The 144,179-nt window shown below is 33.7% G+C and overlaps 7 protein-coding genes and 1 long non-coding RNA gene across 9 annotated transcripts; 4 read left to right on the top strand and 4 right to left on the bottom strand.

The window, feature by feature from the left end:
• Positions 1-159: 159 nt before the first annotated feature.
• LOC149899092 (uncharacterized) lies at positions 160-1,244 on the top strand. The gene is made up of 3 exons (XR_016458003.1): positions 160-311; positions 438-499; positions 574-1,244. It is a non-coding gene; the product is annotated as an uncharacterized LOC149899092 (long non-coding RNA).
• Positions 1,245-14,402: 13,158 nt separating this feature from the next.
• Positions 14,403-38,107, bottom strand: Kdm2 (Lysine demethylase 2). Its single transcript, XM_090114211.1, has 21 exons — positions 37,950-38,107; positions 36,290-36,516; positions 27,588-27,699; positions 26,981-27,145; positions 26,450-26,585; positions 25,987-26,114; positions 25,578-25,727; positions 24,576-24,755; positions 23,287-23,446; positions 22,514-22,643; positions 22,210-22,333; positions 20,742-20,832; positions 20,355-20,509; positions 19,932-20,024; positions 19,464-19,554; positions 18,982-19,151; positions 18,504-18,671; positions 17,819-17,955; positions 17,166-17,454; positions 16,435-16,601; positions 14,403-15,741 (listed from the first exon to the last, which is right to left on the bottom strand). The coding sequence occupies exons 1-21, from the start codon at positions 37,995-37,997 to the stop codon at positions 15,624-15,626; spliced, it is 3,039 nt and encodes a 1,012-aa protein (XP_089970337.1). The 5' UTR covers positions 37,998-38,107; the 3' UTR covers positions 14,403-15,623.
• A 5,593-nt stretch (positions 38,108-43,700) lies between these two features.
• LOC149899090 (methyl-CpG-binding domain protein 4-like) lies at positions 43,701-44,899 on the bottom strand. The gene has a single exon (XM_090114738.1). The coding sequence runs from the start codon at positions 44,863-44,865 to the stop codon at positions 44,143-44,145; it is 723 nt and encodes a 240-aa protein (XP_089970864.1). The 5' UTR covers positions 44,866-44,899; the 3' UTR covers positions 43,701-44,142.
• Positions 44,900-50,864: 5,965 nt separating this feature from the next.
• LOC149899088 (uncharacterized) lies at positions 50,865-107,883 on the top strand. 2 transcript variants are annotated; one of them, XM_090114736.1, is made up of 8 exons: positions 50,865-51,281; positions 72,535-72,614; positions 84,006-84,244; positions 92,693-92,882; positions 94,226-94,376; positions 94,788-95,051; positions 100,495-100,596; positions 106,753-107,883. In XM_090114736.1, exons 2-8 carry the CDS (start codon positions 72,555-72,557, stop codon positions 106,899-106,901), a joined length of 1,155 nt encoding a protein of 384 aa, XP_089970862.1. In that variant the 5' UTR covers positions 50,865-51,281; positions 72,535-72,554; the 3' UTR covers positions 106,902-107,883. The 2 variants fall into 2 exon arrangements, with proteins under 2 accessions (XP_089970862.1, XP_089970863.1); XM_090114737.1 differs by lacking the exons at positions 50,865-51,281; positions 72,535-72,614 and adding an exon at positions 81,742-81,971.
• Positions 87,459-88,235, top strand: LOC149899089 (uncharacterized). The gene has a single exon (XM_090114692.1). The coding sequence runs from the start codon at positions 87,459-87,461 to the stop codon at positions 88,215-88,217; it is 759 nt and encodes a 252-aa protein (XP_089970818.1). The 3' UTR covers positions 88,218-88,235.
• A 217-nt stretch (positions 107,884-108,100) lies between the features above and the next one.
• Positions 108,101-110,512, bottom strand: LOC149899087 (uncharacterized). Its single transcript, XM_090114705.1, has 3 exons — positions 110,045-110,512; positions 109,664-109,888; positions 108,101-109,342 (listed from the first exon to the last, which is right to left on the bottom strand). The coding sequence occupies exons 1-3, from the start codon at positions 110,335-110,337 to the stop codon at positions 109,183-109,185; spliced, it is 678 nt and encodes a 225-aa protein (XP_089970831.1). The 5' UTR covers positions 110,338-110,512; the 3' UTR covers positions 108,101-109,182.
• A 451-nt stretch (positions 110,513-110,963) lies between these two features.
• On the top strand, positions 110,964-138,575 carry Br140 (bromodomain-containing protein 140). Its single transcript, XM_090114685.1, has 23 exons — positions 110,964-111,629; positions 111,841-112,080; positions 112,621-112,764; positions 113,048-113,141; positions 113,404-113,505; positions 113,878-114,016; positions 114,199-114,307; positions 114,386-114,472; positions 114,578-114,797; positions 115,046-115,142; positions 115,617-115,794; positions 115,956-116,119; positions 117,164-117,357; positions 117,828-117,910; positions 118,722-118,857; positions 119,111-119,239; positions 119,479-119,568; positions 120,395-120,509; positions 120,867-120,971; positions 134,970-135,077; positions 136,548-136,665; positions 137,219-137,319; positions 137,548-138,575. Exons 1-23 carry the CDS (start codon positions 111,180-111,182, stop codon positions 137,876-137,878), a joined length of 3,534 nt encoding a protein of 1,177 aa, XP_089970811.1. The 5' UTR covers positions 110,964-111,179; the 3' UTR covers positions 137,879-138,575.
• A 964-nt stretch (positions 138,576-139,539) lies between these two features.
• LOC149899085 (NADH dehydrogenase [ubiquinone] 1 alpha subcomplex subunit 7-like) lies at positions 139,540-141,262 on the bottom strand. Its single transcript, XM_090114579.1, has 4 exons — positions 141,103-141,262; positions 140,932-141,020; positions 139,943-140,041; positions 139,540-139,674 (listed from the first exon to the last, which is right to left on the bottom strand). The coding sequence occupies exons 1-4, from the start codon at positions 141,166-141,168 to the stop codon at positions 139,602-139,604; spliced, it is 327 nt and encodes a 108-aa protein (XP_089970705.1). The 5' UTR covers positions 141,169-141,262; the 3' UTR covers positions 139,540-139,601.
• Positions 141,263-144,179: the final 2,917 nt, after the last annotated feature.

Genomic DNA, 144,179 nt, shown 5'->3' with positions numbered 1-144,179 from the left:
ACAACCTATACGTCTACCGATTTAGAATTTTGAAATATGCGATGGTTTTGAAATAAACAAGAAATACTTGAAATTAGCGCGCGACCAGCCAATATAGCGAGAGCCGCCCTGTACCTTCCTACCCCGATCGCTGCACGAGTCATACCCGCTACGGCCGTCACACGGGGAACTTGTGTCGCTCGCGCAATCGTAAAAAAGGGTGACAACACGATAAGACAAAATGAGACAAATGGGGACAATAAAGAAAATAAGAAGAAGAAACATAAAGGTTGGAGGAAAAAGAATGCTTATAATTGGAACAAATTAATGAAGTAAGTTGGTTTTATTTTAAATTTGATGATAATTGTATTATAGACTATATTTGATATGTACCCCTGTTTTAAGTACATAACGAACGTGTAAGATTTTTTCATTTATAGCATAGATAATCTTTTCAGAAATCCAGAATCCAGAAGGAAAATAAACCCACTGATTGTTCACAATGTGAACCCACTCCTTCGTAAGTACCTTTATTCAGTCAAAAATGTATGTTATCAACGTTCTACTGGTTTTATCGCATGATTCCATTATTAGCAAAAAGCAACAAAGTGCAAAGAAATAAAAAATCATGGTGAACTTAGTGGAAGTATGGTGGACGTAATATGGAACAGGAGCTCATTGGAGTAGTATTATATTTAAAAAAAATACGAAAAAATTTCAAGAATTACATTTCTTAGTAGGTGGTAGATAAGTATGTTGTATAAAGAATTTGATGTTGATATTTATTTCATTTATACTTACTACACCTGTGCGGGAAATTGCTTAGTACTAAAACAGGTTTATATTCATATTTACATAGTAATGTGAGTTTTCATTTCGAAAAATTTTGTGTAAGTATATTAAATTGAGTTCCTGGGTGATCTGGAAACACAATTGGGCCCGGAAGATGGCGCTGCAGTCGCTCCTCCTAATCACATGAACCGATTTGGATGAATATTTGTGTGCACATTTCATTGTTGTGGGATGATTGGTTGATTCGTTTTCACATTAGCTAATACATATTATGTATTTTTGTTGTAAACTTAATTTAATGTTTATAATACATTATTATTGGTATAAATAAGCCAGTGTTCGTCTCACATTGCTGTACCTGCCTACCTACCCTACCAGGGCCTAACTTTGTTCTGGCTATTTTATTTTGATTATTTGTAATGAATAATTACAATTATAATAGAGTGCAAAAAATAAATACATGCGTCAATATATTTTGTGTTTTTTTAAAACAATTTTTTTATTTAAAAAAATATCATTCCGACCGCGGCTTTGCCCGCGTGGAATTAGGTTATATCACGTGAATCCTGTTTTTTCCCACAGAAGTGTTCAGTTCGGATAAAAAGTATCCTATGTGTAAATCCAGGCAATTAGCTATATTTTATCAAAATTGGTAATGTAGTCTTGACGTGATTAAGTAACAACTAACAAAAAAATATACAAATTAACCTCCAAAGTTTCGCATCAGTTTTACTGTATTAGTGATATCTTCCACTCTTGACTTTGACTGAGAAGAATTAGGGTTTATAACTTCTTTCAGAAATAGTACCTTTCATTTCTGGGCATGATGTAATATCTACGTCAGCATCAAATTCTATCTAAATCAATTCAGTAGTCCGCGTTATTGAGTACCATTTCATTTTTTCAGAGTAACAATATTTTTTGTTATTTTAAAGATTATTTATAACCTGTATTATTTTGTAATAAAGTAAACATTACGAAATAATAATAATTATTAATAATGTCTAAGTAGTTGTTGGAAAGAAGATTATTTGTTTATAAGCAAGAAAATAAAAGCAATAAATCAACAATTGAATAAATGTATAACAATATTATAACTGTATGACGACTCCATACATGTTTGTCCCGAGTCGGCCAGCGGCAGCGCGGCGAGTTTGCAAGAATGACTTCGCGCACACCCGCGTTCGCGATAGCGAGCTATTAGACTCCGCCCGCCAAGCAGTGGATTTTTTTTTGTGTATCGTCTTAAGTAGGTACTCCTTTTACCATTTACATTAAATAAAAGTTTACTTTCTTCCAACTTTCTTCCAATGTGTTTTACTTATCAACTTTTTAAAAAGTTTGGTGTTGACTGTAAGAAACATTTTCCCTCTGTTTGTTGCAGCGCCGACATCGCTTCGCTTGAATACGTAATGAACGATCAACCCCGACGTCTCATTTGTATGCAAGGGTCAAACTGCTCAACATCGATGCTCTAGAATTATACCCGTACAAATGTTGAAAGGAGTTTTGCAACTAAATGTTAATAAGGTGTAATTTTAAGACTTATAGGTACCTATCACATGTTTAGAATGTACAAATATATAATTGCATATCATCATTGTGTTAGAGCTTTTCCCTCAAATTGCGGTAACTAAATACGATTAATCCACAAAAGTTGCAAATCTGCTACAAAAATCCTTTTATAACCAAAATTAGCTCCGCCTCCTCTGTAGCGTTTGTATAGCCAATAATTACAATGAAAGACCGATTTTGACAGCTGATTTTTCCAAAAACTACCATTACAAAGGAAACATGAATCTGACGTCATAAAAATCACTATAATTTCCTATCCATCCACACCGCCCCTACCAGAAAACTTAATCAGGATGTCGGGGCTTAGATTTCTGTTTCCGATACGATATACTATAGCGTTTGAACACAGATTATCCAATCAGTTAAGATAAAGGTTACGCTTTTTTATTATCTGCATTTGATATCGGTTTAAGCGCCAAAATTTGACAATTCGAATAAAACACGTATGCTGCGAGTATAAGACCATGTTTTGGATGGCGGAATGATTTGGCAAGTTCATTTATAAAGCTGATTCTACATTAGATGTCGTGTGCAGGAGACGAGCGCGTGGCAGACACGTGATCGAGATTAGACGGTGCATTCATGTCGCGCGCATAAAGAGTGGGGTTCGCGGGCGAAACGTCAATTGTGTGCGGCTTGGGGGTTGAAATTCGCTAAGCTAGGTCGGATTTGAATTATAAATGCGAAATACTAGTGCTTCTATTTGCATATCCCACGGGTATGTCACGCGAGTTCGGTCTTGTGTAACACCTTGATAAGGATTGATCATAAAATTGTTTTATTATTTTTCTTGCATGGATTCTTTTGTAGATTATTTTCCAAATATGTATTTTAGAATCCAGTTTTCCTTTTTAGGACGATGACAGAAGTTAGAAAAGCAAATACTATTTTTAGGAGTTGTTAGTTCAAACGAAATATCCACATAAATATCTAATTCAGACGCAATCTAAATAAAATCTTTGTTTAATTTGTTTATTAGCACAATAAAATTAAAATCACTAGTACTCAATCAATGCTGGCAGCGTGTCCAAAAAAGAAAAAAAATCAACGAATCCGTTCCAAATTCAAAACGTTCCATAAAACTACATTTATAACCGGCCATTAGCAAACACGGCGTAAAAAATAAATGAACAGTAAACAATAGCGATAGCTGGTAAACACACTTGTGCCCATCGCACCGTGCGCGGGGACAAATAAATCAGGACTTGATCGCAGAGCGCGGGGCGAAGTCTCTGGAGGCGCTCGCGTGGAGCAACGAAACTGGTATGGATGCGGTAATTGAAATTTCAATTTGGAAAAAGTTTTGATAGAGTTCTTTTCATTCTGTGATATTACAAATACTTATGAGCATTTATTTTAGAATTTTTGATACCAAATAAAATATGAAAGAGCTAAAGCAGGTTCTAAGGGTTTGTTTGAAAGGTTTCTGGAGCTTTTTTCAGCTCGAAAGCTACATTATTCCTCGGTGGGAGAGGCTTAGATACATTGAGATAATATTAATATGGAGTAGACACCACGAACAAAATCTGTGCGCCAAGATGGCGGCGCGGGGCGCGCGAATGACGGCTAGACAGTCATAGATTATGCGATGTCACTGACTCACCGCTATAGAGGCGACACTTTGTTTCTTTCTGTCTATTTTATTGGGTGCCACTCCTTACATGCACGTTGACTTGAAATTTTCTTTGTACTTACTTAATATTTATTTTAGATATAAACTGACTTTACTACGCGGGGCTAACAATATCTGGCATATAATATAGGATGAGGAGGTTCAGTCAAGGCTATGGGAAGTTTCATTCCTTACAAATTGAGCCTTTTTTAGAAAAAAAATAAAAGCCGTGTAAAAATTGTGTTTATTTATATTTAGTTCATCGTCCTCAGAACATGTTCCCGGCTCAGAAATTGCTTGTATTGTTCCAGTACTATTGTAGCACACCTTCGGCTAAAATAAATATAATAATAATAATGTTAGTGATGGCTAAAATAATATTTTATTTGTTATACAAATCCGTAAAATTTTATTATTATTACTAACATCAATACAAGGAACAGCAGACTTCTTTAGAATACGCCTTCCTGCTTTTGTGGTATATTTATCCTCATCGCGAAAATGCAATGAACAGACGCAAGTTCTATCGGATGGTAACCAGGTTTCTTCACTGCGGTTGTTTTGGACAAATTTTACCCATTTTTCCCTTTCTTCACGGCCCAGACATGGAAACCTTGAATAGAAAAAATATTAATCTCTGAACTAGCGGTCCGCCCCGGCTTCGCCCGTGGTACATATTTCGCAATAAAAAGTAGCCTATGTTTTTTCTCAGGGTCTAAAGATTGTCAAAATCGGTCCAATAGTTTATGAGCCTATTTATTACAATCAAACAAACAAACAAAGTTTTCCTCTTTATAATATTAGTGCAGATAAATAAATAATAATTCAATTATACGTTCAAGTCAGTAGCTTATACAATATCAATTAAAATTGATTAAAATCAATTAACAAAAAAAAAATTGGTGATTAAGTAATTGATTTTCATATTTCATGATTTCACCTTTTTTCAATTAACAACCAGTCTATGCTTTTCTAAATATGTAAAATTATTATTTTATACTATAAAAATATACGCCAGCAAATATTACTAACAACACTTATTTCATGCCCAATGTCATATCTTAAATTTTTAATCTATGACAAATGACGCAAAATGTCGCCCGCCAAAAATTTTGTTCTAACTAAGTTTTAAAAATTATTATCTAGTTACTTACTGATTGAAAAGTTATTCCTTTGCACTTTTCCGTATTATTTGTATTATTTGTGCAATATCGTAACACACACGTAGGCATATTTGATGCGTTTCACTTTAAAACAAATAAAAAATGAGCGTGACGTTCGCGCCAATGAGCGAGCAAGCGACTGAGTGCAGTTACGCCACATGACTAGGGCATGCACCCGGGTTTACCCGGTTCCGAAAAACCCGGGTAAACCCGGGTTTTTTGAAGATTTTGAGAACCGGGTCTGAATAGTATGAAACCCGGTTCTCCCGGTTCCGACCAAAATATTAAAATATAAAGTATTATTTATATTTTGCTGCATTTTTTTAACAAATTTATTGTATCTGGCAACGTCAGACTCACGTGCATCGCGAATTTTAGTGCCATGCCTCATGCGTGGCTCTGATTGGTTGTCTAACCTTAGATGCTATAAGTTTCCTACGGTTGTATGACCAAAAAAAAAATTAAGCTTCGAAAATGGCAAAAATTAGGCTACAGAAATATTTTTATTAGATTTGTCGTGAAATTGAGTACTTTTCATGAACACAGAGCCTTTAAATTTGGTAAAAGTAACGTCTTACTCTCAATACCATCTTAGATTCTGTGCAAGATAATATTGAATAGGCTATCAAAAGCAATCGAACCCCTGATTCGCAGGGAGCAAGCTGAATTCCAGCCCAATCGTTCATGCACTGACCAAATTAACACTCTGCGTATTATCTTGGACTGCTCCATCAGCGTCATCAGAATGGCAAAGGGAAATTTATCTAACCTTTGTAGATTTCGAAAAAGCCTTTGATACTCAGAGTTGGTCAAGTATTTGGTCACGTCTGCAGGATATTGGAGTACCTCAGAAATTAATTAATATCATAAGAGCTATGTATGAAAAATACACCTGTACAGTTTCTCACAATGGCTTGTTATCGGATGACATACGCGTATATGCAGGAGTATGTTTGGGGGAGGAGGAGGATGTTTGCTCTCACCTCTGCTCTTCCTTTATAGTCTTAGATGGCATTATGCTTGATACCACTGTCAACAACCGCCGCGGTATTGAATGGGGTTTGACTAACACTCTCGAGGACTTAGATTACGCAGACGACCTCTGTCTGTTCAGCCACACCCGTGAGGATATGCAAGCCAAGCTTAATGACCTACAGCGAGAAGCTACAAAGAGGGGCCTGAAAGGAAACACTCGCAAGACGCAAGAGATGAGGTATGGTGAAACGAGCTCGCAGCCGCTGCGTATTTATTCCGAGTGTGTAGAGCGCGTGAACCAATTCACCTACCTTGGAAGCGTTGTGACAGAGAACGGTGGTACGGAAGAAGACATCGTTTCAAGGATAGCCAAAGCCAGGGCAACTTTGGCTCGGCTGCGACCCGTGTGGCAATCGAGTAAATTGACCCGGAGGCTTAAACTCAAAATTTTCCAATCCAACGTAAAAACTGTATTGCTATACGGGTGTGAAACATGGAAGGTCACAAAGGACATCACGCAGGTATTTGTTAACCACTGTCTCCGCCGAATCATCGGAATTTTATGGCCAGAAACTATCTCCAACCTTTGGAAATGCTGCGATGAGACACCGATCGCCCATCAGATTAAACGGCGTAAGTGGTGCTGGATTTTCCACACGCTACGTAGAGACCCGGAACACATACCAAAGCAAGCTTTGGATTAGAACCCCCAAGGAAAACGGAAACGTGGCCGTCCAAAGCTCACTTGGCGTCGTACTTTTATCGCAGAGGCCAAGTCGATTGGACTGGAAAGACTCGCACTTGGCCGGTTTTTTGCTTTACAGTTTGCAGTTAATGAATAAGGTTTAAGTTTATATGTGATGTTTTTATGATAACAAGGTATTTTTATAAGACTGATAAATAAAAAAAAGTATTGAAATTTTGTTTCTTTATTAATTTAATAAAATAAGACACATGCCGCGTAAAATAAAAGGCCCATCAGAGGTACCTTTACAGTTACTTTTGTTTAATTTCGTATTTTTTCCGAAGTATTATAAAAGAACCGGGTAACCCGGTTCTACCCGGTTCTGAGCTCGATTTGGAACCGGGTTTCAGAAACTTGGAACCGGACTCGGTTCTGCATGCCCTACACATGACGTATGTTGAGTGGAACATAAGTGGTGTAGGCGGTATCGACTCCATATTAATATTATCTCAATGCTTAGATAAACCTTTTTTTATTTTCATCGCGGTGATAACACTAAACAAAAAATATTTAATATAAATATACATTTAAATTTGACAAAATATTACCACATTCAACTTATCCAAAATCCTCACACATAGTGTTGAACGGCAGCGCCTCCAGGGACGGCGGACGCATATTGCACTCATTTCATTATGTACATACGATTACGAAGATCGGGGACAATTTATATGTACAGATGTCCCCAGATTCGTGTTTGATTGTGTGCTGATACTTACACCCCTTTGTGACTAATAAAATGTTGGTCTACGGAAGTTTGGAAACCCATAACATATTTATAAAAATTATGAATAAAACATTCTTCAATCTGTGGATTACATTGATTGCAGAAATGTAGGTAATAAGTTTACTATCTAAAGATATAATGAATGCTTATAAAATAAGTCTAGTTACAGGAATTGTACCTATAATATATCTGTATAAAATGAATCTCTCTTTCTCTACCTAACCTATCTATTCTGTGACTCTACACTAATATCTATTCGAAATAATAAAATTGTATGCAACTTTTAATTGTTATTAATTTAAACACAAAATAAATAAAATACTTTATTTACTTTTAGTCTAAAGTAAGTACAGAAATTTAAATAAATGTTTAAAACTTTTTTTTTTAACTAAACGGTACAAAATACAAATTGTACACCATACGAACGTATTTTACAGACAATACCTAATTAGATACAAATTTGAGAAATATTTTTCCAAACAAAAATGGTGTTAAAGAAACTAAATATTTCTAGGAGTAATGAGAGGAATGCTTGTAATATCGCGATATATTATTTACAGTGGGCCCAGCTTCGTTACCCGGTTCACTGGGCCATAATAACTTCAGGGAATACTCGACGCGTAGCGACTGACACCCGCTTGCAGTGCGCTCGACCGATTGTGATGAAACTTTTTGAATATGATAGTTTTGTAGAATAAGTTAAAAATAATTGTTAAATAGCGAGCATGGATAGAAGTCTTTTTATAAACAGTTACTTATTATTTTTTCCATAACAAAAGTAGATATCTTATGTAGATATATGCATTATTTATAATACGTTTACGTACTATCAATTATAAATATGTATGAAATATCTATTATATTTGAGTAACATTTAGTTTTTTCTTACAGGTAGACAACAAAATCCTGAAAAGCAACTCCTCCGAAAAGTTGTTTAGCAAAACAATATGAATAATGCTCTGCAACATTCATAAGGTCAAACTAGATTTTCCTACAAATAAATACTTGTGCTTTTATTGTAAGCTCTTTGTAATCATAGTTTGATAAAGAATATTGAATAGATACTTATTTCTTTTATTTTTCATAGTCATGTCCTATTTAATTCTGCGCACCTATTTTCGTCGCATGGTCTGTAGGCAACTGTGGCTCAATCTATCATGTTTAGAGACACATGTGGCGATTACTTTGCGCTGCTTACCTTCAGGGTGTTCATAATATATCATTTTCACCCACTAAAATAATCAAACATGATTTTTAGAAACACTTTTCTTAGTATAAAGTTTATGTTATGGCAAACAACCTTGAAGTGTCGTAAACTCGTAACCCTATTCAACATGAAAAGAATTTCAGTTCTACTCATTTTACTAATGTCTAATTCTACGAAATGATAGGCTATGATGTGTTAATAGGTTGGTAGGTAACTACTGTTTAATACGTACCTATGCTTAATTTCAAAGTACAGAAATTTATAATTGATTTAACTTACTAAATTTTTACCAATAAATTCAGTTTTTTTTTTTACACAAATAATCAACAAATACAGTTTTTCCTACAATTACTATTTACACCTTTATGCCTGTAACTCTCATGTAATTTTGTTTTTCTGTAAACACGAAACACATAAAATCACAGCGCTGTAGCATTAGACGATGCACGTTAGAGCGCGGCGTCGCGTGCCTGCCACTCAATCTAACCGAAACCTTAGAATACAGTCTACTGGGAAAGCTATTTGGAAACCTGTAGTAATATCAAAGAACTGAAAAATATCTTTAACTTGTAAACTAAAGAAAATGTATTTGAATCTTGCACGTTTAATTTTAATGAATTTTGACAAAGATTACAATTTAGGTGACCTTTCCCTACCTTTCCTATGCTTTTATTTAACTAGTAATTATTATAACGTTTGTTTTCCGTACTAGTAATTATTGTAACCGATGTCAAAAAACTCTTTCACCAGCAGAAATGTACCTGCATTTTCCCTGATTCACATCAGCTATTTCTTCTTTAGATTTTACCCCAGGTCAGGCGACGAAGCCGAGAAGGGCGGATAATTTTGAAATAAGGGTATATAATAATAATCACGTTTTACTACTAGTGTAGTATTATATTATCTGTGGTTTCACCACACGAGTGTACCTGACGCACGTCACTTGTAGGACGCGAGAACAGTGGTTAGCGGTGAGCTCGCGTGCGGTACCGGCTTCGAGTCCGATCGATATCGCACTAACCTCACTAACCCGCTATTATCCTGTCAACTTGCCTACAATGCTAGAATTACTGTCATATTGAAAAAACTTTCATGTTTGTTTTGCGAAGTTTACTGAATGTGAAATAGATGAGTGCATGGTTCTTGCGTGTTTTTTATTGCTAGAAAATACGATATCGCTAAGTTATATATTTACCCGATTATAAATGGTACCCGGGAGTGCATTAGGTACTTACCTTAACACAGATCTTTCTTTTTCCTTCTAATAATTATATTTATTGTTTATAAAAATCCACTGAGAAATTAAAAAATTATAAGTGAAGACGAGACAACCTCAAGCGTGTTTAAAATAAAATCTAAGTATTTCATAATATTATTCCTGAATAAAATGGACTTAACATCATAATTTTTTGTACAGTTCGTTTGTGTTGTGTAGTAATAAAATGTATGTAGACTAATAATACCGATAAATAATAGCAATTAGCCAATTACTAATAAGAGTTTCCAACTTGAATTGAATAACTTGTTTCGGTAATTAATAATTGTTCTTGAGATACCGACTTTCATTGTAAATAGGTAGATAACTGTAGGTATATATGTAGGTATTTACTTTCGGTCCAAGGTAACCGTGCACGGTACACAGTGCACTAATCAGGATTTTTGTACTTAATAATTAAGTAGGCATACTTGCTGTATAATTGAGTACCTTTTTTTTACTTTATTACTGATTTATGAATTTTTTCTTTAACTGTGCCATCCCACACCGAATTTTAATTCAATAACATTTCAAGACTATATAAAGTAGTTACTGCATTTCAATTTCAATTACTATAATATAAAGTAGTTACTGCATTATTTATCATCCCAAGAGTGAAGATCATGTAAAAAAGAATAAACGGCGTTATTGACTCATTTGAAGAATCCCTCAAGGCGGGCGTGTGAAATGTGAACCCTCGACAGAACATAACCCTCGTGCCGTCCCTTTCACACTCCCATTTCCACGTTTTCCTTTTCGTTTTTCTAAGACTCCCGCCATTTTTTTATAGCGACGCTCGTCGCTCCTCCCGTATCGACACGTTTATTTTTCATTTCTTCAGGGGCGAAGGAAATAATTTTCTTTGAGCTTTGAACCTGCACTGGGGAAAAATGAGAAATTTCGAAAACGTAATTGGATTCTCGATTAATCTCGACGCCTCTCATTTCTTATGAGTACGTGTTGAAGTAGAAATTCCTTAGCCTGACCTTTAGGGGTCGGTTTTTGTTGTTTTAAGTGTCTATATTTTATTCAATGAGTACATAATGTACTGATAGCTTATAGGTATTTTTCTAAGTCTTTTATTGACATTGTCGATATAGGAAGGTGTTATTCCTCTATCGAAAATGGGATGTTCTCCAAGAGGTCTACAACACTGGTCAGTATAATGAATATATAGGTAGTATGTTTCACTTCAAACAATTCAATTGCGCAAATCAGCTATGTCATTACGAGAACCATTTTTATACAAATTCATACCATTAAATGACCTATCTATTGAATTATTACATAAGCATATTGAATATTGATATTCCGTTATAATTAATTCGCTAATTGAATTTCGCCATTCAAATTTATTAATAACGCAGAATACCTACAACCGGTATAGCAATAGAGCATAATAATATTATTATACAATTATACATACTGTTATAATATTATCTACCCCCATCTTATAGCGACGAGCCTAAATGCATGAGTAAGAACTAAGAGCAAGGTATTTTAGCATTCCTCGATATATTGACGTACAGGCACACAAATAATTTTTCAATTAGAATCTTTTCTGTTAACGTTAAAATAAACTACATATTTAGCAATATTATTAGATTAAAATAAGTTAGTAATTGGAGCTGGTTTATTTTAGGTACATAAGACTATGATATAACGAAGTCAATAACCGAATTTACCTAGCTATGCAGTGTCCCACCGTCGCGGTCGGTTACGCTCAATAAAAGTTTTGCATTTATATTTGATTTTTTTTCTTAAACTCTCGTTTTAAAATCGTCTCAAAATAGGAGTATTTACAGAAACTAAATATTGTTTTGTTAAGGAAAATTATGAATAGGCTAGAATGTTAGGCGGGATATGAGAAAATTTGAAATTGAAAGCAATTTGAATTATAAGTACTGAATGAAAAAACGATAACCCAACTAACTGCGTACAATAGGTACCTACTGAATTTTTTATCCTTTCATTTTAATAAATGTTCTCGAATATCAGCAAGTCATTGCAAAGCAAATGTTCTATGGAAAAATCTAGTTAGGTTTTCACAAATAATAAAAAATATTACTTCTAGTGCAATCAAATTTGGGTATGGTACTAATCATAGAAATAAAACACACAGATCTCAATGTAAATATTTATTTCAAATACTATACGTGCTTATGGTAACCAATGATACAATAAGACTCTTTAACGTCAATTTCACATAACATCTATATCTTATTATAATTAGCTATAATATCACCATCTCTTGCCAACCAGTTGCCAGCATGCGAGCTTAGCCAAGTCTTTCAAAATTCTCATTCTTATCCTAAATTATCTACATAAAGAAATACACAATTTTGTGTCGTAAATGACAAGTTAATACCTAACCAACTATACACAGAGGCACACAATGCTTATGTACTATAGATACAGCTAGATATTGAATATGATATTATATATATTTATGTACAGACAACAAAAACATACACGTGACAAAATTTTTGAATCAATTAACGTCAACTATTTAATTTTTAGTGCAATAAATTTATTACTTACTATATTGATAAATAATAATATTTAATAGACAAACAATTTATTGTGTAAAAGCCTTTTTCAATCAACTTCCAAAAATGGAGGTTCACAATTTGCATGTTTTTAATCATCCTGATTTAAAGGTTTATCGAAAATACAATAAAATCTAGTCTGATATATGATGACTTACAAGTTTAGCGGATTAACATTAACTCTTATACACTAGACACTGATATTTTCTATAGCCATAAACTCAACTTATGCTACAAAATTTATAACTTCTCAACCAAAACCTTGAAAACAGGATGATTGTGATGTGAAAAAGGCTTTTCTTAGTGTAATAAAATTTTGACAAGTATACATTTTTGTACCTTAATACTTTGATACCAATGATTTCCTAGGCTAATACTATAGGCGGCCATCCGACCTCGCATACTGTGACCAGAGTCGGTACTTATATACTATTTATTTACAATTTTTCCAAATATTTATGTTCCGTTTTTACATGTTACAACAATTAGCTTTCCTCACGGCTGAATGCTGACATAACTTCTGAGACAAATTTCAAACTCCAACAACATTGGAAAGCAAATTGTTTTTCATGATAAAAACGGAACATATGTGAACTGAAATTACTAAAAAAATGCCATTTTTACATTTGATTATTAAATACTTGAAAAATATTCTAAGAGATGTGCCAAGCTAGAGTATTAGCTGCTCATAAAAATTACAATGTCAAGTGATTAGTATGTCAAAAGATAACATAAAAGACCTAATTATACATAACCTAAGTTCTGCCAGTATTTGTATTCATAATTGAGTTAATTTTCTACACACAACTAATAGAAACCTTAAGGCCAAAAATACTAAATTCAATTTAAAGTGAATGCAAAATTGGTTCCAACACGCCTTAGATTTTTTTTAACTATTTAGCCTCAACAATTGAGAAAAATTTCGGTCACAATAATTATTGTATAAGATACTTATATCTAAGAAGCGACTAGAACTAAAAAATACAACAAAACCAATCCTGAATTGTCATGAAACTAAAATGTAATCTTCCAAGTATAATACACTAACTTATTGCTTTGAAAATCATAAAAATTTCACGTAGGCCATACAAGAAGTCAATTATTGCTCAGTCACAAAATAAAAAAACAATGTAATATAAAGAATACACAAATTGATTAACCTATGAGCAAACATACTTTGATCTTTATATTCTACATAATTTTCATACATCCAGAAATACCAAGTATAATAATTTTAACTAAATTTTAAATAATGCCAAATAAAAATTAAATGTGTTTATTTGTATTGTCTTATGAAATTAAATTGTTAAGAAGATATTATAAGAAGGAACTTATAAGAAAATATTTATAAGAATCGTGAAATTGATCATCAGAACGCCCAGGTTTTATTGACATCGAAAAGTAACAAAGAAACAAATAAAATATATATCAATGCAACAGCATGCAATAAAATTGATATCTTTAACTATTTGATAATAAATAATTTTGTGCATATACAAAATGTGCTTCCAATGTTGGCACAAAATAATATATGTATCACAATATTTGATTCAAACATTACAATTTATTTAATAGTGGTCATAAATTCAATATTTTGAATAGGCCCTGAAGGAAACGTACTTGAATTAGTGGATATATAACTAAATTTACAAAAATGAAACATTAGTTAATTTATAAAAGAAAAAGTCATATTTATTATATCAAAATTTTAGAAAAATTACTTGTGATGTCCTTTTCATCAAAAATTCAGAAAAATTTTCTATATCTACTAGTTCAAGAAGTTTTGCTCCAGAGTCCATTCAAAATTTCCACCCTGTATATTTATATTCACTCTGAAGTATGATAGTTAAATCATAATTAAATTTCATAATTTGCTTATTATTTTACCCATATTCAGAAATTTAGCATCTTAATGCAATACAATTACAGACAAATAATGCTTAAGAGATGCCACAAACATTTTTTATATCTCCATATATTACCCTTAAGCATAAAAATGTCTGAAATCTAATCACAATAACATGCTAAACAATTGCTTCTTTCAACCATATCAGGGTGATAATAAAATTGATATAACCACATATTTAGATATATATTATTGTTTTATAAATCCATAATCCAATGTATATTTTTCTGCAATTAATGTGTGAATTTTTATTTACTATTAGTATTAAGTAGGAAATAAGAAATATCACTTAAGAACAAGTGAAAATTTTGTTTTTTACCAACATAAAAGTGATTTATTTAATATGAGAGAGTAAAACTTCACAATTTACATACATTGAAAGTATCTCTGTGTACAGATACTTTACAATGAGGAAAAAAGTAAGTAAGAATTCTGATATGTTACACACTGCATATTGTCTACTTGATGAAGTTGAATTAAATACAATGGTGTGCTTAAGTAATAATAATAATTCATACACAAAGTCCTCAATGTTAGCCAAAATTAAAATATAAAAAGATGCCCGTATATTCCTATAGTCACACATATAATTATAAAATCTATCACTGGAGTAAGAAAAGATTGCCAAGTTCACACTCTCCAATTATATGAACTAAATGCTTAAATAGCAATGTTTCTCACTACAGCAAAGGACTTTTCTTACATACAGAAAGGGAAAACTACAGGGATATAAAGGTTGATATACATTTGTTATTTGATAGAATAAATCTGTCAGATGTTAAAACAATATTGTGAGAGGACTCTGTAAAGGAATTAAAATTCTATCTAACGTAAATTAAACTTACAGTACAATTAATTTGGTTTCACATTCATATTCACAGCACACAAACACATTGTCTTTACCACACTATAACACTACAATGTGGATTTATTCCGTTTCCATTGCTGGTTCAGGCGTGGTGTCTTTGTCAGCTTTGTCAGCGGTGACGTCAGCTTTATCAGCGGTGACGTCAGCTTTCTCAGCGGTGACGTCTTTCTCAGCGTCGTTAGGTTTGTCAGCGTCAGCGGTGGAAGCGGCGTTGGTGACGTCAGGCGTGGGCGTGGACGTGGACGTGGACTCAGCCACGTCGGCCTCGGATCAGGTGGCCCGTAGCTCGACCAACTTGACATCCTTGACGTGCAAGTTGTGTTTGGACTTGGCCGCGAACTTGATGACGGCCTGCGTTGACACGAGTGGCACGTGTCGGAGATCGAGTCTGCAATTTGAAGATTTTTTTTTTCAAAATTAGTATGTTAGTAATTTTTTACTGTTTATGACGACGCAAATGCGCTGCTACTTGTTGAACAAACGTTTCAATAAGGATATTTGAAATATATACAAAAAAAACCAGCTATTACATACAGTGTTTCCTTTGTTAAAGTATCTGTAAGCATAGATATAACTAATGTACACACGCATCTATTTGCACGAAAACCATTTGTAGCAAAATTGAGCGCGATCATATTGTTTTTTTGAAGTGAAAACTTCTTTAGCGGCGTTGGGTATAAAATCTTAAACTCGCGTCAGGACACGTGACCTGATCGAAAAAGCGAAAGACGGATGGATATCAAACATGCTCAACGTTAATAATCAATTTTTCACTTCTGCCGGCACTCCCGGAGTGCAACCCGTCTTTTTTTTATTGAAGTGAAAGCTTCTTTAGCGGCGTTGGGTATAAAATCTTAAACTCGCGTCAGGACACGTGGCCTGATCGAAAAAGCGTAAGACGGATGTTTTTTTTTAGCCCTTATATTCCATGCGTAAGACGGATACCATTCCAAAATATCAAACATGCTCAACGTTAATAATCAAGTTTTCACTTCTGCCGGCACTATCGGAGTACAACCCGTCTTTTTTTTATCTTGTTCTCGGTACACCGAGTGGCTCCTAAAATCTTGACATATCTCACCTTACGAGGTTGGGGCAGCGCGCCAGGTGGTCGAGCGCGGCCTCAGTGAGCAGCCGGCAGCCGGCGAGTGACAGCCGCTGCAGCCCGTGGTGCGCCAGCTGCGCCGCGCCCGCGTCCGTCAGCCGCGCGCATGACGATGCGTCCAGCTCTACTAGCTTCGGCAATGCCTAGGGGAATACGCAAACAAGAATAAATACAAGATTTAGTAGTGTGTGAAGTCCCATGTCCCCTAGTGGGGTAAGGGGCAGATGCATTATACATCAGTTTCACTGATCGATTTTCTTTAGGGACAAGTAGGTAATCAGCCTTCTGTGTCCTACCAGACCGAGACATTTTTTTTTTTCTTCGTCTACACCGGGAATCGAACCCAGGACCTCTCGGTGCAACGCTCACGCGTCAACCACTGTACCAAGGAGGCGGTCAAATAAAAGATTTAAGATTGCATTAAAAAATATAGATAGGTTCCTAACATTTTGATCTTCAAAAACGGCCCAGTAAAGCACACAGGATGAGACGTCAAAGTAAGATAGCATGATTAAAATATCGTCAGCGAAAAGTAAAATCTGGCTTATTAGTCATATTCCGACGTTGCTAAACCCGGAGCGCAAATAACCTATCTAGAAATTTTACTAATAACATCGTAATTATTTCAGTTTATTTTGTGCAATACTTCGATAATCTCAAAAATCAAACAATACAATATTCCCAACATTTATATATCACCAACTCACCTGTACAACATAACGCATGGCAACATCAGTGATATCCGTGCCGGGCAGCCTCAGTACCGCGAGCGCGGCCAAGCGGGACGGTTCTGTCCCGGAGCGCGCTCCACCACCGGGTCTCGAGTTCTCCGGCGGCGCGAGGATGCCACGCAACTTGGCGTCGTCAAGGCAACGCGCGAAGGATAGGTCTAGTGACGTCAGAGGTGGGCATGCACTGGAACGTAAAGCTAGAGCTGCTTCGGCTGGTGACCCGGCGAGGGATAGCGAGCGGAGCGCTGGCAAGCGGGCTAGTAACCTGGAATTAGAAAATGGGTATTACTGAATTTAGTAATACATTGAAATAAAAAAGAAGCTTGATAGTCATAATATTAATACTGACTGCATATTAATGCTGACCATTGACATATTATGCATTTTAAACAAAAATAAAATAATTCTGAATCCGATTATCAATACCTCATTTTTACTTTTTAACTTATTATAATCTAGCTATCACGATTTGCTAAAAAATTTGATTCAGATTATGAATGTTCAAAAGGATACTAAAATAACACTTTTGAGCTATTTGATACCAAATCAAATCAATTCATAACTTTTAATATTTAGCATGTAGAATTACATCTTCAAGCGAAGATTGATACTAGCAAAACAAAACTAACCAAGCCAACTGGCGCCTCGCTAGATGGCACCACTCGAGGCCGAGGGTGAGCGGCTGGCGACGCGCGATGCCAGCCAGCTGCGCCGCCGACACGCGCACTTGCACGAACGACATGCTGCGCCACAGTGATGGATCCATCTGAGAGATAACAATTAAATTACAATTTAATAGGTAAAAACGGAATAGTTAATGAAATTCAGAAGATTGAACACACATTAAAATATATTTTTGTTTCGATCTGCCAAAGCAGATAGCTAGCTTGTCAGTTATTTAAAAAGCTATCAGTGCAACAAAGATCACGGGACTTCAATAACATAATTGGAATTGGTCACATACATTTAATATTGTATAAGTTTTACACATGGTTATGTATGGACTAAAAGGTATTATTCTATGTTATGTATTCAAGACAAAATCTATTAACAAAAACCTCACTAAGGGCCGATTTTTCAATGCTTGGATAAAACTTATCCGTCCAATAAAGTATTACAATTTAGGGCTGATTTTTCAATGCTTGGATAGAACTTATCCGTCCAATAAAGTATTACACGATAATGTTAAAATGTCACGTAAACTGTCAAATACGGGCAATGAGAACACGTTTTTAAAATGGTACTTTTATACATTATTCGACGAATAAGTTTTAACCAAGGATTGAAAAATCATCTCTTAAAGAACAAACTGACCGAGTACTCGGCCCACGCCTTGCAGACGAGCGCGCACGTGGCCAGCTCGTGCGGGGTCAGCTTCGCGAACACGCTGAGCATCGCGTCGCGGTCCAGCCACGGCGCGCCCACGAAGTTCGACACTGGGACCGGCGCGGGACGCACAGGGTACAGCGGTTTCTTGAGCGGCTTAAAAATTTACAACATAACAGCTTAGACAGTTTTTTGTAAAATGAATGCGAAAAATATATTATACCGCCTATAGTACGAAACATAAATGTTAAGAGTAGTGACCCCTTCCGTAGAAGCAATCACAACCTTCAACATTTTAACGTAAACTTGTTATTGGATGCACACATCTAATCGTTCGAAATCCTTTAAAAGTATCACACTAAATGATTTTTCCTGATGTAGTGTAGACTGTGTTTGTATTTAATACTGCGAGCTCTTCATAGCTACCCGACATATAATTATTTTCCAGAAAACGTTCCCCACTTACCTTAGCCGAGTGATGAGTGAGCAGCAGAGCCAGATGAGCCCTCTGCGCCTGTTTCTTCGGCGCCTCATCTTCATCACTCGCACGACGACGTTTGTTCGCCGGCTCCCAGTCTTCCCCGCGCTCACCGCTCTCACCGGCAATTTCGTTACCTTCTTCGTCGCGTTTTATCTCTGTAAAATGTATTTAAAATCTTTAATGTTTCAAATATTGTTTGTTGAAGGAATAAATAAACAATTTACAATTTATCCTGTGTTTTATTTTTAGACATTCGCTTCATATACTTTCTACTACAAACAAACTAAAGTGGGATAGGTTCATAATAATTTTACAACCCCATAAACATATTTTAAATAACACACTCCTCATGCAAAAAATATTTCACAGGAACGTTATTTCAAATAAATCCATTAGTCTACCCGTGCAAGTATTACTGATATAAGTAACTTTTTAATAAAATTATAATTCAAATCAGAAATACGAACCATCCTCAGTTTTAATGTGCACGTCTGTCTTGTTCTCGCCATCAGAGCCCGCCTCCGTCTTCACCGTCACGGGTGGAACCGGTAATTTGTTCTGAAAAAACAATTTATGAGTCCTGTTAAAATACACATTGTAGTTACTAAAATAAAATTATCCATTATAGAGTAACCGTAATGGATAATGGATTTATATATAAAATGGATGAAATTGAACCCAACAGCCTGGTTTCGTGACGGTCACAGGTCACAGGCAAATACATAGCTGTATGTCTTTGCCGTTTTTATATTTTTATAAACTGTTAAGAAAGAATTTTATTAATTAACCTAAAACATAATTTTGAATGCAAAAATATGAAAACTAATATAAAGATTGCGGTACTGATCCTTTCTGATGAATGTCGTAATAGAATTTAAAAGTAATGTAGGTACGCTTGAAAGAGTAATATATTATTGAATTTTATTAAAACTCACTTGCGCATGATTCTGGCTCAGTTGACTCGCATCCGAGCTGACACTCATGCGACGCAAGTCTGATGATTTCTGTCGAGCGCGGAAGTGACGAGGCTGTAACAAACAAAATAAATTTATTTAAATGCACATTTTCTTTTGGATTTACTCGCAATAGGTCAATATATTATATGTGTACAGCCGTATGGTAGTGCGAGTTTCGTGCACGATGCTATATCACACCAAGCCTTGGCGCAATCGACCAGATTATTCTTTACCAATAAAATCGATACCAACCTTATAATCGTGGTGCAAGTGGGGCACTCCCACGAGTTGGGCAGATCCTCGTTCAGTTGCCCGCCGGCCGGCACGCATGTTTCATGCACAATACTATATCTCACCAAGCGTTTGCCATTATTATTCTTTACCAATAAGCTCGATACCAACCTTATAATCGTGGTGCAGACCCATAGTGGTGCAAGTGGGGCACTCCCACGAGTTGGGCAGATCTTCGTTCAGTTGCCCGCCGGCCGGCACGCATGTTTCATGCACGATACTGTAGCACACTGAGCATTCGCGCAATAGAGATGGACCGTTGCGACCTAAAAATAATGAGGAATAGCTATAGTATGAAATACATACTTTATTAAATCTTTACATTTGTCAGTTTCAGAAAATGTTAAAGAAAAATAGTCTAATGGTTCTACCTGCAAAGTCAAATTGATGTATATTAGTTTATATTACAAGGATGTTTATTCTACTTTATATTCCAGAATAGTTACATTTTTTTTTTTCAAAAATTATTTAAAGATAAGAATGAAAATTAATAAATACCAGAGTTCCCTTTTGCCTGCGGAGCAACAGGTGTTTGCATCCATCCGTCCAAATGGCACACGGCACACGAAGCTGTCACTGGCAGCATTGGCTGAAAAAAGAAATTTAGTTCAATTAATAAAATAAATAAATAAAAATAAAAAGCCCGTTTATTTCCAATCCACAAGAAATTTTGTTACAGGTAGTTTACATACTAAAAGCTATTTTACATATTAAAAATCATACAATTTTTTTTTAACTTAAATTTTAATCACTAATACTAATTTAATTTTTTTTTATTTATTTTTTATTTTTGACGTTATCCAGTATCAGTACCATTGATTGGAACCCCTTCTCGGGTATAGGCCTCCTCCAACTTTTTCCAGGTATCTCTGTCCTTTGCCTTTTTTCTCCATTCGTTTCCTGCTATATTTTGTATATCTTCTATCCACCTTTTTTTAGGGCGTCCTACATTTCTTTTTCCCTTCGGCCCTTTCCATATAGTTGTCAGTGTCCATCTTTTGTCCGTACATCTTGCTATATGTCCCGCCCATTGCCATTTCTGTTTTAGTGCAAATTGTAAAGCGTCGATGATTTTTGTCTTTTTTTTTTTTTTTTTTTTTTTTTTTTTTTTTTTTTTTTTTTTTTCGGTTCCGGTACTTCGTATTGTAAACATCAAAGTGTCAGTGCTCCGTATAAAATATTCCACATAATAGTTTAAAGTCACAGTCTCAACTTTATTACTATATTCAAAGAAAATTCTTAGTGTGATTGAGAGATCCTAATAATATTCAACGCGCTATTTACTGGATTTACAAGGAAGATTGATCAACAAATATTGGCAAAACATTGAGGTTAGAACAGCATTTGGTATCAATCTTGCAATTAACTCATAAGTCATAACTGTCATAATAAAAGACAGCTGACACATAGATGTCAAAATTACATTCTTTACCTGATTGCAGTGTTGCCACTGACAAAAAATAAAACAAAAAAAGGGAGAATATTTTATATTATTATACAATTACACATAAATTATGGACGAACAATTTCAACTATTATTCGACAAGATGAAGATTGAAATGCAAAATCAAACGTCAGAACTTACCAACACATTGCTCGTAAAAATGGAAGAAAAATTAAAACCCGTTGTAGAAGAAAATCATATACTTAAACTTAAAGTAGAAAAGCTGGAAAAGAAGGTGGAGTCTCTAGAGCGAGAAAAGAAGAGTAATAATATAGTTCAATTAAATATTAATATAATTGTCTTGATAAAAAAACCCTCGGAGCCTAGACCAGTTTAATCTGATTTTGCTAATAAAAATAAAATATGTTTTTCAAAAGCATTTGGTCATCTGTTGCTTAAATTTTGGCAATTATAATGGCCATGAAAATGTTTCAATAGTACAAATTATCAAAACTATTGGAATCTCAACATATATTCAGTAAAACAATGAAATGTAACAATTAATGTTGTGATCAAACTAACCTGCAAGCACTGGCGCATAACGCAAGTCTGTTTGGCTCGCCCCAGACCTCCGAACTTGACCATGTCGTGGCAGAACACGCATTCTCCGCAATCTGTACGCTGGCAAGCTTCGCATTTCTTGCATCTGAAAATAATCAATATTATAAAAATAACTGCATTAAAAACAACCGACTTCAAAAACAGAAAAGTAAAAAATAAAACAGATTTGATATTGTTAATTACTACATATTATTTAGATGTGCTATTTACTAAAAAGGTTTGATGTCGGTGCACGGGCTTAATACTAAGTGCTTAGTTTTTTCACCTTGTGCGTCGTCGCCTTGGTGCGTTGTTGGCGTGCTCAGGGCGCGGTCTGGCCCCGCCGCGGTGCCCGCCCCGACCACCGCGTCCGCTCCATTGCCGTATACGCTCACCGCTTGATGCTTCGTCTGGACCTGGATATTATTCATAATTTAATTCAAAGATATAAGTGCACTTGGAAAGGAGTAAAATCAAGGAAAAAATGCGAATAAAGTAGTATGAATAAATTTATTATCGTGTACCGTGCTGTTAGACCATACACAGCTCTGGTTTTTCTTAGAGGTAAATTCTTTTGACCGTCTCCTAGCCTAGCTATCGAGTAACATTAAATAGCATCATTAAATAGCGAGATTGTAGAGTAGTTATTAAGGAAATAGCGACTTTGTTGATACTAAACATAAAGTTTTTGCTTTTATGACTTTTATGAATTTGAAATACTTTAAATAAAGCGCCAATACATTTCAAGTTAAGAAATAGCACAGATACCTATTTCTAAATCAACATTATCGCTTCATTTTACCTATTCACTGAAGCCAAAAAGCTTTAAAAAAAAATTGGTTGTCTGTAAAGTCGGTTTACTGACGATAGTTGAACGTGACAACGTCCGATTGTGCTTCTTTGTCGCTCGTTCCGCGCTCTCGCTTGCACTTCAAGCCTTACATGGAACGCCTCAGAGCGAGGTAACGCCGCATGAGTCATGTTTTTTCGTGCGTGCAGCCGGCTCTATCGAATTATAAGACGTTGTCACGTCAATAATTAATATATAAAATGAATTACCTTTCAACACAGGTTGTCCAGTGACAGCCAAGTTCTGTTTATCATGGCGATGCTGTTCGACCAACGTGCGCACATCGCGCACAAGCGCTATCGGGTCCGTCAATAGTTCTGGCACGGATTTACGCGCCGCTGGTAGCTGGTGTAAGTATACCACTATGGCCTGGAAAGTGTTTTGTTCTGGTTATAATTTTGAAATCGCAATTATTTTTAATATAATCATATTATCAGGTAACAAAAATATGACTGAGATTTGGGAAATCAATTCGATGTTTTTTTTTTTTATTGTCTTTGATATATTTTAAGGTCGAAAGGCAATTAACGAATTTAAGCAACATTACACAAAAGGCATTCATTTTCGTGTGTAGCTGCAATAACAGCGAACAGCTTTGAATAAAATGAACCAATCGCGGGAAGTAAACCGCAACTAAAAAAACCACCAGTGTAAATAAAAAACATAGAAAAAACCCACACGATGATTTACACTCCCACAAGACTTACTTCCCGCGCTACGATGCGTGATGCGATCTCATTATACCATCATCCTATACATTTCCCTACATCATGTAAAGGTCATCGTAGAACTTGTAACATTCCACAAATGCCTTATATTTGTGACCTTTATTTCCCATATCCATACTTAATATTATAAATGCGAAAGTAACTCTGTCTGTCTGTCTGTTACTCAATCACGCCTAAACTACTGAACCAATTTTCATGAAATTTGGTATGGAGATACATATTTTGATACCCGAGAAAGGACATAGGCTACTTTCTATCCCGGGAAAATGACGCAATCCCGGTAATCCCACGAGAACGGGAACTATGCGGGTTTTTCTTTGACTGCGCGGGCGAAGCCGCGGGCGGAAACCTAGTTTCCCATATATCCTACTAGCTTTCCGCCCGCGTTTTCAAAGAAAAACCTGTTCCCGTAGGATTTCCGGGATAAAACCTATCCTATGTCCTTTCTCGGGTATCAAAATATATCTATACCAAATTTCATGCAAATTGGTTCAGTAGTTAAGGCGTGATTGAGTAACAGACAGACAGACAGAGTTACTTTCGCATTTATAATATTACTAGTGGTCGGCCCCGGCTTCGCCCGTGGTACATATTTCGCAAATTTAAATCGCAATAAAGGTAGCCTATGTCCTTTCTCGGGTATCAAAATATCTCCATTCCAAATTTCATGCAAATTGGTTCAGTAGTTTAGGCGTGATTGAGTAACAGACAGACAGACAGACAGAGTTACTTTCGCATTTATAATATTAGTATGGATAGTATGGATATACCTTGAGTCCGTGCAGCTCGTTCTGCGTGAGGTGCACGTGTTCCTTGGGCGCGGCGGGCGCGGTGGCGGCGCTCTGCCCCTCGGGCGCGAGGTGCGAGCGGCCCAGCAGCGCGCCCACGTACCGGTCCAGCACGTACCACAGCATCTCCGTGAAGAACGGGTAGCGGAACTTTTGCGGCACCTGTTGAGTGTACTGTGTTAGGACGCGTCATAATATGACGAATGCATACAATCTACAGGCATATTTCGCATATTTGTGACATATTATTCGTTCTATTTATTAACGTGATAACGTTTTTAAAATCGTTTTAGTCGGGTGACATGTTCAGAAACTTGTGTCACACCAAAACCTCACGAGCGCGATCGCAGGTATAACGAGAGTGAGACGGACCGATCTCCCGTCTCATCTCGTGCGCTGCCACCAATAAAACGTTATCACGTAAACATCTCGATCGTAAACCTACTTTACAAACAACCAATTTTTTTAAGTTTTAATATAACTCAGGCCCCGGAACCACAGACACAATAGAAAATCTATTGTGTCTGGGACCGATCGGGCCGCTTGGAGCTCAATGAGTTAAAACATTTTTAAAAGCATTTCTAAACGAAGTCCGAATGAATGAATAAATACACATTTGAGTTGGACTTTGTTATGTTGACGCTACTTCACGCTACAAAATGTCTCAGTTTTCTTTCAACTAGTATTTCAAGAGATTTCTACTCCGTGTGGCTGACGCGACGTTGCCGCTCCGTGCGACTTACAAGTCACGAAAGCGTGCGCATGACGTGCATATTACGTGGACAATAGGCCTTTGTTTTACGACCATAAGTTTAACGAAGTCGCACAAATCGAGATGTTTGTTGTCATCTCACTGCTGTTTAAAAAGTTTGAATTGTAAAATATTTTATACATATTAAAAGTAAGATTAAGTAAGTCCCTATATTCAATATTGATTTTGCGTGTATAAGCGTAATATAAAAAGCTTTTCATAAAATCAAATACCTTGGTAACATCCTCAACTTGCGCGATTTTCAGCTGCTTCTCAATACCAAACTGATGCAGGAAGTTTCCACCAAACACGAGCGAGTCGCTTGGAGTGTACACCGCGTGAATCCAACCAGTCGGGATGAAGAATGTGTGACCGGCTTGCAGCTGAAATTATTTAATATAGGATTATTACTTATAAGTTTGTTTTTTTTTTCCTATTTTAGTTTCTCTCACCAGCTTCTACTGATGGGAATGAATTATCTCAGATATTTTTATATTATTTTCTTTTGAAACATAACTTATATTAGTTTAAGTGATTTGCTAAGAATGGTCAGGACATAGTAATAAAGAAATTTAACAAAACAAGCTCTTTAATTATTTTATTAGAGACACACAATTTTAATTGTGATAAAAAGATACATACATGGACTCTAATACATTTCTCGACAGTGTCACCAAAGAACACATCAGACTGCTTGCCAGATAGAACCCACTTTTCATACAGCTGCAAATTCCGCTCTGTTGGTGGTATGAGCCAGAACACCTTAGCTCCTGAAAATTTTCAATGCAAATTGAATATTATATGATACACACTTTATTGTACACCAATTTAAGAACAAAATAGGCCTATACAAACATTATATATGCATAACAATGGTGTATTAAAGGCAGCCTTATTGCTGGCAGCAAGATCTTCCAGGCAAAGGTGTTTTATTATGTTTATATTTATATTGTTATGAATATTTTATGACTTAATATTAGCTACTTATTAAATCTAAATTTAGCATTAAATTTCAAAATAAGTTCGCTTTTCAAATACTTTGTACAGAGAATAATAAAATTGTTCAAAAACATAAAACATATGTTAATATATGTATATTATTTACCTCGCAAGATATGGTACCAAACGGAGGTGCCACCAAAGTCAATGTGAAAATCTGTGTAACATCCCTTCACTGACATCAGACAGTACTTTTGCACTTTTGGATACATCATGTCATCTAGCGCATTTGTCGACTCGGTCTGAAATTCAAACAGGTAAGTGTTATTTAATTTTATTTTTATTTCTCAAGAGTTTGATGTTCTCAGTAAGTATTTCGAATGTATATATGTTCTAGAAAATGTAGTCGATAAAGTCAGAAAATGATTGCAAAATTTCATTTTCATCATGTAGAGATACATGAGCCAAAAATTGTTATATTATCTTAAGACAAGGAGATACAATGATCTTCCACTACATGTTATTAATATGGAGTATTCTCATATATGATAAAACAGATTTTAGAATTTGCAATCAGCAGTAGTATTCGGCAATTATAAGTTACATGAACCATTAGCTTATAGACAAAAAGCCAAAACTTATATCAAAATTATAAGTCTTACCCTAAATTTATAAAGAAAATCTATTATATATATACCTGTTGGTCCTTCAAGTGCCTCGGCCACACGGTCTCGACCCAGTCAATCATGCGCACGATGCGCGGCGCCTGCACGTAGTTCTCTAGCCTTGTGTGCGAGAACTCTAGCGAAATGACGTTCAGAAGTCTCTCCTTGTTCGCATCGTCGTAGTAACGCTGCCAATCCTGGAATAATAAGGAAAGGATTTGAAAAAGTGGTCGGCTTTTGAGTGTTTGATGGTATTTTTATTAATTTATTAATTATTTGTATATTGCATAAGCTGATTTCAAATGTAATATATCTTTAAGAATCATATAGGTAGTCTTTAAGAAATTTTAGTAAGAAACGATAGAAACTCCTATTAAATTGCGTTGTGGCATTCAAATTAATGGAATTTAGAGAGAGAATTGCCCTAGAACCTTTAAAGAGCATGTGCAAAGATAGCATAACTTCTCCCGGAAGTCAAAAATTGGCGCCCAAAGCATCTTGCCAACATACGAACGCGACTGTTCGAAAGCCGCGCGAGTATACAGAAAATATTTTCAAATCAATTCCACATCCAACTTTTTATCAACCGTAAAACGTTTTATTTATCATTTTCCTGTTAAATAACACGTTGAAGCTTACCTTCATAGTCATTTCGATATTCTTCTGCGTGTTTACATCCATGACGTCGAGAACCCGCCTAGAGCCGACGCACATGCGCACATCGTTCACTGTAAAGTTGCTGGTCGGCACTCTGTGGAGAGATATGAATGTTAAACCACGTCGCTGTTGGAGCGAAAAACTTCATTGTTTGCACCGCGCCATGAAATTACATCACGAATGAACGGTTATTAAACAATCTTTGTCTTTCGCGTTTAATGTATTCAAAATAGATTGCTTGAATCCATATAGATGGATTGGCTTTTGAATGTAATGAATTTAATAATTTATATTTTAAAAGTTCGTATTTTTACATTCACGACATAATTTTTTGCATGTACATATTATGAAGGCAACACCCATGAACGCAATATTACGTAATTTAAACAGACAAATTTTCCGTAGGTTTCATGAAAAGGGTAAAAATAGTCCCAACATTTTGTTATACATAAAAAGCGTTTTAATCAGTGAGCACAAAGACGTCGCGAGGAAAAATCTTTACATGTCCTTATACGCCAAGAAAATAATGGCTTACTTTCCTGTAAGACATTTTATCAAAGCTTCCATAAATTGGTTATTCCTTTGACGCAATACATCCAACGTACCTATAAATGACTTATAATTTTTAATGACTTGTTTACTTAGATACATTTCAATAAAAGCAGAAAGAGTTATGATGTAATGGTAAATATTCTACAGGTGCGCGGTTGCACACACCGCTACATAGTACGTAGGTACATATCGATCGCATTGACGAATTGAGAGCTAGACATATATGACTAGTTGCATACTACCTGACCGTGATATTGTCACTCCTAGCTTTTGCTGGGCGTGACGCGCTAAGAGCGAAAAAATCTATTAGAAACTTCGCGTTAATAATAATTATCAAATGTGCATGGGCCATGGGCGGTGGTAGCGCTTACCATCAGGCGACCCATAAGCTTCTTTAAATAATATAATGTTTTAGTTATAGCTCAAATGTATGATTATTAAGGAAATATTTTTACAAGGACATTCTAATATTACAGTTATCTCAGAAATGGAAACTAAGTCGCAGTCGTAAAGTTCCGTGTATTATTTCCATAGAGACAGCTCGATTTCAACGTACCTTGGCTTTGTTACGCCACACAAAAAGGAGATATTCTATCCTATAGTTACAGATCGCATAGTTTCTAAAGAAACTCAAGTCAGAGCCGATCAATCCTTTTAATGAAGCTATTATAAGTACATACTGAGTAGTTTCTTCTGTCATAAATAAAAACGCAATTAAAATACAGATTATGTAAAGTTCCACATATTGTTTGCAACTAAGTAATGCTGCTGAATATTACGTATATCTTTCAAATTTCAATTTTTAAACATTAATTGTGCTATTGCTAACTTGCATTTTAATTTTACGAAGATAAGAAATTTAAACAGGTTTTATCTTGAATTCTCGTAAACTACCGATTATTTCAACTACTAGATAGGAAGACTCAACAATTATCGAGCAAAATAGACTTTAATCGGTATAGACCCCGCCCTCAGTTCTCTTATTTCTCGGAATAAAAATACAGTCATGAAATGCGAGATAATAATGTACGTCTTCGTCGGGAGTCTTCAAACTAACAAAACTAAATACTAAACAAAAGATCTATTTTTTTTTATACTTTTAGTTTTTTTAATTATTTTGCTTCAAAAAAATATTATATTAAACAGGACTCGAGTGACGATTTGTAAAAGAGACAATAATTTAAGTATCTACTAACTAAACTTAAAGAGTTTTCCTAACAAAAACTGAGCTTTTAAAATTAATAATTATCTTCACGACATTTTCGTTGAATGCTACACTGAAAACGAGGATAATAATATACATATATTCTGAAAATCCCTTTACGTTAAATAAATTCAACCTACAACAAACAAAAATCACAGCTGACAGGGCATTTGGGTGTGCATCAACATTTTATTATCTGTGACGAATTGTCAGATATTATTTCAGATGTCAGAGTTCAGAGCGTTGGCCGTGGATGTTCTGTGGGCGGGCGGGAGGCTGCCGTTCCAGCTACCATACACCCGCTTCTACCCACATTTGATTGGATAATTGCATCACGATTCTGGGAAGAGTGGAAAGCTCACAAATAAACTCGTGCATATATTACTCGGAAATGTAAAGCTGAATTTAATCAATACAGCTTTATTATGCTTTTTTTATTTTATTTCTAACTTTATTTTCATTCATTCATTTATTTTATATTGAATATTTAATTTACAATGTTTATCACAATATATGACGTTACAAAAGCAAACAATGCTTTGAATCATAATCATAGTTCAAACTCGGATTTAGTGGAACCTACATATTATAAAACAAGATTAGTGCGTGCTACAAAATTTTTGAAAGGCGCGAGAAAATACACCGTCTGCGTCGACGTGAGAAAACGCGATCTCTAGCTATAAATTATATTGAACTTTAAGAAATTACTACGATACAATCTTGATACAATCAACCACCAAGCTCCAAATTATTAATCCGAGCTAACATAAATATTTGAAACCAGTCGAGAAATTATTATACACTATTTATTTTACATGTAAACAAAAACGATTGGTCTCGAACCGCCAGTGAAGGGAAGCGATAAAAACATCCATTTTACAGTCGACCTACCAAGTTTACAATAAGCAACGCGGGTTTATAGCGCTCGCTCTTTATCGATAAGCCGCTTATCAAATCAAATAATTTTATAAATCGAAATGTTCCTACACGATTGATGAAATTATACTTCAAATTCAATTGTAGAACGATAAACGCGTTCTGTGATAGAGCAGATAATTTCAACTCTACTACAGACTTATTAGTTGTAACTTGTAACCACTACCTATTCGTGGTTTTAAACGGAAAATTGAGTAATGCTTTATTTATTATCTAAATTGGTTAACAACAATTCGAATGTATCCTTAACAGTAAAGTATACTTCTTCGGCATTAATTAACACATGTATGCAATGTATCAAAAGTTGATCAAATTGCGCGAATCGTAAACCTTCATCCATAAACATATCTTTTATCCTTACAATTGAAATTCTTAAAGATTTGTGAGCGATAAGGCACGATTCCCGCTACAATTTCTACACCGCTTCGTCAATGACAAGAGTTGCTTTCAAATCATCGCAATATCGCAACAACTGTTCTGAACTTCGTTTATCTCAGTGCTGTAATTTAATTATTATGTGTTGAATTTGTATAGAAATTGTTAAACAAAGTTCAGATTAATATAGAGTTTCAAATCAAAAGAACATAATATCAATTTTGGGATACCATCCCAGTTTTTTTTAATAATCAAGAATCAAGTTGCGTGATGCAACCCTACTTAAATTTTGAGAAACATCTTTCAAAGGTCAAAAAGTGGTAATGAAATAAAGAATTGAATTATTTCGCTGAGGGTCCCATTTGCAAGTATTGCAATGCTTACCTATTTATGTTATTCGCTTTTAAAATATGTTTATTCGATTCTGTTAACTGCTAAAAAGTTACATAATCGTATCCGAGCCACGTCACATGAAATGTATTATGTCAACCACACGTGTCTACGATGCCCTACGAGTTTCCAAAATTAGTACGCACTATATAAAATCACGTGATTTCAACAAACATTTTTCAGTCAGAAAAAACACCTCCATTGCTTAAAGAATTCATTATTTGTACTTAATTATTTATATACTTCCACCTTTTAAAAGGACCTGTATTGCTGTAAAAGGAAACAATTATTGACTGAAAGTCCCTCCTATACTTTTACATAGCTTTAGTCTTTACTATTTTTGATTCTAGTTTTAGATTCAGTTATCGACTCCTAAATAATGAAAATAAATACATTGTTTATCGATTCAAATAAATCGATTGACTTGAAGATGAAGTTTCAAGAATTATTTGCTGACAAACAGTAGAGTTCATTAATAAACATAAAAATCCTTCAAGCTGTGGTACAAATTGCGTTTAGGTTAAACATATAAAACTCTTTTAACCTGTAGTATATTGAATTTTGTGCTAGCACCCATTCCCGACCCTTGTAAATTAGAATACAGGAAATGGGGGGTGGGGCTGGTTACCTACTTACCAGTGAAAGGTCTTTTAAAGGTTATCTTTTCCTAGGTAATTGTTTGTTTTACATTATTTTTACTCATCACCTCAATGTCAATAATATCTACTATTATAAATAAAGTGCTGCAATGTGAACCCATTATTTTTATAAAATTGTTATAGGTAAAGAGATTTGAGTGCAACAGTTCATTTCATTTTTTTTTTTCAAATTATACACTTAAATTTTCATTATATAAAACATAGCAAGACAAAACACATGGTGGACCAATAAACATCTGTACTAATATTATAAAGATGAAGATTTTGTTTGTTTGAACGCGCTAATCTCAGGAACTAATGGTCCGATTTGAAAAAAACTTTCAGTATTCGATAGCCCATTTATCGTGGCATCATCACGCTAAGACCAACTGCGGAGCACTGGGAACAGCTAGTTTATGGATAAGTGTCAGTTTGGCAGCACGAAATACGATACGAGTGTGGTAGCCAAGGTGGTAGGTAGCTTTTAAATATGTCACATGTCACACAAAGCAATAAAGTTTTATTTACTTGACCTAATTTATTTTTCATGTTGCATACGTACCTAATGCAAAACAAAATTAAAAATATACTGTAAGGGAAACTCGTTTCTAAGCCCTTCATATATTCATCTATTTGTATTATTGAGGTTAAAATGAGAAACAAACGTATACCAAACAAGACTCGCGAGTACACCCTTATTTACTCTACGTACATCGTACGTGACTACAAATTAATAAGGTGATTACAAAAAATACTTCCTCTGTAGCATTCAAATAAGGATGACTATGAATACAAAACCAGCTTGTCAACTTTCTACTTTAATTGTTCCTAAATAAATATCTAATCTAAACATTATTACAATACATATAGTAACTCCTAGTCCTATACATACAAACTATACACAACTATTGAAGTGCAAAAGTAACTATCAGCTCTTGTTTTCAAAATTTTAAGAATTTTTTTTAGGACTAAGAGATAGCGAGAGAAATAATAGATGCACATTTTTGGAGTTATTACTGTATAAAAATTAAATAAGAAACAGTACATGGATAGTTGAGAGAGGTGGTTTTGACTTAACTACAAACATTTTCAAATAAATGACTTTTCAAATGAGTTATGTAATCTGCATTGTGCGAGAGGATATTTAGTTTTTATATAATCTTATTTGATATAAGACTTTTAATAGAAAGTTTAAGACAAAAGCTGTAGTTAATTAAAATCTTAAGACGATAATATTATAAAAATAATAAGTATAAAATGTTAAGATATATATGAGTTAGAAACAATATAATTAATAAAAACAGGAAACAAATTTCAACATAGGCTAATAATTTACGTAGTTACCTACACGTTTAATTTTCTTTTTTCATACACGAATAAAAAGAAAACGTCATTTAAAAATATCATTATTTTAAGGTTAAAATGGGAAAAATATTTGAATATTATCAAAATTCCACTCGAAAGAGAGAAGAAAAATATAAGAAATTACAAATAAAGGACCTATAACGGTTCAATTGATCAATTCATGGCACAGTACAGTTTTATTACAAGTGTTCAAACTCCAACTTTCTTAGTGTTAAATAGAACGTAACAAGAAGCTTAACGTTTTGGTAAACTTTAAACTGTAGTTATAGTTTTAAAAATAAACAGTGGATACATTCGTCGACACGAAATAACGTGCAACAGAAATTTAATATTAAAAGAATTAATAGCCAGAAGGCTAATTATCCTATTTGATTGAATCATTTCTGAAGTATTTATAATCGTTGCAACCAGTTAATAGATTTAGTAAATTAAGTATGCAATCAGTCATGCATATGTATCCATGCCTACTAAGGGAATGTGTCAGGTTGTTTTGAATCGATAAGAATGTTTTAGAGTGTCTTGTTTATGGTAAGTTATCACTTAAACATATATATATTTTTTTTTGTTTATCGAATGTTTGAGTAGTAGGTTGGAAATTAAGGAACGATATAACTATATAAGTATAGCTATAATAATATATTACTATTTCCGTCGTACGTGGGAGGAATTAGAGGGCCTATAATAGGTTAGATTTCAATAATATAATAGGTACTAGGTATTAGGTATGCAAAAAATAATATGTTCTCTTCTTATACCTTTTTGAATTCAGCTTGACTTAGTAACATGGCATCTATATGACAAGGTAAAACGTGTATTTTATTTTACCACATAGAGTGATGACTATGCAATATGCACAAAGCGAAAAGTAAACCGGTTTATTTATGCAAAATACAAAAAGGGAAAAAATATCACTATATTTTTTTTCTTCTGGATACTAGGTACATTTGAAGAACCTAGCTAATATAGCATAAACTAAAAACTTTTTTTCATCTTCAACTTCGCAAGAATTTTAACAATTATTTTATAATTATATGTATTTGTGATTAGTAAATTGCGATTTGCGACGAATTAATAATGGTGGGAACCATTGTCGTCTATAGTAGGTAACTATAGACGACAATGGTTCCCTAAAATATTAAATCTTTTGTTACTTTCACTCAAACATCACCGAGATATAATTGAGATTTTAAAGTCAAAGCTACGGATTTAAAACGAAAGGGTAGAGATACCTTACAAATAAGTTTGTTCGTTCGTTGTTGATGGGTCGGTTGTGTAATTACAAAATTCTCTTAAATTAATTAATGTTTTAATTTACATAAGGGCAATGAACAGGATATAATAACATAAGCTTGACACACCTTAAGTTGCATCTAATGCCACTTCAATGTTATTCGCGCACAGATTGACGCCTTTATATGAATAACTTCGAGACTTAATAAGTACCTGAAGCTTCTGAACTTCATTTGAAGCTCAGCATAATAATACAATGGTTCTACTCTGATGTAATTTCTAAGCTCACTGTTACCTACAGTAACGTTTGAAATTTGGATTGTAATTGCGTGCTTTATTTAAAAATCTAAACTATTGAATGTTGTTGTAATGTATGAAGTTTAAATTGGAGAATTAAGTTTATTCTTAAGTAGACGGCTGGTTAAGGATTATTCCTTAACCAGCCGTCTACTTATGCTTAAAAATTAAAAATAATAGTATTTGCGTGGTAATTTTACTGACTGAACCTCTGTTATCGGCTTAATTTGGCAGATTAACAAGAACCGGTGTCATTACTTTTTACGTGATGACACCAGTGTTGCCATATATACAGATTTATCTGTATCTATACAGATTTTAAGACCACTATACAGATTACAGATTTGGCTTTACTTTTATACAGATTTTAGGTAAAGGACACTAACTATGATAAAATAATTGATAAGCAAAGTAAATTTTATACATTTGTTAAAACCTTTTTTGGATAAGGACACTACTATGATAAAATAATCCATTATCTAAGTATATTATTTTTATACAGTTGTTTAAATCCGGCAACATTCATGGACATGGTATATCGGGGATTTCCCTCGGAACAAACAAACAATAATTGTATATTCTTCTGGGGATTTCCCGAAACATGTATTTTGTTAACGAATGAATGTATTTGTTTCTTTTTAATGTTTGCAAATCAATCATTCGTTCATTACGATGATTACGAGTCGACTACGTTTTCTGATTACATGAAAGGATTTTTTCATCTATTAATTTAATTAAAACAAAAACCAGGAACCATTTAGGCACCGAAACGATGGAGGGGCTAATTTTGACAAAACAATTATTGAATAACGAGCCATGTTTTAAGCTCAATGTTCACAAGAAATTGATTAATAAAATGAATAAAAGTATGTATTTTTTTAATCAATAAAGTTTTAAGTACAATCCAATGTTTTCTTTAACAAACATACCATTCAGATTTTAAACAGCTTACGGTTTGATTTCATACAGATTTTATACAGATTTTTAGACTACTATATCCAGATTTATCGATTTGGCATGTGGCAACACTGGATGACACTGACAGTTCGTACTATGACACACTTCAGACGGATGTTGTCAATTGTCATTACACTCATAACATTTGCGTCAGCGCAAAATATCAAATCCAAAAGGTTTATCATGTAAGCAATATGTAATAGCAAAGAGTCAGCACTCAGCATTAAGTCTGCGCTAACTTCAAACAGTCAGTTGTTGAAATTAATACCATTATGCAACAACATTAATAAAATAACAGTACCTTAAAATGTATTATTAAATAGTGAATATCTGCAATCCATCTAAAATAGTTATAATAGTACATAATATGAAATTTGTTTAATGAAATGATTTTATTTCTTTATTATTACATTCTGTGTAGAGTTTTTATTGATTATATAAAGTAGTTAATAATTATTACAATAGAAATAAAAATTCCTGCTAATCCACCTTAAAATATATGTTTATATAAATATAATGGTTTTATAGTATTCATTGCAACAAAACAACATAATCCATTCAATGTAAATTCATAAAAAAATAATTTTAAATTGTAAATGTAGTTGTTGTATCAAGCATTGACACTAACGGCAAATGCTTAAACATATTGATCAAATTAAATTACAAATACAGTCATAGTTTTATATAAGTATTAGAAGATTTCAGTAATAATCAAAGCACTTGTATAATCAAGCACTTACCTCAATCCCAAGCCAGCTTTGTCTTTGAAGAGAAGAGGCGTTACAAATCCATTCTTCTGTAGGTATGATATAGTGAGATCAGTCCCTTGCATATCCAATACAGCCCCGGAATGCTCAAACCTCGCGCTCTCCAGCTTGTCAGCGAGGGAGAAACCTCTTCCACCTTCAGCTTCATCGTCTCCGAGCGCCCACTCATCGGAATAGAGCTTACGCTGCTTGCGTTCCCGCTAATTAGAAAATTATAAAGGTTATATTAGCATTATTTCTGTTAGCAAAGTTCCCTAAAATACCGCTTCTAAATTCGTACTGCTATAAATTATGGAAAAATATATGGGTGTCTTATGAATATCCATAGAATTACTTTTTCACTATCCTTACTTCTAATATCTCAATATATCTTATAGTATTATCCATTTTATATCTTACATAAGAATAAATTATATGTTTAATCATTTTGTATACTAATTTTACTATTTCATTGTTGCCTTGTAAGGTTGCGAGTGATTGATTTATCATCGCTCACTATTTTTTAAGAACTCTACATTGTTCTCTTTGACATAGAACCAAATATAAGTGTTACAGATTATTAGTTATAACAACAACAACAAACACAATTTTCGAAATTCAGGAGTGAATACCCCTAATCACAGCAAACCAAGAGCAAGCTGGTATTTGGGAAAGTACTATTGAAGTATATATTTTTTTTATAACTGGGAATTTTGAATTGAATAAGAACCCTTTAAATTTATTAATTAAATTCAAGTTCCGTTTTTGTTTTTTATTTTCCAGAAAGAATAAGATTATAGGTATTCCATTTAAAATCATTTATTATTCTCTTATAACAGAAATATTTGAGTTACATTGTAAAACTGGATTATTGTAGAGACAATCATGTAGGTAACATTTTTAAAGGCAACCCAAGGCCAATAATTGTTCAAGTGTAAATGCATATAATGCTTCTTGATAGAGGATCGTGTAGCAATATAAACTTTCATTCCAAAGGCACTGCGCCTTAGTAAATAACAAAGAGTTTATTCATGCGGTAAACACGTACTATAAAATTGTGATCCGTCATCGCCATATAATTGGTACAATGTTTTCGTTAATTGTCTTGCGACCGATATATAATTGTTCCGAAGAGGATTATTTATATTTAACTTTTAAGTAATAAACTAGATTACGAGCGGAATCATAGTTAAGAGTTCGGACTCGACGTGTGGTCGCACGGCGCACGCCCCAGGCCGCCTGCCCTCCGCTAAAAGCGGGAGGGAAACGCCTTCGTCCCTACCAGATGCCTGCTAGGTATGCTTCGACGACGACGTCTCTGCCGCTCGCCGCATATCGCTCCTTGTCATAGTCGCAGTACTGCGATCTCCGAAACTATTATAGATTTTGACACCTCTTCGCATGCGCGAATACATACGGCCGCCGCGTTTTAAACTTGCGGCGTGATCTCAAAAAACTCCGAACGATGACACAAGCAAAATATTTAGAATTTTGTGTAATCTCTAAATATAACAACATCTAACTTATTCCTATGACTTACATAAATCGATACACGATGCAGCGATGCACCATTTCATGTTTACGTGATCCCAGATAAAGCCACCATGGCGTCACCCGGGACTAAATACGTAAAAATTTAACAATAAACACTCACCAGCTGCCTTTGAACTTGTTTCTTATTATTCGGCAGTGTTTCCGACATGTTTCTGTAAGTCAGAAACACTGCACCACAAAATGAACACTATTTTACGTAAATATTTTACACGGAGCACGAGAAAAAGTAACGCAATCCACCATTTGCCACACACGACACTACTGCCAACAATACAAAAAGCAATCACTCCGTATACGTTTTGAAGGTTGGTACCGCTTTCAACGCCTCATTGGTTTATTTATGAAACACAAGAGCGGGAAGTTCAAATATTTGGTTCATATTCATGTCTATCCTGCCCAAGTATGAATTACTTTTTGTTCAGATACAAAGTATATTGAGTATGTACAGGAATTCTATTATGAATGTCGATAAAACAGCATTTATTATGCGGATATAAGTACATATTGCAATAAATATTAAATATCTTATTTACCTTATTTTATCACATTATGTGTTGCCCTCTTAAATGACTATTAACATTACAGGTGGACAATTTTAATAATTTGTTTTATTTTGTTAATGAATTATCTAATTAAAATAGAGAAAATTTTATTATACATAGGTGTAAATTTAAACGTACATTATGTAATAGTACCTACACCTAACCTAGTAGTACCACAGAACAGTAAAGTAGTACCATACACCTCTGCGGGTGAATAAATTTGCAATAGCCCAATAGACAATGATTTCTAATAAAGAAATATGTGCGTGTACTAGTGTACACAGGTAGTTAAGAAGTGAAACTTGTGACCTTATTTTTCAAAAATAAATTTATTTCGTGTTGTGTCAAATGACCCCCTGAAGTGGGGAAAGAGAGGGGAATGCAACTCGATTTTTTCCCCTTGTCCCCATGATTTTTGTACGGCGTTGCGGAATAATGGATTAAAAGCAGTATTGAAATAGTATGACACAGATGCCGTACATGGTCAAATGACCAAATTTACCGCGGTAACTCTCGGAAATTAAATAAAATTCCGACTTTGTGGACCACCATTTTTGTACGGCACTGAGCGTTTTCTTATTATTTTTAATGGATCTATCGGTGGTTAAGAATGCCGTACAAAAATATTTACGGAGTCTACCTGTACTTTCGAATTCTCATCTGCACTCAGTTGGACAGCTTACAAGTGACGGCATAGTGCTGAATCTTATTATTTTATGTTCTTCTATCGTTCTAGATAGGTCACCTGCAGCCCCCCTAGACAAGTGGCTTTTTATTAGCGTAAAGTTGAATAGAATAGATTATGAATGTATGAGATTGACGTTTGATTACGACGACGACGACGATTGATTACGTCAATCTCATAGATTCATAATCTATTCTATTCAACTTTACGCTAATAGAAAGCCACTTGTCTAGGGGGGCTGGTGGTATAAATGACCCATATTTTTTTCCTATACCGGCTTGTAGTCTATAAGTTCTAAAAGAACATTTTATTTTTGTAATTGATCATATTTAATATATACTTATTAGTTATTTGTTGAGAAGATATTAAAATTTATAATCCCGAACTATAACATTTTTAATAAGCCAAATATTACTGTAGGAGTATTTGCGTATTGCATATAAAAAGGCATAAGTACCTAATATTATCTGACTGATCTTCAGGCCAAAAATGGGTCGTCCAAGAATATACCTACTAAAACTTTTTTGAAGGATATAACCATGATATAACATTTTTCACGTACAATGGCTGCATATCCATGAATGGTTATTACATTGATGTGGTCACTATACAGTATAGGTACTACTATAATTTTAAAGTACTAGGTCATTATTAAGTAGGTAGGTATTGTATGTTATGAAAACCCAGTATTTTATCATAGGTAAGTAGTTATAGTTATAAATTTATATTTTTACTAGCGGTCCGCCCCGGCTTCGCCCGTTAGTAGGGGAGGCCAAGAGGGGGATTTTGGGATTTACTCGAGCGCGTCAGATTACTATAAGGGACGGTACCTTAACTATTCATTAGTACCTCTAGTCAATATGAGCAGTTATGGTTGGTGGGTGCGCTCAGGGGCCCCGCTGGAAAATTTGAATAATCCATAATTCCCTAAGGTTGAGCTCGAATCGTCAGATTAGCGAAATGGGGACTTCTTATATTGTAATTAACCCCCCCATATATTAATCTGACGCGCTCGAATAATATTACTTTAATTTTTTACCCTTTCTTCATAGCGATTAAATCGCCACTTAAATCGTCAGATTAACGTATACTTTTTTTCAGTGACGTCCTGGAGCATGCAAAATATCAATATCTAACGCGCTTGAGTATTTTCAAGCCAATTTTTTTCTTTTTTAAATTAAAAAAAATCAAAAAACCCTTCCCCACCGCTAAAAGTGAAAACATTATAGGACCTTTTTTTCTCGCTATGGTCTAATCTACCAATTCTAATAGGTTCCCGTGACGCTCGAGTAAATCCACATTTAGCATCCTGGGCTCCCCTACTACGTGGTACATATGAAAAATAGATGTTGGCCGATTCTCAGACTTACCCGATATGCACAGAAAATTTCATGAGAATCGGTCCACCCGTTTCGGAGGAGTATGCAGACTAACATTGTGACACGAGAATTTTATATATAACTAGCGGTCCGCCCCGGCTTCGCCCGTGGTACATATGAAAAATAGATGTTGGCCGATTCTCAGACTTACCCGATATGCACAGAAAATTTCATGAGAATCGGTCCACCCGTTTCGGAGGAGTATGCAGACTAACATTGTGACACGAGAATTTTATATATAAGAAGAAGATTAAATATATTGAAAATATTTTATAGGAAACTAGCTTTCCGCCCGCGGCTTCACCCGCGTTTTCAAAGAAAAACCCGTTCCCGTAGGATTTCCGGGATAAAACCTATCCTATGTCCTTTCTCGGGTATCAAAATATCTCTATACCAAAATTCATGCAAATTGGTTCAGTAGTTAAGGCGTGATTGAGTAACAGATAGACAGACAGAGTTACTTTCGCATTTATAATATTAGTATTAGGATTAGCGTATTTTAGTTGTCATATATTATTTGATATTTCTTAGCTAGGTAATTTTTTATTTAGGTATTTAAAGTTCATTAGAAATCCAAAATATAAAATTAAAAAATAGTGCACAATGCTTTACGAGATTAATATTAACAACGGATATTATAATTATAATATCGTATACCTTATCTACAAACTAGGTAAGTACTTTACTTTATATATTAAAAAAATATATTTCGATAGGCTAGGGTAGGTTAGGTTAGTACCAAAAGCACCTACCTACTATGTACCTAAAGGTCATAGTTAAGTACATATTAAGTATGAATTTTTAAAAGATATTAAAAAAAACCATCAATCGAGTATGTTTTTCATTTATTCAAGTAACTACTTACTTAAGTTTATTTAATATTTTAATGAGATCCCTCAATTTTTAAAATATACCTCTATTAAAGTGAGGTTATGACTGAGTTACCTAAGTTTATTTAAAATATTTGCTTTAGATATTCTTATACTAAATTATTTAGATATAACTTAAGGTAAATAATAATAATATTAAACGTTAATACATATTTCTTTTCATAAATTTATGTATTGGGTTTGACCTTTTGTGTAAACTGTTAACAGTCCACTTGAGAGAATTGAAAAAAATCTTGCCTTTCAATATAATATTTAAGATTTATCTTGATCATTCAAAGATTATTTTATTGGTACATATTTAAATTAAATACATTCATAATAAGTAACCTTATGATAAGTGATAACGTATTCTATTACCGTTAGATGCCTAAAAAATAGAACTTGTAATACCTAGTTAGGACTTAGGTATCCACTAATTCCTTATTGTGCTAATCTAATATTACTACAAGTCATGATATCACTTAAGTACTGAAAAACGATTTACTTAAGTAGGTACTATAATTTATCTGTATTTTTTTTCAAAATAAATATTACTTGTCCGTAGGCAATTTACATTTAGTTTAAATCTGTACACTAATTACTATTCCTTATACTAACGTTCAAAATCTAAAGCCTGTAAGTTTATTAAGCAAATATTGTTGACTGTACTTTTGCTAAGAATATCCATACAATATTTTCCTCTTTCTAAAAATAAGTTTGTACACAGAGGCTTAGAGTATATATAACAGTAGTATAAATAGTCTAAGTATAATAGTAGGGGAGCCCAGGATGCTAAATGTGGATTTACTCGAGCGTCACGGGAACCTATTAGAATTGGTAGATTAGACCATAGCGAGAAAAAAAGGTCCTATAATGTTTTCACTTTTAGCGGTGGGGAAGGGTTTTTTGATTTTTTTTAATTTAAAAAAGAAAAAAATTGGCTTGAAAATACTCAAGCGCGTTAGATATTGATATTTTGCATGCTCCAGGACGTCACTGAAAAAAAGTATACGTTAATCTGACGATTTAAGTGGCGATTTAATCGCTATGAAGAAAGGGTAAAAAATTAAAGTAATATTATTCGAGCGCGTCAGATTAATATATGGGGGGGTTAATTACAATATAAGAAGTCCCCATTTCGCTAATCTGACGATTCGAGCTCAACCTTAGGGAATTATGGATTATTCAAATTTTCCAGCGGGGCCCCTGAGCGCACCCACCAACCATAACTGCTCATATTGACTAGAGGTACTAATGAATAGCTAAGGTACTGTCCCTTATAGTAATCTGACGCGCTCGAGTAAATCCCAAAATCCCCTCTTGGCCTCCCCTAATATAAAGGACTAAAAGGACCCAAAAGCTTGCTTGTTAAATGCTGTTCGCTGTTCGATATGTTAACTGATCTATCATTGCGCAAAATTATTTAAGAGTTGATGAACCATTTTTGTACGATGGAGTTAAAAGTAGCATAGTATAAATCTCTTTAAACTAAGCAAATATTTATCCATCTATACAAATAATATTCCACACACTAGATGAATAGGTACAAATATTGCAATTCCATGAAACTTAGTGCAAAAATAAAAAACTCAAGAAGGATAGTAGCAAAGGAGTATACTGTATACCTACCAGCTATACCTATTATGTATACTATTATACTATGTATAAATTATTTTTATACATAGGTAACTAACTGGGAATATATCTAATTTCTTAGTGATATCCAATGGTGATATCATGACACCAATGATATAGAATCTTTAATGCTTTAAACCGAATTCTAATTACTTTATGAATTTTTAATAATATAGAGCACGTTGTGTAATTATAATAGCCAATAATTAAAAGTTATGTGCCTATAAATTAAGTTCATGAAATATTGTATTGATTTTATAATCACAAATCTATAAGTATTCTTTTGCTGCTTTTAAAGTCGAATATTATTGAAAATAATTTAAAAAGTTACATATAGTTACTTAGTTAAGTATGTATTTAAAATTATTTTGAATTGAGGCATTCCAATATTGCAAGCCCCATAAATACTAATTATTTCACAAGGATACCGCATGAATTTTACTCAAATATATTAATAATAATTTTTGGGAGAATTTATTTACCTATAAGTACATTGTCAACGACCTTTTGGCCTTAAAAATTAGAACAGAGAAGCTTTTATCCATTTCAATTTGTATTTATTCAAAAGAACCTATTATTTTTTTTGTGAAATTGCTTATTATTGATGTTGTTTTTTCGTTATAAGTAGTAGACTTAGGTAAGTATACTGAATTTCTTTTAGGTACTGTATGTAAATAAAAATGAAACAAATAATAATTAATAGTTATAAATATGTTTAATTAAATACATTCACATAATTTAATAAAATACTTAACAGTTTTATATATAATTAAACCAGACATAAGGTAATTTTAATTATTCGAAGTCGTTACTTTTTTTATTAGCAGTGCACGAGCGCTATGAATTACTTTCCTATGATTTTTATAGATTTTTATTTACAAATGTTTGACATTTAAATATAAAATAGTTTAATTTAAATTACCTACACATAGAAATATCATGCATATATAAATGAATAAATATTATCACATAATAAATCGTATAGTCAGTATCTTCTCGGTTTCTACCTTCATGTCTAGGTAAGTAGGTATAGAGACCAAGGACCAGGTTTATCACTTTGTTCAAATCGATGTTGAGCAGTGACACTGTTGTAAATTGCGATCAAGTTTTTCACTATAACACAAAGAGTCGGTTTTAGAGATTACACAATAACATTATATTCTAACACTTCAGGCAGTTAAAATTAAACAAAGTTCCTCAAGGTTATTCTATAGTATTTCGCAACGGGATCGTCTATTATATATTCACTGTCTACAATTCCGTTGTCTTCCATAAACTGTGTATGCCGTTGCAACCAATCAATATACAACCTTAAATATCTGTCGTCAGGGTCTATATTCGTGTGCCCCAAACACAACATCCTGTACGCATCCTCACCGTACTTCCCTATACCACATAAGTCGCTCGCCCGCCGCCATTTCGACGAAACAAATTGATAACTCAACTTCCATATCATTTGACCACGTTTCCTTAAACCCAACTTTTCAAAGAATCTCTCTAAAGAACTGGGACAATCGCTCAATACGTGATACGGCGTTGGATATTCTTCAAAGAAGCTTTTGATCGTGGACCTGGCAGTTTTACCGGATGTTTTTGTCAAAAAGATAGTTGCGACTAGCATCGCCCAAGGATTTTGAGAGAATTCTTCTTCAATAATGTAGTGCGGAGATTCGGGCATCGCTCGGGGAGTGATGTTAAAGAATGGCTGTATATTCAAAGGATCCGGTTCGTGTATTGTTAACTGCGATAAGCTGAGACCGTCTGTCTCCGAGCCTATTGAGAGTTGGCTTAAATCTTGGGAATCATCTAAAGTTCTCGATGAAGATATTGACATCTTATCCGTACTTGTTGAATTGAGACTGTTTTCGTCGAAAAATCTACTGACACAATCTGGCTCTTCTGGCATTTTGATCTGTAACAGAAATTGTTGGTTTCATAAAATAGTTTGATTTTTTCGTGGCAAAAATTCAATTTACTTTTTGACGATTTGCGTACAGTAGTATTTATTTTCGCATCTTATCATATAAATCTAGCCTGAGAATATAAAGAATATAACGGCTTACATTATACCTATTATATGTTATACTTTTACCCATAATTAAAAAATCAACCGTATATTTGAAAGAGAAAAATCTATTTAAAAATAATTGTGAAAAAGTTAATGCAAAGGAGAAATGCATCAAAATATCATTCAGCGAAACACATGAGTCTAAGTAGAGCCAAAGAGGTTTATATTTTCTTAGTGAAGATAAACAGTATTAGCATAAAATACGCATGTTATTCATGCATTTGTTATTCCAGTAATTGCAAATATTTATTAGCTTCACATTTCCTACTTCACAACAACAAGGCTGTTTAGATGTCCGGAAACTTGTGATGGACAATATTAAATGCATTAAGTATCCGGCGGACGAATCAACTTAAAATATTTAATAACTACTTAATTATTCATCATAATGACTATTTTATTGATGACAAACAGTGTCACAACCGGAAAATATATCATGGGTTCGAAAATATAGAGTAAAAGGGAGACTCTTGTACATATCTCTCACAGCTCTATATATCAGCTATCTGCCAACTCTGTGGCTACTGCAATGTTTAATTTAACCACATAATAAAATAATTTGGAAAATCCAAAAGTGCACGCCTCATAATTTTTTTTTAATAAATATTTATTAATTATTATTTTTGTTTATTTAATAACAATTAAACCACATCGAATCAGACCCTGAAAAATGAAAGGGTTCTATTCCTGAGCATACTCAAGCGTAAGAGAAAAAAAAAGACTCGATTAGTAAAGTATTTCGGTCGCTATCGTGTTAACAAGAAAAAGGATCCGCACATACAGACACACGGACGTCCAAGACAGAACTTTTTTAAACTGTTTTTTAACTAGTTTAAATAACAAAAATGACATCAAAAATATCATGAACGTTAAAAATAGTGTTTTTTCTTAATATGTGTGTGTATGTATTATCTTACAAGTGCAATGTATGATACATAAAGACATTTTAAGTTTGAAAAATCAGATGTTTTGCGCGAAGTGACAGTAGTACCCACCTCAACGCTTCGCTTATGAGGCGTGCAATATAATAGTATACTAGTAATTTTACTTTCGAATCAATCTGTGTGTTTGTGTGTGTGTGGAAAAATATCTATGGATATCTGATATTATGTTCCTCTGTTACAAAGGTCAATCCTTGAACAAGCAAAATATGCCAATATCAGGTATCGATCTCAACTTTTTCTTTTTTACCTCCCTTCGTCAGACATTTATGTTTAATACAAGCAAATTGATGTTGCCATATACTTTAGCTTTTCAATTGTATTACAGTATAATACATTACCTATACTTGTAAAATATACTGTTTATTCTTAGAAATAATTTCATTCTAGATAATATAATAAATAAAGCGCCTCGAAAGAGGTCGTCCGTGACTTATAAAAAATAAGCTCATGTAAATGAGTAGCTAGCCTGCAGCTGCACTCATTCATTTAAAATATTTATCATTCCATTTAAAACTTAAAGGATCAATGTTTTAGCACACATATGAAACAATGTAAGCTTTTAACTAACGAGTAAGCTAAAAATGGACACTACATTTCTGGCTGAATAATTAACGAAACCAGTGATTCTATAGAAGCTTGAAATTTTGTTTGCATAATTCGTGCAATATCTTAAATTTAAAACATTGCATTAATTTTCAGAAAATTGAATAGCAATTACGTGACCGTCTTCGTGTTCAAATATTTAACCAGTTATTTCGATATTTAAAACCAAATAGATACAAATGATCAAGGTATGTTACTTCGTTATTTCGATACATTTTCAATATTAGAGATACCTACACCTATTTAGAATTGATAAAATATGTATATTAGTTGTATGTTTTTTAGCTTTTTATTGATATTGTACAAATAGAAGAATCTATAAATATTTGTTTATCGATAAATAATTATAGAATCGATTATTCGATTCGTACATAAATATTAAATTGTAGCTAAAATGAGTAATTCAGGTAATCTCTCTCAGCCTCGCCTACCTCTATTCGCCAACTATTCAATTAGGATACAAGATCTTTGATACTAATGCGCTGATTACACCTAACGAGTACAGTGGCGAGTCAGTGTCCTCGGCCGAGTGCTCGGTTGGTATAAACACTTCAACGAGTGCTCGGCCGAGTACTCGGCCGAGAAGAGCGGCGAGACAGTCACTAGAATCCCAATTTGTTTACTCGGCCGAGTACCCACTCGCTATCCCGCTCGGCAGGTATAAACACACACTCGTCGCGTCACTCGGCCACTCGCCACTCGTTCGTTTCGTCATTGTATTTTTTCAAAGAATTATTATTTTTATTTATTATTTCTAATAAATCCCACAATTCGTTAATAATATCTGGTAACAGCCGATTTAAAACCCGTTTAAATTCTTTTTTTCTTTCGATCCATTGCAGACGTCCGCGTCGTGATCAAAACTGAACTGACTCGCCACTAGTGAAATACGTGTAAACACCCACTCGGTTCGGCAACTGTCTCGGCCGAGAGCGTATTTACTGACTCGCCACTGTACTCGTTAGGTGTAATCAGCGCATAAGCTTTAATTCGTCTTATTTCCTAACTTACCAAGTAGGATATAATAATACAGAACGCAGGTATTGTAAATGTTTTTCGCGCAGATTCTACGAATTGCCTGTTTATACTACAGATACATAAACAAGCGAATCAATTCATTGAGATTCCACTTAGTTCTATAATTACTTATGTTCTTTATTGCGTCACTTCAATGGCTTGAAAATTTAAATGAAATATGTTATCGTTTATTCTCCTAAAGTTCAACGGTCACACACTAATGCTTAGTTTTTTTAGGGTTCCGTAGCCAAAATGGCAAAAACGGAACCCTTATAGTTTCGTCATGTCCGTCTGTCCGTCTGTCCGTCTGTCCGTCTGTCACAGCCGATTTACTCGGAAACTATAAGTACTACAGTGATGAAATTTGATGGGAATATGTGTTGTATGAACCGCTACAAAAATATGACACTAAATAGTAAAAAAAAGAATTGGGGGTGGGGCCCCCCATACATGTAACTGAGGGATGAAATTTTTTTTTTCGATGTACATACCCGTGTGGGGTATCAATGGAAAGGTCTTTTAAAATGATATAAAGTTTTCTAAAAAACATTTTTCTTAAAGTGAACGGTTTTTGAGATATCAGCTCTCAAAGTCGTAAAAAGTATGTCCCCCCCCCTCTATTTTTATAACTACGGGGTATAAAATTCTAAAAAAAATAGAGGTGATGCATGCTAATTAACTCTTTCAACGATTTTTGGTTTGATCAAAGTATCTCTTATAGTTTTTGAGATAGGTTGATTTAACTGTAATTTATTATATTTGCTGCTACGGAACCCTTTGTGCGCGAGCCCGACTCGCACTTGGCCGGTTTTATCTTGTGTTTGTTTTTTATAATTTTAACCTCATAGCTATCTATAAAAGCGAATAAAATAAAAAAATAACCAATAGTAATCTACGTCTACTAAAGGCACGTGTTCATTGGTCTTTTCGGTATAACGTATATTACAAAACCTGTTTCAGTGCTATTTTAAGTAATGTAAGTAAAATGTTTTATCACATTAGCATGTGTGATTAGATAATTGAAAAGATAATCATTAAGTCATAGGTAATTCATACAAAATATATGAAAAATTATAAAGGCCAGTGGGCCATTTGCACGCTAACATTACGCTGTGTAAATTTCATAAAAACTAAAATTTTATTTACCGATGCTAATTGCCGTTGGAATCTAAATTCTAAATACAACATAATATTGTATTATACGAACTAAAATAAACATATTTTATAAGAAATACGAGATATGCCAGTGTGGCAGTGTATTAATTAGGTACCTATCTGTTTTATGAAATACTAGCTTTCCGCCTGCGGCTTCGCCCGCGTTTTCAAAAAAAAAACCCGCATAGTTCCCGTTCCCGTGGGATTTCCGGGATAAAACCTAGCCTATGTCACTCAGAAATGATGTAGCTTTCCAACAGTGAAAGAATTTTTCAAATCTGCCAAGTAGTTTCGGAGCCTATTCAATTCATACAAACAAACAAACAAAAAATCAAACCTTCCCTCTTTATAATATTTGTATAGATTTATTACGTTAACTTAATATTAATATTAGCTAAGTAACTACTTACCTATATATTTTTTACATACCTACTAATAATATTATGTAAGAATCTCTTTGAAGGAATTTAACGTACCTATGTTTATTTAATTTAATGTTCTACTGAGCAAATAAGTACGTTATACATATGTTTGTATATTCAACTTTATATTTACCTTTATTGTATACTAGCTGCATCCCGCGGTTTCACCCGCGTAAATGAGTTTTTCCTCTGAATCCTAATGTTCCTTATGCTTATGAAATATCAGAATAAAAAGTAGCTTTTTTTTATTAATTACTACTTATAACATCAGCTATCCGTTCCAGAGATTAGCCGGAACCTTGTGTAATGTTTGTAAACAAAAAATTTAAAGTACTGCCACGTAACTACTGCCAAGTTTCAAGTACCTACGCAAATAAACCGAAGAAAATCAAGACCGATATCGGCGTGACAAAACAACTGTTTTGGAACCTCATCGTAATTCAGGGCTTTTGTTTTATATTATGGTAGGTACTTAGAAATTGTAAGACTTGAGTCATACATATGTATGAAAAATTAACTAGTAATTACCCATCACTTAAAGGAATTTTAGTCAAGTCAAAAGCTCGTAACCACTCACATGAGAAATTTAAAATGTAATACAGTTAAATTAAATTTATTTTTAACCGTGAAGATCAATTTTATATGTTTATTACAATAAAATATATTAAATATTTAAAACAACGCATTCTTTCAAGTGCAGTTGAATAATTATACGTCCTAACATTTAAATTTTAATGTTGTAAATCAAAAAATTTGAGAGGATATTTTATGTTTATTCACGCAAAATCTACAAAATAAATTGATTTTATATCGGAAATTCGATATGCCGTTAAATAGCTTCATTTGCATTGAACTACTATTTAAAATAAACCAAGAAAAGAATCTTATCTTCTAAAAATAGCATCTTTTTAATAATTGGTTGATAAATTTAATTGGGATAATATTGTATTTTATATTATAGGTACCTATATAATATTTAGTTGTTGCGATTATGAAATCCTTTAGTTTACTGCTTCATCTATTTAGTTTTTCTTTCTAGTTTTTTTGCAATGGTGGTATCTAAACTTTAACAATATTCGTAGGTAGTTAGTTACATCCGTGATTAAAAAGTAAGATTTTTTTAAGTTGTAAACTCATTCATGTCTACTTAATGATCTAAGTTCATGTCTCATGTGTCACTGTGTGATCACAAAATATAGCCAAATAGACGCACGCCTACGTACGATTTCCATTCAATATCTTCATTCTTCGACTGTGAATTGTGAGACTTGAGAATAAAGACAATAACCAGATATGAGATGACCATTTACCATCTATTTAAGTAATCTGTGATAATACTTATAGCGAAGTTTCGGAATAAATAATTACTTTTAAGGTTTTTAATGCCAAATTGACCTTAACAATAAAAATGTTAACAAACCTACCTAAATAACATTCATATTGAATTGATCCATGATGTTGAATTTGTTTAAGAAAAGATGTTAAAAATAACAGACCATTTTACCGTTAAACATTAGCGTTAACTAGATAGGTACTTTGTGGTCTTTCATTCTGCAACTAATTAGTTAATAATGAAGAAGCGATCCACGTTAGTGCATCGCACGATAAAATGCAATTGCAAACAGAAAACTATTTAACAGGTGCGCTCGGGCCTCGGGCAGCTGGCAGACAATACAAAGCGAATGATTGGTCCATTCATTGGACGAGTCTATTGTTAAGTTTTCCCATAGCAATTATCGCGCCAAGTCGAAAGAAAGGAATTAAAATCTGATGCTGCTTTCCTTCAGCCACCTAACGTCTTCATCGTCCGTTTATTCCGAGGTGGTGTATCGTCGTGGAAGCACGTGTAACGCGCGTTCATATCGCGAAATAAAATTCGTGAAAACAATAAAACCAGTCCGTTATGATCGATAGCGCGGCCGGCTCGAGTTACAAGTGAAAATAAACATTTTATCGGATATCGTGTATCGAGTTCATAGTTACCAATTGTTTTGTGTTTCGCGAAAAGTTCACTGGTTTTGTGATTTCTCTGGAAGGCTGTTTAATACTTTTTCATTTAGAACTGTGTTTTAATATGGATCTTTCTCCGTTCAGCCGACATGGATAATACATGGTGTGTATTCCTTTATATTCACCAACAATAATATATGCAGTAGTAGATAATATATTATACCTAATGTACAATTTATTAAATGTTGACATTTCAGTTTAGGTTTTTATTTATTTACACACGAAATTACACAAGGTTTACAGTGTCAAATAAAACCAAGAAATAATAATTGATGCTTAGTGAAACAACAAGGTCAATTGTATAGTTGAAGGCGCACATATATTTACTTTGCTATTAAACACGTAGTACTGGTACTTACAACAAACAATAACAAAATAAACAACACGAGAATACAGGAAAAAAAAGTCACGACATACCTATGTATAAATTCAGTCAATTTACTCTAAAGTCTAAAGCGACGCGGAAGTGAAAAGCTCGTATTTGTAAACAAAATTAATACCTACAGATAAAATGTTAATGATTTATATCTTACACTATGAACACTGACATCACATTACGGACATAATATGACGAGAAGTATAAAATAAACTACCGTACGAGCGGTTACCAGCCGGTTTGACAAGGAAAGAACTTCCAACTTCTTCCTAATCTTATACTAACGAACCTAATTGTACCTAGTTTGTAAAAATATTTCTCGGAAACTATTAGATTTTATGGATGCAATCTAATCTGTTTTAAATCGTTAAACTATGCTAATATGTGTGTGTGTAATTTTGAATGCATTCAATTTTACAATGGTAATAGGGGCCATCAACATTGAGGAGCATTTGTATAAAATGAATCATGAATAAAATTATAATAATAAATGCATAAATTATATTAATATTCCACTTCAAATGGTGGTGAGGTGACAATTTTTGAAGTTAGAATTTTGGGAAAATGATATACCTACTTAGGTACAGTTTACTCAGGCACCTATTTTACAAAATATTGTATACTAGCTTTCCACCCGCAGCTTCGCCCGCGCAGTCAAAGAAAAACCCGCATAGTTCCCGTTCCCGTGGGATTTCCGGGATAAAACCTATCCTATTACCCGGGATAAAAAGTAGCCTATGTCCTTTCTCGGATATCAAAATATCTCTATACCAAATTTCATGCAAATTGGTTCAGTAGTTAAGGCGTGATTGAGTAACAGACAGACAGACAGAGTTACTTTCGCATTTATAATATTATAGTATGGATTAATATGCCATGCTATACATAATAATATTATGCTATGTTAATTAATAATTGCAACACATATATGCCGCAACCACAGAATACATAATAGTAGCTAAACGCTACAGAACGGACACTCTCCGCCTCCCGCCAAAATTAAACTTACCTCACCCCCGCGCGATCAGACATAAAATGGGCCATATTTTTCTGCAAGGACGATACGCAACGAAGATTGACAACATTAATCAAATTGACTTAAAGTAATTTTATTAATTTGGATTTGTGATTATCGTTTTTCGTAGAAAATGGTTAGATATTGTGCTGTTTACGGATGTATTTCATCAGAAAAACGCGAATTTTTTTTTACGCTAGTCACAAATGTGCCAACCATAAAGCGTTAACACACACATTTGCAGTCTCTACAGTGTGACTGTCAAAACGATCATTTTGTATGGAGTGTCCGGGGTGTGCCGCAACTATAAATCAGTAAAAAAAAATGAACAATGAAATTTTAATAGATAAGACGCTAAAATAAAGGCTTATGACGTAACAGTATCTACCTATTCTCTGAATTCCAACAAAACCCAGAAGCGAAATAACATAACATGTTATTAGTTACACAGTTTATTCTGAGGAAGTCAAGTGCAATGTAATTATGTTGCTGTGAGGAATTTCAAATTATTTTCATTACCTCATATGATTGTGAGCAACAAAGCAAGCTAATTGTCATGTTACGATTTACGAGAATTCTTATAATTTACGGAAATATAAACCTACACCACAGATAATATAATACTCTATAATACTCCTTTGCTGAGAGTCAAATGATATTAAAAAAATGTAAAATTAAATGCATAATAAAATATTAGACCTTTATATAGGTAATATAAATAATCATGTGCAAATGAAAACTAGATTAATTACAAAAATACACGTGTAATTTAATTTACATAGCATAATTAAATAATATTTCGCAAATAAACAAAAAATGCACGTCTAATAAGAAATCTTATAAATATATTTAAACAATAGGTTAATGTAATCAGCACAATCAACTTGGAAGTAATTATTATTAAAGCTTTGAAAAAATATAAAGAAAATGAATGGGCATGCTAATTGATAAGTACTGTATATTAAATACATATATTGCAAATCGTATTTCTTGTTTTTTTTTTTGGGATTTAGGAATGACTCTGCGGAATATCCATCAATGGTGGCACCACCAACCAGAATGGACATTTTACCTATAATATTTTGGTATAGATTGTCTAATCTAAAAATGAACGCCCCTCCACTGTGTTTACGCTCACATTCAAAGTACGTGTATAGACGCAATACACACAAATTGGTCTGCCTCATTGGTCGTTCAGTCCTCCAGTCCTGTCCATGCCCGAACGACAGGACCAGTTGGCCAACTAGTGCATAAATGACGCGATGCACGACAGAACGGACGTGTCATTCCGTACATAGCGCACTCTCCCCGCCATACAATGCTAGGCACCTGAACTGATCGCCCGATTAGTTGACAAATCAGTGCGCGAAAGTCAAAGTTTGCAGTAGAATCGCCGCGCGCACACATATAAAAGTGGTTCAATAATTATTTGTCCTCACACATTGAAACAATTAAGTTTAGTGGAAGGGCGTTCATTTTTAGATTAGACAATCTTATACTAATTTGTTTATCTTTACTTCATAAAAATAAGTCATAATAATTAACATGCCCTTTAGAAGATATATACATATATTATTTAATATATTTATAGATTTTGGAGAACGTGTTTTGCGTAGGTACTCGTATTTGTTTTTGAACTATTGTTATTTTCGGCACATGTATTTTTATTTTTTGTACTGTATAATCTATAACAAGAAGAATAACCAGAATTCTGAACTTTTACAAATTGCCTTCACCTTCATACATACGTATGCATTAACAATTTGTGTTGTAGGTATAAAATATACCGGTATACATACCCCCTAAATAATAAAATGATCTATAAGCTTGCACGTAATAAAATTCAACTTGATCATAAACATTAAATCCATCTTCTACTGTCTGTTTTAATCAAACCTTACTTAACCTTACTAGGTTATTATAGGACGATGAAGGGGTAATACAAATTTTGTTCTATAAGGACTCTTTATGTAGAAGTAGGTACAGAGGTACAAAAACAAAAGCTTTGTTACAGAACATTCCGTTTGCAATCTCCACTTTATAATTAGCTTGACGTACGTGACTATAATAATTAAGCAAAAGAAACGTAATAATTCGAAATAATTTATAGCAATTTATAATTTCTCTATGCTAATAACTCTTGCGGTATGAAAATACCATGTTCTTTGCAGTTATTTAACAATACATGGACATTTGTTTTCTCAGGGATCTGAGATCTCTAATTTTTATAGAGATGTCCAAATTGATGTGGGCAGAACTTATGCAAATATTTGAACACAGAACAATATTGTTGCTTTTGACCTAATTTTACATGTATGAATGAAACAATTTTATGAGTTTTTAAACTTATGATACGTAAGTTATTAACTTATTAATGAATAGGGTAAATTTCTAAAAATCTTTATTTTTTAACAATCTAACTCCTCGTTTCGGGTGCACCAGGCTAAAAAAATTTTTTTTTAAATTTAAGTACATATAAGTAAAGTATAAAGTATCCAAGTCATCAAATATTAGGTAGTTCAAAATCCTCCAAAAATGTCACTCGCGTAGGCGGATGGTGTGATGTACGAATACAGTATTTAGTGGATAAGTAGTTGTTAAACGGATTGACGAGTGCCTAATCATAACGTTTAATATTTTATGAGTGATAGTCTAGTTCTAGTGTAACAGACCTAAACCAATCCAAATTAATATGAAAACATAACCCAAAATTATAGCTTATTGCTTTGAAAGAAGTAAAAACATGTAAATTGGTAGAAATTTGGGGAAATTCGCTATCGTAACATAGCTTCTGTAGCAAAATTTAACGGACGCTTCTTAATACTTCACATTATAAGTATAAGTATTAAAAGCGAATTTGTACTGTTAAGTAGTGTATTCAAGAAGATATTGGTTTAACCCACTTCCTAAATCTATGGCATATCCACATCACTATGTTTACAGTTTACACATCATCTGACACAAGACGACAAATTTTACTCTTTATCTAGGGCACTTCCCATAAATCTCATTTTTATCAGTTTATTTACTGTTTAGCAATAGATAATCGAGGTACCTACGTGACCTAAATAGAAATGAACTGGTTCCGAGAAATTAGAAAAGTAAAACGAAATATAAATGTAATTTCCCATTGTATCCATTTCATACTATACCTAATATAAAAAATGGAAGAAGGTACCTAAAAAATAAATAAATTCTAAAACCGTAAAATAAAAAAGCAAAATCAAAATTTTAGGTTTGTGTATATGTTACGGCTAAAGGTAGGTGAGAACATAAACTTAAGATTAGCCGGCTAAACTTAGGTTTATTTTCGACGAGGTGTTAATGTTAGTTTGTTCTATCTTTAGCCGGCTAAACTTAAGTGTAACCGCAGGCCCGTGGCTAAAAATGTCGGGGTGGGTAGATTTGGTTACTATAATACATGTAAGGAACAGGGCGAGTGTTTTCTGGCACTTCGCCGGCTGCTGCCGCAGCACGCTCGCTGCGCTCGCTCGGCTCGTGCGGGTCTTAAGAGTTCTAACCTAACCTAACCTAGCCACCAGCTTTCTGCCCTGAGTCGGGGTGGGTAGATTTGGTTACTATAATACATGTAAGGAACAGGGCGAGTGTTTTCTGGCACTGTGCGGGCCCCTCAAGCCCTCCACCGGCCCGGCGCTAACCAAATCTACCCACCCCGACATTTTTAGCCACGGGCCTGCGGTTACACTTAAGTTTAGCCGGCTAAAGATAGAACAAACTAACATTAACACCTCGTCGAAAATAAACCTAAGTTTAGCCGGCTAATCTTAAGTTTATGTTCTCACCTACCTTTAGCCGTGACATATACATATATTCCATCGTCGCGGTCGTGAAAATAATATAGTTTTTGTATAGAAAATTTAATTCAAATTTTAATTCACGAATGTAAAATAGTATCTATAATTTCCTTACCAATCGTTGAATCAACAAACGCGACGCTAATCGATGTTAGCGGTTGGTAATTGCTAAAATTAAAAATATATACGTCAATCTGTAAATTTATACATCAAATTTTTAAGACTTAGCTATTTTTAAATTAATATGGGTTATAGATATTTATCGATATCGTTTTAACGTACTTAGTTATTTTTATTGTACATATAATATTTTAATTCTTCTGTTAAATATGTCTTAACTCTTATATCTATCTATGTATAATTACAGTTTCTTGTTACATATGTATGTATTTATGCACTATCTACCTTTTTACTGATTTATTTTTCCTATATCCCAAGGTTGCCTGGAAGTAATCGCTTTTAAGCGATAAGGCCGCCAAATTGTACAATTATTTTAAGTTACCTATCGTTTCTGTTAATGTTGTTTTTGTGTGCATTGTACAATAAAGTGTTTTCTATTATAATCTATTCTAATACTTATATTATAAGAAACATAATTTCATTTTAAAGAGTTGTTTTTTTATATGACTATTAATAAACGTCCAAAAGTTTTAAATGTACCATCAGGAACTTTATCAGCAACAGCTGGTGGAACCGGCCCTTAGTTGACATTTGAACTACATAATATAACAAATAAGAACAGCTTTAATAAAAAATGTTAAATGAGGTTAATGACGTTAATTGTGCGTCATAAAAGTTTGTCCCTCTGTCTGTATAAGACAAAGCTATAATAAAATAGTATACTATAAAGTATAAACTATTTGTTCTATATTCTATCCGGTCTGTGAGCGGTGAAGGGTCCTCTATCGATTACACCACTATGTCTGTGCCACTGACCAATGCGCAATATGAACTATCGATGATAATCTTAAATGGCTTCCAATTCAATAACGGATACTAGAACATTAATGAACACTCAAACAACAATACGATCAATTGCTTTCAAGTACCTTCCTAATCAATATTCGAGAAGAAAACGCAATATCTATCTGCGAGTGTTTACAGGCGAGCTAAAATGACGCTGATAATGTAAAATGAGCTTAAAATGTTACTAACCGAAAAATACATATATGATTTTTTATATTATGGAAGTCTACTCTGTGATATATGGTGAAAATAATGAAAAATTTAATTAAATTGAATGAAAATTATGGAATAAAAATTATTTGCTTTTTGGAATACAATATAAATTGTATTTTATTATTACATTTAATAGAACCGTAGAACGTAATATGTACTAACTACGTGTAATAATTGTACTAACCATACAGAAACATACCGCGAAGCAGTCGTCGATACATGATACATCGAATGTGATGTTTTTCAAACATGAAGTTATTCATGTTAAGAAAAATAAAACAACACATCTACGAATTTTCCAAAAGCATTATTAGCGCCAATATGTTTATTCCCTAGAAGTAGAATTTAACTCATCAAGTATTTATTTTATTGACTCATCCAAATTCAAATTTGTTAATTATGAATTGTAAATGTTGGCTTTTGTAAATACCATCATCATCATCATTGGCCTATACGTCTATTACAGACGGTTTATGGTGCTATGCCTGAGCAATGCTTTTGGTGTCCAAACAATCCGATGCGAGATCGACATACTTTTCCGCAGGTCGGACAGGGGAAGTTTGCTGCAACAGGTTCGTTTTCGGCTTGGTGACGTTTCATCCTTTTGCTTGCGAGTACTCTGAACCACGCTTCGTCACAGAATCTGCAGCCCTCGGAAACAAGTTTGCGCCAATCAGATCGATCATTAGCGAGTTTCTCCCAGTTTTTATAATCAATATTGAAAGAAGCCATGTCGCGTTTTGCACAGTCCTTGAAGCGGAGCAGGGGTCTCCCGATGTCTCTCTTTGCATCGGCGACTGCACCCAGCATAACGCGTCTTGGCAATCGAGAAGGCTCCATCCTGTACACATGCCCTAGCCAACGAAGGCGTCTCTGTTTGAGTATCGTAGTCAGGCTAGGTAGCTGTGCGATTTCAAGAACCTTCTCGTGGGTAATCTTATTTTGCCACGTCATGCCTAAGATCTTGCGTAAGCAGCGCATGTAGAAGGAGTTCAATCGACGCTCTTGTTTTGCATACGACGTCCAGGTTTCAGCCCCATACAAAAGAATGCTCAAGATGGAAGCTTGGAAAACTATCATCTTAGTTTTAATAGTAAGATGTTTGCTTCGCCATACTCTTGTATTAAGCTTCCCAAACATGGTCGCCGCCTTGCCGATACGAATATCGATCTCCGAATTAAGTGAGAGATTGTTCGACACGGTGGACCCTAGATAGCAAAATCTGTCGATTTCTACCAGTGGCATGCCATTCAGAGATATCGTTGACCCCGCAGGAGCTCCTTGTGATAATATAACTGTCTTGTTGGTATTCACAGACATTGCAAATTTAGAACAAGCTCGTGAGAACTTGTCAATCATTGCCTGGAGCTCGAGCGGAGAATTAGCCAGTAGTGCTGCGTCGTCTGCATAAAGGAGGTTATCAACGAAGAGGTCCTCACGGTGTTTTTTGGACTTAAGAAGGGAGATGTTAAACATCCTTCCATCCGTCCTAGTGTGCAAGTGAACACCCTGTTGGTCATCATTAAATGCTGCACGCAGCAATAGCGAGAAATATATTCCAAACAGAGTGGGGGCCAAGACGCATCCCTGGCGCACACCTCTGCAAACCTTAAACGGCTTCGATGTACTGCCGTTGAAAACTACAATGCCGTTCATGTTTTCGTGGAAGGATTTTATTAGGCATAGGAGTTTAGGGGGGCACCCTATGCTGTCTAATGCTGAATACAGGCCCTCTCGGCTAACCGTATCGAAGGCTTTGTTAAGATCGACAAACGCCACATACAACGGAGTCTTCTGCTCTCTACACTTCTCCTGTAGCTGACGTAGAGTAAAAATCATGTCTATCGTCGAACGCTGAGGGCGAAAGCCGCATTGGGATTCCGGATAAATACGATTTGCAAGCTTTTGGAGCCTAGATTGAATGACTCGACTAAATAGTTTACCAACAATACTTAGAAGAGAGATACCACGGTAGCTGTTGCAATCACCCCGATCTCCTTTTCCTTTGTATATGGTAACAATATTAGCATCTCGCATATCCTGCGGTACTTCACCTGCTTCCCAGCATTTACACAGGAGATTATAAAGCATCGGCTTAACACACTCAAGTTTGATTATTTCGGCTTGGGTTCCATCACAGCCAGGGCTCTTACCAGTTTTCAGTTTGTTTACTGCCTTATTAAACTCCTCTAAAGACGGTAGATCATCTAGCTCTGTCCATACATCTAGTTTAGGCATAATATTAACAGTATCCGGATGTAGAATAGTAGGACTAGAGTAGAGACCGGTGTAGTGCTCAACCCAGCGGTCGAGCTGTTTTTTAGGATCTGTAATAGAGAAGCCGTTTGCGTCCTTAAGGGGCGCTGTCTTTTTCGGGACAGGTCCAAGAACTTGTTTAATACCCTCGTAAACACCACCGATATTTCCGTTATCAGCACACGCTTGAATTTTGAGACCGATGTTAGTCCAGTATAAATTGGCAAAATATCGTACGCTTCGCTGGAGAGATGATTTAGCTGTGCGAAGGTTTCTATCAGTCTCTGTAGAGGAGTGCAAGCGATGCTTAAGAGCAGCCTCACGCTTTGAGTCTAAAAGTGGCTGGAGATATTGGATGTTATTTGCAAACCAATCCTGGGATTTTTTAGTCATGTAGCCAAATGCCTCGCCAGCATCATCAGTCAAAATTTTCTTGATGTTATTCCACTCATCGATTACCGGGGCATCGGGTTCCCACTGGCCTAAGTTAGCTTTAATCAAAGACTCGAATTTTAGACGCATTTCTTCTATTTTTATATTGGCAAGGTTTACTTTTCTTATACCTGGAGTTTGAGAGGTGTGAATCTTTTTATGCGCAATGGCCACTCGTGCTACCACTAGCGAATGATCAGTATCACAGTCAGCGCTATGAAAAGTTCTTGTGTGAAGGATCTCTCGAAGGTCTTTGTAGCGGGAGAGTACGACGTCAAGCTGGTGCCAATGGCCTGATCGTGGATGCTTCCAGGAAACTCTGTGTGACAATTTGCCCTTGAAGAATGTATTGGTCACGCAAAGATGATGATCAGAACAAAACTCTAATAATCGTTGGCCGTTTTCATTGACGTTGCCTACACCATGATATCCAATACAGTTTGGCCAAGTGGAAAAATCATGGCCAACTCGGGCATTAAAGTCCCCTAGAATGTATAGGCGGTCACCAGTATTGACTTTATTTACTGTCTCGTCCAACTGATTGTAAAATTGGTCTTTTGACTCTTCCGAAGATGTTAGTGTCGGAGCATAAGCTGTGATGAGAGTAGCAAAGCCATGGACAGTGTTGAGTCTCAGGACCATTATGCGCTCTGATACCCCCTGAGGGCTCTCAATGGCTGATAGTAACTCGTTGTGGATCGCGAAACCGACTCCCTGCTGACGAATATCAGTATGACATTTCCCCTTCCAGAAAAAAGTATACGATGATTCACGCAGTGAACCTTCATCCGGTAGTCTTGTTTCTTGCAAGGCACATATTTTTATTTTAAGTCTGCTCAGCTCCGCATCAATTACAGCAGTTTTGCGCAGGTCTTGCGCGCTATGTAAACCTTCGTAGGTGTCCAGAAGGCCTGTCCTCAAAGTTCGGACATTCCATGTCGCGATGCGCATGGTTTGGCGTTGTTTAGTTATTTTTCTCTTTAATTCGTTATTGGTAGGTGTAACAGACAACGATGCCAGTCATCTAGCCATTGTCTAGTGCTCTCTACACCCTAAAAGAGCAGACAAGCATCGGGACGGATCGATACCTTATTGACCGGGGGCTGCCCGGCTTAAAGCGGGCGGTAATCGAACACTGGATCTTCGATGGATCCTCCCACTGTCAAAAGTGACCCCTAGCGTCGTCACTTACGCCCATTTATGTCGACTTATAACCGGTAACTGCCACTTTCCGTGTTGTTGCCCACGCTGTTAACGTGGGTGGAGTGGCCTCTCCACAGACATAACACCGCCTGGGTCGGTTTTAAGGAAGCGCAGGGTTGCCCAGAGCCTACGCTACCCTCTCGGCATCACTAGCTAATTCCACAGGAATGGCAAGCCAGTACGTGTGGAGCTAGATCTGCTGCAGGAATCTGCCGCACATTTCAGGTTTGACCTTACTTACGTCTAACGGAGATACCGTTCCGGGTTTGTGTTCAGAGTTTTCCTTCTCCTAGATGGGTTGCGATCCAACGCTTGGAGGCCTATCTCCCCCTTAATAGAGCGATAAGAGATAATATAATAATACGCTCTTTGGGACCTTAGTCGCCTTCTACGACATCCTAGTCTTCTGATAGGGTTGGTGCTATTCTAAGCCGGACACCACACGGCACTTGTAAATACCACGCATTTTGTAATTTACCTGGAATTCTTGTTTGATTAATGTTATTATGGTTTTGTGTATGTAGGTAGACTGGTGAAGTACATAATAAACAAATTATGTATGTACATACTTTGAACGTTAATAGAAGACTAGAAATTAAAGAAAAAAAAACAGTTATTTTTTGGTTACTATGGAAGACAAACATATTTCATATTTATTTTGTAATCCTGAGGTATTACGGGATCTTCGTAAGAGCATGCAATGCAAAAAATGTGTGTTTATGTATTTTATCAAATTACCATTTCACAGTGAAACAGATGTGTCTATCAATTAATTATTAAAACACCTGTGTACCAAGTGAAAAAGAATGCAAATCTTATATATAAAAATGAATCGCAAAATGTGTTGGTAAGCGCATAACTCGAGAACGGCTGAACCGATTTCGATAATTCTTTTTTTATTATATTCCTTGAAGTACGAGGATGGTTCTTATGTAGAGAAAACGTAAACATGTACCACGGGCGAAGCCGGGGCGGACCGCTAGTTATACATAATTATATGTATATTTGTAGAGCAACAATTAGCTGTAGGTAGGTACCTAATTATTTACAATGTAATTAAAATGGAAAATTTCATAAGTAAAAACCTTACTCATGTGATAGGTACGAATAACTTTTACGACTAGAAAGTAATAAAATCAATATTAAAAAATAATGATAAAACTTACTGTAATTATTTTATTATCTATTGGCATAATAATACTCGCTTTAATAATTACAAAAGCACTAATTTTAATACGCTCATAAATTACCCACGGTAATAAATAAATACTTATTTGACAGAATTATTACATACTTATGCATCAGCTATTTCCAAGTGGTACATATGTATTTATTTTTTCGATAAGACTGTAGTTAGTGTAAAATGTTTAGTAGTGAGGCGCAAATACCAAGGCATTATAAGGCTATTGTGATTGGATTTTTTGTAAACAAAATGTTGGATCATCATGTACATGAATGTAATGTTATTTTTTATTCGAAACCAAACACTTTTTGTTACTCGGTTGAGATCCGCAATAAGAGAAATAACACCTATTTGTTGAATTACTTTATTCAAGTTTCTTTAAAAGTTATAAGATAAGAAAAATACGTTTAGAAATACATAATATAATAAGCAACCCGCCTTAATACTAAGAATTTACCGGAAAGTTCTTTTGTATATGAAAACTCTCGACTGAAATAGGTAGGAATTAATATTCTTACTTATTCTTTGGATGTAAGGTATCTTTAACTTTTGTATGCGGATATCTCCACATTTAAATATAACTGGCAGCCTTTTGGTAGCACATAAATTCGTATGACGCGTCTCGCTAGTCACAAATACGTCAGTGAGCATGACAGTATAGTTCTGTGGTGAGCTGAGCATCGAACTGTCGAACTATAAACACGCGATTTGCCCTCACTCCTAAAAATGCATATATATTTTGCGAACTGTCAGTGTGTCAGTCTAAATATGAGAAAGAAATCCTCCCAGGCTTCTCATGTCCCATTAACAAAGAATAATAAAAAATAATAGTTTAAAAAAAAACTAAAAAACACGCTTTTAGTTCGGTTTTCTATAAAAAGCGTGTTTTTTATTTTTTTTTAACTATTATTTATTTTATCAAATTAGTGTTTTGTCATCGGTCCTCAATAAATCTACAAAGTTTGAACGAAATCTGGCCGTTTAAAGTGGGTCAAAATCGCGCCCAAAGAAGTCGGTTACAAACATACAAACATACAGGTGAAGCTAATATAAAGCGTGTAAAAAAAGCTTTCTCAATTGTATACCTACTCGTAGTGATATGAAACAACTTTATAATAATAAACAAAAATCTTCAGGCACTTGAGCGACATCTTGCGATACCTAAATATTCAGCAGTAATTATAGTCTACTTCGTTTTGCTTGAATTCAAAGAAAACATAATAAATATGTTTCTAGGAACTTTTCTTGCTACTATTAATCCTATTTCCATTTGCTGAAGGTTCACTTTTATTGCAACAGTGATTCGGCATTTTTCAAACAGATTGTGACGTCAAGTCATTGGGTAATTTTGACTCTTCTATAATAGCTCTAACATCCTTACTCCTTAGAACTGAGCTCTTTGTTGGCACTCAAAAAACTTAACAAAAACTATGTTCGCTTACGACTTATGCGCCTATAAGTTATCCAGCAAAAAAACAGTTGATGATGATGTTGTAAAAAATGATGAATACCTCATCACGATGGAGGAGTTATTCCTCGTGTCATTGAACTGATTGGGGCACCGGCATGGGCTGTGTAAGAACTAAGAAGTTGCGACTACTTTTCTTTAAGCTTTTCAGTTTTCATTCTAATGCACGATTATATCAGGTGTTCCTGTTTCTTTAATACTGAAGCTAATGAAAAAAATCCGACGAATTGATAACCTTCTGTCGGTTTACGGGTGAGACTATGCGTCATTTATTACACACAGATACAGGACAGCCTTGTAAAATTAATTTTAAAGTTTGATCCATTTTAACCATGCTCTACCTTTTCAGTTTTCATATTCTTAATAATTATCCTATTAAAATTTTGAATTGAAATAGATGCTATGCCTTCATATAAATTTACTATTTATTTGATCTGACATAGATACATATTTTTTAGACCGGGAGATACTGACACAAAATTTCGAGTCATTTGTAACAGGATGGCGGTTCTACAGGGTTCTTAGTACGCAATGACAAAAAGAAAAATGATGGTGTGAACGCTGGTACCGGCGGCTTAGTCACGTGGGCGTTAGTCGAACTCGTCGGAAAATAGCGAAAGTCAAACGATTTGTAACAGTATGGCACTTATTTTTCCTGGAAGTTTGAGGATCAAAGAATATAAATACAAAATTTCAAAGATCTAGGTGTTGGAAATCTTCACTTATTTAAATTAATACTAAATTAATTGTTCAAGTATGACAGCACTTTTTCCCCCTACTAGAAGTATGGCAAATATAATAATGGTCACATTTTATCAAATACTCTCCAAAAATCCAAATGCAATACTGGTACAAAAAGTTTGGCGAAATAATTTTTTTTTGCAGATTTTCGGCGGTATGGCGACCATTTGGAATCGTCCGAAAAGTATGGCATGGCGATTTTCGTAAATGGCTGCACGACGATGGTTACCTGTGCAAAAGTTAGCCTGGTACAAATGGTTGAATAATTGTTTTATTTAAATCAACATATTCGCGTCGGTATGGCGGGCTGTAAGTCACACCGGAAAAGTATGGCATGACACTACCGCCTACTTCTTTTTTATGGGCTATCGGTAAATACTAAAATTTTTGTGTTACAAATCGTTTGACTTTCGCTATTTTTCCGACGAGTTCAGCTAACGCCCACGCGACTAAACCACCGATACCAGCGATCACACCATCATTTTTCTTTTTATCATTGCGTACTAAGACCCCTGTAGAACCGCCATCCTGTTACAAATGACTCGAAATTTTGTGTCAGTATCTCCCGGTCTATTTACTTTTATTTTAATATCTGCACGACTTTGATTGTATTCGAAGTAAGTACATACATCATAATGCACTTGTAATGAAGACAATTATTTATGTTACAATATAAATCAAATATTTTTTTCAAAAGCCAAGGCTAAAAAAACAATCCATCAAAGCTTCTCTTGAAGGTTCCCTTGAAGTTTTCAAATGGATAATTTGTAATTAATATTATTTGTAGCCCTATATTTATGTACCTATGAGTATGTATCTATGAGTTAATTTCATGTAAGCTTTAAAGCTTCTTTATTTCTAAATACTAAAATTGTTCATATATCATAATATGTACCGAGTACCGACTATAATGAGTGTTTACCCAGTGGACTGATAATAATAAGAGACGATGTTATCCTCGTGATTTTCATAATTATTCAGGCACTAGGGTAATTCCAACGTGATCTACTCAGAAAGATCAAACTGATACTAATCATTAATTATATATTCTATATTATTATGTACTTAATGGCTATTAAATGCTAACAAGACAGCAATTACAGAAATATGAAGTGCCGTCTGAATTGAGATTGTAAAATGTATAAAACATTGTTCTGTAATAAACGATAAAATAAATTGTACTGTCTATGGAAGTGAGAATCTGACCTTTTAATTATTAGAAATAAATAAATAAATATGAACTGCTTTGTTAGATATCCTGCACTGTGCACATCATTTATTAAATGACACATTAGGGAGGATATTTACTAAGGGATGGAATTACGACCTCAGGACGATCTATTTATTATTTAATAATTAGAACATGCCTATTTTGGTAAAAATAATGTAAAAGATATGAAAAGCCTAAGCAGCGATATCAAAAGCAGGATTACCAAGATACATCATACATTATACAACACATAGTCATAGAAAGTCTAATCAGTCATGACTTCTATTAAAAAAAAGTGAAAATTTTTCTTTTCAAAATATGCAATATTATACATATATCTCCCCGTGTTCATCAGTTATCATTAGACATCGGATTATATGCATTTGCATATTTGCATATGCAAATGCATAAAACTCGCTAATTACGGCGTTAGTGCATATTTTAGCCTTTTTCCCCAATAGTGCATATTTCGTTAAGTAACGGGAGTTTTGATTGGTCGACTAACCTTTATTAGCCAATCAGAACGCTCAGCGAGTAAACAAACCCTATTTTGGCATGGTAAAATGGCGAAAAATTACAAAATGGGCTCCATTTTAAGTAAATTTACTTAAACTTAAAACATGGGTTGAATTCCAAAAAAGGGCTAGATTTAGCCCGGAAAGGTCTAAGGTGGCAACACTGGGCTCGCGGGTGACAAACGTCACAAATTTGCGCTCGAAAATTAGGTAAAAATGCCTAATTGTATATTGGCACAAAAACTATACTAAATTTCATGAAAATTTCACTGTATTTGTACAATTTTTGATTTAAATATATAAAATAATAAAGGTTTTTTGATTTTGTATTGTGCATATTTTAGGCATATCAGTCGTTTTTAGTGCATATTTCGGCCTTTTTTAGTGCATATTTGCATGCATATTTTGGCATTTTGTTAGTGCATATAATCCGATGTCTAGTTATCATCAATGACCAATAATGAAATACTTAATTACGCAATTTGCTATTATTTGTCTAACTAGACGTAGACACATAGTACATACCGATAAAGAATTATGTCGGCAAGACGGATCACGGAGCCATTTTTAATTAGCATCCATCAAAGACGCTATGTCGCTAAAAACTGTTATGAAAATACAAAAAGATATAATGCAACTAATTGTCTTCGTGATCGAGAGAATCAATAAGCTTTTAATGAACTCGTGAACACTAGTCATGGAATAAAAACTTGGACAGTAGTGGCCTTCAGGTTAGATATTATTATTTAAGTACCTATATAAACTTTGTAGTTAAGTATATGTTAATATCATAACACAGCACGCAATTATTGAAATACTTTGTCGACTCTCGCCAAATTTTACGCACTATAAAAGTGAGACAAAGGAAATGATTCATTTAATTATAGCAACCGTTTAGTAAAGGCCGCTATTATTAAAAGAATGAACGCTGTGTGTGTTTATGTCGCTTCAGAGTACCTATATCCGGTATAAAAGTACTCAACCTAGAATTAAGCTTCGATTCGCCATATTGCAAATAGTTTTGCAGGACGGGACGCAAAAAACGTGTATACTCTCCCCGTCGAAGGGTCGGGAAGTGCCGTATCTCTTGCATACTTCGCCTACCAACACATTCATAATATTTTACCTATGTAAGTATATTGTATGTTGCGATTTGCGCTATTTTAAACGAAGTAGAGCGCATGTGCAAAAATCGGCGGCAGAATTATAGTGTCGTCATGTTGGTAGTGAATTTAAAACTCTCCTCCTAAAGTACACAACTACATTTTTTGTTTTCACCTCTCCGTTTACTGTTTAGAAATTTAACAAAACACTACACACTACATTAAACTTCTTTGACATTTCTAGAGATCGGTCATCGGAGATTCGATACGGAAGTTGCATCGCATTAACAGTCTCTAGTTTACTAGGTGACTGGAGAAAGCGAAGGGCCACTTTCGATGGTTTTTTAAATTGCACTTTATTAACGTGTGTAATGAGACTATATTGCCGTGTAGAACAATCACGGAAGCTCGTGTGTGACGCTATTTAGAAAAAACACAATTAACACCACATACAGGTTCCATTACTTATTCAATTGATATTGACTAGGCTTTTGAAAGTCACAATCGATCTCCTTTTTCGTGAGCCAAGGAAAAGTAGTAGTGTGTTAAGTTACATTTTAAGTTCTTCACACATAAGAAATCACTCCCTGGATTATAATATGTATATTGTGACTAGTATATATGAAAAAAAATTAAAGAAATTCAGTAAGAATTATTCTTAATTTTTAATATAATAATAACCTTTGATATGTTTTCAAAAATAACCAAGGTTCTAATCTCTCTACCAAATTTTATACAGGTCAAATCAGCTGTTTTTATGTTATTGAGTAACCAACATAATATATATTCTGAAGTCAGGGTGGGTAATTGTGAATAGGGGTGATTTTAAACTATAAACAAGATTTTTTTTTATAAACTATTATCTAAATTAAATGTTATTTACAGTTGTAAAAGTAGTTATTTAGAATTGTTATTAAAAGTATAAGTGGAGTTGTTTTTGACCCTGTACAAAATTACCCACATTGTCCCCATCCATGGAAAATTATGCATATCTTTTAGTAAATAGTACATAAATTGAATTAAGCTATAAAATATGTGGTGTGTTAATGTTTAAGAAAAAACAGTCATAAAAAAGTTATTTGTTTGACTCACTGTCTTATCAACAAATTACTGTAAATTGACTACACTTTATACCCCATAGACATAGAGCATGATGATGTTCATGTAAGTACATGACTAAGAATAGAAAAAAAACCTGTTATAGTTAAAATTTTAAATTATGTTTATAAATTATCTGATATGACCATTTGTAATGAATGATAATCAAGATTCTTTTATTATCAAGTAATTTATTAAGCATATTCTGGCCAACCATCCGTATATTAACCATCATATATTCTGTTGGATGTGAATGGTCTGGGAACATCTGAAATATCTGATCAATGAAACCATAACTTTGAAAAGAGTCCCGCGTTCAATGTTCGGAAAGTTGGCCAGCTTAATTGAAGAACTTGAAATAATGTAAGTTACTTATTTTATAATTCATATCCAAATTTGGGTGTTGTTAGAGAGTATATGGCGTAATTGAATAACTAAGTTATTTCTTATTCATATATTTACACCAGAAGTTCCTGAGATTAGCGAGTTCAAACAAACAAATAGGTATACAAACTCTTAAACTTTATAATATTAGTAGATTACCAAATACGATTCATAAAACTGTACGTAGCTACTATTATAAATATGTTGACTCTCGTAGAATATACATTATTACTTTTAATAATTAAGTATATTGGTTTTATCACTATATAATGTAATAAATATTATGTTCTGTATGTCTGACGAAATAAAGTTTATTAAGTTATGTCGGCATGTCGCATTTTTTTAGTAATTATGAGAAATTACTTACATTCCATTTGGAAGTGTACTGGAGCTTGCAAAGCAGAAAGTATTTAAATTTTCATGCACGATGAAATTGAAAACTTGAAAAAAGCGATGAATAAACTTCCAAATTCCAGAAAATTTGTAAAATGTAAATAAACAAACGTCAAAACTCAAAAGTCAAAACATGTCTCATGACAGCTTAAAACCACAGCCACAGATTAAAACTAAGGATTATAACGACAATTTGACAGAACACTAATATAATAACCAGAACTGTTCTGTGAGCCAGACACAGACCGACAGTAGACATTTTTTTTTAATTAAAGATAAACTACAAATACATATTTTTATGTATTTTTATACACATAACTACATAATGATATTCCTTAATCCTTTGTTGTTGTGTTGTGTTCTTAATATTCAAAATATATTTTGATGTAGGTACCTGATTGCCGTTCGTGTAGAAACTGCGATTCAGACCATTACGATTTACGTCTCAAAGAATAATATAGTATTCTTCCTTCATTGAGATAATATTACTACGTATGGAGGAGACACCACGAACAAAATCTGTGCGCCATTTTTTTGCTCTATCTAAGTTTTAAAAATTATTATGTACTTACCGATGAAAGTTATTCCTTTGCACTTTTCCGTATTATTTGTATTATTTGTGTAATATCGTAACACACACGAAGGCATATTTGATGCGTTTCACTTTAAAACAAATAAAAAAATGAGCGTGCAGTTACGCCATATGGCGTGTGTTGAGCGGAACATAAGTGATGTAGGCGGCGCGGTGTCGTCTCCATATGTATATCTCAATGGTATTCTTGCATATCTTCTTATATATAAAAATGAATCGCAAAATGTGTTGGTAAGCGCATAACTCGAGAACGGCTGAACCGATTTCGATAATTCTTTTTTTATTATATTCCTTGAAGTACGAGGATGGTTTTTATGTAGAGAAAACGTAAATATGTACCACGGGCGAAGCCGGGGCGGACCGCTAGTTATTTTATAGTTTCACGATCACCTGGTATCACCATATATGGTGGCGCCACCGTTGTGTATGACGGCTAAAAATAAACTTACTAGAATTAATTCCACAGGTAGCATAAAACTTGTTTCCATCTTTTCTAAAGAGAGGGCGTTGAACTCAACTATATACGAGATTAATTAATTAATTAATAAATGTCGGTTTTAACAATGAAGAATGTTACTAGGTATGCCAAATCCCTTGAAATTGTGTCTCAGTAAAGCCTGTATGTATACAAATACACTAGTTTTTGTCGTAGTCAAAAATACCAAGTAGTTTTGATTTTATACGCATTCAAAGTTTCGAAAAATATCGAGTCCCGCTAATAGTCACGTGACCGCTTGTGACGTCACGTCACAACGCACCGCGCGGCCGCGTCCCCGCGCGGTGTGTATAAAGCAAAATTACCAATCTTCTATTGGATGATACGTGTAATATTCAAGACCAAATCTAAAAAATAAAATATATATCAAACTAGATGATATGTTCAACGATTCTGTTTAATCAAAAACATAAAATATTAAAATTTACTCGATAAAAAAAAATCACCAAGTTAGCTCTAATTTTCACACTTTTACGTTTTCTACTTGACATGGTAATACCTACTTATTATGATTTTTTTTTCATAAACAATTATATTAAAACATTTGCAAGATATTTGTCAGAGCATTTTGTGTAATTACTTTTAGTTTTGGTTTTATCTGCGATAATAGTAAGTAATATAGGTATACTAGCTTACCGCCCGCGGCTTCGCCCGCTTTGTCTAAAACCTAATAAATTATATACTAAAACCTTCCTCTTGAATAACTCTATCTATTAAAAAAAACCGCATCAAAATCCGTTGCGCATTTTTAAAGATTTAAGCATACAAAGGGACATAGGGACAAAGGGACAGAGAAAGCGACTTTGTTTTATACTATGTAGTGATAAATATATATACCCTGTTTTTGTTTAATTCTTCCCCCGACCAACTTATATTTTAGTATAGTTCTCCATATCATTCTCAACTTAAAACAAGAAAAAATCTTACTAGCCATCTATCTATACTTAGCCCATACGAGCAGAGCAGAAGCACAGTCTAGTATACAAGTAAATAAAAACAAAACAATATATACAAGTAAATATAAACTGTATATTAAAACTTGTATAGAAAACAAAGGATAACGCAAAACAGCTGCAATGTTCTCAAAATATTATAATATGTATGTAGCTTACGTCCTTTGCAACTATAAAAAACAACTTATCCGGCGAATTGGTAGTTGTATTTTTACATTTAGGAACAACACATGATTTTCTGGTATTTGGATTGGACATTTTTAAAAGTATTTAATTATAATTTCGACGGCACGGGCGCGCGATCGCTAGCGGACTGAGTGAGCCAGATTGAGCGTGTTGTAGTGTGACGTCACACCATCACCGGGCGTTTACAACTTCTTTTACTTCTAAATCGGAAACTAATTGACGTATCGAAGTAATTTTTTCACTAGTATTATTTATTTTTGACAGAGAATATGGAGTGCTAATAATCAAAATTAGTGAACATTCTCCATTATAAGGGTGATTAAATATTTCAACATGATTCACGTTACACCGTACTAAATACTAATGCCGAGCCATGCCGGAGATGGGAAACAAATGAAACATTTTAAAGCCGTGTCCCCCGTTCCCGGTCCCCGGCAGAGCCGCAATCACAAGAATCATTAATTTAATGTACGAAATTAAAATATAAAAATGAAAACTTATAGTTTTAATAAATTCTCGCTACAGGCGAACAGGAGAAATAATGGATTTTTGGTCTTTGTCTCATAAATTATTATTTATTTAAAACCGTTATAGTTAGATACTTACTTAGTTATTTAACTTTATGTTTTTATTGAGTAAGTATTGGTGTGTGATAATTGTGGCAAAATATTATGGATACATAATATAATATCTAGGTATAAGTAGAATAGCATAAATAATTTATCGAATGGTCAAATACATTATAGACTTTTTTTCAGACGCCGTTTCTAACTTGGCGATGTACCTGATACATTTAAGGGCAAAAATGTTGGAAATACCTGAATTTGTATGCGACAATGTGAGTATTTTTTTACTATTTTTATTCTAGAACGCTACAGAAAATGCTTAAGTAACTATGTAACTATAATATCGTTCTGTACGTCCTTTCTTCATGGCTTAACCTCAAAAGGGCAAAGTCATGCTTAAATAATAACTTTTAGAAGATAACACTACATACTTTCCTTTATGACAAATCCTTTTAAACAAAGACTAATTTACATTTATTTAATTATTAAATCCCTACTCACATTGCAAACAGTTTACAGTTGGTACTATATGTACATCACAAATCACAATGAAGGTACATAGTATAACACTCTGGTAGGAAACTACACTGACAGCCGTAAATATTTACATTAGGTACATTCAAGAAGCTTATATCTAATACACTGGAGATTTCAGTATGAACATTAACTTGTAACAAGAAAATATGACCTCGAATGACGCCTGTATGTTTTTTTATCCCTTTCACACCTAACTTGACAAGTGGGTGTGAATCCACACATTACTGTGAATTTACTCTACAACTTTGAGTAAATTCACAGTAATGTGTGGATAATTTTGTAGCCCTGAAAGTGTAACAATAACACTTTAAGGGCCCTGAAAAGAGCAATAGAAATTAGAAGAAATAATATCTAATATAATGAATCGTGTTGCCAGTGTTTGAAGTTAAATTTAATTTTTAATTTTAATGAATTACTTATAAGTACGATTAACATGAAATAATTATTGTGCTATTCGAACTTATATTTCAAGTGCCATGCAGATGCCATGCAAGTACCATGCAGATACCATAGATGCTTTTGGTTGCCGGCGGCAGTTTGTTAACGGTTTCGATACGGAGTGATAGTTTTGTCGTATTCATATATTATTATATACAAAAAATATATATATATATATAAACATAATTTAATAATATAAGTAAATAACGAAATGACAGAGTTTAATTGGGATGATAGTGCAGTACAGTAGGCGGCACGGCCGGGCCGCATATTTCATTACCTAACCGCTGTTTACTTTGCCGGTTCGATGTTATGGCAATAAAACAACGAGACATGATCTATGAACAAAAATGTATCTTATTCTCTTGCTATCTAGCGCTGAGGCCCATCGCTCCCTTCACTCTACCTTAGAACTGGCGATTGGCACTAAAAAAAGTCTTTAAATGAAGTATTTAATTATGTATAACGGAAGATTGATATTCAAGAAGTCCTTTATTATGGAGTCAGGACAATAATTAGCTCCAGTTGGTTCAAATTGTTATACAGAAAATGCAAGAATTTTTAAATAAATATTAAATCGTATAGGTTTTATGCGCAACACTTTCCTATACGAAGCTATATCTTAAACTAAACATTAGCAGATAATAATATGGTGTTATCATTAGAGGTAGGTACTAATTTTACTTACCTACACATGAAGATTTCCGCAGGGTTATCTGTTTCGCATTTCTTTAAATAAGGGCTACTTATCTGATTCACATTTTTGTTAGAAATTACATAAAAACGATTGCAGTTCATTGAGTTACTATGTACTACGTACGTAGAGAGGACATCGCTACTATACTCTTTGTAACACGAGTTAGAGGCAAACGTCACAAACTCATTTAGTCTGCCGAACGGTGCCCCCCGTTTGTCGCGTCAACACGTGTTATGGCTCTGTTCAAAATGACTTCGTGTGTGCTGAGATATTGTTTTAACAGCACAAACAAAGCCCGAGGAGTGACTTTTCAGTTTTCACCAGTAAGTTCACTCACCACACCGGCGCGGCCGTGCGCAATGTTTTTGTTTGTAATAGCCACTCTAGTACATAGTACCATGGACCATGGTACATGGACCCAATAATATCATTGGGTCCATGGTAGTACATAGTAACTCAATGTTGCAGTTATACTTTTTATGTTATTACTATTCTCGTAATTATATAACTAGGGTCATATATTTATGCAATGTGATTATAATTCATATCACAGAAAGGCAAGACGTTACCTACCAAATAAAATATCTACATTCTACATTTCTACATACATATTAGATTCACATATCTACAAGTTAACTTCGGAAACATGAGTTGTATAATGTGTAAAAGATTATAAGTTCTTGTAAACTAATGCGTTGGAGAAACCCTTGTATACAATTAGTTAAGTAGTAAGTTCTGTAAGTACCTACTAGTGTTTTACCCGTAACTAATCGCTGATTTTCCTGTGGGTAATTGATGACTTCGTAGTAAAGTGATTTTATTTTTTCCCTTATTAAAACTAGCCAGTCTTCCTTGCTGTTATCACAAGATAAAGGGACAAATTGTGTTTTCTCTATTTTTTTTAAAGTTACAAAAATGAAAAAGCAATTAGTTAAGTGAAGTAAACATAGATATTCTTTAGTAGTTCAGTATTATACCTAGGCATAGGAAGTAATTTATATACTTGGAACAAACTAAATATGGCGTTTTCATTGTCTAGCAGCCCTAGTATTAAATACATATAGAGAAGAGATGTAGGTCAGTGAGTTTTTATTAAACAAACTAGCCATTAGTTGAATACTAATCTCGAACTTAACAGGCAGTTTTAAAACTTACAAGTGTGAATAAAGTAGTGCTATTTGAAAAATTAATTAATATTTTGAAAAACCTTTTGATAAGAACTTATTAGTAAGACCAAGGTAAGACACATTTAAATTATTTGTTCTATAATAAAGTTGCTGTCGTAAAACAAAATTCTCCGAAACTGTTTTGTAGTTTCTTTTGTAAACATGTATTATTTGCACGAAGATAAACAAAATGTATGTTTATATGTCACGAGCTGTTAGATATCTACATCTAATTATATCAATACAAAATATTTTCCACCAGTTTTGTTTTTGATGGTAACATATTGGTACTTACTACTTAACATATGAATAGGTACTCATTAGCTAATAAAAAAAACTAAACATACTCTACGAAACCACATTGAATGTTCATCATTCATATAATTTTGGCACATTTGATGCAAACTAAGTACTTTAATAACTTCTACTTCTAATTATTATAATTCTAAAATTATCGATTACTAGCGGTCCGCCCCGGCTTCGCCTGTGGTACCTACATATTTACGTTTTCTCTACATAAAAACCATCCTCGTACTTCAAGGAATATAATAAAAAATATACTTAATAAAAAAAGAATTATCGAAATCGGTTCAGCCGTTCTCGAGTTATGCGCTTACCAACACATATTGCGATTCATTTTTATATATAAGAATAATTAATAATTTCATAAACATGCCAGTTGCAGCCGTGCCATTAATGACCACGTGTAGAGTTTCCTCAAACAATTTTCCCGTAAGTAAAATGTCCGGAAAATAATTAATGGTAGTTAGGTAGTTGAAGTTAATTCAAGTATAGATAAAGCAAGGGCTTTATCAGGTAAAATATATTCGTAATTGTTATTGAAATTATAATCTGTTAAAATTTGATATTGTTGTTTTCTTTTAAATTCATTCTATTTTCAATTTCTAGTCCATTGAATGAGTCCCTCCAAGGGGGGTCTAGAGTGCGTGAGTTAGTAACGTAAGATGTTTCTTCGGAAACATGTCAAGAGTCCCTAGGTAATAAACATACTAAAACCCCGGGACACTAGGAGGAGCCCCGGAGTGGGGGGAGGGGGGAAATGAGTCCATTTTTTCATTTTTCGCTTAAATCTCAAAAACGGTACATGTTAGAGAAAAACTTTCAAGGAAAAGTTGAAAGGCCATAAAATTATCTACAAGTTGTACCTAAATCATTTTTTCCTATATCCTACCGTTTCTGAGTTATACGCAGTAAAAAATGCTATGGCTCAAACAATTTCCCCATCAATCGGTCAAAAAATATTTATTTCTTCCAATAAACTCAAATGTGCAACTTGTGACCGGTACTGATAGATTGCTCTTAATTAGGTCTATAATTGGTAAAATAAACACATTCCTCCATGGAAGCCTTTAGGAGGAATCGATTGTCAAAATATTATATTAGGGCAGTTTGAGTTACTGAACTTGATCTTTTTATTTTTTTATTCCAAAAAACTCAAAAGTGCAACTTGTGACCGGTACAGATAGATTGCTCATAATTAGGTCTATCATTGATAAAAATACTAGATTCCACCACGGAGGCGTTTACGGGGAATTTAATTTTATTAGGGTAGTTACGATACTTGAACTTTTTATTTTTTTCTTTCAAAAAACTCAAAAGTGCAACTTGTGACCGGTACCGATAGATTGCTCATAATTAGGTCTATCATTGATAAAAAAACCAGATTCCACCATGGAGGCGTTTAGGAGGTATTGAATTTTATTAGGTAGTTACGATACTTCAACTTTTTAACCAACAGCCCTAATAAAATTCAATTCCCCGTAAACGCCTCCATGGTGGAATCTGGTATTTTTATCAATGATAGACCTAATTATGAGCAATCTATCGGTACCGGTCACAAGTTGCACTTTTGAGTTTTTTGGAAGAAAAAAAATAAAAAGTTCAAGTATCGTAACTACCCTAATAAAATTCAATTCCCCGTAAACGCCTCCGTGGTGGAATCTAGTATTTTTATCAATGATAGACCTAATTATGAGCAATCTATCTGTACCGGTCACAAGTTGCACTTTTGAGTTTTTTGGAAGAAAAAAAATAAAAAGTTCAAGTTCAGTAACTCAAACTACCCTAATATAATATTTTGACAATCGATTCCTCCTAAAGGCTTCAATGGAGGAATGTGTTTATTTTACCAATTATAGACCTAATTAAGAGCAATCTATCAGTACCGGTCACAAGTTGCACTTTTGAGTTTTTTGGAAGAAAAAAATAAAAAGATCAAGTTCAGTAACTCGAACTACCCTAATATAATATTTTGACAATCGATTCCTCCTAAAGGCTTCCATGGAGGAATGTGTTTATTTTACCAATAATAGACCTAATTAAGAGCAATCTATTAGTACCGGTCACAAGTTGCACTTTTGAGTGTTTTGGAAGAAAAAAAAATAAAAAGTTCAAGTATCGTAACTACCCTAATAAAATTCAATTACCCGTAAACGCCTCCGCGGTGGAATCTGGTATTTTTATCAATGATAGACCTAATTATGAGCAATCCATCTGTACCGGTCACAAGTTGCACTTTTGAGTTTTTTTGGAAGAAAAAATAAAAAGATCAAGTTCAGTAACTCAAACTGCCCTAATATAATATAACATTTTGACAATCGATTCCTCCTAAAGGCTTCCATGGAGGAATGTGTTTATTTTACCAATTATAGACCTAATTAAGAGCAATCTATCAGCACCGGTCACAAGTTGCACATTTGAGTTTTTTGAAAGAAATAAATATTTTTTGATCGATTGATGGGGAAATTGTTTGAGCCGAAATCATTTTTTACTGCGTATAACTCAGAAACGGTAGGATATAGGAAAAAATGATTTAGGTACAACTTGTAGATAATTTTATGGCCTTTCAACTTTTCCTTGTAAGTTTTTCTCTAACATGTACCGTTTTTGAGATTTAAGCGAAAAATGAAAAAATGGACCCATTTCCCCCCTCCCCCCACTCCGGGGCTCCTCCTAGTGTCCCGGGGTTTTAGTATGTTTATTACCTAGGGACTCTTGACATGTTTCCGAAGAAACATCTTACGTTACTAACTCACGCACTCTAGAACTTTTTATTCAATGGACTATTCTTCAAGCGTAGAGTGAACAGGTACCTTCTAGGGAAACGCGTTCATCAGGCGAGATTGTGGTCAATCGCTTCCCTATTACCAATAAAAAAAAATATTCTCGAAGCTTAATTAAGCTTAATTGTTAGGTAAAATATAATTAAAAACAATAATAAAAAAATAAAAATAAAAATTGTTTATCTGCGATAAACCACTTTTATCGTGACAAAACCAAACGTTTTATCTCGAGAAAAAAAGAGCGCCAAAAGTGGTTTATCGCAGATAAAACCAAAACTAAAAGTAATTACACAAAATGCTCTGACAAATATCTTGCAAATGTTTTAATATAATTGTTTATGAAAAAAAAATCATAATAAGTATTACCCATGTCAAGTAGAAAACGTAAAAGTGTGAAAATTAGAGCTAACTTGGTGATTTTTTTTTATCGAGTAAATTTTAATATTTTCTGTTTTTGATTAAACAGAATCGTTGAACATATCATCTAGTTTGATATATATTTTATTTTTTAGATTTGGTCTTGAATATTACACGTATCATCTTAATAGAATATTGGTTATTTTGCTTTATGCCCCCTCTTAAGTGATAAATTTCACTTGTGTTAGAAGGCGCTTCTCTTCCATAACAATTACTAGGCATTAACAATTAAAAGAAAGCTTAAAAAATAAGGTAATGTTAACATAAAAATACTCTAAAATTGGTAGAATGGATGTATGTGTGTGTGTGTGTATGTGTGTGTGTGTGTATACGTGTGTTCGCATGTTTTTGTTTGTGTAATGTACAAGAATTTAAAAAATGTGATTTTTTATTTATTTTATTTTACATTTTCATTTTACTCCCTACTAGTTACATGTTTTTAAAATGTCTTCTGCTTCTGTATAACTAATTTCTTTAAGCCATTTTAAGGTACGTTTTTTACATTCGTTGTAACGATTTAAATTAATTAAATTAAAATAAATAATCCCGTTAAATAATCCATAATAATATGTATTATAAATGCGAAAGTAACTCTATCTGTCTGTCTGTTACTCAATCACGCCTAAACTACTGAACCAATTTGCATGAAATTTGGTATGGAGATATTTTGATACCCGAAAAAGGACATAGGCTACCTTTTATTGCGAAATATGTACCACGGGCGAAGCCGGGGCGGACCTCTAGTGTTATATAAATTATTATTTTCTTAATTATTTGTCCATCAAAGAGTACATATTAATAAAGGTAAGTAGGTAGTAGGTACATAACATGAAATATGATATTTTTTGTACAAAGATTTATTATATTATAAATCCAAGTTATGTAAGTTATAAATTATTCAAGATTATAAATTCCATAGCATAGTATACGTACTATGTAATAAGTTCACGTTTTGTATTGTTTGCTTAATTTCCTTGTATGTTGGAAAAGGGATTTTTTATTATGGATAGTTAGAATGTTTAAAATTCTAATCATATCCCAGTGAATTCCCAAAGATATAGAAGGTGGTAAACTCAACTAAGTAATGGTTTACCTGTTGAAAAAATGTCCGATTTAAACGATAAAAAGCATTATGAAGTCATTTAGAAATTTGTATAATAATGGGACACAGGTTGGGCAACTATCCGCTTACCGGTATCTAACAACTTGTATAAATAAAATTTTATACAAGTTCTTCAAGGCGGCCACCATGAGCCCTTACAAGAACTCTACATTTTTTAATAAATTATTGCTTGAAGCTGCTTGTACCTACGTCAGTATGTCCCATTAAAGGGTAAGTACTTAATTTTAAAGAAATTTTCGAAGAATGTCGAATATCTCGAAACCTGAGGGGATTTTAATATAAACAATATATGCGTTTTCTGGAACCGCCACGACCGCGACGTCCTCTATCTCCAGTTAGGTAGGTACCAGATTATTCATTCATTACGCCATCACTCGCCACACCCTGTATAAGTATTTTGCTTATATTTTTGAATTGAATAATATGTACTTTTTATAGTTTTCTACGTGTGTAAAATCCTTCGAAGTTCATAATAATAAAGCAATAAAACAATATTATTGTCCCAACATACGTAGATAATAACTTATAAGTTTTACAATTTTGTGGTATTTTCTTTCTTGTGATTTGCGGTTTTATTGTTAAAATACAATATGTTAGTATTATTGACATGAAATGAACTAAGAGACCTACATAAAATAAAATAAACGAATTTTATCATCGGCACATTAATATATTCTATAGCGTAGTTAGCTACCTACCAAAAAGCCAAGGGACACCAAAATACATATTGTGTATTCTAAATTGTACGAAGCTAAGATGTTTATTTTTTCTTAATCTATGCGTTTTTGTATTTTATATAAAAATTTGTTAGTAATCAAACATATTTAATTAACTAGCTTCCGCCCGCGACTCCGTCCGCGCGGATGTCGGTCTTCGGCCTTCGCGTGGATGGTTTATTTCTCCATTTTGAGTAACTCTGACAATGACATCTTATAAATACCTATCTATTGGACCCAAATACAGCTAGGCCTATAATAATTAAGGTGATCCCTCTATTGAGCTACTGCTGTTAAGCTCGCGTTCTGTAGTAAGTATTTTTTTCATCGTAATTCCGAACTTGATAAGTAGCATGTAGCAGTCAATTACAGACACTAGACAGTGACGAAAAGTTTGCAAAAATAAAAAAGTGATCGTGACAATGCGACAGAAAGTTAATAATTGAGATCTTCAGCATACACAACATGGTTACTGAGCTCGTCTGGAATATGAACATAAAGATTTTTTGGGACACGGAAAAGAGCTACGTAAAACTAAAGTTGCCCGTGTGAAAAACAACTATACAAAAAGAAAATAAAATACCAACCTAAATAAACCAATTTACGATGAAAACTTAAACTACGTAAGTAGGTACGTACTACATATAATATTGTATTTACAAAAGTATTTACAACGCTACAGGTTACGGCGCTGAATCCACTGCGGGTAGCGCAACGTGTGTTCGCGGTTCTACAGAACAAGTCTATGGATAAAACTGAAAAATTAAGATTTTTTTCTATGTATTTTTCCAGGATAAAAATTAAAAAGTACTTATCCCATTTTATGCCCAGGATAATAAGGTATAATTATACAAAGTTTCATCGAAATCGAACCGTTAGTTTTCACGTGATGCCTGCACAGTGCACATACAGACAGACAAAAAATTTTTTATTCGCATATTTGGGTCTGGTATCGATCCAGTAACACCCCCAGCTATTTATTTTTTCAATATTTTCAATGTACAGAATTGACCCTTCTACAGATTTATTATATGTATGTATAGAATATAGATGTAGGTATCTATGTATAGATACCTAATTTATAGCACGTGTAAAGTTGTTGACTTCTTCCCAACTTGAGACAGTTCTGTAGACATTAAAAACAGATAAACAGAGTAAACAAATCACAATATGATTTTCTGCGATGTGTTTTGTAGATGTCATCATCACAAGTTGCGGTAAATACATATTAAACGTGGAGAGTCTCACTAGTATTCTTTTTCCGTTTGTGGTGGAAACACGGAAACTAGTCTCGAAATGCCAATTTTCCCGCCCGTGGCAAAATTCATGTGTTTAAATTTAGAACGTCCGTGCTTTTTGTTTTCGTTTTTATTGTGTGACAGTGTTTTTGATGAAAAATAAAAAGGTTTTACATATATATACACAATGGATCTCAAAAATAAAATTACACAGGTAATGAAAACGCCAAATTATCATTTAACTAGTACCTAGATAATATTATTTAGTTTAATTATTTATTAGTTTTATCCAGTTAAAGCTTTAATGAATGAATGATATCAAACCATATTATAGTAGTTTTCAATCTTCAATAGATATTCAGTTATTCTAATTACTTATTCCAACTTAATATAAAGATGTACCTTACGTGCCAATTTCGCTAGCGTGAATTTATTTACAGGAAATCAAGATCACTCTTTAGTGATAAGGCCGCCCTCTGTGCTAGTTTAGCTATAAGTTTTAGTTTTAAGTAATTTGTATAACTAGCATAGGAAAGTGTTATAAATAAAATAAATAAATACAAAACATTTAATATGCATATTAAAATTATCTTACAAAATAATTAAACCCTACATGCATTAATTAATACACGCTTTGATATACATACTTATAACATAACATGGATAGATGTAGTAGGTATATGTACCTACCTACTCATTAGTATACGTTTTTATGATTCCATATCTTTCATTGTATTCCGTGAAAAATTAGTGCACTTAGATGAGAACACGTATAATTTGAGGTACATGAAGTAAACGCAACATAGTCTTTTAATTTTTAATGAATGCCATAGACAACGATTATGAAGTGGCGCTAATTGCTATATGACAAGTTCGAATTAAGATGTACGGACACTGCAAATGTGATTTAATATAACGTGAGAATAACAGCTAGAGTAAATCGTAAATCAATACCTAAGGTCTTCTTTGAAACGTTTTTGAGAACAAAGATCTTTTAATTGCTTCTATGATATTACATGGATGCGACATTGATGCGACCTTTAATAATTAATTTATGGTTTGAGCTCTCTACGATCATAACAAACTTTGCACTCGATGCATCTAATGTGCGATTTTTAAGATGCGGTTTTCTAGTAAATAACTTTAATTATTAAGTCAATTAGTAATAAAGTTTTATCATAATTTAATAGTCTATACTGTAATTTTAGCTAATGTCGTTACCGTTACAGTCAATCGCCTCATTAGATAAAAATATATGTATTTGATAATAATATTATCTATCAATTATTATAGACAAATTAATAATTGATAGACATACCACATTGATATTTATTCATAAATTAAAGTTTAATTCGGAATACCCATCCGGTAGTCGATCAAATTAATTGATTTTTAATTAAGTAGGTATTACCTACTAAGTAATCATTCTTATCGTACCTACACAAGATTCCTTTTTAATTAGGTACATCTGGAAGGAAACTAATTTACATATTAGGTAACTATAATATTATAACATTACCTACTTTTCATTTAGGTATTGAGTGCAAAGATAAATAAAAAGTAGGTAATCATTCATGTTCTTTCAAAAATAAAATAGTTCAGTGTTATTTTTTGTACAGTAAACTATGTGACAAAAACAACACCTTGTTAAAACGTATTTAAATGACCCTTCATAACATTAAATTGAACACAAACGTACTTTGATTCTCAAACGTCGGAATAACAATTCACAGCACGCCATGGTCCATGATTAATCTTAAATAATCGTTCAGGGCGCACAATTGCGATGACAAAGTAAAATTAACATTCAAAAGCCAACGAGCTGTGACTCGGAACGATGAGCATGGAAGACAGTTATTTGGCTAATAGGTCCTGAACGTCGCTTTACCAGCGATTAGAGCCAATGACATCGGCCACATTAAAGGCTGTGACTTGCGAATTGAATTAATATTGCTTCGTAAAATTAAGCTATTACAGGTGTTTTGATTTATAAGACGTTGCAGGATTATGCCGGATTTGCTTTGATTTATATGGGTTAGCCGGCAGCCCGCGTTATCAAAGAAAATTCCGACAAAAACTTTGCAATTCATAAAATACCTTTCTCTAGATTCTAGAGAAGACTTCTAGAGTCTAGAAGCACGATATCTATTAGTGAGAACAGAATAAAAACAGACATCTAACATAATATCACAATCTTTCACATTCCCTTCTCGTTTCATCTTTAATTATATTATTCATATATTTTCAGATATCCGAAGCGAGTTTCGTCACAACAGTAGAAGAAGCGAGCCGAATAGACCAGTGCACACAGACGCCACCTTGCGGGAAAGTCAAGGCGCGCTTGCAAAGGTTTCACACCAGCGATCACCTCTACGAACGCCACAAACCGTATAGAACGAAGGACTATCGACCAAAGAGTCTAGGTTTATGTGAATCGTACCCGTGCTTCGGAAAACCACCGAGCTATGACAGCGGGAGTCAGGTTAAGTGAGTATATAATATGTTGGACTATATCTGTTTGAATTTTTTTTCTGAATGTGTTTGTAAATGAAAGCTCAATAGGTAGGTTAATACCTTACAAATTATTACTAAATACATATTTCGCTTTTTTGCCGCTTGGTTGCCTGGCAGAGATCACTGCTTAGTGATAAGGCCGCCAATTGTACTACATACCATATATTTTCTCTTTATATATTAAATAACAAGAAACATCTTGTTATTTAATGGTTGTATTACAATAAAGTGTGATAAATAAATAAATACCTTTTAAACTCTACTCTACTCTTCTAACTCGACTCTTATAACAACATCTTTGTCTAAAATCAAAAATAAAAAAAAACTTTAATTTTTTTGTAAAATAAAAACACTGTCTCTTAAATAAATAAATGTTTGTTAATAAATTGTTATAAAACAGACACTAACTAACAGGTATTTATCGCCATCTCAAAATCAAGGTTCAAATTCCAAATAAACAATTCCATAATAAATCATTATGACGCAAAATCCCTTTATTCAAGAAGTTTACGATTATCCGAGATCATACAAACGTGACACAAATATAAATGTATTATATTCATACGTCTTATTGTATTTCATCTCAGTTTTTACTACGGATCCGCAAGAATTTCCTGTGTATACTAAAATATGAATAAATATGTGTAATTCATTCACTTCGCTCTCATTCAATAGTAAACATCAATTAACAAATTAGTTAATATAGGTATGTATTATTCAAGGCACGTTGAACATAATATTATTTACCTACGTCACTTTTGTACAGAACAAGCCCTTTTGTAATACTCAATTTACTTTGTTTTAGGAGTAGCCACAGCAAATTAGATTCAGAATCGTCGATCAGATCGAATAATTCGTGTAGTTTTGAAAGTTACTACAGTTATTCCTAAAGGTGTCCCGATGAATATACTAAAAGCCCCCGAGGGAGGGACACAAGCCGGCGGCGGGGGAGGGGGGGAAAGGTCTCTTTTTCAAGGTTTTTGCTTGTAACTCGAATTTTTTTTCATAATATCTCTTTAGTGACTTCTACATTAATTATCTACATTAAATTTCCTATAAATTACGTATCAACATTTTTACTGTACGATCAATACTTTAGGAGATACAGAGTATTAAAGGTAAGAAAAATAAGAAACAACATAGTTTTACAAATTTTAATTATAAAAAGAAATAACATCTTTTTTTGCACGAGTATGCCGACTTATTAGTCAAATTGTGTTTCATCTTCGTCATCTTTATCACTAACATCGATAGGGGGTCCATTAGTACAAGCTCCTAGGCAGCCGTTACAGATAAGACTACACATAATGCCCACTTTTCGGCAACTGCATTTTCCGGAACATCCACTTTTACATCGGCAAAAAATTGAATTTAACAACGCTTCAGGAGCAGGAGGATCCAAGGTCGTGATTGGTTCTAAGTATCCATCGACTCTTCGCTTCCAACCCCATATTTCAGGAGGCAGTTGGTTCCCAAGCCACTCCTGTACTTGATGGAATACTCTGTAGGCGTGATATTTTGCTGACCCTTTGGTAGGGGGGAGGGAAGAAAGATCCGGTTTGGGCTTGGTACAAGATTTCAGATAAACTGTGAATCGATGTCTGTTGATCTCAGACTGAGTACAGGGCGCTCGGTATACTGCAAGAAACATTTTTTCTCCGGCTTCTGCTATAACCTCCTGAGTTGACGTTGGGTCATAAAATACAGTTGCTGTTTCCTTTAGTGACGGCTTTTGATCAAAAATCTTGATAATTGATGTTTTTCCCTTCCTGTAAATAGCTGAGGTTGTATCACACCCACTGAAACTACTTCTTCCCTCCCCCCTACCAAAGGGTCAGCAAAATATCACGCCTACAGAGTATTCCATCAAGTACAGGAGTGGCTTGGGAACCAACTGCCTCCTGAAATATGGGGTTGGAAGCGAAGAGTCGATGGATACTTAGAACCAATCACGACCTTGGATCCTCCTGCTCCTGAAGCGTTGTTAAATTCAATTTTTTGCCGATGTAAAAGTGGATGTTCCGGAAAATGCAGTTGCCGAAAAGCGGGCATTATGTGTAGTCTTATCTGTAACGGCTGCCTAGGAGCTTGTACTAATGGACCCCCTATCGATGTTAGTGATAAAGATGACGAAGATGAAACACAATTTGACTAATAAGTCGGCATACTCGTGCAAAAAAAGATGTTATTTCTTTTTATAATTAAAATTTGTAAAACTATGTTGTTTCTTATTTTTCTTACCTTTAATACTCTGTATCTCCTAAAGTATTGATCGTACAGTAAAAATGTTGAGACGTAATTTATAGGAAATTTAATGTAGATAATTAATGTAGAAGTCACTAAAGAGATATTATGAAAAAAATTTCGAGTTACAAGCAAAAACCTTGAAAAAGAGACCTTTCCTCCCCTCCCCCGCCGCCGGCTTGTGTCCCTCCCTCGGGGGCTTTTTGTATATTCATCTGGACATCTTTAGGAATAACTGTAGCAACTTTCAAAACTACACGAATTATTCGATCTGAATAAATTAATTTTCCCATACTAGAGAATGTAATTCATAGTTGTGTAAAAAATAACAATGATATCACTTAAAACTTAAAAGTTATGAAATAATGATTACCTGAACCTAGAGCCTGTTATATACCTACGAATATTTTTTTTAACATTTTGAATGAGAGAAATGAATTAATTCAAGTAATTAATTAATAAGATGTCACTTGTGAAATAAAAATTTCGTTTCCGTTACCTAATTGTTTTGTTTGAATCGTTGGTTTGAATGGATGCAAAAAACCACAGGATATTATTTCTTTTTATTAGACTTATGGTTCCGTTTCCGGCATCAGAACTGTAAACACCGCAGTGATAAACTCCGAGAGAAATTAAGCGAAATAAAATAGTAAACGTAATTTCTGGTTGCTAGTATTCGTCGATACAGTACTGGGACCTCTTGGAAGCGATTAAAAACATACAGTGAAGTGCGATTACTGGAAATCACCGTGAATCTACAACCACAATATCAACTATTGGATTAGAGGTTAGATAATACGAAAACAAAATCGTTCACTCAGTGACACTTGTAGCAAACGTCAATAGATCTGACATATTAAACAGTGTTGCCAATTGTGAAAAATATCTTCTACTGTCTTTTACTATTGCGTCTCATTACACGTAGTAAAAAAAAAAATATAGAATGGAAGGTCAATTTCAAATATTATTCGAAAAAATGAAATTAGAGATGCAAAGTCAAAATGCTGAATTGAAAGATTCTATAACAAATAGCATTATGGAAAAGATGGATGATAAATTAATCCCTATTATAGAAGAAAATAAGAACCTGAAAACTAAAATAGAAAAACTGGAAAAAGAAATAGATTATCTTAAGAGGGCTGAGAAAAACAATAATATTATAATATTCGGCTTAGAAGAAAACGAAAAATCCTCTTATGAACTAATACAAAAGCTCAAAGAAACCTTCAATCAAGATTTGAATATTAAAATAGAAGAATACGATATCAACAAAATTTATCGCTTGGGAAATAGAAAGAGAGAGAACAGCAAACCGAGACCGGTACTGTGTTCATTTATAAACAACTGGAAAAAGACAGAAATTATCAGAAGTAAAAAAAACCTAAAAACTATATACATTGCGGAGGATTACTCGAAGGATGTGTTACAAAAAAGAAAAGAGCTGCAAGCCAAGTTAACTGAAGAGAGACAAAAGGGCAACATAGCGTATCTGAAATATGATAAATTAATTGTAAAAGAGAACAACTACAGCCAAGAGAAAAGGAAAAGGGAAATATCCGCTTCACCCTCCTCAGATAATAATCAACCAAAAAAGCAACAAACCCTAAACACAACGAAGACAAACAGGACTAATGCTTTTGATTTAATGCGATATAGATCCAGCTCCCTTTCGAACATGCCTAATACTAATAAAAACCAATAGCAACTAAAAAACGGCAAACGGAAACCACAACCAACCAAAGAAACCAATAAAGAAACAAAAAACCAACGAACTCCCCCAAGCCGACTGGTCCTCGAGGGGGAAAGCGACCACAACCCTCCAACCTCTAAAGTCAACAATCACCAAAAATCAGTAATTTACATAGGATCCCTCAATGTCCTCACCTTGGGAAAAGAAGAAAACCTTACGGAACTGTCATATGCGCTAAAATCTATCAAATGGGACATAATTGGCTTGAGCGAAGTGAGAAGAATGGGCGAAAGTATTACTTGTCATCCAGACTTTTTACTATATCAAATAGGGGAGACGCAAGGCCAATATGGGGTAGGATTTATTATTAAACAACATTTAAAACAATACGTGGAAGAATTCATCGGAATCTCAGAACGGATAGCGATTATGAACTTGAAACTACCAGGATATAAAAAACCGTGGTCTATTGTACAAATATATTCACCTACAGAGCAATCAAATTTAGAAACGATAAATAACTTTTACCATAATTTAAACGAAGCCATTCAAGAGCATACCCATAAAAACCTTATAGTCATGGTGACTTCAATGGCCAAATTGGAGCAAGACGCCCAGGAGAAAACGTAATACTAGGACAATTTTCATATAGTAACAAGACTAGAAGCAGAAATGGGGAAAAAATTACAAACTTCGCGCTAGAAAACAAGTTAACAATCTTAAATACTATGTTCAAGAAGAACCGAAAGAGCATGTGGACCTGGATCTCGCCGGATGGTAAAACAAAAAATGAAATTGATTTCATTATGACCAACAGAAACAGCTACTTCACAAACTTTACTGTCATTAAAAGATTTAATTTCAATACCAACCATAGGCTACTTAGAACTGAGCTCAAAATAAATCAACCAAAGAAGATTAGACCGAGACGAGACTCAAGAAACGCAAAACTCAACGAACAGCAATTGGAGCAAATAACAACAGCCCTAAGAGCTGAACTAAAAGACTTCAAAGAGAATACTAAGGAATTAAAAACCCAGGATAAATACAATTACATAGAGAATATTATCAAAACCCAAACTAAACTCACAGCAGATACTAAAATTGATTCAAAAGGAACACTATCAACAGCCACTATAAAACTCCTAGAAGAAAGAAATCACCTTATTAACGAAAGAAGTACTCAAAATAGAAGACAGAAATTAGCCAAAATCAGCAAAGATATCAATGAAAGTATTAGAAAGGATAGAAAACAACGAAGGATGCAAACGATAGAAAATTACATACTGAAAACCGGTGGAACTAAAAAAGCACTCAAAGAATTGACTGGCACGAAGAACTGGATTGTAAAAATGAAAGACGACCGAGGAAAATTTGATCATCACAGAATTGACATTCTAAAAACAGCTACATCATACTACAAAAAACTTTACCAAAACAACACTACGCAAGCCGAAATCAATCTAGTGGAGACCTCGAACACCCCAAGTATTCTCCAAGCAGAAGTCAGTAAGGCTATCGATACCCAAAAGAGTGAGAAAGCACCCGGGCCCGACGGCATAAGCAATGAAATTTTAAGATATAGCAAAGAGATCCTGCTACCTGTCCTCACAGATATGTTCAATGATATCTTGAATACCGAAACCATCCCCCAGCAATGGACCAAGTCTCACATCATCCTACTGTATAAGAAAGGTGATAAATATGACATAGGAAATTATCGCCCTATTAGTCTTATGTCGAATGTATATAAGATTTTTGCTAAAATTATCCTAAAACGGATCGAAAGGACCCTAGACGAAAACCAACCTATAGAGCAAGCAGGATTCCGCAAAGACTACTCAGTAATCGACCACATTCACGTAGTGCGCCAAATTCTGGAGAAATACAATGAATACCAACTCATATACTACATTGCGTTTATTGATTATAGTAAAGCATTTGATTCTCTACAACATGACAAAATATGGGAAGCGTTACTAGAACAAGGAATTGAGCACAAGTACATTCGATTAATAAGAAACATATATAGATGCAGCAGAGCAAGAATCCAACTAGAAAAGAAAAGTACTCCTTTCAGAGTAGAAAAAGGCGTAAGGCAGGGAGACCCTCTATCTCCGAAATTATTCTCCGCAGTGCTAGAATCAATCTTCCGAAGACTCAATTGGGAACATCTCGGAATTAATATAGACGGTCAACGGCTATCGCACTTAAGATTTGCTGATGACATAGTTTTACTGGCAAAAACAGCAGAAGACCTAACCAGAATGATAAAGGAACTTGCGAAAGAAAGTGAGAGAGTAGGCTTGGCAATGAATCCGGAAAAAACTAGGGTGATGACAAACGGGTACAAACATACTATAGATCTAGGAAGCACTCAAATCAGCTATACAGACGAGTACGTATATCTAGGGCAGCTTATAACTCTAAAAGATCCTATGCAGAAGGAAGTGGACAGAAGAATTACAAATGGCTGGAAAACATACTGGAGTTTAAGAGAGGCTATGAAAGATAAAGAGCTCCATATAAACCTAAAAAGCAAACTTTTTAACACCTGCATACTACCTGTCCTTACGTACGGGTGTCAGTCATGGTCCTTGAATCAGGCCACCTCAAACAAATTGGCAACTTGCCAGAATGCAATGGAGAGGAGCATGCTCAACATTAAAAAGTCCGACAGAATTAAAAAAATCGTCATTAGAAACAAAACGAAAATTACCGATGTAATAAGCAAAATCAAAAGACTCAAATGGCGATGGGCTGGTCACCTGGTAAGAGGACACGACAAATGGAGCAAAAGGGTGACATGGTGGTACCCTAGGGAAGGTAAAAGGAAAAGAGGCCGACCACAGAAAAGGTGGGACGATGACGTTCGACAAGTGGCAGGAGCCACATGGAACAGAGTGGCTCAAGAAAGAAAGGAATGGAAGAGGTTGGAGGAGGCCTTTGCCGACTGGCAAACAGATCTAGGAAAGATAACTAAACAACAAATATTAGTCTAAATTTTTATCATATCTATTAAGTTTAAGATTTTAATGTTAGTTCTTTACATAAGTATAAAAAACATTGTATTAAGTGATCTGAATAAAGGCTATATTATTATTATTATGTTTCTCATTTCCATAATACTCGGGTACCACCAGAAGGACAGTACCCGGATCTTTGGAAGGCTTACGTGGGGACACGGATCCAACACGCAGAGGCCCTTTCGAGAATTTTAATGTGTTGTGGGACACCAGCCGCAGCCTGCCCATGACTGTACTATAGAGATACAGCCCTGGGCAGTCCGCGGCCGATGTAGGACTATTGCAGGGTATGGAAATTTAATGATTGGGCTATGGATTGGGATGCTAAATGGACTGGTACTGAGGACTATGGGAAACTATGGCACCTGCCTTTCTACTAAAAGAAAGTAAAAATATGTTGGCAGGTGGTGACTCGCCCTCTCACTGTATGGGCCCCCGAAATAAGTCGCTGCAATAGTGCGACAAGGGGGCAACATATTGTGAGCAGCTAAGGGTGGAGAGGCGTCCCTGGACTTTAAACTACGATCACGCGCTCCCTGAGGGTCCAGCATCACGTGCCCACTCGCCACTTACGATTCGCATCCACCCTTCGAGCTAAAAGCTCTCGCGACTCCACTCTGGCCGGCCGGTTAAGGCAAGCCAGAGGTGGGGGTCCTGTCCTCGTCAGGCTTCACTCCGACCGGCCGGTGAAGGCGAGCCGGAGATGAAGACAGGGGCCTCCCCCGGGAGCACTCGGTTCCCGCGGGGTCGCTACTCCCCGACACCCCGCCACAAGGTGTCCTGCGGGTTGACTGATTGCACGGGTGGAATATCTATTGTCACGTAGACAATAGATATTCCAACCGTGGGCGATGGGGTCGTCACATCCCTACGCCCTTTATTATTATTATTATTATAGACTTATGGTTCATCATCGGGAAACCCCGATCTATGACGGCTTTAGTAATAAAAGTAATCAATATTTTATAAATTTATTTTTGTTTTGACTATCCATAGAAACTCAAACACATACTAAAGGACTACGTAGTATAAGACGTAGTACGTTAGAGTATCAAATATGAATTATCTATGTAAGTACATTTAGAAACAATTCCTTACAATACAAGATATCTGAATCACCTTCGCACTTTGTCAGACTTTGTTTAATTTATAAAGAAAATAACATTGTCTAACAATAATCGCATAACCACTAATTAACGAACTTAAGCTAGTATATGTATCGTAATATAGTTGAATCACCACTGAAAAAATACGTATACAGGGTGTTACATTTATATATCGGATGGTAAAAAATAGCTCTCGGTTCGAGAAACGAACCCGAACGTTTTGATAAATAAAATTTTCATGAAAATATTTAGGAATCGATTCTGTACATTTGACTTTTAATAGTAGGTACTAGGTACCTCTTACAGAATATATTGCCTAAAATACCTTTTTTAACCAAAATGCTTGTTTCACCAGGTTCAAGGCAGCCACAGACAGTCCCACAATATCAGTAACAGCACCACACAGTCTGGAGTACGACTGTGGGAAGGGCGCCAGCACGCCCAACGGTAGCATCACTCCAAACATGTTATCTGGGAAGTCTACAGCCACCGTCCTATTGAGTCCTGGGTACATGCAGCATTGCCAGTGCAACCAGAGTATTAGGGTAAGCAGAATATCAATTTATTTAGTGAAATCATTGAGTTGTGTATATTATTATGGTAGATTTTTTTTGTTTCTGTTTATATTAATTATGCTATAGACTATCAGGACTGTCCAGTTTGCCATGGAATTTAAATTCTATTAAATTGATATTCTGTATTATTCGAGTAAGAGCAATAAATATTACACGAAGACTTGTGGTAAGAGATGCATATTCCTTGGAGGATATTGTACAAGTATATTCATTTGTATGGTGGATAAAGCTACGATGTATAGACAAGACCTGTCCCAAAGGTATATTAATACAAAACAAACGATACGCATTGAGTATTATAATTTTCACTTAGTTAACTTGTTCAATGTTATTATGGTGACGAATATGGTGACGATATTATATCACCACCTACTTAAATTTCGTTTTTGTAAGCAATTGAGGAAGTATACCTTAAAACCTTGAACACTTGAAGCCCGAAATCAAGATAAATAACATTTTGATACCACTTACTTTTTTACATAATTTAAACCCATAAGTCACCCATTACTTTACACAGAAAAAATAAAATTTTGCTTTGTTGATTGTTAAAGACATCATAATAATTGTCACCAATAGCAATAAACGTGATATATTTTTACACGCTTTATATTAGCTTCACCTGTATGTTTGTAACCGACTTCTTTGGGCGCGATTTTGACCCACTTTAAACGGCCAGATTTCGTTCAAACTTTGTAGATTTATTTAGGACCGATGACAATACACTAATTTGATAAAATAAATATGTAATAGTTAACTAAAAAAAAATAAAAAACACGCGTTTTATAGAAAACCGAACTAAAAGCGTGTTTTTTAGTTTTTTTTAACTATTATTATTAAGTTAAACTGGCTTAATTATATCTCTTCACATTACAGCCAACAAAAATTGGAAATATATGACTATTTACGAATTAGTCATCAATAAGTAACTTCCTACTAGATCTAACGTCTAATTAACAGACTGTTATCAGCTACAGAGTACATGTCACAGTCAGGTTTTGTTACAAGCCTTGATTCATCACTGAAGCAAGTAAATAAAATACCTCAAGTGACGTTGTACGTTACTGTAGGTACACCTTTGAGGTTTATTTCAATGTGAATCTAGACAATAGGACTATTATTATATGTCTATGTGTATTCTAAAACCCGTAATATTATATTTATAGCTCGTTCAATCGACAGTTGTGTTAATGTTTCCATTCGATTTTCTTCTTTTATGTAAGCACAAACTAGAGGATACGCGGCTAATGAAATTAAAAGAGAGCTCATAATAGGTGTGTAGATCTCAATTATAAACGCTGTGTAAAAACTTTCAGAGTGTAAGTGAAGTGGCTCTAGCGATGCCAGTAAACAATTGGAGCGAAGAACCTCCAGCGCCAGGATCACCGGATGGTCTTTCATGGCGAAGGTTACACATGTCGAGGGCCAAACTGAAAGCCACTGCCACTACCTCGGAATTATTGTCAGGTAAGTTTGTAAGTAAGTTTTGGTGAACTTAAAGGAATGTTAAAAAAGATCGAGTAAATTATATTTCAAGTTCAAAACTATAATTGTTGCATATTGTCCGCTTTAAAACTGTAAAAACACGCACTAAAAATCTCATATTCATATTCGACTAAACAGTGGGCGCTATCACATTGATAAATTAGACACTGTAGTTTGTACTGTATGAGTTAATAAGAATAATTGGTGATTGTAAGTACGTAGTTTCAAGTCCACTCGTTTATCAACATAAAGTATACAACTTACATTTTCTAAACTACATCCTATTTATGACAAATTTGAATTCTATAAAATTGAATATCATATACAATATTTAATAAGTAAATAACCTTTTTTTCTAAAAAAATTTTAAAATAAATTATTGTACGTTTTCAGGTTTCGCAATGGTAGCAATGGTGGAGCTGCAGATTAACGAGCCTACAAACGTACCAGAGTGGCTCTTTGTAATGTTTGCTGTGTGTACCACAGTACTAGTGGCTGTGCATATATTTGCGTTAATGATTTCCACATATTTACTGCCAAATATTGATGCTGTTAGCAAAATGGAACCCGGTTACCCGTCTAGGGCGCTAAGGGAGTCGCCTCATGAAAGGATGAGAGGGTTTATAGAACTGGCGTGGGCGTTTAGTACTGTTTTAGGTGAGTCATTGTTTCTTTGTTTTGTTATTTTTTGTACCCAAGGTGTCATAGATGTGGCGTACTATAAAGGAAACGTAAAGCTTTTTATTCACAAAAAATCCTTACGAAATCCCCACGTATTTTTCTGCTATAAATTCTTAAAATTCTATGTACATATTTACTAACGTCTAACACCCGACTTTTGCCATCCACACGTGCGCTTACATTTTCATGGACACAATCACATTAGCGCCGCGGTATATGCGGGTTACGCGTTAGGAATGTAAACATAAATCAATCAATTTTTTAAAGTCGTGGAGTTGGTTTTTACGTAATCAGCGTATCTGAAAAACTATAATTTTCATTCATCATTGATTTGTAAGTAATGAATTTTTATTGACACCAAATGTGGAACACCATGTATTAAAACAGATTTAAAAAATATTTAGTGTGTCGCGTGCGTTATGGTTTCATTAGTAATTTGTTTTAGTTACGATAGCGATATTCAAATATAATTCGATTTTCTAAAATATAACAATACAACTTTATCTTTGGTAGAAACTATATTTGATTCAATTATTGCCTCAAAATAATTTTTATTTAACTAAGATTTTTGATAAATTAACACAAGGATATTTTAATTATTTCTCAACCAAAGTTACAGAATTCATCTAGGGGTCTAAGTAAATATTTAAGATGAACCTACCTACCTAATATTTGCTGTATGTACTGTATTATAGATAGCGGCACATTCACTTAATTATTATAATATGTATTAATATTATTAACTACTAAATACTTTGTTAAAAGTAAAATGAGTTATAAATTTATTTATCTACATTTAAAAATAAATTTTGCACGTTATTGTCCATGTTGAATTTATAAATTCTGTTGAGTCTTTTAGGTATTCAATTACATTTTATGACGTTACCTGGGTCATTGTCAAATTTTGCGCAGGTAAACGTAACTGCAGATTTCAAAAATGTGAAAAAGAAAATATTTTAAAATTGAACTTTTCTTTATGCCTGTGCCTGTTAAAACAACTGAAGTAGGGTTTATTTAAGTTGGCCGCGATGTTTAGCTAATAATTTAAGATTTATTTCAGATTTAGTGCGTCAGGGTGGTGAAAAAATACAACTCTGTTATCATTATACTTTACCTTTTATCATAAAATTAAATAAGCCAGTCGCACATATTTTGGCTTTTATATTAATTACAGTCTTATATCTTATAATCACCATTAGAAGTACAAGCTTTTTTTAAGTTTTACAGTAATTCATTTAAAGTTTTAGTCAACTCTGTTACTTTATGAATAATAACAAACCTTAAATTCTACATAACTCCATGAAATATCTATAAATTAACAGCTAATTACAACATATAACCGCTTCATTAACTGGCAAATTAACCTATTGTAATATAGCAGTATTATATTGAATAGCTTTTCCAAAATTTCGTAAATATGTTCTTTAACCCTTAACACGGCAAGCCCTGAAATAATGTACCCAGATATGACCTGAATGGGTTTTAGTGATAGTTATTGATTAAAAAATACTATAGTAGAGAAAAAAATAAAACAAATTTCCTGTAAGTAGGTTTTTCAGGATGTCCGTTAAAACGGCCTTTGCCAAGAACCCCGTCTTCATTGCTGTCTCAAAAAACGGACAACGCTGTCATACAGCTTATAAAATAAGAATGAAAAAAAATAAAATTCACTTAATATAACACAATTGAAAACAATTTCAAGTAGCATTTTATTGTTTTATTGTATCACAGTATTTTCACTATCTATTATAACAAAAAATTCTTCAATTTTAACTACATATATACCTAACAAATGATAATTGAGCCCTCTCGAGCTTAATCACACTATTTAGTTGTGTGGAATGTTATATAACATTTATTATTTCGTGTCAAGTAACCGTTGGTTTCATTTAATACAAATAATAATGGTTTTTCTAAAATGTAAAGTGATATTTGGCCGATGATTAGGACATTTAGACGAAATGCATGTGGAGGTCGAGGAACTCCTGGTTCTATTGTTACCCAACAGATTAAACTGGTCTTAGATTATATTCGTCATTTTGAACTTAATTAAAAATAATTCTACATATAACTAAAGACTCTAAAGCAAGAAAATCCCATAAAAGTGATATTTTATTAAAGTACGAATCATGGCAACGTCCGTTTCTTGGGACATGCCAATGGGTTCTTAGTTACCTGTATCTACGGCACTGTCCCAAAAAACGGACCAGCTATATTTCGAATATTTTTTCATAGAATTATTTGAATATTTCATAATCTTTATAGCAAAAACAAGAGTTTATCTCACCTGAAAGTTAAATCAATAGCAATCAAACATGGAAACTATTTCATTAAAGCTATTATTGACCAGAAACACAAACCATCACTTATTCCGGGATTCCCTAAATTCAACAGTCACCTAGCACACGAATCAAATATTTTCTATAATTGGCATGTAGGAGAAAAATAAAGGATTGTTATCGTACTTTCTCCAACGTAGTCAATTTTCTAGATTATTTGGAACGTTCAAGATTTACACGGCAATAAGTACATGTACTAAAAAAGTGACAGAAAAGCTTTAAGGGTTAATCTTCGGGACACGAAAATAACAGAGTTGTAACACAGTAACTTAGTTGTTCTTTTTGTACTATATGTGAATAAATTGCATACTCTTGATATGTTTTCACGTTCGAAAAGATTGATTTTGGTTTTTAAAACATTTTTCTTACATGTTGGCTGATTTTTTTCATATGAAACTTTGATCCACAGCAAGACACTCTTTTATAATTTGTATTTCCTGCCTAGAGAATTTAACGGCCTTCTTGTCAAATATTTTATCAATAGCATACTTTTCCTTCCGATTCTTAACTTTTTCATGGCGTTTTTTAATAGTTTTTACTGGATTTACAGGATTGCCGTCCTTATTTTTAGACTTTTTTCGTTTTTCTCTGTTGCATTGTTTTTAATACGTCTCGTATCTCTTTTTAACTGTTTGTAATTGTTACTTCAATTTTATATAATCTGTAAATAACTGCGATATGTTTCTCTTAACTTGCTTGCTGCTCAGCTAGCGTGAGAAGCATTTTAAGGGCGTTAATAACGGCAGAATATCCTGTAACAATATCTTCAAGGTTACATTTAATTATATATGATTTATTTACATATAACAACTCAAAATTACTTTAGGAAACCGATTATTAAGAAAAAAAATATTACAAATATAAAATTTCAAACAAAAGTTAAAGAATACATGCTTACTCAACTCTGTTACCATGAGCTAAGTAACAGAATGATGATAACAGAGTTGTAAATTTTACATTCTAAAAGACATAAATCATAGAATAATGCATTTAGTTATTTTTTTATTTCAAATTGAGCATAATTACCCCTTAAACAACAAATTGAACGTAAAATAATAGAAAAAAACGGTTTTAGTTACGTTAATAGGGAGGTAACAATGTTGATGCGGAATAAAAACACGCGGCACGCTCAACGCCATGCGGTCGACTGAAATTCAATGTACCCCTCCCCCCGACCTAACGAACGACCACAATGGCTGCAGAAACCTTGCTCAAGCTAATAGAAAGTCGAAAACAGCGCCACCTCTATTTTGAGTAATTATTTATTTAGTAACATAGTAGAGCACACGATTCTAAACACTACGTGGGACAAAGTTAAAATTTTTTTTATAAAATAAATTTTAGCACTGATCGGTTTTAAAATCTACTCTTAGAAATATTTACAATATTCTGTTTATAGTAATATTTTAATTGATGTGGGTTGGTATATTGGAAATTGTAGTTATTTTATATTTTCTGTAACGAAGTGCTACTTGGGACAGGTCAAATTTGTATGGAAAACCCTTCTGTTACCAGAAAAAACCACAATGTTACTTTAAAAAATAAAATTAAAAATTAAAAATAGGCCTTTCTTTTATTAATATATTATTAGTAATGCGATTAAGTTTGTATTTGCTGAAAGTTTTGAGTGACAGTTAACTTTTTAATGGTATAGAAGTAAAAAAGTTTTGAGGGACAAGTTTACCTGCGCAAAATTTGACAATGACCCACCTACGTAATAAACTTATTCAAATGAATTACCTACGTAATAAGTTAAAAGGTTTTTGAAGATAAATAAAATCTCTTTTGATATTGTGAAAGCAGCTGCAGGTAAGTGTGAAGAGTGAAAATTTATTTCGTCACTCAACAGTCAACACTATGACTACATAACCTGCAGTAATTAACGACCAAAATTAGAATGCTGCTAATGTTTGTTTGTTAACTCTGATTCAGTTGCTTAATTTTTGTAATGAATAGATAAGTTTTAGAATTAATGCATGTCAAGTCTAGACCTAAAACATAGGTAGGTAATAAAACAAATCATGCGCTAAATGGCCAATACTTCAATTTTGATGAAACCACGACGAAACAAATTACAAGTACATAATTATTGTGCCTTGTATCACAAGGCTAATAAAGATGTGATATTACCTATAGGCATAGAAAAACGCATATTTTTTTATTGTTTATTTATATGTATTTATATGTTATGGTTTGTTTCATTAATTTGGGCGTGGATTCTATGCTAAATATTTTATATGGAAATCCATCAAATAAAAAAGGAACCTAGAATGCCGTCGAGATCAATTATCCCCATTTTAAACAAAAATATGTCATAAATATTTTATTACAATACATGATATGCTGAGTTGTGATGAAATTCTACCCATGCGTACAGTAACATCAGTCATATGATATTATCAGGTGATTTATATTTTTATAACGTGTTTATTCTACTGAATCTACATAGCCATTAAGAGCTATTACGCACTGTCGACCAGTCGCCGGCGACTGTGACTTACTATAGTTTAAATAGGGGCTTGCGCACGTCGTCAGTCGTCCTGGAGTAAGTCCAGTCGACAGTGCGTAATAGCTCTTACGGTTCATCTAACCAAGTCGCCATTTAAATGCAGTGCTTGCACAAAGAAGATCAAAGCCGGTAATAATGACATGTTTTCCTATTCAAACAGTTGTTATCATTGAATTGAGTTGGTATTGTCTACTGGGTAATATTATAGAACAATAAGTACTCATAAAATATTTTCGCGTAGTTATTTAAAAAAAAATACCATTTCAGTATCTTTGTTCACTACTAGGTACATATATGATTTAAAAAGTTACAACTGAAAATCACAGCCTAAAAAAACTCGACTTTATAAAAAAGTAGCGCATAATAGAGCCCATTTTTTTGAGCCGTTTACATTTGCGCGTACAAACAATTGAAACATAACTCTCTTTGTGCAATTTAAAAATAAATATTTCGAATATATTCAATGGAGCGTTGCAACATAAATGATTTTCAATCTTGATGAAAGCATAAACCTAAAACCGCGAATCGCAGCTAATCATAGATTTATTCAGTTTTAAAAAAATTGTTTCAGGTTTATTCCTCTTCCTGGTGGAGATAGCTATACTATGCTGGGTTAAATTTTGGGACTATTCTTTTGCGGCGGCCACGGCAGCTACAGTTATCGTCATTCCAGGTAAAATATTTTATTTCTACGCAATAGAGCATGTGAATCCGTCGTACCTACACTACGAATATAAAATGCGTAAATTGTAAAGATGTTTTAATTAGAATAGCAATAGCATTTGCAATCCTATTTTTTTGAAATTTATAATAATTAATTTCTTTTAGATTTCACATAAATAGTTATTTATGTGAAATATAGGTATGGTATAAATATAGGTATGGTAGGCATTTTCGAGGGTAGGTGTCAAAATAAAAACACGTGTTTATAACAGCTCTATTTTAAAATTATTTATTTTATTTGCAAATTCATTCAATTTTGTATAGTAATGTTCTAAATTTCATACCTGGTGTCGCTAGCAGTATTTCCTTTTAAAATTATTCTATTTTTCAATATATTAAGGCACAAAACACAATGGACACAGTAAAACAGTCAATGGTCAACATGACAGTTGCTTTTAACACACGTTTGGAGGAATTTCAACAGCAACTTGATGGAATGAAATCACCTGCAACGGCATCTTCTAGCCCTTCAGCAAAACTTGCTGCAGAATTTGATGTTTTTCGCACTTTTGTAGTTACTTCCTTAAAATGTTTAACATTGCAAGTCGAAACTCTGTCAAATCTTTTTGAAAAACAAGAGATGCGTAGCCGGCGAAAGATGTTACTGTTGCATGGCATACCTGAACAAGCCAAGGAAGATCCAACATCCACAGCTGTTAAAGTTATTAGTGAAAACTTAGAGTTGCCGGAGATCAATTCCAACGCAGTATCACTTTGTCATAGACTTGGTTCAGTTAGAAAGGATAAACCCCGGCCTATATTAATAGAATTGCAGACTATACCTCTAAGAGACAAGATCTGGTATAGTAAAACCGCTTTCAAGGGCACCGACTACACCTTATCTGAATTTCTGACAAAAAGTAGACATTCTTTGTTTATGGCTGCTCGAAACAAGTTCGGTGTCTCAAAATGCTGGACGGTGAATGGGAACATCATGCTGGTGGCTCCTGATGGTTCGCGTCGTCGCCTGCAATCCCTGGCTGATCTAGATGAGTTGCCTGTAGTGGGTGGCTCAGCTGAAGTTCCTGCTGCCGTGACGGATCCGCAACGCCAGACGGAGTCAAAAAAGCCTCTTTCTGCTGCACAAAGAGCCCGAAGACCCAAAGCCAAGTAATTACACTGTCTCAATACTGAGTCCTCTCATATATATATAGTATTATTAGTATTGTCATTTCACTCGGTTTTAAGCTTAGTTGTTTACATTGTTGTATAGTTTCTGTTAATATTATATTTCACGTTTCTATTAATTTTAGTTATTATGAGTTGTCTTTTGTATGCTTCCTATAAATAGTAGATAAAACTAGATACACATATATTATAGTGATAGTATGTACTCAGAAAACCATTTATAAGAAGTACCCACTGATTTATTTATAATTTAGATAGATTTTTATTTTTGTTCACCTTTTTGTTTACTTTATAATATTGAAACGTCAAGTGTCAACAGCCATCTAATGTCACTGGTGACAAATTGTGTCAAATCAATGACAATTACGTCATAATGAGTTCTAGCTACTAGGCTTTTAGTTAGTGTTTATTTTATTTTAAGGTAGATAATATTATATGATTTACTTTGTACTTTCCTATGTTACTTTGCTATTGTGTCACTTTGCCTTGAACAGAATATTGTGTTATTTCTGATTATGTGTTTAATTATTGATTTTATCTGGATTAGTCTTAGTGTTGCCTTCTCTGAGATAAGCTAGTGGTACAAGGTTAGCGTAATAATTATTGTAGCTTATTGAATTATAACTATAATTATATTTATATATTCAGATTTATTTATACATACTTTATTACTGCTTATTATTATTACTATTTTTTTTTGTAGTAGTTTGTTTGTTATTCTATCTTAAATATTTTATTATTATATTATAGTAGTATTTATTTATTTATTTTTCTTATTTATTTATTTAACTTACATATTACATTGCATATATTATCATGTCGAACGTTGATACTGACAGTGACGGCACTTATCATTCCCTTCCATTCGATGAACAGGACAGCGACAACAGTTTTCACAGTACATCCTTTTCTCCTTTATCTGATACTCTTTCCTCCCATTTTACTCCTTTCCCTAATAATTTCAATGTAGTGCATATTAATGCACAGAGTATTCCGGCACACTATCCTGATTTATTAACATCTTTTGATTCCCAACATATCCACGCCATTCTCATTTCCGAATCCTGGCTTAAGCCCTGCATCCCATCCATCTCCTACTCCTTACCCGGATTCCATCTTATACGCAATGACCGCGAGGGAAGAACAGGTGGCGGTGTTGCTATCTATCTTCGTACGCACATTCCTTACTCTGTTGTGAACTCCTCTCCTCAACCTCCACCAACCGATGCAGCCGAACATCTCCTTCTTGAAATAACCCTCTCCCACACTAAAATTCTCCTTGGCGTCTTTTACTCTCCTCACCTTTCCGTTGACTACTTCGATAAACTCGATATTATCCTTGACCAATTTACTCCCCTTTATGATCACACCATTTTAATGGGTGACTTTAACACCTGTCTCCTAAAATCCGATGCTCGCGCGCATAAACTATCTTCCATTGTCAATTCCTTTAATTTACACATACTTCCTCTTAATCCTACGCATTTCTTCCCAAATTGTGCTCCTTCCCTTTTAGACCTAATCCTAGTTTCCTCTCCTGATAAAATCTCAAAGTTTGGACAGTGTCCTGCGGAGGGGTTTTCCTATCATGATCTTATTTTTGTTTCCTATAAACTCCGACCTCCCAAACCTAAACGAAAGACAATCCTGCAGCGCAATTTTAGTGGTATTAATGCAGATCGTCTCCTTGATGATGCGTCCGAGATCAATTGGTCTGTAATTTTTGAGGCTCAAGACATCGACGAGAAGGTTAACCTCTTTAACGCACTTATTATAGACCTCTATGATAGGCACGCTCCATTAAAACCAATTAAAATAAAGCACCGGCCTGCTCCATGGTTAACTCCAGAAATTAAATCGATGTTAACTGCCAAAGCTAATGCCAAATCCAAACTGCGATCTGACAATAGTGACGCGCTTCGAGAAAAGTTCAAAAGAATTCGAAATCGCTGTAATACATTATGTAGAGATGCACAAAGACGCCACATTCACAAATCAGTCGAGAACGGCGACTCTGCCAAAGTTTGGAAATTCCTTAAATCCCTTGGTATTGGTAAATCCTCTCATAATTCCATATCGTCAAGCGTAAATTTGGATGGCCTGAATACGCATTTCTCATCTCATGTGCAAAACTTCGATGCTGATGTTAAAAAGCGAACCTTACATAAAATTTCCACAAATCCTAATCCTACACATCCTCCGTTCATTTTTAATCAATTTTCTGATTGTGATGTTAAGAAGAACGTACTATCTATAACTTCTAAGGCAGTTGGCAGTGACTGCATTAGCCGTAATATGATCATCCCAATCCTTGATATCATTCTTCCTGTAATAACTCATATCCTAAATTTCTCCGTTAGTTCACATACATTTCCCAGTGCATGGAAAAATGCACACATTATTCCTCTTCCAAAACTTTCAAAACCTGCCTCATTTTCCGACTATCGACCTATTTCCATCCTTCCTTTCCTTTCTAAAGTCCTGGAGCGCTTAGTGCAACAGCAGTTAAGTGCCTTCCTTAATAAATATGATCTTTTGAATCCTTTCCAATCCGGCTTCCGTCCCGGTCATAGCACGGTTACTGCTCTTGTTAAAGTCACTGACGACATTCGCTTACACATGGATCAGAAACAACTAACGTTGCTAACATCTCTGGATTTTAGTAATGCGTTTAATACAGTTGACCATGACATCCTTCTTAGCATGTTACGTTCTCTTAACATATCTCCAACAGATATTGATTGGTTTCGTAGTTATCTACAGGGACGTCAGCAACGCATCCAAGTCGATAATTCTCTTTCTTCTTGGGCTAATGTTACTGCTGGTGTTCCACAAGGTGGTGTGCTTTCCCCTCTTCTTTTTATAGTCCTTTCCACCTAAGATGATTTCTGTGACACATCGATTTTTGACACGTATAGAGATGTTGGTTACTGAAATCGTATCAATTGTTTCCGATAATCGATAATATTCTATATGTAAATGAAATCGATTTGAATAAAGTACCAAAATTAGTTTTTTCGGCATTTTGCCAACAATTAACTAAGGAAACTTAGCAAACAACAGCAACAAAAAGTCAACAATAACAATTAGTAACAATAACAGAATATCACGTAAAGTATCAATATAAAAATGCAACTTGTATACAAGGCTGACGCACTCGTACAGACGATTGACTCGATTGACAAACGATCACAAGATGGGTGCCGATTATATGATTTTCCAACTCTATGATTTTTCAACGATCCATTTCATGTACACGAATTGCGTAGGTATTATATTTTTGTGTTATTTTATTTTATTTTTCATTATATTAAACTAAACAATACTGTTTTTTATTTGTAAGCTTACGATGTTTCATTTTTATATTTTTGGTAATAATGCCGCCATAAAATAAAAATATTATGCACTAAAATTGTTTGACTTTTTAAACATAAAATACGTAATTCGGAACAAGATGAAGTGTCACAGGAATCATCCTAGGTGAAAAGGACTATAGTATATTTATAAATTCTATATCCCTAAACATCACTTCTCTCTATCATATGTATGCAGACGACTTTCAAATTTATTGCCACGCAGAGATCAATGATTTGCCGAATGCTGTGACAACAATGAACAATGACATTTCCACTATTGTTAGATGGAGTTTTAATCATGGCTTAAACGTGAATCCTAATAAGACACAAATTATTGTTTGTGGTACGAAATATTTCGTATCCAGGATAGATTGGACTTCACTGCCGAAAGTAGTAGTTGATGGCGTTGCAATACCATATAGCAACGAAATTAAGTGCTTAGGAATTTGGATAGATTCATGCCTAACTTGGAGTTATCAAATAAAGGAAGTGCGTAAAAAGGTTTTCGCTGCCGCTAGTTCCATTCGCCGGCTACGCAACTTTCTGCCGATACCAACTAAAATTGCGCTCGTTCAAACACTCCTTTTACCTATAATAGATTATGCCGACGCGTGCTATCCTGACCTCTATGAATACCACCTTGACTGCCTTGAGCGCCTTCAAAATTTTTGCATAAGATTTGTGTTTGGCTTGCGCAAATACGATCATGTCTCCGAATTTCGTACTAAGCTCAAATGGCTTCCCATTCGTCTTCGCCGAAATACTCATATCCTTCACCTCCTGTACTGTGTTCTGTTTGATCCGAAAACACCGCAATATTTAAAAGAGAGATTTGAGTTCCTTGTGTCTAATATCCACCCGATTCGATCATCAAACAAGTCTCGTCTGGTCGTACCAGGTCATGTAAATCATATATATAATTCTTCCTTTACTGTGCGTGCCATCAGACTATGGAACGATCTACCATTAGACATAAGAGAAGCTCAATCTCTACTCACATTCAAAACACTGCTGAAGCGATTTTACCTGTCCAAGTAACGAATTTAGATCTACCTGTTTAGTGTTAAATATCTTTGTATTGATGCTGTCTCCGTATGTGTCTGCTTTTCGACTAGTAAATAGCTCATTTCTTTCTGTATGTATGTATATGTATGTGTATGTACGTATATGTATATTTATGTGTATGTATGTATATGTATATTTATGTGTATGTATGTATGTTTATGTTTGTATGTGTATGTATATATGTATATGTTTGTATGTGTATGTATTTGTATGTATATAATATGGATATATGTGTATTTTATTTATGTGCTCTAAACTATAAACGCACCTCTTGCCCATTAACTTTTACTTCCACTGTTTCTCCGTGACCACCAGGTTGTCTGGAAGAGATCGCTGTCTTAGCGATAAGACCGCCTGTTGTGCTCAACTGTGTCTCTTTCTTTTATACATTTGATTTTGTAATTTTTATGTCCTGGTGCACAATAAAGTATTTTTTTTTTTTTTTTTTTTGTTTGTTTGTATGGGTATAATTAATATAGTTAGTTACCTATACTTGTATACGTAGTATATTATTATTAGTCTGTGCCTATACTTACTTTTTTTTTCTTACATTTCAGTGCTAATAGTTTTCGTCGCGTTCGCAATCCATTTCTACCACTCCCTTGTGGTGCAAAAATGCGAGACTTCAGTACAAGATATAAAACAACTTGAAAACATGAAACGGGACTTGGACACTGCAACTGTTAAAGTCAACATGTACCCATGAAACGGCTGTGCAAAATTAGATAAAACTTTTACCACTTGGAATTGGGATATGACTCGAAATATAGGGTAAATACGAAGCGTTTGTGACGAATAATGTTCGATGGTTAAATAACGATGATTTCGTTCTGTAATTTTATTATTAATTTATTCGAAAAATTGTAACGATACGAACATCGAAAATATAGAACAACGACATTTAAATCGATGTGCAATAAAGTATTTAAGATAAATGATCTTATTAATACACTTTAATGAATAATCTCGATAACGAATCTTAGACAGTGTTTTAGACTAAATAATTTAAGATATTTTATATATATAAGTTTTATAATTAATATGTACCTATTATACATATGTATACAAAAATTATCTGTAAATATCGATATTCCACTTAATTGTTATATAATTCAAATATTATTTATGTTATACTGTAACAGTATATTATATTCCTAAATAGTAAATATGAAACTCGAGCCGAGCGTAGACAGAATTAGCTAAAATGAATGAAGTAGATATTTCTAGAAATTTTGTATAGAAAAATTTGTTAGGTAGAGCCTATTTATTATTCATATATGTACTACTTTTTTATCAAAGATGGAAAAACTGTTACTTAAAATTTTTTGTGCCTTTGTATACGACATCTCATTTACTTTGTTATTAGTACATACTTACATATTGTATGCAATCTATAATCAATATTTAGATATTTAAATCTAGATTAGATATAATTTGCGTTCCTTAGAACCTATACGTAATTATAAGCATTAGACAAGTATTTAATTAATTAATTGTTACAATTAAAAATATAATATTAGAATTTAGACATTTGAAGACTGTCAAAATATAGGTGCTGTTGAAAACTATCTGCGGACCAATGATATCAGTATTGATTTATTGATAAGAACTACTTTGATGCTAAATGTTTTGATATTATATTGTTATTTCCAATATGTTAAGAAATAAATGAATCTTTAAAAATATAATTATATACATGATTTTTATTTCATACTAGCCAACTTGGTGAACTTTGTATATCCTTTTTTATCCTATTATAGTTTTTCTGTGTTTAAAACTTCCCTGGATACAATAAACATATCAAAATCATCTAAATAGGCCTAGCCTTTCCCAAGGTTTAGCAAGACTAACAAACAGCAATTATGAAATAAATAGAATCTATTGAAAAATAAGAAAACCTTATATCATTTACATTACTTTATTCTCAGTCCACATAATATTCAAAATGACATATTCATTTGACTATCCTTACACACAAATTATAAAAATTAAAAAAAAATATTTACACTTATACAAAAAGGTACAATTTTGTAAAATTTAAAGTTTCCAGAAAAATATGCAAACACAAAAAGCAACATTATTTGAATTGTTACATCTCTATTCTCTATTGACAGCTACAATAACTAGTAATTTAAAATCTGAGACAAGAAAATAATGAAAATTTAAAATGTATTTATTTTATTTATTTATTATCTAGTCTAGTTTACAATTAGACTGTAAGATATTCTATAAAATATTACATTTAGTTTTATTCAATATTTTTAGTTAAGTTCAATATTTTTAGAGATACACCATGTACAGTGTATACTTTGGTTAGTTTTTAATAATTTTACATATTTTATTTCCCTTATTTTCTTGATGAAGACTTAATGCTTAAACTGCTTAGACATCTATTAATATTTAACATTGATAAGGTTGAAAACTATTTGCTTTTAGTGATAGCAACTGCTTATTCTATAAAATCCTTTCGCAATTTGCTTTTAAAATGTATAGATATAACTTATAAATTATAATGACATGTACTTGTAGTTTTTTTTAGATTTGTGGCAATTTTAAAACAATTCTAATATTTGAGATAGTTTAAGAAATGTAATGATTAGATTATTCACAATGAAGCAATAGCACCACAAATATATATTTGCTTAATACAAAGAGTTAAGAATCTTTGTGAGTTACAATGAAACTATGATGAATGAATGAACTTTGTCAAGTTACAATGAATTAAAGCCAAAAATAAGAAGGTACATGCCATTTGATATTATAAAATTTAATCTAACCTAAAAAGGAGACAAAATCATAGAAAAGTGTTTCAGAAAAAATTTGTTATTATGAAGTCATACTCAAATGTTACAAAATATTGAGTACACAATACACATATTTTGAACCTAATCTCAAAATTAGAAACTAAGAAGATAGATAATAATCAGTGCTTACCAATTTACACATAATATTGAAGACATTATTTCTTATATATTATAGACATAAAATTACATTTCTATGTCCATCCCAGAGTTTTCCGGTGGAACAAGAACACCATTCCGTTTCTTTGTTCCATCTTCTTCACTTGATTTCTCATCCTCTGGTTTGACTTTGATAATTTCCTCACGAGGTTTCCAGACTACTAGTGACATTTGTGGTTTCTGAATTCTGTAAAGTAAAGAAAAAACAACTTTAATTAAGAAGCTTTATTGAATAAATAATGCATGTTTGAATAAGAGCTCATGGGCCCTTCACAAGGCAGGGATAGACAGAGGCTATCTCAATCTTTATTACAGTAATAGTTCATACTTTTCAACAAAAATTTGTGTACATGGATGTGTGTGGTCAGAGAGTCATGTTATCAAACATGGGCTACTTTGTTTCAAAAGATCATGTCACTATGGGCAGAATACTGTTTGCCCATGAAGAAAAAATTAAAGAAATTAATATTTTTAATCACATCTCATACAGCATGACATCTATACTCACCTTTCTATAAGTGAAGCAGGGAGTAATGGTTCTTCCGTTAACTTTTTAACATCCTCTGAAAGCACTATTGTATGACCTTTCAATCGTTCACTGATCAATGCTGGATCCACCGATAATTCCATTACATCTTCAGAAGCTAGAGAGTGCTGTGTATAGTCTTTTGATATGTGGAGGCTGTTGAAATGCGCAGCCATTTTCTCCTCTGTGATCAACTGTTTTGCGGGACTGTAACAAGGTCAATTAATTTGAGTCCTATTGCATCCACATGGTATTATTTTCTTAAATACAATTTGATTAATCATTTGATACACATAATTTGTATGTATATTCTTCTTCCATTTGAATTTATTACAAGAGAATTGGTTTTCGCAGTATACTTACATAGACGGTTCCAAATCTGTGCTCTTCCTCTTGCAATGTATAATTGGTTTGCTGTCTACTTGTGTTTGAGCTGTGAATTGAACGAGATTCGGAGGAGATTGCAAGCTCCATGTTAGCCCCTGGATGTTCCACCGCGCTCCTGTAGGAGGTGGCATTGCAGCACACTCGTTTATAGCTCGATTAGAAGTACTGGGATATTGCATATTGGAAGCCAATGCCTGATGTGCATACATCTGCTTTGCCAATTCGTCAGACTGATTATACTGATACATGGGATACCCATACACATCCATTTGTGATAGAGTTGACGATTGTAGTTTGTACGCAGATTTAAAATCGTAGATATGCTCCTGTATCCTCAAATATTTTCTGATAATCTCCAAAACAATAAACACTTCGATGCTTGACAACAAGAAAATCACAAGAAAATGATTGACATTCAACCACAGAACACAGAACTAGAACTGACAACAATCGACAGGTCAGGGAGAGGGATTGAGAAAGTATGAGAAATTTCTGGAAATATGATTGGGAAAATTTATTATTTTTAGCGTATTAAATAATACGTTAGATCGAATTATCGATTAAAATGATATAAAGTTAATTAAGCGTTTTATTATTAATATACAAAGCAAATGACGTTAAATTATGTCTATTTTGTTTCACATAAAATTATGTCTTCCCACACAAGATTATCGCGTTAGTTATGTGAATTATTATGGTAACTAATTCACAGTTCACTAAATATAATATGTACCATTTACATCACCCGTATTGTTGATTTTATTGCTTGTTTTATATTCAAAGGTTTATTAATATTTATGCATCCTATAAATAAAGAGATTAGGTTTTTAATGGCAACATTCTACATATTATATTGTTTTTATTACCGAAACGTCAAATTATTCTTGTTTTCGTACTTCGAAGTTCGACACTTCGGTGAAATTATTTTCTCACGCTTGTGGCGTAAAAATTATACGGTTACACCTTTCACTTTACCAAAAAAACATGTATTTCTAGTGTAAAACGAGTAAAGGACCGTTGCTATCCTTGATCCTCTATTCATATGGAATAATTTCGTCAATTTTAATTCACCTAATTTGAATGTTATGACGCTGTAATTGTGTTCGTAAAAATGGGTTTGGATTTCGATGTGCTAGAGTTTTGCAAAAAGTTGCGACAAAATAGACCGCCGCCTTATCAATGTCCGCTAGAGAAATGCGATAAAGTGTATAAAAGTTTGTGTGGTTTACAATATCATCTGGTAAATTATGACCATGATAATCCGACACCGGCGACTCCTACAGTTACTAATAACAGAAAAAAAGGGAGATCAAGAGCAGCAGTACCAACTGGGGACATCGCCTTACAAAGTCCACCAAAGGAAGCATTGACGTTTGCTGAGGCACAAAAAGTAGTACAATTTGAAATTGATGGAAAAATAAGTAGATTGCCGATCGATCAGCCTGTACCTGTTATTTCATTGGAGGAATGGGAAAAGCGGAATGCCGAGTTAGAAAAGCCTTTACCATTTGTGGAACCACCACAAGAACCACATGTTAAGTTGCCAGAAGCAAGCTTCAGGGTAATATGTTTTGCATGTTTCTCTAATAGTAATGGTTTATCATTTAATACATTTTAATATTACACTATTTTTAACAACATCTGAATATACAAATGATACATTATTGCTATAATGAAGTTTATTTGGATGCAACATTGTAGTCAGACTTCTGTTTCTGTACCTTATATAACTTACCCATAAAAAGTAAACATTAGATGATATCCACTTGCAGCTGATCGAAGATTACAATGAGCGAGTTTGTGACGCACCTGCTAGACCAAACGCATATATCCGTTTCATTGAGAAATCTGCTGAAGAATTAGATGGAGAGGTTGAATATGATGTTGATGAGGAGGATACAGCCTGGCTCTCAATTATCAACAAGAATCGAGCCAAGCAGGGCTTGCCACCTGTGTCTGTTGATACCTTGGAACTACTCATGGATCGCTTGGAGAAGGAATCTTACTTTCAAGTGAGTATTCCGGAATTTATCTTTTGGTTTGGGTGTATGTTTAAGTACTAATAAATAATAAATTGTGTGTTTAATATAATGTAATGTTGTACATAATGAGAGTTTTATATATCTTTTAAACTTAAGAAAGGAAACTTCAGAAACTACTAAATCATGTTTTGTAAAGAAAAAGGTCATATTTAAAAGTTTTTATGTTCAAAGAGCGAGCATTCTGAGGTAAGTACTTATATAGAATCCATCATGTCACAAATAACTAAAAAGAACTGCACAATTATTCTGATAGTTTAATCCTATTAGCTAGCCAAGGTATGTGAAGGATTGAATAAGTATAATGAGTGTTTTAAACAAAATGAATTGATTATAATCAATAAAAATTTTGATAGGTGGTAAAAAATTTACCAACATAAAATTAGACCACTTTGTTTTCATTAGGATTGTAGGAAATATGATTTAATAATAACTGCACAGGCACATTACATCCTTGCACCAATTGGCATTATATTCTGACATTGTTTTAATAATTGATTATCTTTTTTGCAGGCATCCCAAAATGGTCAGCAAACGGCAGCAACAGTGGATGAAGACGCAGTATGTTGCATATGCATGGACGGAGAGTGTCAAAACACTAATGTCATTCTATTCTGTGACATGTGCAATTTGGCTGTCCACCAGGATTGCTATGGAGTATGTATATTTGTATTATTTGTCTGAATCTTACTTCAGGTTTTAAATATGCATATTATGTTGATTAACTTAGATCTTAGATCAAAAGTATTATATATTTAGAAATTAAAGAGTTTTAGGAGTGTTTAAATGCAATTTATTCATTATATTATTGAACCCAACATTTAAAGATTTAATGTTGCAATATGGTGCTGAGTCTATCATATTTTTTAAGTAGGTTCACATAGTTCAAAAGTTAAGTAAACTAAATAGTAAACCAGAAATAATTGTATGCTTTTTGTAGGTGCCATACATACCAGAAGGCCAGTGGCTTTGCAGAAGGTGTTTACAGTCTCCATCTAGACTTGTTAACTGTGTTCTTTGTCCAAATACTGGAGGTAAGATTTAAGAATTAAATTTTTTCTGTGTTATTTATAAAATGTAGAATAACTTGAGTAGATTTTTTAGTCTCTCATCATTTGGTTTCTTGGTTTTATTTATTTCGTAATTTATTTACTTAATTCATTTATGAATTCTTTCTATATTATAGACATTCATATAATTACAATCTTTAAAAATAAAACTACAGAACTTGATTCAAGCAATATGTTATGAATTTGTTAATTATGTATCCATCAATAAAAAAAATATTTTTTTTAGGTGCATTCAAACAAACAGACCAAGGGACATGGGCACACGTGGTGTGCGCGCTTTGGATTCCTGAAGTTCGATTCGCGAATACCGTCTTTTTGGAACCTATTGGTACGTAAATAAGTGTTATCCAAACTACCCTCAAATAGAAAAAAAATATTTTGTACCACTTTGTTTTACATGTGAACAGTTTCTTACTAGCAATTTTTAAGTTGATCTGCAAGGTTAATACCTTAACCCATTGAGCCTCAAGCGGCCCGATCGGTCCCAGACACAATAGATTTTCTATTGTGTCTGTGGTTCCAGGGCCTGGGTTATTAATTGTTTTTATTTAGAAAATAATGTAGCTCTGGCGAAAGTATAATTTTATATAAAATATTAATATTCAACATTTCATATTTACCCTTTCAGTATGTATTTTTAATTCATTTACTATATTTTGATTTGTGATTCAAAAACTAACATATATCACAAATGTCTCAGATTCAATAGAAACGATACCGCCAGCGCGTTGGAAGCTACAGTGCATGGTTTGCAAGCAGAGAGGCGTTGGGGCGTGTATACAGTGCCATAGAAGCAACTGTTATTCTGCGTTCCATGTTACTTGTGCGCAACAGGCTGGGTAAGAATCTATGTTTAAAAGAAAATTTCTATTGGTTGATTATGCATTATGCAACTATTTTTTTTATTATAAGTACATATTTTTTTTTATTTACAGATCATCTAAGTACAATAATTCAATTAGAGCTAATTGTAGTTAACAATACCATTTTTTTTATTTAATTGTTCATATATTTATGTCAGTTTATACATGAAGATGGAAGCAGCTGGCACCGGGCGGGACCCGAGCCAGCCGGTGCAAGTTGCTAAAATGGCGTACTGCGATGCGCACACTCCTGCGCATATATTGCAGGTATATTGTGTTATTATAAAATATCTTTTATAATTGTATAAAGGATGTGTTATTATTTTAATTTTACTTTCTATATAGGAGCGGAAAGCAGCCGAATCGGAAGGTGACACAAAGTCGGGCGATTTGTCAGCAATCAGACAGAAAGGCAGGGATAAAATTAAACAAGTGAGTATTTTATTAGCTATAATTAAATAAAAATATTAACGATTATAATACTTTTACATATAGCATGGGTAGAATTTGTATTTATTAATTATTATTTTGTGATAGGCTCGCCGAGTACTAGCACTAAAGCGGACATGGGCACCCGTAGTGCTAGTGCCTACACTACCTGCAGAGAGAGTGGCTGAGATAGCGCAACTGGCCCACGGGCCTCCCAGTGCACGTGCACAGCTGATGAAGAGACTACTAGCGTACTGGACGCTCAAACGGCACAGTCGGAACGGAGTGCCGCTGTTGAGAAGATTGCAGAGCTTGACTAGTCATCATGGTGAGTTTTCTTATTCTGTTAGAAGATTGTGGATAGATACAACTACTCAAACACTACAAATACTCAAACACTACAAATGACAAATACTTGAACCAAAAAATGTCCGAGTAGAGTTTTAGAAAACGTTAAATGTAATTCACACCTTAATTTGCGGCAGTAAAGTTAAAATTCACTCATCATCAATATCGCTCATTAAAAAACGATTATTATAGTTATTCTTATAATATATTTTAATGATATGTATACAGGTAGCCGAGGTATCCAGGATGGTACAGTGAATGTTCGAGAACTTTGCAACCAACTCAAATATTGGCAGAGAATTAGACAAGACCTGGAAAGAGCGAGGTATGTTTTTCATTTGTATTTGTTTTTGTTGTAATTTCTGTTACCAAAAAATTATTATTCTAAGTTGAAGTGAAACTTCTCTATGCGCGTTGAGAGTAAAACGTCATGGAGTAAGGCGACGATTTTGGTATCGTTGAATCTTGCTAAAGAAGTTTTCACTTCTAACACGTGTGTTCGGCACACACGCTCATTTTGCTTTTGTATGTTTCATTGGAAATTTTTGATTTGATTTCATTGTAATTTCTGTTGCCAAAAAAACGTTTTTTTTTGAAGTGAAAACTTCTTTAGCGGCGTTGAGCACTTTTTCTGTAATGGGTATAAAATATTAAACTCGCGTCAGGACACGTGACCTGATCGAAAAAGCGTAAGACGGATACCATTCCAAAATATCAAACATGCTCAACGTTAATAATCAAGTTTTCACTTCTGCCGGCACTCCCGGAGTGCAACCCTTCTTTTTTTTTTTGTTTTCAGGTTGTTATGCGAGCTGGTCCGCAAGCGGGAGCGTCTGAAGGCGGAGTACACGCGCGTGTGGGAGCGCTGCGTGCTGCACTCGCTGCGGCCCGACCGCGCCGCGCTGCACAAGCTGCTGCGCCAGCTGCGACAGCGCGACGCGAGCGACATATTCACCGAGCCGGTGGATCTCAACGAGGTTAGTTCTATCGTGTATCCTCGATAGATGGGCTATCTAACACCGAAAGAATTTTTCAAATCGGACCATTAGTTCGTGAGATAAAATCAAACAAAAAAACTCTTTAACTTTATAATATTATAGATAGATTATTCAACTAAAATGCATTATGTATTTCCCAGGTACCTGATTATAGTACAATCGTGAAACACCCGATGGATCTCAGCACGATGGGCAAGAAATTGGACAAGGGCCTGTACAAGACGATAGATGATGTGGAAGCTGATTTCCAACTCATGATCGAAAATTGTCTCACATACAATAATAAGGATACTGTTTTCTACAAGTAAGTTAGCTACGAAACCTAACTTATACCCGGCGCGGCCTAAGATGATCCCTATGACACTGACAGTTATTCTCAAGAGACAAACTTGTAATGGCGTCACCATTAAATTAGAAACGTATTGGAGGCGTCTAAAAATGGCATTTATTAATTTTTACGTAGCTTTATGCCATTACAATGATATTCCGTTGGAATTATAACAATTCTTAACATTTACGAGAAATTATATCAATCTGACTTTACGTTTACGTCCTTCAAAACTTACATCGTTGGCATTTATCGACTAGTGCGGAAAGTATCGATAAACAAATTTCGATAATGGAAACGAGTTCACATTTTTTCCATGCTTAAGCTATAGCTTATTCTCTATTGAATGGAACAGAAGATCGCAGCATAATTAATTAATTAATTACCGTTCGCGTTAATTTACTTACCTATGATAATATAAGTTTTTTAGAAAAATTAAATGGGGGATTCCATTTTCATGATAAAATAATATACACTGTGTTAAACGGGTTAAAGATTACGAGAAAATGATAAGGTGCATTTTTATGTTTTGGAAAACTTTCGTTTTACTTACCGTTTCGTTTACATAATAGACGTTAAAAATTCATTTTATAATATTTGTAAAAACATGTTTACCGACGTGGCTGAATGCAAACCACGCCTTAGCCTATAAAATAGTAAAGTATCGACACGATCTATCATACGAGCAATCACTAAGACGAACTGTCATAGGGATCATCTTAGGCCGCGCCGGGTATAGTGCAAATGAAAATTTTATCGTTCTAGCTTACTTTTATTTTTTTGAAGTGAAACTTCTTTATCGGGGTTGGAAAAAAATTTTGTGTAACATTTTTTCGTTACGCGTGACATTTTTCCGTTACGCGCCATTTTTTTCCTTACCACGGAGCTACCACGCGTGATTCGACGTATTTCTGTAAAGTAGCCTATAGTAAATTTTTTTTAAAATAAGGTCATAAAGTAGTTTCACTTCTTACATGTGTACACTAGGACATGCAAACTTTTTTTTTCAATCAATTACAGAGCGGGTATTAAAATGCGCGACCAATGCAAGCCTGTATTCAGGCAGGCACGGCGCGATGTACGCGAGGCTGGTATGCTGGCGCTTGCGGGTGACGGTGACGCGGGCGAGTCGCCCGAGCGGGGCAGCCCGCGGCGCAGGCGCAGCTGCGACTCGCGAGCCCGCCGGAGCAGCAGCGACAGCGAGCGGACTGCTGGTGAGTGGCCATAGTAGTAAGTAAAGGTGGGTGTGAGTGTGTGTGTACGTTTTTTTTTTGTGTGGTGTTTCTCAATGTAAGCCAGAAGGGCTTCTACATTTTAACGCGGACGCGGGGGTGAACTGAAGGTTCACCCTGGTAGCGACATGCACAAGGGCGTACCCCCGCCACGGGGATCTCGAACCTCGGCTTGGGCTGTCGCTTGAGTGGAGAAGGCCAGAAGGGCCCTAATCGGACGGAGTGTGTGTACGTGTGCGTGTGCGTGTGTGCGTGCACCGGAAGAGGCACGTCGTAAAGTGGCTAATTAGACATATACTACAGTCGTCTCTTTGTGCTAACTACTAATACTACTCGTGTGCTATCATTCAGTATCTAAAGCGGTAGCGCGCCATAAATAAAATAAAAATATGTAAAATAAAATGTGTGTAATATTTTATGTGTATAATTAGATAGAATAATTATTTTCATAGATACCCGCAGTGAACGTGGTGTGTCAGTGGCGCGAAGTGAAAAACGGGCTCCTAGTGCACAGCGAGCATCCGAGGATGATACGGTATGAAGTTTTTTTTTTAATTTATCACAATAAAAAAATATATTTCATAAATAGTTGTGCTAAATATACAAACATTACATAAAATTGATTAATTTGACTATAAATAAATGCCTTATTTCAAACTCAAACTCAAACATTTATCTATTCAATTAGACTTCTTGGAGAAGCACTTTTGAAACGTCAATACATATTTTTTACATTTACCACCGATTCGGAAAGCAGTATCTATGGAGAAGAACCGGCAAGAAACTCTAGTTGCTCTTTTAAATCATATCAGTATTACAATTTAATTTTACAAAATATGTAACTGTATATTATCATAATATGCCAGAGAACTGCCCTGTGGTTTTTACGCGATAACCCTCCATGGGTTTTTATCTTCCATATATATTCCTTATTGCTGTAATAGGCTCTCTGAACTAATACGTTTTTTACATAATTTTTAAATTTAGCACTACTAAACTCTTTGATATTGTATTAATTGTATATAACTAATACAATATCAAAGAGTTTAATACTATTGTACAAAACTTCACACAAAAAAAGGCTGCTCTTATTGCTGTAATAGCGATTTCTGCTCATCACTACATAGTAGGTACAAAGTCGCTTTCTTTATCCCTATGTCCCTTTGTATGCTTAAATCATTTAAACTACGTAACGGATTTTGATGCGGTTTTTTTAATAGATAGAGTGATTCAAGAGGAAGGTTTTAGTATATAATTTATTGGGTTTTAGACAAAGCGGGCAAGGCCGCGGGCGGTAAGCTAGTAATTATTAAAATTGTTTGAGATATTATATTGTTTTTTTGCAGCGCGACACATCCCCAGCAGTGAAGAACAAAGTGAACCGCAACTGGTGGCGTGGGAGGGGGAGGGGGAGGGGCCGCCGCGGGAGGAGGGGGAGAGGACGACCCGCGCTGTCTGTGGCGAGGCACTTGCAGGATAATGGTATATTGATACCAACCATAGACTAGACTATGGTGCAATGTGTTGTCTATGGTATTTTTGTAGCAATGATAAAGTTCGATTCAAACTTAATGGCGGTTTGGAAGTTAGCTGCGAATGCACGAGCGCGCAGGTACCTGAATTTTTAAAGAATAGGCGATCGTGATCGAATTTTTTCTATTTATTTTGAAATAAGACGACGTTTTATGAAATTTCTTCTAATTATAAGTTAATATTAATATTATTATCAATTCAGAAACGGCCACATCAGACTCAGAAACACCGATAACCAACAAGAAGACACAAAAAGTGGAGCGGACACAAAAATTGGTGACGCCTGATAAGTCACCCACTAAAGTGCCAGAGACAACAACACCCAGTCCAGGTATTTGTTTTCAATATATTAAAATAGTGGGATATATATTTTTCTTTTTTTTAACTATATAAAATTATTTTTTCTAATGAGAAAAGTGCATAAAATCTGAATTATAAAAAATCACGTTTTGTGAGTAGTCATTTAAATATTTCTTCTTTATTTTATAGTTGTAAATTAAAAGTTTGTCATAAGTTCTTAGTTATTTATAACAATTACTTTCATTCATTTAATTCGAATTAAATTCATAGGACTTGGCCTTTTGGGAGGACTCAGAAAACCAACCTTGCTGGTGCCGCCCTCTACCATCACTACACCGCCTAAGAGCTTTGGTTCTGATGGTAAGGAAAATAGATAAATAAGAACAAGGATATATATTTTGATGGTTAAATATATTAATATAAATGCAGACTATATGAATGACCATAGATGATAGAGTTTAGCGAATAGAAATATTAACTCATATTTACATCTATACAGTTAATAGTATCTTTTATTAATACACAAAATTCTCAAGCTTAAACGCAGCTAATAAAAACATAATAACTACAAAATTAAGGTAACCAGGTGGAGTGGGTACATAAATGTAATAAAAATCTTGGAAAACTGGTCTATCCTACTAATATTATGAATGCGAAAGTTTGTGAGAATGGATGTGTTTGTTACTCGTTCACGCAAATACTACTGAACCGATAACAATGAAATTTACCACACATATAGAGGGTAACTTGAATTAACACATAGGATAGGTTTAATCCCGGAAATCACTCAGAAACGGGGACTATGCGGGTTTTTCTTTAAAAACGTGGGCGAAGCCGCGGGCGGAAAACTAATAGGTTTAATAAAAATTAGCAAAATATACTTTATATTTTTAACCGACTTCAAAAAAAAGGAGGAGGTTATCAATTCGGCCGGTATGTTTTTTTTTTTTTTTATGTATGTACACCGATTACTCCGTGGTTTCTGAACCGATTTACGTGATTCTTTTTTTGTTCGATGCGGGATGGTGTCGAATTGGTACCATAAAAATTTTATTCGGATAGGCCCAGTAGTTTTTATTTTATGAGCATTTTTGTCTGTATTTGTAAATGTTGCAAGTGCAAGTTTGAAGTCGGTTGTTTTTAACGCAGTAATTGACTTGTGATATATGTACATATTGTGTTATAGCAACGTTGCCCACATTATCAGCCAGCTTGGGACGTGCACCGGAACCGAGGAAAAAAGGCCGTGGAAGGCCCCGGAAACAGGACAAAGATAAACCGTCATCTCCTGATCTATTTAGGTATTACATACCTTAATATATTATGCTCAATTTGATACATCTATCTTTTTTGAATTTCTATGTATATGGGTTCCTTGGGAAATCGCTTATAAGGTCTTAAATTGGTAGGAATTGCTTGTTATATGTTTTATTACAAGTCTTGATAAAATAAAATTTCCTTCCGATATTATGTGTTCCTTCCGTTCAGTTCAGTTCCTTCCGATGACCTTATTTAGTACTTTTATTTACCTCGGAAGATTTTGAACTATAATATGCCCTCGGGGCAGAGTCCATTCACTATTGGCTTTGCTCTATCAAAAGAAAAAAATGTCGTGAAAATCTTTAACTTTTATAAAAGTTTTACGTTTTTATTTTCAGATCATCTTTACCTTCAGATAGTAAAGCGCCAGTGTCGGCGTCTTTCCTGCAATACCGCGGTCCACCCGGCGAAGTGGGTTCAGATAGTGATTTAGCTTTATCCAGGTAATATTGTTTTTTAAATAATATTAATATTTATAATTTTATAGTATTTACTTTTCTTCATATTTTTTATGAGATAGTAGTTAACTCTGTCTAAAATCTAAGTAAAAATATCATGATCTTATTGATAATAATTCTTAAATTAAATCTATACTAATATTATAAAGCTGAAGAGTTTGTTTGTTTGTTTGAACGCGCTAATCTCGGGAACTACTGGTCCGATTTGAAAAATTCTTTCGGTGTTAGATAGCTCATTTATCGAGGAAGGCTATAGGCTATATACCATCACGCTACGACCAACAGGAGAGGAGCCACGGGGGTGAAACCGCGCGGAGCGGCTAGTTAAGTTATAAACAAGTGCCCCTCTTTTATAATCGCCTAAACAGAAATCGACAAACAAAAATATCTGAGCAACATTGTATAAAATATTTAAACGCTTATTGGAAAACTCGACCAATAGACATGTAGGCAGTTTTGCTTCGGACAAATTTTGAGCTTAGTCGAAAGTCAAGGTTTTTTATTGCATGTGAATGTTTGACTTGTAAAGATGTAGAATCGCACTTCTATCGATATAGGTTTAGGTTCAGAGACATTTATTTCAAAGAATTTTACAATTCACTTATTCTAACGTTTCACAATAGTGTTATAAACTTGACAAAAAAATAAATAAAAAAAATTGCGGGTGAGTGGAGATTATTTTGTGCAATAATATCGTCTTATGACGGTATGGCTGTGTTCCTGAGGAATGTTAACACGGATATAAAGCAACTAAATGTGACATCGATGAATTTAGTGTAAATGGTAATTTAGTGTAGACTTAACTATTTAAGGTGATTGCAACGATCTGTTCCCAGCCAATATCCCGCTAGATGGCGCTGAATTCTACATTTCTAGTTTATTTGAGTTTTTGCGTAATTGGAATAGTCATCAAACCTAGGAATAGTCATGGCGGTTACTGAATATTATATTTTATTGAAATATGTTATATCATTGCCTTAAAATCCACCCAATTCGGTAAAATTATGCGTTTTAACATCTGTCATTGCATACAGGGTCGTTTACACACACAGACGTATACAAAAATGATAAAGATTTAACTCTAGATGGCGTGAATGTAAAGCGCGTCACACACGGTGAAGATACTACCTATAATATTTTATCTAATCTAGTAATATTTTATATTACAGTATCTTAAGGTATCCGGTATCAGCGTTCTGACCATCATTTTTCTTTTTTCGCTGTAGAACCGCCATCCTGTTACAAATGACCCACAAAGGAGAATGACCACGGGTGGTATCGGTAAAATTTTAGTTGTGCCACGTATTCGTTATATTGTTAATTCCTATTTGTATTTATAATGATCATATGTATCAATATTAAGTCTTAATTAAACCGGATAAATTGAAATAATAGTAAAAGTAAAAGTTTTTCTTTTGAAACATGTATGACTACGTATGGAATCGGTAAAATACTAGTTGTGTCACGTGTTCGTGATATTGTTAATTCCTATTTGTATTTATAATGATCATATTTATCACTATTAAGTTGTAATTATACCGAATAAATAGAAATAAAAGTAAAAGTTTTGTTTTGACACATACCTATATCTATCTCTCTTGCAAACGTCATATGTCATAGTTTCTATTTGAAATGTCAAATGAATGTGTTCGACGCATTGTTCGATGTTATTTTGAAATAATGTTTAAATTACGATTTACTTTTCACATTTGTCTTGTAAATTAAAATATTACCTATGTAATAAATGTAAAACTTAACGTTCATCGTTAGTTTAAACTCGATTAAGTAGTTTTTTGAAGTGTTGAATAAAACTATTGTTTTATTTTTATTGTCGCGAACTGCGGCTTATTTACATAAAAACTTTAATCATATCTAAAAGTACTAACATCAAGCTTTAAATTGAGCTATATTTCATCTTGACACAATAAGTTTGATTGCGATACCAAGTGCCATAGTCACTTGGGCAATCTCCTGTGGTTTTCATTTTTCTGTGTGGGTAGACAAAACTTCAAAACGCCACCTGCTACGGTTTATATTATTATGAACGATTAGCTTTCCGCCCGCATTTTCAAAAAAAAAACCCGTATAGTTCCCGTTCCCGTGGGGTTTCCGGGATAAAACCTATTCAATGTGTCCAAGTTACGTTCTATATGTGTGCTAAATTTCATTGTAATCGGTTCAGTAGTATTTGCGTGAAACACACACATACACATCCTCACAAACTTTCGCATTAGTAGGAAGTAGGATTGTTATAAAAATAAAAGTTATATTTGTTGGCGTAAACTATTTTATTGTAATTTTGGGAAATAAATAATGTCAAAATTGATTACCTACAATAAAACGCAGTTTTATTTTATTACCTACATTACACTATTGTTTTTTTTTTTATCAAAACATGTATTTGAAGTAGCAAATATGATATTATGCTGATCCAAGCATTTTCACTCAAAACTAATATCACTAATGATTTGTAAAAGTAAATTATTTCAAAATACATTTCATAACCAACAAGTAAGAATAATTATTCATACAACAACAAATCAAAAACACTATTTACTATGGAAAAAAAAACCAGGAAGGTGAAAAACATATTTACGATTTCGATGCACTCGACTTTTAGTAAAATAATAGGTAAAAATATTATTATGGTTTTGATCACAGACATATCTGTGGTTTTGATTTTAGCTACTAGTATCAGAAAGCTGCGTGTTCAATGCACGTCGGGGTCCCACAACTGTGGAGGAAGGAAGGTAGAATACCTCCATCGAATAAGTGAAGTTTCTCGACATATCGATTTGCCGGCCGGCCTCAATGAAGATTGTCCGAAAGTTGTATATGTGCTGTGTAACGAAAAAATTTCGCTAGCGCGATTCAGAGTGAGGTGTCGTACAATATACCTAATGAAGTTTTTCATCTTTTTATTTTACTGCAAATACAAAATAAAAATTAAACAATGGTAATGTAAATTCTAAACAAACTACTACCAAAATACAATTAGAACAAAAATCATTTGACTTGTTTATTTCACTCAGAGGCCAGAGGCGGCTCGTGACAAAATTGTATAGGTGTTCACTTGAAATAAAACAACGAAAATACAATAGCGTTCGGGATGATTTATTACAAAAAAATGAGCACCACATTTTATAAATGTCTATAACACTAAAAATTACAAAGTACAGGCTATTTCAAAACGAATTCAATGACTAGGTATCAATAATTAGTAAATCACCGAATTTGCATTCGCGAGCGTAGGTATCCATAGTGTTTGTCACTGACGGTCACTGACCTCTATAACTTATAGTTATAGAGGTCAGTGGTGTTTGTTGTGTAAACATGTATGTATTTGAGTAGTTAGTAGCATATTATATTCTGAATTTCTGATCCATGCCTATTCACTCAAAACTAATAACACTAATGATTTGTAACAGTAAATTATTTCAATAGGTAGGTATTTGAACATTTCCCAACAAGACGTAAGAATAATTATTCGTAGGTATACAAGATACAATAACAAATCTAATACACTATTTATTATTTTATTATTTACTAGCGGTCCGCCCCGGCTTCGCCCGTGGTACATGTTTACGTTTTCTCTCCATAAGAAGTAATAGCTAGAGAGCTAGCGCAAAGCTACCTGTATGTATTTGACCAGACCTGTATTTTTGTGTGTTGATTCCCCTATACCTACTATACATGAGATGAGGAGTCACTAAGCCCAGAGTGGTGGACGGGGCGCGCGCTTAGGTAAGACAGGTGGAAATTTTTGGCGAACTTTGAAACCATTTGACCACGTCTGCCATTTTGATATTTGAAAATAGATTATTATTACTATCGGAAAATAACAATGGCAGACCATTATCACGCGGATAACATTCTGGCAGACACTTATGAAAGTGCTGAAAAAAATACAATTTTGAAAGTATTTGACCAGATCTGCCATTCATATATTTTATTTATTAGGGTCTTAAAAACTTATTTTCGAAACGGCAGACATTTTCATTGCGTACAGACTTCAGCAGACAACAAAACTTTACAGACTTCAGCAGTCAACAAGACTTAGCTTCTACATGGTCAGATGTATATATGTATTACGTTCCCTGACCTTACATCAATGATTTACTTTATTAATGTTTTTATGGTCATTTACATTTAATTTTGAAAACTATGGAATAAAATTTATAAATTTGATGATACAAAACTAAATATACATTTGTAAAGAATCTCAAATATAAAGTTGTGTTGCAAATAACAAATCATCATTTAAATATTTAGTTTATTTCTTTATTTAAGAAACAATTAACAATTACAAAACAACATAAAAAAACACGCATGCATTTATTGAAATGTTCATTCATCATCACTATCGTATGGCGTTGTGTGACTCGTCTTCATAATCCATTGAATCGGATTCTGTAAAAGTAAAACGTAAATTATATAATAAAAGAAATGAGTCATTATAAACTTACCTAGTAAGGCAATGCCTTTGATGTCGCACGATGCCGCCGCGCCGCCAGTGTAGGTACTTCTGCTGCTACATGAAAATATGCTAGGGTTGCAACAAATGGGAAATAAAACAATTGTGATTATTACTATTATGATGTAATCATTTATTCATATTATGTACATTCAAAACAATTGCTATTATTAAATCTGATGTAATTATTTTTTCATAAATATATAATTATTATTAATTACATAATATATTGCACTGTGAAATATTTACGTATCACTTTATTTTTGATGTTCTTAATTGTCTTTTATAAAATTTAAGTGACGCATTCGCATTGGGATCAACAATCCGATAAGAAAAGAATGGAGACAACATATACATAGCTTTGATTTCAATTCTACAGATACAAAATATACAATCTATCTAAAATGATACAACGGATGTTTCCTGCGTTTTCTCGTCAAAATACTGAAACAACGTAATTATTGTATAGTAGTTGGGCGTGAAAGTAAAAAAACAAATGAAAAGTGTTTTCCATATGATTATTTATTAAATTTACGCGATTAAGAATAATTTCAACGATACAATTTAGTAACCGAGAATTCAGAGGATTAAAGAAAATACCTGCCTGATCATTTTATCAAACTCTAAAAGAATTATGGTTATTTCGCATCACTCGGTTTATTAGTTTGGTAATAATTATTAAAGGTAGTTACAACCCTAGCCATTGAGTCGAACGGTAGGCAACACAATATCGACTTTGTGCGGGTACATATATGGTACATTTCTTCTTGCTGTGAAGCGTAATTATTATTATTAAGATTTTTTAGGCTATTTTGAATCAGCTGTTCTAATTTAATTCTAGAAATTTATTAAAACGTGATTTTTTTAAAAGTATATTATGAGTTTATAAATACCTCAACCAATAGTTATTGTGTCCTATCCTCATTTCTTTATATCTTGGTAGTTAACTAAAGTGTTAAATTTACATAACCTCAACAACAACATTTACACTGCCACTGCACTAAAACTAAACTAACTAGCTCTCTAGCTATAAGAACCATCCTCGTACTTCAAGGGATATAATAAAAAAAGAATTATCGAAATCGGTTCAGCCGTTCTCGAGTTATGCGCTTACCAACACATTTTGCGATTCATTTTTATATATAAGACTAGCGGTCCGCCCCGGCTTCGCCCGTGGTACATGTTTACGTTTTCTCTACATAAGAACCATCCTCGTACTTCAAGGAATATAATAAAAAAAGAATTATCGAAATCGGTTCAGCCGTTCTCGAGTTATGCGCTTACCAACACATTTTGCGATTCATTTATATATATATATAAGATTATGTGAAAATAACCAGGAAGGTGAAAAAAACATATTTACGAAAACATAGTAACATATGGCTGTCGCTACAATAATTATACTTCAATTTTATCTTTTTATACCTAGTAGAACTGGCCGACGAATAAAAAAAATCGTATTAGAATACAATATATTACGGAACAAAAAAAGGATTGTAACTGAATTAGGTATGTTTGTTTCTGGGCGCACCGTTTTCGACGACGCGACGCGCGACGTAAGCGTATAGGTATAGGTACCTACTTTGCTAAAACAAACTAATAAAATTGTGTGTCTGTCTGAAAATTCGGAAAAGCATATTTTGCAAGTTTGTGATTACTTTGATAGTTTACCGATTTATAATAATTGTAATTGTAATTGTATAATACATATATCATTTGCAATGTGGTGAAATTTCATAAAAATCACGGGCCAATTTTTTGTTTTGAATCCCACCGAAAATATAATTGCGTTATTAGAATAATTAATTACTATACCTACCCACGATCAATTATTACAATATAGTCTCAAATGCATACTAGAGAAATATTGCAATTTGATTCAATTAAAATGCATAGCATACAAAAATAAATTCACAACACAAGAAATTCCGCGCGCAAATCATAGCGCGTGTCAATGAAATCAAGAATGTTTTATATCAAGCCGACGGGGACGAGCGACGACGCGACGCCGAACAAAAGTACCTACGACGGACGACCACGCTTCGAGTTGCCAAACACACAGCCAAACAACAATAATGAGTAATAAATTGTTTACAAAAAAAACAAGTTTTCCATTTTTCTGTATGAGTAGACAGAACTTCAAAACGCCACCTGCTACGGTTTATATTATGAACGATGGTTATAAAAATAAAAGTTATATTTGTTGGTGTAAACTATTTTATTGATCAATAATTTTGGAATTTAAAACTGTCAACATTGATAACAATAAAACGCAGTTTTATTTTATTACACTATTGTTTTTTTATCAAAACATGTATTTGAAGTACCATATAATATTATGCTGATCCAAGCATTTTCACTCAAAACTAATATCACTAATGATTTGTAAAAGTAAATTATTTCAATATACATTTCATAACCAACAAGTAAGAATAATTATTATTATTCCTACCTACAACAACAAACCTAAAACACTATTTACTATGGGAAAATAACCAGGAAGGTGAAAAACATTATATTACCTATTATATTTCATCGCTTCATTCTTCAGATATTATTTACTATGTAGTTCCCTTTTTCAATGCTAGCAACCACGCACGCCTTTAGATTTTTTTTTTTTTTATATTGAGGGTATTACGACCTGACAAGTATTTGCTCGCTTTGAACGATATTCATTCCTTTTTCGTGCGCCGCAACATACGGACGTCTCAAATAAGTGCAAGTTTCGTCATGTTGAAGAGAAATTCGAAGGAGAAAATTGATTATAGTATGAAGATTAGGAAGTTAAAGAAACATAAAACTTATAATATCATCTTCGGAATCCGAAGACGACACAAGTAAGTACTTACTTTGGAGTTTTAAAGTGTCTTTATTTCGATCTGTAATACGACGAATGAAAGTTTCTTATAACTTACGAAATTGAAGCGTTGAAAAATATTCAAATATTTTTCGTTTATACCGGGAGGTTGTCCGAGATGGCATCACAAAGGCAATTTAATAGCTCATGATTTCTAGAAGTGAAATAATATGTATTTACATATTACTTTATGCCGGGAGGATGTCCGCGATGGCATCACAAAGGTTATGTAATTTTTTACTTTAGAGTACATACTTAAGTATTATTAATGTATTGAAATACATATTTATACCGGGAGGATGTTCGAGATAGCATCACAAAGGTAATTTAATAGTTCATGACTTCTAGAAGTGAAATAATATTTACATATTATTCAATTTATGCCGGGAGGATGTCCGCGATGGCATCACAAAGGTTATGTAATTTTTTACTTTAGAGTACATACTTAAGTATTATTAATGTATTGAAATACATATTTATACCGGGAGGATGTTCGAGATAGCATCACAAAGGTAATTTAATAGTTCATGACTTCTAGAAGTGAAATAATATTTACATATTATTCAATTTATGCCGGGAGGATGTCCGCGATGGCATCACAAAGGTTATGTAATTTTTTACTTTCGAGTACATACTTAAATATCATTAATGTATTGATATACATATTTATACCGGGAGGATGTTCGAGATAGCATCACGAAGGTTAAAATCGAAAATTTTTAATAGAATAAAAAATAAAAATAAAAGCCGGGAGGATATCCGCGATGATATCACAATGGTATTTTTATTGGAAAATTATAAATCTTTATTGGTACATATATAATTAGTAATTACTTGTTTAATAATTACCAGCTTACCAGGAGGCTATTCGAGATAATAGCACGATGGTTTGTTAGTTGAATATCAACTTATGTTAAAAAATAAAATAACCCTAAATCATAATTTTATAAGTACCCTCGATAACAAAATTTTTTGTTACCGGATCCAGATATCCTAGAAACGGTCCACCGACAAATTCTTTGCCGGGAATTATGTACATTACGACGGATTCAGCTGCGCTTCAAGCAAATGAACCAGTAACGGTTGATACCACGGCCCCTCAATCGGAGCCTGTCGACTTAGAACCTGATATCTTAGCAGCATTGGGCGAGGCTAATGATGTGATTCCAGAATATGGTGAAAAAATTCACGAAAGTCTCGCCAAAATATGGTTGCCGATCCTTAAGAAAGTTTTCTAAAAACTTATTAGATTCCCGAAAATTGCGTATTACTCCAGGCTCCTACGTAAATTTCGGAGATTCAGGCTGCTACCCCTGAATCCGGTAAATTCTGGGATAAGAAAATGGTTAATTTGCATTGGCAATAATTGGGGGCCGTTATAACAGGCGTTAATAATAATCTCCTATTTACGTAGTAAGAACAAGTTCTTAGTTCGTAATAAGAAATATAAGATGGAGGCCAATAAGTTTATAAGTGTATATGTCGCATATTCTCGGACCTCCATCATCGACAAACGGAATCAAGAAAAAAGTTTATTAGGCCTTGTTTAGACAAAACTTTTTTGCAAGTTGTCGATCATTCTGAAAGGGATAATACATTGTTTGGAGACAATGTATCGGATAAAATAAAAGCTTCGAAGGTTATTACACCAAAACCTTATAGTTCACATGCTCATACAGCACACACATCTCGCAATAGTTTCCAGGAAAACTGGCAGACACCTTCTCGCTTTCAGTCAAACAGGGGGGGGGCGAGAAGGTTACAAGAGGGACATACAAAGACCAATCCCCTCTTCGTAGCCAAAGATGACCAGCTCGAGCTAATATTGTGCACCAAAATAACAATAAAGATTTAGTTACGTTATTTTACGATTGTTGGCGTAAAATTACTAATAATACAACCGTTCTTAAATGGGTTAAAGACGGTGTGGATTTACCATTTTTTAATGAAGTTTTTCAAAATTCAGTGCGTACTTAATTTTGGTCGGGGCAATATAAAGCTGACATGCCTGTGGCAATAAATAACCTTATAGACTTGGGAGATATTCATGTTTGTAACTCAGTAAAGGGCAAATATATCCCAAATATATTTTTAGCACATAAATCAAACGGCGGTAAAAAATTCATACTTAATCTTAATAAATTTATATTAAAAATGTCACTTTAAAAATCGAAGATCATAGGACGGCGTCGAAACTTATTCCCGAAAATGTTTCATGGGCTACAATAGACCTTAAAGAAACTTACCTTTTAATGCTAATTGAGCCGGTATTTCACAAATTTTTCATAAATAACAAAGGTAATAGCATAACTTAAAGAGTTTAAAGCTATGCCCTATGGTCTTTCTATTGCGCTAAGAGTGTTTACTAGGTATATTAATGAAGGAAGTTATAGCATTCTTAAGCCGAGGTTCTAAGTCTGTCATTTACCTCGACGATATTTTATGTACAGGTAAAAATTATACTGAATGCCTAAATAATTTAAAAGAGACAATAAAACTATTATCTTGTCTAGGCTTGGTAATCACTATTGAAAAAACTTCATTGGTTCCAAGTCAAAAATGTAAATTCCTTGGGGTTATATATGATTCATGTAACCTAACTTTCTTTGCCTGATGATAAACGTAATAACATTGCACATATTTTAATTAATAAATTTTCAAAATTACCTATTTGCACAATCCGAGAATTCGTGTCGTTAGTGTCTTTATTTTTAAATCAACATAACAATTAAATTGGTGGTCACAACATAATATATAAAACAAATTTTATGAAATCTCCAAAATTTACATTAGGTATTTTTTCAAATGTCTCAAGGACAGGTTGGGGTATTTTTGCAATAGGTAATAAACGAGTGCATGGTTCATGGAAAGAATGTGAAAAAATCTATCTCATAAATTATTTAGAGCTGCATTTTTAAATTTATAAACATTCGCAAACACCTATTCTAATTGTGCAATATTATTACGAATTGATAACAAAACTGCAGTTAGTAACATAAATAAAATGGGTGGCATACAATTTCTCCACCTTAACAAACTAACAAAGTAACTGTGGCAATGATGCGAGCATCGAAACATATGGTGGTTCGCGTCTTATAGGTATTAATAGTAAAAATAACGTCGACACTGACACAGCCAAGAAGAATAAATCCGGATATCGAATGGAGTTTATGCAATGAAACATATCAAAAAATTTGGAAGAGCATTAGGTACAATACTAAATGCAGAAAGTAAGTGTCGTGGCATCTCGACCCTGATGCGTCATGTGTCGACGCCTTCACCATAAATTAGAATAATATAAATTTTTACGCATTTCCCCATTTACTTTTATTTTGAGATGTTTACAAAAAATAGTTGAATCGATATCGAAGTCGATACGAAGCGTGTGGGATACAAGTTTCTCCGTGGTGGCCTTCGCAGCCATGGTTCCCTCTCGTCAGAGAGCTAATATCATCAAAAATTATATATTTGAAAACAGATAGGTACGAATCTAACGCATTCTCATCCCAGTCCAGCGCCCACTGCACTCACATCTAACGCTGGCTGCAGCGAGGCTCTCCGTGAAGCCTTCCTACGGAGATACATCCCATGGGAAGCTATCTAACTAATGTTGGCATCGCTTTCGAGTAACACTAAGAAGCAATATTATAACGTAACATATCAATTATGGTGGCAGTTTTGTCTAAATTGGAATATTTCCAATTTTGAGAGTACAGTAGCGGCTGTCATATCATTTATAACAGAAGAGTTTAACAAAGGGGTTTCGTATGGTACTTTAAACTCACACGTCTGCCTATCTTTAATATTAGGAAATAATATCGGGTCAGATGAATGCCTAAATACAATTATTCTTGGGACCCACAATTAGTTTTGAACCATATCTTAAGCTGGTTTCCTAATAGAAACGTAAAATTGGAACAATTGAATAAAAAATTAGTAATTTTATTAGCGCTGTGTACAGCACAGCGAGTGCAGACGTTATCTCTTATAAATATTAATAATATTTATTTCTCAGGCATCACTGCCTGCTAAATTTTTCATTACAGACCTCGTAAAAACTTCAGCTCCAGGTAGAGATCAACCTTTTCTTAAACTTCCATATTTCAAACAAAATATAAGTATTTGCCCCGCTACTGCACTGTCTGATTATATCTATGTCACAAAACATTTTAGGAAGGATGAGGAAAATAGATTATTACTTACTTTTACAAAACCGAATAAACCTGCCACAACTCCAACAATAAGTTGTTGGATCAAAAATGTGTTATCGAAAAGTAGTGTCAACATTTCAATATTTAATTCACATAGCACAAGACACGCTTCAACTTCTGCTGCCTCTGCTAGTGGTGTATAATATACGTAAAACTGCTGGTTGGACAAAACATTCCAAAACCTTTGCATAAACTTAATGTATTTAATGAGAACGAATTTGCATAATCGATTTTACAGAAATAGTATTTAATTATATTTTCGTTAATTTATAATACAAAATTAATAATATTGATGTTTACGTTTTATTCTAAACTTGCACCCAAAATGGTTCTTACAAAACTTTTATCTCTTAACATCTACATAGTAAATAATATCTGAAGAATGAAGCGATGAAATATAATATATGATCAAACGAACTTCAGAGTGAAGTTCGATCATTATTATATGAATCGCTTCATTCGAAGATATTAACACCCACCACACCCTAACCCAAAGTTTTGTAAGATTAGACTCTAAAAATAATGAATATCGTTCAAAGCGAGCAAATACTTGTCAGGTCGTAATACCCTCAATATAAAAAAAAAAAAAATCTAAAGGCGTGCGTGGTTGCTAGCATTGAAAAAGGGAACTACATAGTAAATAATATCTTCGAATGAAGCGATTCATATAATAATGATCGAACTTCACTCTGAAGTTCGTTTGATCATATATTATTTACGATTTCGACGCACTCGACTTTTAGTAAAATATAGTAGGTAAACATAATATTATGGTTTTGATTTTTGCTACTAGTATAAGAAAACTGCGTGTTCAAACTACTTGTTTGTCTGTCTGAAAATTCGGAAGTACTTTGGTAGTTTACCGATTTATAATAATATTGTATATATCGTTGTTTAAAAAATATTCAAACACAATAAAATATGATATACTGATTTATCACTGGTTTCAGTGATGAACTGATGAGTCAATGTTAGCCACTATACTTTCGTCATACGTGTGTATGATTGATGTGATTTGCAACGTGGTGATATTTCAGAAAAATCACGGGTCAAATTGTCCCACCGAAAATATAACTGCGTTATAAGAATAACTATACCTACGATAAATTATACATAATACAATATAGTCTCAAATGCATACTAGTGAAATATTTTATTTGAATCAATAAAATAAAAAAAAAATAAAAAATAATAATAATACAAAAATAAATTCACAACACAAGAAAATCCGCGCGCAAATCATAGCGCGTGACAATGAAATCAAGAACTTTCGAGCCGACGCGACGCGGACGACGAAGGAGCCTAACAAAAGTACCTACAATCATAGGCGGCTCGTGACAAAATTGTATGGCCGTGTTCACTTGAAATAAAACAACGAAAATAGGTACCTACAATAGCGTTAGCAGTACAAAAAAAATGAGCACCACATTATAAATGTCTATTTATACACTAAAAATTATAGAGTATTTCAAAACGAATTCAATTATTATTTAGCAATAATTAGAAAATCCCCGAATTTGCATTCGTGATCGTATTCATAGTGTTTGTCTACACTAATATTATAAAGAGGAAAACTTTGTTTGTTTGTTTGATTGTAATGAATAGGCTCATAAACTACTGGACATTTTACCAATGTTTGCAAGTTTGTGATTACTTTGATAGTTTACCGATTTATAATAATTGTATACTTATATCATTGTTTAAAAATATTCAAACACAATATGATATAGGTACTGATTTATCACTGGTTTCAGTGATGAACTGATGAGTCAATGTTAGCCACAATACTAATCACGAACAATAATGAGTAATAAATTGTTTACAAAAAAAAACATAGTTTCTAAGGTCATTAGTTTTATTTTATTTTATTGTTATTTTCTTTGAACGATTGGAAATGAAATTACTCAATTTTTACACAGAACTTTGATTTATTAGAATTATGCTCATTATGTATAAGATAACGAACGCGAATGCACGACATCTAGCGCGTCAATGTCTAAACATCGCCTTTCGTTTAGACATTGACGCGCTAGATCTGTAATAAGTATATAGTCTATGCGCTAGATGTCGTGCTTTATGTCGTGTTTCGCTTGGCAAAAGTCACGCACACTACTGTAGAAATGTCAAATTTTTCCGGTATTTTACTGTTGTTTTTCTAAGTAAATATTGTAAATTATTGATTAAAAAGGTCGAACGCGCACACATTTCATTATAGAGAAGTGATAAAATGATTAGTTTTAAAGAAATAGTGTCTGTGTTAAGTGTTTAGAGGTAATCAAAAATGTATGGAGGGACGGTCGGAACATCAACCTTAAAGTAATTTAATTAATAATTGTTTTTAATATGTATAAGTATAATAATTCATCATATATCCTCCTTTTTTTGAAGTCTAATGGAGGAGGAGGTTATCAATTAGGCCGGTAATTTTTTTTTGTCCCCAGGTCGTCAAGCAGCAGTTCCGTGTGGTCGCAATCATGTTCGTCGTGCACGCACTACGACGAGAACGGATCCGATAGATCGTGTTCACTTTCTTCTAGTGATAATGAAGGGTGAATAGCGTTATAATTATTATCATATTTTGTTTAATTCAATTTGTAAATTCTTTACATATTTAATAAGGCCCCGGAATCACAGATGGCCCGATCGGGCCGTTCAAGGGGCTCAATGGGTTAACGGTATAAAATGTTATGTATGTTTCCGAAATAAAAATGATAGGATCTCTTCTACAATGGGAACAGTATAAATAAATAAATCAATAAATAATAATAACTTTATTGACATAAATAAATAGGAATACTAATGTAAACAGTAGTAAAATAATTACTAATTATTGAAAAATGTTGTGCCTAGTTACAAAGTAGAACAGCAATATTTGTATGTAAAGTGCATTATTCCGCACGTTGGTACGTACTCAAATTTATTTTAATTATTTGTCAAAAAATATCGATTGATTGATTGATGTAATATTCCATACTTTTACCATTATTATAACCGACGACGCGGTTGGCGCAGTGGTAGAGGAACACCAGAGGTAGAGGAACAGGAGAGGAACTGCCTGCTGAGCCGACGGTCCCGGGTTCGATCCCCGGTCAGGGCAAATATTTGTGTGATGAACTCAATTATTTGTTCTTGGGTCTGGGTGTTATCTATATATGTATTTATTAAATATTATATTTATCGTCGCCTAGTACCCGCAACACAAGCCTTAATTGAGCTTACTGTGGGACTATACCCGGCGCGGCCTAAGATGATCCCTATGACAGTTCGTCTTAGTGATTGCTCGTATGATGGATCGTGTCGATACTTTACTATTTTATAGGCAAAGGCGTGGTTTGCATTCAGCCACGTCGGTAAACATGTTTTTACAAATATTATAAAATGAATTTTTAACGTCTATGATGTCAACGAAACGGTAAGTAAAACGAAAGTTTTCCAAAACATAAAAATGCACCTTATCATTTTCTCGTAATTTTTAACCCGTTTAACACAGTGTATATTATTTTATCATGAAAATGGAATCCCCATTTAATTTTTCAAAAAAACTTGTATTATCATAGGTAAGTAAATTAACGCGAACGGTAATTAATTAATTAATTATGCTGCGATCTTCTGTTCCATTCAATAGTGAATGAACTATAGCTTAAGCATGGAAAAAATGTGAACTCGTTTCCATTATCGAAATTTGTTTATCGATACTTTCCGCACTAGTCGATAAATGCCAACGATGTAAGTTTTGAAGGACGTAAACGTAAAGTCAGATTGATATAATTTCTCGTAAATGTTAAGAATTGTTATAATTCCAACGGAATATCATTGTAATGGCATAAAGCTACGTAAAAATTAATAAATGCCATTTTTAGACGCCTGCAATACGTTTCTAATTTAATGGTAACGCCATTACAAGTTTGTCTCTTGAGAATAACTGTCAGTGTCATAGGGATCATCTTAGGCCGCGCCGGGTATAGGTCGATTTGTGTAATAATGTCCTATAATATTTATTTATTTATTTATTTATACAGGTCAAGCAACAACGAGGCTGCAGAAGCAAACGTGGACGGTGCGACGGACAGACGCCGGCGACCGAGACGAGCGCAAACAGCTGATGTTGAAAAGGAACCCCCCACTACACCGCAAAAGGTTAGTTTTGTAGAAAAGTGTATATTTTCAGTTGCGAGAAGTTGATATAATGGATAAATTGCTCAATTAGTTTAGATTAATATTTATTTAGACTTATGCTACCTCATAAATTGACGGATAGTACCTAGCATTATTGCTAATCCTAGGTACTCTCCGTAAACGATATAATTTTATTATTAAGGTAAAATATTTGAACATTTATTTTATCGTCAGTTTCACTTCAAAATAATCCACTTGTTCGTGTATTTTATGTTTATATCCTGCAAGCAAACTCAATAACTAGTTTTGTACCTTTGTTTTTATTTCATTAAGGGCCGATTTTTCAATGCTTGGATAAAACTTACCCGTGCAATAAAGTATTACACGATAATGTTAAAATGTCACGTAAACTGTCAAATACGGGCATTTAGAATACGTTTTTAAAATGGTAGTTTTAAACATTATCCGACGAATAAGTTTTAACCAAGGATTGAAAAATCAGCCCTTAGTGTAGTAATAAAGAGTCAACAATTGTTCGCTTTTGAAATAAATAAATAAATAATGTGACTTGCAGCAGGGTCGCGGCACACGGTCGACAACATCCAAAACGCCCGTGAAAAGTTCAGGCACAGATGTCCATCTGGAGCCTTTGCAGTTAGTATGGGCCAAATGCAGGTAATTACATAATATACAGGTTTCATCTATTTTTTTAATATAAAGAAAAATGTTGCTTGTACATTCCTATTTCCTATACTGACATTTTTAATCGACTTCGAAAAAAAGAGGAGGTTCTTAATTAGACAATATTTTTTTGTTGGCTAAAAAAAAGAATTATTTAAATAACTTATTGTCACTATAACACACATTAATTACAATACATAATTCAAATTTCTTCAATTTCAGAGGTTACCCATGGTACCCAGCTCTTATAATAGACCCGAAAATGCCAAAAGGCTTCGTCTACAATGGCGTACCGCTCCCCGTACCACCGCAAGACGTATTGAATCTCAAGAAGAACTACTCTCATGAGCCAATCCTATACCTTGTACTATTCTTTGATGTCAAGCGTACTTGGCAATGGCTGCCACCGAATAAATTGGAACAATTAGGCATAGACAAAGCAGTAGATCAAGCAAAGTTAGTAGAATCTAGGAAACCAACAGATAGAAAGGCGGTGAAGAAAGCTTTTGGGGACGCGATGCAGTTCAGGAAACAAGTGGATGGAGATAAATGACAAAGGTTCAGAAGGCAGAGGCCGCAACGACACCGCACGTTCAGCTTTGGCATGTTCTCCAATATGAAGATCAAAACGCCGGAGTCGAGTGATAGCAGCGATTAAACAGTTTGTGAAGGTAGATGGAAAAATGTATGAATAAGATATGGGATTGAATGCGTATTGCGTCACTTTTGCGACATTTTTTGCGTCAGTATTAATCTTTTAAATTGTATGTGAAAAACATATGATTAGATAACAAGATACTTATAGAATGTAGAGAACTGAAGTAGCGCTGTGATTTTAAATTACAGTGAAAGCTGAGATTATCTTGATGGGGGCTATTATTTAGTTGTGAAGTTACAGGTTACACATTGCTATTCCTATTATGTTTTTGTGTTACTATAAAATAAATTTGAGAATTGAGTTCGCTCTTATTTCTTAATCGCAATAATTTTCAATTTAAACTTATTCATATTTCGTATTCATATCAATTCGTAATAAAATTAAGCTGTAGAATTTTCAACGTTTATATATTATTAACATTACTGGTGATTATTAATAATTATTGTATAAGCGGTTTTTCCATCTACCCTCCAAACATTACAAACTTACATATTATAATATTGAGTGTGTATTTCAGTATGATTGTATTTAATAATGTGTGTACATGTAAATAATCAAAGCTTAGCTTGGGATACTGATAATGTGAGCCAGCAACAAATAAAATGTACTTTAGTTCTCTTTTGAATAGGTACTATCTTCGATTTTGATGCATACTAAATATTCAGAGTTATTCCTCTTTTTGATTTTTTTACTTTTCATGTATTGTTTTACCACGGTAAAAATCAAACCAATAATTTTGTTAAAAATATTTAAAATGATGTCAGTATCATACTCTCGACACCCTATATAATTTTGCTTGTTGTTGGCTCTATGTGTGTTTTATAAATAACTCATGTACTTTATATACAATAGTGTAGCTATTTATGAAATAGTCTTAAGTATCAATGAAATTGTTAATTATTTGTTTTTTAATAGTAGCAGCTCTTCAATGATATTTATTCTGACTCCTAACACTGATTTGCTCTTGAGTTTTTTTAACTTTAAGCTTCATGCTATTGAGTGTTTATCTTGTGTGTGTTTTTTCCATTAATGTTTACATTCTGTTCTTTTCTTTTGCCATAATATACTGTTTAAATGGATCTGATTGTGGGCAGAAATATAGCTTACACCCAAAGGAAGTAAATAGATTTTTAAAACATTTTATAATCAAATATCTTGAGCAGGCTCTTTGATTAGATTTAAGTATTTCATAAATGTACAAAATGTTTAACTTTTAATCTCTTTTATATAAAAATATCAAAGCTTGTGTGAAATGAATTGTAGTAGTATAATATACAGACAAAAATGATATGTATGGGACAATAACGGAATTAAAAATGTTGAATATTATATTCATGGTTTCATTTTGTTGATTTTATTGGTATCTTGAACAAATTTCAGATAAACAATTCTTATAAAATTTTACCTCCTTTTTCAGTGCATTAAATATTATTAAATATCAAAATTTCGATGTTTGAATAAAAGCTATCCTTCATATTCAAAACGGCTCAACTCAGGGTCTTAAAGGGTACTTAAAAATATGTTGTTTGTGGAATTGAGGAAAGAAAACTTACATAATCTGCAGAACCTATTTATTTAAATAAAAATTTACAATTTGATCTATCAGCACAATCATAATTTAGTTGTAATGCTTGTCCCAGTGGTATATTTGACCAGGTGTGGGTCGCACATTTACAGGTGTTTTTGCTTCTCTGTAAAGACATTAAAATCACATTAATTCACAATATACTACATAAAAGAGTTATCTTATTTCCACGATAGAAGTAAGAATTTGATGGTAGTGTTAAAGATTCCTAATTAATTTGTAAATACATATTTTAATATACTCTGCACTTTCCCTGATTTAATGAATGAGCAAAAAACATCCATTTTGGGGACACATTTTTAACTCAATTCAAAAGGAGATGAAATATCTAACAAACCAGAAATTATTGTTCTTAAATGATATGACTTGCTTACCCCTTTTCAGTTCCATCGGTAAGAACCTTTGTAGAAATTACTAGAGGCGGTGTCACTTCCCTGCGAGCATCCCTTGTATGGTAGTAGTTATGAGCATGTCTGGAACAATATTATTAAGCATTTCTTACTTATATGTAGTATATTATTATTAGTCTGTGCTTATATTATAACATATTGAAGTAACTGTAGCATTAATAGTTTTGGTAATTAAACATCCATACTAAGATTATAAATGCGAAAGTAACTCTGTCTGTCTGTCTGTTACTCAATCACGCCTAAACTACTGAACCAATTTGCACGAAATTTGGTATGGAGATATTTTGATACCCGAGAAAGGACATAGGCTACCTTTTATTGCGAAATATGTACCACGGGCGAAGCCGGGGCAGACCGCTAGTTAACTATAATTCCATTATACAAATATCAGACATATTTAAAATTTAAATGAATAAAAAACAAGGATTTATTCATTTATTAGAAGGTATAGTTATAGTCCAGAATACAATCCAAAACATTTACATAAACTTACAAAGATAACTAATGTTATCCCAATTATAATTGTAACATTTCAATAAATTTAATAAAAAGTGAATACCTACTTACTTTATTCAAATGTTAAATACCTATATTTTGAAAATTTTAGTATTCCGAACACTCAAAAAAGTATCTATTACATTAGCAAACAATAATAAACTTGAAAATGTTATTCTCATGACTATCTATATTCTATACTGATATTATAAAGCTGAAGAGTTTGTTTGAACGCACTAATCTCGGGAACTACTGGTCCGATTTGAAAAATTATTTCGGTGTTAGATAGCTCATTTATCGAGGAAGGCTATATATCATCACGCTACGACCTACAAGAGTGGAGCCACGGGGGTGAAACCGCGCGGAGCAGCTAGTTACTTATAAAACACAGTTTAAAGATAAGAAGTATATGGTTAGCTCTATGAAGCAGATATAGTTTTCTGGTTGCTATTTCTTACTTGTGGGTCGGTCCGTCAGGAATCTCTGGTGGCGGCTGAGTCCTGGGCGCTATGAACGTTGGCCACCTCAAGGCATTCCTCATATTCCTCTATCGAAAGCAAATTAATAGTTACATACCATCAAAATATATTGCAAAGGTTACATAATATTTTGTTAAAATTATTGTTTACCCCGATGAGATAGTCTCTGAATACACGCAAAAATGGTGACACATCACGAGGCTGAACCTTGGGCATTTTGCTTGTTTGGTTTAAGCTGGTAAATTATATGAGTGGCTGAGGCTATTTCGCAGATTTAAGAAAACAATGTCTGACTGCTGACAATGTCAAATGCAATCTAATGTCACAACAACATCTGACATGCATCTGACTCTAGTCGGCTCACCAAACCTGGCCCCCGCAATTTTTTTTTTAGTTTTAAATTTTTATCATGCCATATCGTTAGTTCATGGTTTGTTCTTAATTGTTTGCTATTATGTAAATAATTTTTTGTTCGTTAATAATTGTTGTTTATTAACAATAAATAAAATAAAAATATACTGTTTGATATTTCTAGTCACCACTAGATGTCGCTGATATATAATAAAAGATATTGGATATATTAATGTAGATGGCACAACTAGTTTTAATTATTTAAATAATTAACGCTTTTTCGCTAAAGAAACATTTTAATTAATATAATAAAATGAATAGTGCATTTTTTATTTAATATCACTGATTTTTGCCATCCAAATTGTAATGTTAACATTTCATTCATTAAATTCAGTAATTATGAAATTGAAAACAGCGCCATCTATTACAATCTGGCAGTAACTCGTGTGCAATTAGTTATTTCTAGTCACCGCTAGATGTCACAGTAATAAAATATAATTAATCTGAAATTAATATAGATGGCGCTAGTAGTTTGTATATTATTGTGATAAATTATAAGTTTGCTGTTATATATCAATATTTAAATAGCCACCAAAAATTTTAACTATACACATATTTTTCTTAGTGCTTTAAAGTGTTAGTATTATATTTTATGAATCGTATAATATTGAAATGAAATACAGCGCCATCTATTAGAAGAAGGCTGTTATTATTAATTTCGATTCCTCTATTCACCACTAGATGTCTCTGATACAAAGTATATTTTAAGTAAAACCACAGACTAATAATAATATACTACGTAGGACAGCATAGTGCAAAAAGAAATACTACAAAAAAAAAATACTACTAGAAATCATCTATGAGGCTCACCAAACCTGGACCCCGGCAATTTTTTTTTATGCCTTATTAGACTAGAGTAGATAATTTTTGAAACAAAAAAAAAAATCGCAGTCGGATGAAACTCATTAGAAAAGGAGGAGAATATGATGAAAATAAAAGGAAAAATAAATTACGGTCAATCCGAGTTCGTGAAGTGGGAGGGGGGACCTCAAAATTTAGGTGAAAAATTTAAAAAACTAAGTTTTTGGTTTTTTATTTTTACCTACTTGAAAATTTATTTTTTTACTACGAAATTTGGTGGAAACTTACTTTATTATGTCCCAAATACACTGTAATTTATTTGATTGAAAATATTTATTTTTTCGCCTTATTTTGAATTAATACCAAAAAAACAACCTAATTTTCAATCGAAAAGTCACCCGTCAAAATATCAGCTTTTTTCAAAAACTTGGGGAGCCTTTTATTCATTGAAATCTCTACTTTCATATTATTATGGTGTTAAATAAAATAAACATTAGGTACCATAGTAAATGTTCTCAGGAAATGCATACAAACAGTGTGAAAATGAGCTTTTACTAAATCAGGCACACTTCTCAAACTACCTGAAATGTTTTTATCGACATCATTTTGCTTTTGAATATGCTGTAAAATATTATACTTAGAACAGATAATTTTTTTTCATTTGAAATATTACCGAAAAGCCGATACAAGAGAAGATATCGAGTTACTAATAATAATTATTAACCTTTAGATTCAATAATAGTACCTACTACCACAGACTAATAATAATATACTACGTATACAACTACTAGGTACCTAATCGAGATAAAATAAGTCAAACAACTTTTATTTTTTTTATCTTTAATCATTGTTCTGGAAAATACAATTGATATATAGTATTCATGACTAATTCTACAAGATTGTAAAAAAATATCTTTGTTATAATTATTACTTTATTACTTTTTTATTATATTTTCATACAACATATCAAGAAATAAAACTCATAATATAGTAGTATGAAACAAAATTGTAAAGGAGTTACAGCATAATCTAAATAATACAGTACGAATGAAGGTAAATGGAAGGTCATCACTGCTCAACCCATCGACAGAACTGAAGCTGACAGTCACCACGCTTAATGACTTACTTCCTTAAACATTGTACCTAAAAATTAGGTATAACTTTTATATAAAATTCAGGCATAAAACTCGTCGTTCTTTTATTATAAAGTTATAATGTTATCATTATTTTCCGCTAAAACCTTCCTCGAGAATCACGTTATCCATTGGTGAAAACCGAATGAAAATGGTTACAGTAGTTTTTGATTTTGAAGGCAGAGAGGTGTGATGATAGACTTTGTTTTATAATAATATCTATCTATTGATAGTATGTAATAGGCACTTTTTAATTATTAAATAAAATATTTGTAAGTATAGGTATTATTATTCGAAATAAGTACTAATTATTTCCGATTAATTATTGTTTAAGTTCAAAGCTTAGGTCCAAAGTTTTTGTTCACCTGCATCGGCCAAAAGGTTAAGGTTTGTCTGCATAACTATTATATTCTTATGTACCTACCGATGTTATTAAATGAATACTTACTTAGATGATATAAAAAATTAATTACTTCTGCTTTATTTCTGCATTCAAATGAATGTCACTTAGTCTTATGAGGGTAAAATAATAATCATTAATCTAAATATTTTATTTTAAATTTGTCTATTTTTTCGACATTTTTTTTTTAAACTCTTACGTAGGTATCTCCAAATAATAAGACTCGTGGTCCGCCCCGGCTTCGCCCGTGGTACCTACATGTTTAAACTATCCTATCTCTTAAGTTGGATCGAACTGCACATGGTGTGCGAATTTTATTATAATCGGTTAAGTGGTTTAGGAGTCCATTGAGGACAAACATTGTGACACGAGATTTATATATATATTACTAGCGGTCCGCCCCGGCTTCGCCCGTGGTACATATGAAAAATAGATGTTGGCCGATTCTCAGACTTACCCGATATGCACAGAAAATTTCATGA

This window comes from Colias eurytheme, chromosome 21 (genome assembly GCF_061535395.1).
Source record: "Colias eurytheme isolate Ceu_HAF_F1 chromosome 21, ilColEury1 Martin Lab GWU primary, whole genome shotgun sequence".
Lineage (NCBI taxonomy): Eukaryota > Metazoa > Arthropoda > Insecta > Lepidoptera > Pieridae > Colias > Colias eurytheme.
Note: the sequence above shows the minus strand (reverse complement) of the source record. Positions and strands in the feature narration are given on the sequence as shown.

Excerpts from the sequence above, each read along its gene's own strand:
- LOC149899089 (XM_090114692.1), top strand. The coding sequence starts at position 87,459 with ATGGAAGGTCAATTTCAAATATTATTCGAAAAAATGAAATTAGAGATG.
- LOC149899090 (XM_090114738.1), bottom strand. The coding sequence starts at position 44,865 with ATGCCAGAAGAGCCAGATTGTGTCAGTAGATTTTTCGACGAAAACAGT.
- LOC149899088 (XM_090114736.1), top strand. The coding sequence starts at position 72,555 with ATGTACCTGATACATTTAAGGGCAAAAATGTTGGAAATACCTGAATTT. Across the intron at positions 92,883-94,225 it reads AGTGCAACCAGAGTATTAGG|AGTGTAAGTGAAGTGGCTCT; the intron begins GTAAGCAGAATA and ends AAAAACTTTCAG. Across the intron at positions 95,052-100,494 it reads GGCGTTTAGTACTGTTTTAG|GTTTATTCCTCTTCCTGGTG; the intron begins GTGAGTCATTGT and ends AAATTGTTTCAG.
- Br140 (XM_090114685.1), top strand. The coding sequence starts at position 111,180 with ATGGGTTTGGATTTCGATGTGCTAGAGTTTTGCAAAAAGTTGCGACAA. Across the intron at positions 113,142-113,403 it reads TCTTTGTCCAAATACTGGAG|GTGCATTCAAACAAACAGAC; the intron begins GTAAGATTTAAG and ends TATTTTTTTTAG. Across the intron at positions 117,358-117,827 it reads CGACAGCGAGCGGACTGCTG|ATACCCGCAGTGAACGTGGT; the intron begins GTGAGTGGCCAT and ends TTATTTTCATAG.
- LOC149899085 (XM_090114579.1), bottom strand. The coding sequence starts at position 141,168 with ATGCCCAAGGTTCAGCCTCGTGATGTGTCACCATTTTTGCGTGTATTC. Across the intron at positions 141,021-141,102 it reads TCAGAGACTATCTCATCGGG|AGGAATATGAGGAATGCCTT; the intron begins GTAAACAATAAT and ends TGCTTTCGATAG. Across the intron at positions 140,042-140,931 it reads CCTGACGGACCGACCCACAA|ACATGCTCATAACTACTACC; the intron begins GTAAGAAATAGC and ends ATATTGTTCCAG.
- LOC149899087 (XM_090114705.1), bottom strand. The coding sequence starts at position 110,337 with ATGGATGTGTATGGGTATCCCATGTATCAGTATAATCAGTCTGACGAA. Across the intron at positions 109,889-110,044 it reads ACAGATTTGGAACCGTCTAT|TCCCGCAAAACAGTTGATCA; the intron begins GTAAGTATACTG and ends ACCTTGTTACAG. Across the intron at positions 109,343-109,663 it reads CCTGCTTCACTTATAGAAAG|AATTCAGAAACCACAAATGT; the intron begins GTGAGTATAGAT and ends TTTACTTTACAG.
- Kdm2 (XM_090114211.1), bottom strand. The coding sequence starts at position 37,997 with ATGTCGGAAACACTGCCGAATAATAAGAAACAAGTTCAAAGGCAGCTG. Across the intron at positions 36,517-37,949 it reads AACAAGTTCAAAGGCAGCTG|CGGGAACGCAAGCAGCGTAA; the intron begins GTGAGTGTTTAT and ends TTTTCTAATTAG. Across the intron at positions 19,555-19,931 it reads TGAGCCAGAATCATGCGCAA|AACAAATTACCGGTTCCACC; the intron begins GTGAGTTTTAAT and ends TTGTTTTTTCAG.